At 58.5% G+C, this 121896-nt stretch overlaps 1 protein-coding gene across 2 annotated transcripts; it reads left to right on the top strand.

The window, feature by feature from the left end:
* Positions 1-17702: 17702 nt before the first annotated feature.
* Lrp5 (LDL receptor related protein 5) lies at positions 17703-117339 on the top strand. Of its 2 annotated transcripts, XM_076847707.2 has the most exons (23): positions 17703-17882; positions 49189-49585; positions 55240-55437; positions 56708-56904; positions 58015-58146; positions 71654-72050; positions 73357-73528; positions 79673-79889; positions 81748-82037; positions 83561-83787; positions 84576-84760; positions 88617-88940; positions 90821-91020; positions 95150-95364; positions 97032-97222; positions 97947-98156; positions 101377-101502; positions 105202-105438; positions 107119-107229; positions 108598-108834; positions 109826-109965; positions 115010-115107; positions 116965-117339. In XM_076847707.2, exons 1-23 carry the CDS (start codon positions 17804-17806, stop codon positions 117224-117226), a joined length of 4842 nt encoding a protein of 1613 aa, XP_076703822.2. In that variant the 5' UTR covers positions 17703-17803; the 3' UTR covers positions 117227-117339. The 2 variants fall into 2 exon arrangements, with proteins under 2 accessions (XP_076703822.2, XP_076703823.2); XM_076847708.2 differs by lacking the exons at positions 17703-17882; positions 49189-49585; positions 55240-55437; positions 56708-56904; positions 58015-58146 and adding an exon at positions 61462-61606.
* Positions 117340-121896: the final 4557 nt, after the last annotated feature.

Genomic DNA, 121896 nt, shown 5'->3' on the forward strand with positions numbered 1-121896 from the left:
GCGGAAGGTGAAGTCAGACGCAGTCACAGCGAGGCCTGGGCTCATCCTACAGCATCTCTGCAGCTGGAGACACCGTATCAACCCACCACTGCTGAGGGCTGCCCCAGGACAGTCCTGGCCTCCCAAGGTCACCTGCAGGGGAGGAGCCCCGCTGGGTGGCCACCACACTCCAAGCAGAGGGGATGAGGGCTTAAGTGCCCTGGTGGGCGTGCACCTCGGGGCAGCCTGTCAGCGTCCACCAGAGACTCCAGAGCCTGACCTGCCAGGAACGGAGGGATGTGCACGTGTGGTTGGCAGAGAGAAGGAAGGAGGAGCCGGTTGGGGAGGTTCAGCACCGTCCATGAGGGAAAGAGGCCAAGAGAGTGGGAATCCCAAAGCGATGCAGATAGTCCACAGTTTCTGAAGCTAAAAAAGACATGATTCCCAAAATCCAAAATTCAAAAGAAGGAGTGGAAATGGTGACAGTCACCGCTGACGACCTCTGGGAGAGATTGAGACGGACTTGGAGGGCAAAATCCAATCCGAATGGAAATCGAGAAGAGATGTGCAGGTCGCACCCCAGAGAGCCACATGGGGACAGGACAGGGCAGACGCGGAGCAGGGGAGCAGGAGTGACTCAAGAATTGCTAAGCCCAGGCCCGCCCTGGGGACCCTTCCATGTCCCCTGTCACCTGGGCCACGCATGCAGGGCGCCATGCCACCTCGGGAGATGGACAGCTTTTGGCCTCAGATCCCTGCCCTCCCGAGAGCGCAGCCTGGGGGTCTGTTTTTTCTCCTCTGTTTTCGCTCTGCTGGCCCGGAGCCCGGGTGCCGCCTGGCAAGGCCAGCTCTCCACCGGGGAGATCCTCCTTGTTTTTTTGTGCTGAGGATTTAATTCAGGGGCACTTTTCCCTTGAGCCACATCCCAGCCCTTTTATTTTTTATTTAGAGACAGGGTCTCACTGAATTGCTCAGGGCCTCACTAGGTTGCTGAGGCTGGCCTTGAACTTTTGATCCTCCTGCCCCAGCCTCCGGAGTCGCTGGGATTACAGGCACGGGCCACTGCACTGGGCACATTTGGTTTTAATGTCTGGACAGTACAGGGGTTTGTGGTCTGTTCCTGTGGCCTCTTTGGCGATGCGATTCCCTCAGAGGAGAGGCAGGCTTCTGATCCTCTGTCCCTGGTCCCCTGGGTAAGTCACCACACCCAAATGCTTTCCTCAGCGGAACTCTCTGCCCCTCACCACCACTTTCTTCTCCTTTCGCGGGGCCAGCCCCTCCGATCTTGCTGCTGAGCTGAGTTCATGGGCCTTCTCCACTCAACCCATTTCTAGGGCTATTTCCTCCCACGTCGTCTCTACAGCAGCTGGCCTTTCCTGCTGTCCAGGGCACATGCTTTTGACCCTTTCACACTTGCTCCAAAGGGGGCCGTATGGTCCAAGTGGGTCCCTTCTGACGCTTGGCTAAGTTGATGAGGCTGGCATTGAATGGGTGATCCTCCTGCCTTAGCCTCCCAAGTCGCTGAGTTAACAGGTGTGCACCACACCCAGCCCCGAACACTCTCACAGATCCCAAGAGCGCTCTGTTGACCATGTTAGACCTTGAGACAGAATCTCACTAGTTATTTATTCATGTAAAAATGACAACAATAAAACAATTGCATGCTCACAGTACCAGCAATTTAGTGAGGTCCTAAGCAACTTAGCAAGACCCTGTCTCAAAATGAAAAATAGAAAGGGCTGGGATGTGGCTCAGTGGTTAAGAACCCCTGGGTTCAATCCCCGGTACCAAAAAAAGCACTCTACCAACTGAGCTACATCCCCCCAAAAAAGAGTGTAAGGGCCCGGGGACTAATACCTTTAGGGACTGGTGCTTTGTACCTCGGTGTTCCTCAGTTGCTTCTCAACTCTGGGTCAAACTCAGCCCCGAAGCCGCGCAGCACCTGCTCCCTCTCTGTGAGGCGCAGAGTTCCCACTTTGGAAGCCAGAGTCAGCCCTTTTCTTGTTTTCAGCCTCCTGCTGTCTGTTGGGGTTAGTGTGGACACTGTCACAGAGCCACCCGTCCTGGGCCCTGCACGCGGCCCTGCGGGATGTGGAGAGTGTGGGAAGGAGCAAGGTCCTCTGCTGTTGTCTCAGGAGAGAAACGGCCCCAGGTTCCCCTGTTCTTCACAGAGCTCAGAAGACAGTTTTGCAACTTCAAATGACCTGGAAAAACACTTTTCTGCCTAAAACAAACAAGCAAAAAAATGATGGGCTCATTCTCAGTCCAGTCACTTCCCTGTGTATGCCTCCAGAGGTCCTCTTGGCCCCACCTTCCTTCCTTCTGGTTTTGCGGGGGTCTCACACCCCCAAGGACTCTCCTGACCCCAGTCCCCTGTGCTCTGCATTTTCTTTCATTGCCTTTCTTCTCTGAAGCGTGAGCTCCATGAAGGCAGGGGTCTCTTTTGGTATTCAAAGTTCATGGGACAGTGCCTGGCACACAGTAGGTGCTCAATAAATATCTGTGGAATGAAGAAATGAATGATGGCTGCTACAGTCCAGATGTGGTTTGTCCCTGGCAAAAGCCATGTTGGGTCTTGGTCCCCAAAAACCATGCTGAGAGGTGTGAGGTCTTTCAGAGGCCCTCGAAAGAGATTTATGCAGGTCCCAAAGAGTGAATTAGTCATCACAGGAGCGGGTGGCTCTAAAGAAGACTCAGCTTCCTTGGTTTTCTTTTGCACTTTCTTTTACTGTGTGAGTCCTTTTGCCACAATGCCTTCACTTAGGGGCCTGAGCCGTGCTCTTGGATCTCCAGAATGTGAGCTAAACAAACCTCATTTCTTTATAGATTTCCCAACCTCAGGAATTTTGTTATAGTAATAACAGAAAATGGACTAAGGCAATGAATAAATACCCGGTGAATTATAAAGAGGAAACAAGGGGTGCAACTCAGTAGTAGAGCACTTGCCTAGCATGCACCAGGCCCTGGGTGTGCTCTTCAGCACCACAGGAAGGAGCAGGCGGAGGAGGAGGAGGAGGAAGGAAGGAAGTGGAAGGAAGGAGGAGGAAGGCAAGAACACTCATCCCAAATCCCACTCTCCCAGGAGGAGCAGAGTTGGAGGTCGCCCTTGGCCCCGGCTCTCATTTGCGCTCTGACCCTTGATCTTTCTCCTCTCCCAGCTCTGTGCCACAGCTGTGTAATCTGGAGTCTTAGTAAGTCCCAGCCAGGGTTTGGTGAAACAGCTGTACACGGCTATAACCTGAAAGACCCAAACGGAGTAGGTAGCTACTTCACCAGGCCTAACACTGGAAAAGGGCTGAATGCTGCGTGGAACGGTTAAGTAAAGTGCAGTAGTACATTTATAAGAGAAGTCGTTAAGCTCCTGCCTGCCTGTCTGCCTCCCTTCTGCAGTGCTTGGAGTCAAACTCAGGGCTCATGCACGCTAAGGATGTATTCTAACACTGAGCTGTATCTGCAGCCCCCAAATGAGGCTTTTGGAGAACCACTAATCATATGGGGAAATGCTCAAGATATAATGTTAGGTTAAAAAGAGGAAGAAGAAGAGGGGCTGGGGTTGTAGCTCAGCGGCAGAGCATTTGCCTTGTGAGGCACTGGGTTCAATCCTCAGCACCACATAAAAATAAAGAAAGTAAATATATATAAAAGAAGAAAAAGAAAATAAAAACAAGATAAAAAAAATCACATACAGGGCTGTGGATGTAGCCCTGGGTAGAGGGTTTGCCTAGTGTGCAGGAGACGATGGGTTCAATCCCCAGCTCCACAAAACAGACAAGTTAACAAAAATGTGTAACGTCATTTACTCTTCTGTATCTCATGAGCTTTTTTTTTTTTTTTTAATATTGTTTATATTTTAAAAATGTAATACCTTTGTTTTATTTATATATTTTTAGGTGGTGCCCAGGATCAAACCAGGGCCCCAACATGCTGGGCAAGTACTTCACCACCGAGCCACAGCCCCGGCTGTTCTTATGAGTTTTATGTGACTGTGTCGCCTGCTTTGAATTATTAAAATACAGTGAGAGACGTAGCTCAATGGAAGAGCAGTTGCCTAGTGTGCTAGGGGCCCTGGGTTGAATTCCCAGCACTATTTAAAAAATATACGTGTGTGTGTGTGTGTGTGTGTGTGCATGTATGTATATATGTATGCACACACAAACATGAATTTAAAATGCAGTTAGAGGGCTGGGGATGTGGCTCAAGCGGTAGAGCGCTCACCTGGCATGCGTGCAGCCCGGGTTCGATCCTCAGCACCACATACAAACAAAGATGTTATGTCCGCCGAGAACTAAAATAAATAAATATTTAAAAAATTTTAAAAATAAATAAATAAATAAAATAAAATGCAGTTAGAAAAGAAGAATGGATGTGTATAAACATTGAAATAAAGTAGTTAAATTATTCGTCTTTAAAAAAAAAATTAGGCAGACTGACTAAATAGCCAGAAAGCCCAGGATAATCGACTTATAATCAACTTTAAAAAGACACAGTTAGTTGCAAATGGCCTTCTTCAGTAAAAGCAACGAGGACCCCAGGAGAACTGGTGACTCTGGGGCCGGGACAGGGAACATATAAGATAATCTTACAGTACAGAGTGACACCTTGGAGAGGCATAAGAAAGTACTAGGAAGAAAAGGGCCCCCATGGTGGGGGTGTCGGGGCACAGAAGCCCACGGCTGGGGCCTCCGACGACCACAGTTGAAGCAGCAGAGCACAGGGTGGACAGGACTGACCGGTGCTCAAAGCCCACAGTCAACATCTGCAAGTGCAGCCTGAGGTCAGTAAGTGACTGGAGAGTAGCTGAGGGCAGAGAGCAGGCCGCTCTGCCATGGAGAAGACTCTAGATGGCTGGCCGAGGTCCCCCGCCCTCAGGAAGTGGACCCAGCCCACCCACTGCCTTGAGTGTCCTGCTCAGGACCTCCTTCCAAGGAGAGCCCCCGGGGACAGGAAAGTCTCAGGGTCAGCAGCTGCCGTGACAAGTCCTGTGGACAGCACACACCCTGAACCCGAGTCCCCGGAAAGCCACTTTCCTCTGTGGCCTTGTCCCCAAACCCAAGACCAGTCTGATTCCCAGAACAAAATCCTGGGAATGGAGCAGCATCCTCCAAGGTGGCTGACGGGTTGCTATGGTCCGAATTGTCCCCCAAAGGCCCGTGTTCCCCAGTGCAGCAGTATTGGAGAGGTGGCCTTTGGGAGGTGCCCCGCTGGCCTCGGGAGGGCTCCACCCTCACGAGATCACTGCTGTTACCCAAGGGCTGGGCAGTGCCCCGCTCCCGGCACCTTCAGCAGTCCCCCGTCCCCACAGGACGCAGCAGCAAAGCGCCACTGATCACCATGGACTGAACCTGTGGGCACCTTGGCCTGAGGCGTCTCAGGCTCCAGGACTGGGGGGCAAAAGGCTGCACCTGATGACCAACGCGCCTCAGGCGTCCCGTCACAGCCTCGGAAACTGACCCCCAGCTCAAGAAGGAGACAAGTCTGAGGGACCGTCCCCATCGAGAGGGGCCTGGGAAGACAGGACGACGGCAGGTGGCACGGGGTCCCATGTGGCGTCCGGAAACGGGAAAAGGACATCAGGTCAAGACCGAGCAAGTGCCAGTAGGAGCCACGGGCTCCAGTTAATGCTGCCTTCTCCCTCCCTCGGCAGGGCGCGTTGCGGTGAGATGGCAGCAGTGGGGGACCTCTGTGTCCCAGGGGACCGCTCCAGCTACCCGTGCAGCTGTTCTGTAAATCTGAAACTGCTCTGTAATGAAAAGTTTGTTGTTTTTTTTCTAAAACCATGCTGTCTAGATAAAGGATGAAGGCCGTCGGAACACTGGAACGGAAAGAGCAGAATCGTCTCCTGTTTTGCAGCTGATATCACTAAATAGCTAGAAATCCCCGACTGAGAACGAGAAGATGACCTTTCAAACACGCGACAAACCCGGCACACAGAGCTTGTTTTCCAAAATCGTTGTCCCGGCAAAGGAACGGGGGCTCCCCCGAGAACTGACAGATTCCAGGGCAGGGGAATAGGAGATGCTGGGGGCATCTTGCGGTGCCAGAGGGTGCTAAAGAAAAGGGGCGGGGACACATGATAAAAGGCCACCGAAGTCAAACCGAGAGGAGCCTTATGACCAAAGTCGGAACAACCTGAGTAACAATCATGACAGTGTTAGATGAAAGTACACAAAGAATAAAAATCAGTATCCAGGCTGGGGTGTGGCTCAGAGGTAAGCGACCCTGGGTTCCGTCCCCACCACCAAAACCAAAACAAAGACACAGCATTGGCAGATTCTCAAACTATCTCCCCTAAGATAATCAAGTAATTAAAAAGGGGGAAATGGTCACTTTACAGTGGAGACTCCGGGCAGGCAGAGTCTTGGCTTCGAGCCAGAGGACAGCGCCGGGTCATGCCATCCGCACCTCCCGCCCCTGACACAGCGCATTGAACACGCACCTCATGCCCGATGTCCTCATGCCCGATGTCCTCTCAGTGACGCCTAACCTTGATAAAAACGCCCCAGAAAACCCAGAGCGGGGGTATTTCACAGAACAGCTGACCAGTAGTCTTCAAAAGTAGCAAAAAATGAGCCGGGGGCTGGGATTGTGGCTCAGTGGCAGAGTGCTTGCCTCATACATTTGAGGCACTGGGTTCGATCCTCAGCACCACATAAAAATAAACAAAGATATTGTGTCCATGTATAACTAAAATAATAGATATAAAAAAAAATGAGCCCGGCCCAGTGGCCCAGTGGCCCACGCCCGCCCTCCCAGGGGCTGGGGAGGCTGAGGCGGAAGGCTCCCGCGTTCAGAGCCAGCCTCAGCAACTTAGCGAGGCGCTAAGCGGCTCAGTGGGACCCTGTCTCTAAATCAATCACAAAATAGGGCTGTGGTGTGACCCCTGCTCAATCCCCAGTACGAAAGAAAGAAAGAAGGAAGGAAGGAAGGAAGGAAGGAAGGAAGGAAGAAAGAAAGAAAATGGGGGCAGGGGAAGGGCTGACCTTCCTGGATTGTGGAGAAAGGCCGCTCCGGCCCTGGGGCTCAGGAATGGGACGGAGGAAGCTGAGGGTGACTGAGGGTGACAGTTTAACGTCTTGGGTCTGACAGCTGTTCTGTGGTTACCTGAGACGTGAGCAGGGAGGAACCTGGGTTCACAGAGGAGAGAAGGAACTCTCCCGCCTGTTTCTGTAAATCTTCTTCCCATATCAGAATCATCTCAAAATCGAAAAAGCACAGGAGACAATGGCCATTTTCAAAGTGATAAAGAGCCTCAGTAGCTGCGCTGAGGCCCAACAGGACATGGGGCCGAGTCTGCCCAAAGTCTACCAGAAGCCGCAGCCATGAGAAAACACAAGGGTTCTATTGCTGCCGGAGACGCGGGTCCCTGGCAGGCTCTGCGGTGTCCCCCCCCCCCCCATCAGCAGGACCTACGAGCTGTTGAGTCTTGGTCCTTCCTAAGGGAAATTAAAAAATTTGATATTATTCAATCAAAGTCCGGCAGGGCTTCTGGAAGAGTTTAAACAGGAGGCAGGCGACTCTCGGACCGCTGCGTTGGGATGTGTTAAGATATTCAGCCTCGAGATGCAAGCCACGAGGGTGCTGGCCGAGACAGAGGAACAGAGTGGAACCGAGAGGGATCAAAAGTGGCTTTTCAAGTCAGTAGGGAAAAAATAGATCATTTAGTGTAGGGTGAGGATGACTCAATGGCCCAACCGGGGAAAGATACAATTAGATGCCTGATGTACTTCAAAATGTGGCTTGGCCCAAACAAGGTGAGAGTGTCACCAGTGAAAATTCTAGAAGTGAAGCCTGCACGGTTTTCTCAACTTTGAAGGGCAGAAGGCCTTTCTGAGGGCAGAAGGAAACGTGAACTGCAAAGAAGGTAGAAAGCAGAGTCCAGATGAAAGGTATTATAAAGTTAAATGCAGACTATCACGATCCACCATGCTTGGGACCAGGTGTTTTGGGATTTGAACTTTTCTTTGTATTTGGAATATTTGATTATACGTGATGAACTCTGGTGGGGAGGGGACCCAAGTCTGAACACAGATGTTTTTTGTGTTTCATATACACCCCTACACAGGCCGAAGGTCCCTTCACAGTGCACCTGCATCTTGACTGTAACTGTCACGTGAGGCCAGGTGTGGAATGGTCCACCTGTGGCATCTTGCTGGCCCTCCAAAACTTTTAGATTTTGGATTTTTGGATTAAGGATGTTCAACTTGTATATATTGGAAAGGTTTTTTTGTTTTGGCAATATATATGATGAGGGGGGGGGGCTGGGGTTGTGGTTCAGTGGTGAGCGCCTGCCTCGCACCTGTGAGCCATTGTGTTTCATCCTCAGCACCACATTAAATAAATAAATAAACAAAATAAAGATATTGTGTCCATGTATAACACACACACACACACACACACACACACACACACATATATATATATATGATGAATGAGGGCTTTATTTCTTTAACCTCTAAAGAGTTGGCTCAAGGATTGGGGCGGGGGATCAGCGGTAGAGCGCTTGTCTCACATGTGTGGTGCACTGGGTTTGATCCTCAGCACCACATAAGTAAATAAAATAAAGGTATTGTGCCCATCTACAACTGAAAATAAAAAAGTCTTTAACAAAGAGAGTTGGTTGAAATATTTGAGATAAAGAATACCTTAACAGAAAAATTAACAGGGGATATCGTCTTAGTGTCCTAGGTCTGCTGTTAAAAAAAAAAAAAAAGGCTGAGAAGAGGCCATGTGCCATTTGCATGTCCCTGGACTCGCCTGTCATGGGTGGGAGCTGCCTGTTGGGGTGGCAAAGGATAAGGGGGAGCATCCTCCCAGCATTCCGCCTGTTCACCAATAGGCTTGGCTGGGCTGAGGGTTCTGAGCCCTGGGGAGAGACGGGCTCGAATGACAGTAGAGCTGTGCCTAAAGCTTTCCTTCCCCAGGACATGGACAGGGAGGCCAGCCACCAAAGCAGCCACTAATTGGCCCTTGGCAGCCCCTGTGTGGGTGGGGGGGCTCTGGCAGTGAGTTAGTATCCTTGACTGCCCAGGAGACAAACCTCGGCCAAGGGTCTGTGCCCCACGCAGTGGACAGAGTCCAGGTGCAAAAGGCAGGTCCCCAGCTCAGCAGTGGCCCCAGGCCAGGTACTTAGCCTCTCTGAGCACAGAATGAGGTTGTGAGAGGCCTGCTGGGCTGCATGGGTGCTCAGCGCCAGCAGAGAGCTATAGACCGCAGGCTGAGGGCAGGCCGAGGAAGGACAGGCGCTGCCTGTGGATCACAGGGTCCCTGCCTGAGGCGCTCACAGGTTAGTGGGGATCTGGGGTGGCCCGCAGAAGCACCCATGCTGAGACGTGCCACCACCGAGGTGGAAACCCAGGGGAAGGGCCGGGTGGAGACCTCAGCTGGGTGGGGCAGCAGGGCAAAGCCCTGGATGCACAGCACTGCCAAGCAGAGAGGGCCAGGGAGGGGTCAGCAGCCGGAGAGCTAGAGGTGACACTGGGGAGGGGTGGGGTGAGTGGGGGCAGCTGCTGGAGCAAGCTGAGAAGAGGCCACACTGAAGACGACTGAGGAGTTGTCTACAGACGACCTGTCAGAGCCAGGCCCGGAAGCCCCTCCTCCAGGTCCATGCAGAGAAGCTGCAGCCACCCGAGGTCCCCTGCCCCGGGTGGCAGCATTTGCTACCTGTTTTTTTCCTTAATTCCTGTCACAGCCAAGCCTGGTGGCTACTCTTATTCCCAACAGAACAGATTGAAAATCAAGTTCCCCCAAGGTTAGACAACTTGCCCTAGGTCACATGGTGGCAGTAAGGTTCCCAGGGTGTCCCATGACCTGGGAGCCCGGGCCTTTCATCTTTGCGCCTGGGTGTGTGCTCTTGCTGTCTCTGGCCACGCCCCCACCTCCCTGCCCCCGCCCACTCCCTTGCTGACAACTGAGATACTTTTGCTCAACTTCAGGAGGGACCTGCTCCCCAGGGCAGCACAGCTTGATGCTGCCCTCTCGTGGCCACACAGCACACTGCAGGCCCGAGGACCTGGAGGGGACTGTGACACCTCAGGCTTCTCCCAGTAGAATAGCAGGAAGGACTGGTGGGGAGGGGTCTTCCCGTCTACCCCTTGCTCTCTGAGGGCCCTCAGTTTTCCCCTCTGTGAAACGGGCATGGATTAAGACCTTCCTGGAATGGCCATGATGTGAATTCAATAAGCAAGTCCAGGCTCATTCGTCTTCCTAGAGGAGCCACGGGCCTAAGTGGCAAAGCCAGTGGTGCCAAGTCCTGCGACGTCGGCTGACGAGGAGTTGGGCAGCCTAGGGAGCCAGGCAAGTCCTCCTCACTCCTACCAGAGTCTGGGGGCTGCTGCTGCTTCTGAGACCCCAGCAGAGGGGAGGGGCCGTCCTGGAGCCTGCACAGCCAGGGCCCAGCAGAGGTGCCCTCAGCCACCGCCCCCAGATCCTCTCCCTCCTCTGCCACCTCCAGTGAATCTTCTCGTCCCTGTCACCTCTGCTGGCCTCCCTCCCATCACTGCTGCTGGGGATGTCCCACTGGGACGGAGTGTGTCCTGCAGAGAGGTCTGGCAGGTGATGGGGATTGAGGAGAGGATGAGGGAGACGGCCAGGTGTCTGCTTCTTCTTGTTTGTTTAAAGAAGGGAGACAGGACCCGAAGGGAGGGGCTCTCAGGGCTGGGAGTCACGAGTGCTCCAGCCCAGAACTCTGAGGGGCCTGGAAGGTTCCACCTGGACCCACCTCCTGAGCGTGAGGAGGAGGAACCAGGAGGCGGGAGCAATCCCTGGTCCAAGCTCGCAGGCCGATGGGTAGCTACCCTCCCTGCTTAAACAGCGACCCCACCACCTCATACCTACGTTCCAAACTTGTTAAGGTTTTGCCACATTTTCCAGAATGTAAATATTGTAAGTGTGCTGCTCGCAGCCTGATGAAACTCAAGTCTTTTTTTTTTTTTTAAGTGTTTTAGTTGCTGATGGACCTTTTTTGTTTATACTTATTTACATGCGGTGCTGAGAATCGAACCAAACGTTCCACACTGAGCCCCAGACCCGCCCAGAACACGAGTATTCCTTAATATTGTCAGCCGTTTTCTGAGCACGATTCGATTGGTCAGGATATTTTCCTTTCTTTGGTCTGGAAGAATCTCTCCACTCTTTTCTTAACAGCACTGATGTGCGGGAAGCAGGTTGGCGGCTCCTGAGCGGCAGCCTCTGCAGCCAATCTGCTTTACTCTCCCCTGGGGTCCTGCACGTGCTCAGGCCCCAGGGATGCCATCTCACTTCCGTTGAGTGAGACTTTCCCAGTTTTAGCCCTGAATGTCCCATGTCCTGGGAGCCCTTCAGTGCTGAGCACATTGGGGTGGTTGGCGCCCTGATGAGCTCAGCACCCACCTCGAGAGTGTGGAGGAGAAGTGGATGAAGGGGGAGATGGCGTGTGGCTCCAAGCCCGACAGGAGAGCATCAGGGAGCCACGTGGGCACGTGTTCCCTGGAGCCCGGGAAGAGAGGGGGCGATGCGTTAGCTCTGTGCCTGATAACTTCAAGGCCAAGGCTGCGACTGTGGCTGCCTGGCCGGCCATGGAACAGGATGGCCTTGCTGGGGTCAGCTGCACGCCCAGAGGATGGCCGAGGGTGTCCATAGGAATCAGACACTGTGTGACATTGTCCAGAAGATCTCAGGAGAGAAGGAACCAGCAATTGGAAGGAACCCGGATCGCCAGACCTACAGGGTCTGGGCACCAGACCTTGTCCCTTCTCCCCACCCCCCCCATGCCCACTCCTGTCTGAAAGAAACAGAAGCAACTGAGCCGGGGGGCAGGTGCAGAGAGAGAAGAGGCTGAGCTGTCCTCCGGCACCTGGCAACCCCGTGGCAAAGCCCGGTGCCACTAGAGGACGGGAGAACCCGGCTTTGAATAGACTGCAGAGTTGTGGATCATCAGACCTGAACTGGACGTGCAGCTCCCGAACTCAGGCCGTTCTTGGGACCAGGAGGGACCCAAGCGCTTCGCTGCACCCGGGTGAGCACAGACCCACGACAGCTGCCCAGGTTTCATCCAGGTGCTGGGAACAGAGCCTCGGGCCTCGACCCCGAGGGGGCCCCTTGCATCCCGCCAAGCTCCCACCAGGGCGCCCGGCCCTCAGCGCAGCCCGCCACCCGCCACCTGCCACCTGCCACCATGACCAAGGGCCTGTGCAGGGGCCCACGTTAGGCCCAGTCACTCCACCCCAGTGGCCTCCATGCCTGGCGCTACCCCCACTCACTCTCCTGCCTCCTCTGCGCACCTCTGACCCTGAGCCCTGCCCTCTCCCCTCTGAACCTGGAGGCCTTGGCTGCTCCTCCAGGATGCGGCCTTAAATACTCCACATTCCGCACTCCACGTCCTGCCCGCCCCAGCCCTGAGCCCCGGCCCTGCCATGCTGCTGCCCCCTGAAAGGGTCTCCACCCGGGTTCCAGGTGAGACGCCTCGTTCCACCCGCTGAGCCCAGGATCGTTCCCCTGAGCTGTGCCATACCTCAGTGAGCCCTCCAGCTGCTCCAGCCGAAAGCTTAGACCCCGCCCTCCCACCTTCTCTACCCTCTCAGAGACCCAGAGTCCGTGTGCTTCTCCCCATGGCTGTGGCCGCCACCCGGGTCACCACCACCTTGAACTGGGACCAGCATGATGGCTCCTCGGGGGCTTCTCAATTCCCCCCAGCCCCTCTATTCCCACATGGCAGCAGGGAGGATCTCAGACAGATCAAACCACGTGGTTCCTCTGCCCCTGCCTTCCCTGACTCTGCTGCTCTCCGACCTTGACCTTCTCTGCTCCGGGGCTCCAGTGCCTCACTGTGCCTCAGGGCCTTGGAACGGCTGAAAGACTTGGGACTGCTCTTCCTTCAGGCCTGGACAGACAGGCCTTCCTAGTGGGCCTTCTCGACCTTTGACCCTCTCTCACTGCTTTATCCTTTTGTAGAGCAGTACTGCCCTCTGACCCTCTGGACCAGAGGTGGGCAGATGTTTCTATAGATGGCCAGAGAGTAAGTATTTTAAGTTCACAGGCCACAGACTCTGCAGCTACCTCACTGGCCCCCCTAGCATGAAGACAGGTGGCATTGGGCAAGTCCCTACTTCTCTGATCTTGGTTTCCTTCTCTGTGAAATGTGGCCATTTAAACAAATCACCGCTAATCGGGGGGCTTATGACAGCAGGGGTCTCTCTCATGGAGCTGGAGGCCAGAAGTCGGACGGCAGGGCTTTAGCAGGCGGCCGTTTGACTAAAAGACCCACCAGCACAATTTTAAGGGAGGAAAAGTTTATTTGAGGGCTCACGGTTTCAGAGGTCGCAGTCCACAGAAGGCCGGCTCCGTTCTGGGGGCTCGAGGTGAGGCGAGTCATCATGGCGGGAGAGTGGTGGCAGAGGGGAGCAGCTCACAGGACGGTCAGGAAACAGAGAGGGAGACCCCAGTGGGCAGACACAGGTGCACACCCAAGGCGGAGCCCAGCGCCACCTCCCCAGCCCCTCCCCCACTCCAGGCTCCATCACAGCCCACCACTCCTGGGAGCCTCCTTGCACTGTCTCACGGTGAGCTTTGGGGGACACCTCGCATCCTAACCACAACAGCTGCCCTCCTGTGAAGGCTCGGGAGACCCTTCCTGCCCTGCCCGGTTCTGGCGGCCCCAGGTGTCCCTTGGTGTATGGCGCCACCTTTCTGCTCTGCCTCATCCTCGCGTGACCTTACCATTTCCCTACCTCAGAGGTCGAGGCAGAGCCCAGACACCCTCTGATGGGCCGCCTTTCTCCGTTGTTTTCTTCTCTTCTTCCTGTTCTCCTTCTTTATAGGGTCTCACTAGTTTGACAGGCTGGCCTTGAACTTGCAATCCTCCTGCCTCAGCCTCCCAAGTCACTGGGGTTACATGCGTGCGCCTCTAGGCCCTGCTTGCCTTTCTTTTATAAGAACACCTGTCACTGGACTCAGGGCCCAGCTGGATAATTCAGGATGGTCTCTTCATCTCCAGAGACCACCTGCAGAGACCTTTTTCCAAACACGTTAACATTAACGGGTTCCAGGGACTAGGATGTGGGTATCTTTTGGGGGGCCACCACTGAGCCCACTACATGTTTTTGTTGTTTTTTTTTTTTTTTTGTACCGGAGATTGAACTCAGGGACACTCGACCACTGAGCCAGGTCCCCAGCCTCTTTTGTATTTATTTAGACACACAGTCTCACCGAGTTGCTCAGCGTCTTGTTTTTTCTGAAGCTGGCTTTGAACTCGCAATCCTCGTGTCTCAGCCTCCCAAGCCGCTGGGATTACAGGCATGCGCCACTGCACCCAGCTCAGGTGTTTTTATGGGAAAATGAGACCCGCATGTCTCTATCTGCTGAGTGGACCAAACGTTCCAGGACCTGTCCAGGCCTCCCTCCCCGGAGGCAAGCTGACGGCCAGCAGAATGACCAGAAGGGCCGAGCAACCTTCTGCAGAGTCCCTAGGGACAGATGATGACTTCTGGAGGGAGGAGGAGGGGTGGCTGCCAGCAGGTGCCTGGCACAGCCACTCCCAGCCCGTCCTGGGCACGCGCTCACCACAGTTTTCATGGACACAGTGTTTCAACAAGTCTTACTTGAGGCTCGCATCAACACTGGGGACAGACAGGAGTTGAGCACTTTATGAAGAGGCCCAGAGAGGGCAAAGTCCAGCCTCGGCCCTGCAGCTGCCAGCCAAGCCTTCCGGTGCCCTCCCCGCCCCCGCACGGCTGGTGCCTCCTCTTGCCCGTTCCTGGTGCAGGGTTGCTGGGAGGTGGTGCCCACTGTGGGCTCCGAGGGATGGGTGGTCAGTGGGCATCCCGCTGGGGGCCTCCATGGGGCTCCCTGGGGAGGGTGCGGTGGTTCAGAGGGCCCAGGGCACACCTCTGTCCACTCTTGTCAGCCTGCCAGTGGGAAGGGCTCCTGTGCCCGGAATAGCTCTCCCAAGTCAGCACGTTCCAGCTTGGGAGGGAACCCAAAGAGTCGCTGTGCACCAAGTGTCACGGGGCAGAGACAGCCTCCGATGGGCCCCACTTGGACCCTGGTTGAGCCCCCGTCCCCGGAAACGATTAGACGGGACAGGTGCTGGGCCCTCATGACCCCCGGGGCTGGAGCTGGCGTCCAAGGAATGAACGGAGAGTGCTTCCAAGCACCAGGCCGGGAGGAGTGCGGTGGCCTGTGAGCCCAGACGGCAGCTCCTCGGGAAGTGGAAGCTTAGCACGTTCTCTGGTTGCTCGTTACATTGCTGAAGAATCTAAAAATTACTGTCCTTGTAACGTCAGATTCCTACAGGAAGAAGGAGTGAGGCGTTCTGGAGAATTCTTCAGAAAGGACATTTCTGGAAGTTCTACTGGAGCCAGGAAACCTGGGGTCTTGCACTCATGTGCCTGGGGACCTGGGGCCCAGTCCCTTCCCTCCCTGGGGGTCTCTGGTAGCCCCTATATATTTTTAAATTCTTGGTACATTTTCCTTGTGATTCTTGGCACAACTGGCTGTAAGCGCTTCACTTCTCCTCTCCCTTCCTAATTTAGAATCTGGACCTGAACTTTGTACCAGTTGCTGTTCTGAGTGTCCAGCAGAGCCATTATGGCAGGCGGGCCACTTGGGTCCCTCCCCTCCCAACAGCCAGTGATGACCTTAGCAAGTCCCATCAGCTCTTCCTGCAGAAGCCTGACTCCAGCTCCGCCAGATGCTACCTCTCCTGGCTCCTACCATCCTGCCCCCCTGCTGACCTGTCCCCACTCCCCACATCCGCCTGAGCGTCCCATCACCACTCAGCTGCCAGAGCACTACTTTTAGAAATGGAAATTAGATCTTTCACTTTATTTGTTCTTCAACACCTACTATGTGCCAGGCCCTGGTCTAGGCACAGGAAACTCAGGGAACAAAACAACACAGAGCTTATTCTCCTGGAGCGTCCACTCTAGTGGAGGGACGATAGATAGCAGCGTGTCAGATGGTGATTGGTGCAAAACAGAAAAGCAAAGCAGAGAGGCCCAGCAGGCAGTGCTGCAAGGTGGGTGGCTGGTGGAGGGCTGTGCTTTGCAATTTTTTTTTTTTTTTTTTTCCCTAGGGCCCAGGGGATTGAACTCAGGGACACTCAACCGCTGAGCCACATCCCCAGCCCTATTTTGTATCTTATTTAGAGACAGGGTCTCACTGAGTTGCTTAGCACCTTGCTTTTGGTGAGGCTGGCTTTGAACTCTGGATCCTCCTGCCTCAGCCTCCTGAGCTGCTGGGATTTCAGGGGTGCACCACTGCGCCCGGCATGTGGTTTGCAGTTTTCAAAGGGCGGCCTTCAGGGAAGGCCTGGCTGGGGACCTGAAGAGGTCAGGGAGCGAGACAGGTGGATAAGTGGGATAAACGAGTTCCAGCAGGGAGAACAGCAAGGACAATGCCCTGAGGCAGGAGTGTGTCTTGTGTTGAGGACCGGGGAGGCCACTGTGGCCACAGCCGGGTGAAGTGGAGGAGGGAGAAGGGGCAATGGAGTGGAGAGGTGCAGGAATAGGCCTAGCTTTCCACCCAGCCTCCAGCTTCTGCAACCTGGGCCCTTGGTGGATCCCCGACAAACCCAGTGGCTGAGCTCCTGCCCTGGGGCCTTTACCTGGGGTTTTCTCTGTCTGATGCTTCCTCTAAGCACAAGCTCCTGGTCCCCAGGTGTCCTCAGACAGAACACCTTTTCTTTCCATGGCTTTCTTCAGGCTCTTAATGAAGCTGTTGTTTACTTTTTCTGTATTATTTGAATTTATTTATTTTTGTTTCCTCCTAGTGTATAAAGCCCATGAGGGCAAAGACGCTCCCTGCCTCACCAGTGGCTCTGTGACACTGTGGCACTGCAGCCTGGGTACAGGTGTGTTCATGTGAGGCATGTAGCCTTGCTTTTCATCAGTGAGTGAAGAAGGCCGGGAGGTTTCACCTCTGCCTGTCAAAGGCCCCGGGGTTCCAAAAAACGCCAGAGCCAGGCTTTGCACTTGGGCCCACTGGTCCACAGCCCCTCCGGTGCCCCATCTGGCTCTGCCAGGGTGACTCGCCCCTCCTCGCCCCTCTGGCCCTGAGGCTGGGGTGGCTTGCCCCGAGCTCCCTGCCTGCTGACCAGGGGACTCAAGGGCGGATGTGGGGCCCAGGGGCTTCTCCCTTGGCCTGCCCAGCACGTGTTGGCCACCGTGGCTATCACTCAGTCTTTTGATATTGAATAACGACCGTCGAGAGCTTGCGTTCGGTTTAAAAGTCAAACGTGGAGCTCACCCACTCCCAGCCCGACCGCTACGTCCACTTCTGTGCCTGCTCCGTAGCCTTTCTCTGCCGTCCCCAAGTGAGGACAGGTGTGGCGGACCCTCCTCCCTCCCGGGAGCCAGGGGTGACGGTCGCCGGACAGCGCGCAGCCCTGGCGCGGGGCCCGGACTCCCAGCCCCGAGGAGGCTCGCCGGGTGCCCCAGGCGACGCCGCCGGTCCCGTGCCTCAGTTTCCCCACCCGTAAGGGCCGGGTCCCCGCAGCTGGCTCTACAGGTGACACACCTGCTTCCGGGACTGGCCGGGCCTGCGGGCCTGGCGCGCGGAAGCCAGGCGCGGGGCTTGCGGGGCGGAGCGGGGCGGGCGGGCGGCGCCTGGCCGGGGAGGCTCCGGGGGGCGCCCGCGGGAGGGCGCGGCCGGCGCGGGGGGCGCGGGCGGCGGCGGCGGGGGGCGGAGACCGGCGCGGCTTCCGCTCCCGCGCGCCCTGCTCCCTCCTCCCCCGTCGTCCTGGTCCGCGGCGCCCGAGGGGGAGGCGGGAGGCGCCGGGAGCCGCGCGAGGAGCCGCCGCCGCCGCGCCATGGAGCCCGAGTGAGCGCGCGGGCCCGTCCGGCCGGACAACATGGACGCGGCGCCGCCCCGGCCGCCGCCGCCGCCGCTGCTGCTGCTGGCGCTGTGCTGCAGCCTGGCCCCCGCCGCGGGTAGGTGGGCGCGGGCCGCGCGGACAATGGCCCGGCGCCCTGGCGGCCAAGTGCCGGGCGCGCGTCCCCGGGAGCCGACTTCGCAAGTTCGGGGAGTCGGGCGCGCGCCGCGGACCCCTCCGCCCCGGGGCCGCGCGGGCCCTTTGTCTGGACCTCGGGCCCTCCCCGGGGACGCGGCGTCCCGGGCCGGCGGGCAGGGCTCGCGGTGGGCAGCGACCGGCGGGCCACCAGGTGCGGCGCGGGCGGGTCCTCACCTGCCTGCGGGCACGGGGGCGGCCGCGCCGAGCCGGGAGCGGTGGCCCGGGGCGGAGCGGGGCAGGCCTCGCCTGTCGGGAGCGTCCCGGGAACTCGCCGGGAGCTGCCTCCTACGGCCGCGCGGCCTGCGAGCTCCGAGAGCGGATTTAAGTTGCTGCGAGAAAGTTCTGAGCACTGGCGCGGGGCGGCCTGGCCCGTGCTGCTGCCCCTTTGAACTACGTGGCTGTCGGTTTCCAAACCGAATGACACCTGCCAGGTGCCCGCACGACCCGAAGGACCCATCTGGCCACTGGGACCCCAAATGCTGGCGCCCGGCCGTCACTGACCAGTGCCCAACCCCAGGGCCGGCTGCGTGGGGTGACGTGGTCCCCGAGTGTGGGGATGTGTGGGCAGCTGTGCTCCTGCCTCAGTTGTCCCCGGGGTGGGGTTGGTGGCAGGCTGGGAACCGTCTCTAACTTTTGGTGTGTCCCTGGGGGTGGAGCTGAGGTCGGGAGGACTTGGGAAACCTAAGCAGTTGGAAAGGCTACACATGTTCTTTTAATTTGGAGATTGCCATGTGGTTTTTGAAGCAAGCCTCTTGCTACCTAAATGGTTCTAATTCGTGTGCGTGTTTTGTTTTTCCGGAGTGTGGTTGTCCAAGTGAACACTGCCCGCAAGTGCCTGTGCACACCTGGTGTTCTGTTGGTGGCAGTTTAGTGTTGGGGGAGCCTCAGGTCTCTTTGTCTGGGCTTCACATCGAGGCCAACAGCTGTCTCTGAATATTTCCAGTGTGGCCACTGCAGGGGCTGGCCCTGAATCTGTGCTCACATTCCCCGTGCCGGGGCCTCTGGATGGAGGTTTGGGGGGTGGCCAGGAGTAGGGAGAGTGGGGCACTTGTTTGCTCCAGCCGGCCTGGTGCCCAGTGGAAGCCTGGAGTTCCGTGGGAGTCGCACCCCAAGTTTCTCCCTCCCGGGAATGGTGTTTACATTTTTGGGCCTCCTCTGGTGCTAGCAAAACAAGGTGAAGCCAAAACAATGCCGGTCTGGATCGTTCAGGCCAGCGCTGCTCCTTCTCTTTCCGGAAATGCCTGGGTCACCGCGGCAGAAGGGGTTCTTTGGGAAGCTGTTTGTTTTAAAGGTGGGGTTTCTAAGCCGGCTGCATCGCTTTCCACCTCATTGCAGTTTTGGATTTCCTGTGAGTTTTGGGGTGACGTTGCTGGGATTGAATGCGTGAGGGGCGTGGGATTCAACACCCTAAGGAGAAAGAGTTCCATCTGTGGAGTTCAGTTGTGTATGAGGCAAAAAAAAAAAAAAAAAAAAAAGAGTTGATTGTTTTAACATTAGGAAGGCAGGCCTGGGGACGCCAGCTAAGTGGTAATCAGTCCTAAAATGGAAGGGGACCAGGACTCTTGTATGGCACCATCTTGACGGTTCTCCCAGGTTGTGCCTGATTTTCTGACAGATGGGTACTTCTTGAGGCCTGGAACGAAGGCAGCAAGTCGACACCTAATTATTTTTCCCGATTGCTTCCTGTTGCAATTTAAAGCTGTGAGCCCACGGAAATGCCTTTGTTCTAGTGGGCCCTGTGCGGTGCCGGGACCGGCATTCCCCTCCGCAGCCCCAGGCCTCCCTTCCCTGGGAGCTCGGCACTTGTTCAGGTTTCTGCAGAGGCACCCTGTCCCCCGCCCCCCCCCTCCCCAGGGCGGGACAGGCAGGTGTTGGGCTAAGTAAATGCTGTGTGGAGCCCCTCTGAAGCAGGGGTCCACGCCTTGCACCCTCTGGTCCAAGAAATTACCTGGTCAAGCTGAAGGATGCAGCATTGGTTTCTGGCCTCTGGGGAGATCACCTCTTGGTTCCCAACATACTTGGAACCAGTTTAATTTTGGCCACCGTGTGTCACCACCCAGGCATTCAGCGGATTCATTCATGGGTGGGGGTGTGCGCAGTCAGGTGAGGACTGGCCATCTCTTTCTGCTTGTGGAGGGGCTGCCAGGCCTGGGGGCAGGGCAGGGTTCTGGGTGCTCACTTGCTGTTTGACTTGGGTGGCTGACTTCACCTCTCTGTGTCTAGTATCTTTATCTGGCAGCCTCCTCCTCTCCCAGGTGGCGGGAGGTGTCAGTGCTGTGCGGGGCTCTGGGCGCCATCCCTGGCCCAGGTGAAGGATGGTGGTGGTGGAACGGCAGTAACTGCAGTTGTGGGATGGGGTCTGTGGTCTTTCAGGCCTGGAAGGTCCGGAGGCTGTTAGGACAGTCTGGATTTGTCTTCTGTGTGCGACCTTGGATGTCCAGTCCACTGACGGACTGGTTGCTGCAGCACCTAGTGGGTGCGGGGTAGGTAGCATGGACAGTCCTGGTGCCCAGCACCTCGTCCCGGCCTTGCCTGTGCCCTGGAGGGAGCTTGGGCAGCTGTCCACTCTGCACGCCTTGGTGTTCTTTCTGTAACCTGTGAGCTTGGTGGAGACAGGAGCTGACCTGCAGGGGGCCCACCACACAGGGCCTGGGGGTGTCTGCTGGAAGAGCTCAGCTTGGGCACTGGGTGTGACGCAGAGACTTCAGGCAGGGGTGACGGAGATGCAGCTGGGGCTGGGGCTGCTCTAGGTGAGGAGTGGAATGGATGGCTTTAAAGTTGAGATGAAACTTACATAATAAAAAATTAACCATTTAAATGTGTACAGTTCACAGTTATTTGGCAAATCCAGTGTTTATAATCATCACTCTTATCAGGTTATAAAACATTTCCATCACCCCAAAGAAAACCCCATGCCCATTACACCATGATTTACTATACCCCTACTGCCGTCCACCAGCGTTCTGTCTCTGTGCCTCTGTCTGGTCTGGGTAGTGTGTGTGTGTGTGTAGGTTTTTTTTTTTTTTGAGATGGGGTCCCAGGCTGGTCTTGAACTCCTGGTCTTGTTTGGGGGGGTCTGTGTTGGGTCAGGGTTGGTCCCCAAGGGTGTCTGGACCTTCAGTGATCCTACTGCCTCAGCCTCCCAAAGTAACTGGGACTACAGGTGCGCACCACGGAGCCCAGCTGCATTTTCTATAAATGGATCCTGCCTCACATGGTTTTGTGTCTGATTCTTTAGTTAGCATGGTGTTCTGGGACCTGTGTCGGTATTTCATTCCTTTTGATGGCTGAAGACTATTCCACTGTATGGACAGACTACATTTTGTTTATTCCTTCACCTTGGTTGAATTGATCTTGGTATTTCTTGCAGCAGCATGAGCTGGGGGCCAGGGTGCCCTAGTGGAGTAGGACAGTGGCAGGATTTAATCTTAGATCCTCCTGCTGAGGTTCAGAAATGTTATGGCCCCTGTGGACAAGCTGGAGAGCCAGTGCTGGCCCCTGGGGAGGAGGACCTGGGCCCCAAGGGCTGCTGGTAGAGTGGAGTGAGTGTTCAGTGGGGACATTGGTAAAGGAGGCCCCAGGGCGGCCACTTAACACACACTCAGAACTGGGACTTTGGCAGGGCGGCCTGGGGGCTGGTGGTGTCTGGCTCCCTTCGCACATTTGCTCAGTGGCCTGTGGGCTCCGAGCCAGCCGCCCTGCAGGGCCATCCTGGGGGCAGCACAAGTGATGGGTAGAGGCAGCTGTGGGACTGCAGGGAGGCTGGGCCTGGCTGGCGGTCTGCTCTCTGCCTCCTCTTCAGCCCTGGAAAGCCATCTCCTGGCTCTTGGCCTTGGTCCCCACCTCCGCGGAGTTGGGGTTCAGAGAGTGGGTGCTGGGGAACAATGCTGAGAGCGCCTGTTCTGTGCTGGGTTTCCTTTGAGAGGGCCCCTGGGAGCACAATGGAGAGCTGGAGTCCCTGGGGACCGGGAGGTGGGTAAAGATGTTTGGGGGTCTGTGCTGGGTCAGGGTTGGTCCCCAAGGGTGGCTGGCCCTGCACGCCAGGAGCAGAGCTGGCTGTCCTCTGGGTGAGGGGGGTCTGCTCTCTGGGGAGCAGCAGGAGGTCCTGTGCCCTTCCCTGGGTGGGGAAGGCCACCCTGGCGTACATGGCCAGTCCACAGTGGTTCCTGCCCATTCCTGAGCCCCGTGTACTTGTCCTGTGGCTCCAGGTCCAGCCTTTGGTGTCCAGCTTGTCCTAGGTGGGGGTGGCAGCAGGCCCTGGTGTGAGCCCTGTGATGGAGCCTGAGTGCCCCCAGATCCCACCACGTGTTCCCTGTCCCCTGCTCCTTGTGCCTGGGGTCTCTCTGCCACCAGCCCCCATGAAGGTTGTGGGGAAGTTGCCTCTGAGCCCATTTTGGGGGGTTGGGGGGCTGTACTTCCTGGGTGTTTTCTTATTGGCTTTGTTCGGTGGTATTTAATTTAATATGCACTTTGTTGAGCGATCGCTACCAGCCTGCCAGGGTGCAGGGGTTTGTGGTTAAACTTAAGCCAGGGTTCACCAGGGAGGAGAGAGGTTTTAGCTTTTGGGTGTCCCAGGTGTCCCCTGAAGAACAGGGTGGCTCCTCTCCCACGCAGGTGCCCAGCAAGGCCGTGGCACACACAGCTGTGCCCATCACCACAGGAACCCGGCCGTCACGGACCCCATGGGGCCTGGTGCTCCCCCCCTGTCTTCTGGGGACCACGGGCCCTCTCTGTGCCTCAGGCTCCTTATTTGTAAAACAAAGACAGTTGTCCCCAGTCTGTGAGGCCATCTCAGGCCTGAGGCTTTGTGGTTCTCTTCCCTCAGGAGGGACCTCGAGGGACAGGGTGCCCGCGGGAGGAGTCTCTTCCGCTGCTCCCTCCGCCCGCTGCTCCCCGCTCTGTTCCTAGGGTTCCCCACGGGGCTGCCTGGCTCCCCCGGTCTCAGGTCCCCGTCTCAGATCCTCCTGTCTCAGGTCTGGCCTGTGGCCTCCCAGTCTTGTGGCCTTGTCTCTGCAGTTCCAGCACCTGGGCCGCCCCACAGAACTTGTCTTCTTCCTGGGTCTGGGGGCATCAAGATGGGCAGCCTCAGGGTGCTGTCCGGGTGAGGGGTGGCCTGCACAGCTGGCCTGGGCCTGAGCTCTGTGCCCTCCCTGGGACCCCCCCTGCCCCAGCTTGTGCCTGAGCCTGGACTCCACTCTGAGTCCCTCCACTGTGAGTCCTGCGTGGCCACACTGTGCCCTGCTGCGGGAGGCCCGCCCAGCTGACGTCCCACCCCAGGCCCCTGCTGATCGTCAGCAACTGTCTTCTCAGAGGCGTCCAGTGGGGGACCAAGGCTGGGCAGCCCGCCCCGGTGTGGTCCTGCCACCAGCTGCTCGTGTGACTGAAGCATGTCACACCGGCTCCTGTGAAGCATGACATCCCCGTCACTCGTGGCTGTGTGAGCACTGAGGGCCCATCCAGCCTGGGCGCATGTGGCCGTCCTTCTTGACCGCTGCTCCCGCAGTTGCACAGGGGGACATGCCAATGGGGGCTGCTCTGGGCCGTAGCAGCCTGGCTGCCCGCAGCCCGACTGATACTTGGTTTCTGGGTATCTGGCCACGTGGGCTCCACCTAGTGCCGCCACGTTGGGAATTGTCCCCAGTGCCGAGGCCTGGAACTGTACCTGTGACCCTCTCATGCCTGACCTGGCACAGCCCTGCCTGCACTGTGCCCCGCAAGGAGCAGGTCCCAGCCCCTGCATTTCCCATGGAGCCAGGCAGCTGGAATTCTAGGGGGCACTGCCAGGTGGTTTTCGGGCTTCCAGGGGAGTGGGCTGCGAGCACTGCTCTCCTGGAGCCTGCCCTCCCTCGTGTGAGAGCCCCGTCTGCGGGTTGGGTGGTGGGGTCAGGCCCTCATCTGCTGCTGAGCTGATTTATTTTTAATTCACAACTACTTTTTAAGTCTCAGGAATGTAAGTCAGAGTTGGCCTTTTGGGCCATTTTTAGGTGTACGGTTCAGTGGGGCACATGCATTCTGAAGTCCTGTGGTCGCCACTGCTTCCAGATTTTTCCATCACCCCAATCAGAAGCCTGGTGCCCACAGGGCAGTTGCTCTCCGTGCCCCCCCACCCCCCCGCCAGTCCTGGCCACTCTGTTCTGCTCTCTGTCCCCGGGATTTGCTCTTCTAGGTCCCTCGCTCTGGGGGATCTGCTTGGCTTCTTTGCTAGTGTTCAGCACCGACATTCGGTGCAGTGTCTGCCAGGCTCGATTGAGTGGCCGCGGGTGTCAGGGTTTCCTTCTTTAAGGCTGAATGATGCTCTGTTGTGGGGCACATCTCTGTCGCTTCTGCCCCCGGCCGCCCCGAGTGCTGATGTAGTGGCTGCTTCCTCCTCTGGTGCGCCCAGAGGGGGGCTGCTGGACCCCACAGGACTTCTGCCTTGTTCGGGAGCTGCTGGACACCATAACCCGCGGGGTGGGAGCTGCGCTTTCTGCAGTTCAGGCCGTGCTGGCTAGTTGCCTTTTTTTGGTGACATCCTGGCCACTCTAGTAAGCGTGTGGTGCATCGTACTGTGGTTGGGTTTGCGCTTCCCTGGTAATGCTCACCGGCTTGGCTTGTGCTTTTTGGCCACTTCGTTTCACAGATATATATATTTTTTCCCTTTTGTTATGAGGAATTGAACCCAGGAGCACTTAACCCCGCCTCCCCAGACCTTTTTACTTTTTATTTTTGCTTGGAGCCTCATGAAGTCACTGAGGCTGGCTTCAGACCTGAGATCCTCCTGCCTCATATATTTTGTGAAATTTTTTTTAGTTGTTGAGGGACCTTTATTTAATTTATTTATCCATCCGCAGTGCTGAGAATCCAACCCAGTGCCTTACCCATGCCTGGCAAGCGCGCTACCACTGAGCCACAACCCCAGCCCCTACCTCGTATTTTCTAAATGCAAGAAACACGTGAAAACATGTATATGTTAACATATTTACGTATTGCCCATAGAGAAGCCGTGTGTAAATATCTGTCTGCATGTTTAAGCAACGCAGTGCTGGCCCTGGTGCCTCTTTCTGTGAAGACAGGTGTCTGTTACTTATTGCCGATTTTATTTCTCCCCTTAAGGATGGCCAGACCTTTAACATGTATCTTAGCATGCTACACTTTTTCAAACATGCACTTTTAAAACATATCAAAAAGATTGTGCACCATGATCAGGTAGGATTCATCCCTGGGATGCAAGGCTGGTTCAATATACGGAAATCAATAAACGTTATTCACCACATCAATAGACTTAAAGATAAGAACCATATGATCATCTCGGTGGACGCAGAAAAAGCATTCGACAAAGTACAGCATCACTTTATGTTCAAAACATTAGAAAAACTAGGGATAACAGGAACTTACCTCAAAATTATAAAAGCTATATATGCTAAGCCTCAGGCTAGCATCATTCTAAATGGAAAAAAACTGAAGGCATTCCCTCTAAAATCTGGAACAAGACAGGGATGCCCTCTCTCACCACTTCTATTCAATATATTTCTCGAAACACTGGCCAGAGCAATTAGACAGACGAAAGAAATCAAAGGCATAAAAATAGGAAAAGAAGAACTTAAATTATCACTATTTGCGGATGATATGATCCTATACCTAGAAGACACAAAAGGGTCTACAAAGAAACTACTAGAGCTAATAAATGAATTCAGCAAAGTGGCTGGATATAAAATCAACACGCATAAATCAAAGGCATTCCTGTATATCAGCGACAAATCTTCTGAACTGGAAATGAGGACATCTACCCCATTCACAATATCCTCAAAAAAATAAAATACTACTCAAACATGCACTTTTACAGAGATTAATGATTATGAACATTTTCTGTGTCTTTGCTTTTGTGTCTCTGTTCTTTTTAAGAAGCCAAGTGGTCTTTCCTGGTGCAGGTGCCTGTCCCTGCGTTGCCCCCGGAGGGTGATGGGTGTCTTCAGGCTCTGTTGCTGTGACGGGCAAGGCAGCAAGTGCCCCTGCTGTCTCTCTGGGCACTTGTGTGCAGACGTTTTGGTAGGATATATTCTTTGTCAAAGTATGTCCATTTGGCTTTTATTTATACCATAAGAAACTACGCAAACACTGGCCTCCCTGTGTCCTCGCCAATGCTGCCATTCAACAGATTTTTTTTTAAAATTGGCATCAGTTTGGTTTAGAATTACAACATGTTTTGATTTGCACTTCCCTCCTTACCAAGGCCATTTGTTTTATTTTTCTGCGAATTGCCTACTCTCCTCCTCGGCCTATTTTTCTGATGTTTATCTTTTTCTTATTGATTTGTAAGAACTTTTTACTAAACGAGGTCATTAATTCTTTGCTGATTTTGTTCCAGGTTTTCCTTCTGGTCTCTAGCTGGTCCTTAATGTTTTTTTTTGTTTTTTTTTTTTCCTGGCAATATATTATTATAAATACATTAAAAAGTTTCATGTAATCAAAACTCTCTTTCCCCTTACGACTGGGTTACAGGTATTATTACTCTATCCCCAGATTTTCAATATTTTTCTCTTTATCTTCCAGGAGGATGATGACGACAACTACTATTACTTTGTGTTTTACGTTCCCATGTTCATTCTAGCTGATTTTTGTATGTGGTATGAGGTAGGGATCTAGCCATTGCATAAGGAGTGCCCAACACCTTGAGGAAGTGGCCCCACCTGTCCCCATTTATTTAAAATGCCATCTTTTGGGGCTGGGGTTGTGGCTTAGTGGTAGAGTGTGCGTCTTGCATGTGTGAGGCACTGGGTTCGATCCTTAGCACCACATGAAAAATAAATAAAGGTATTGTGTCCATCGACAACTAAAAAAAAAAAAAAATATTAAAAAAAAGGTAAAGTGCCATCGTTTGTGTGTGGTGCTCCGGGTGCCTGGCTCCAGGTCCTGGACCCTCCCGTCCCGTTGCCCGTTTCTCTCTGGTCTAGTGTGCTGCGGTTTTTGCTCTCTGTACCACTAGAATATATTTTGAGCTCAGTTGTGCAAAATTCTTCCTCATTTTTCTTTTCAAAAACTGTGTTGATTCTTTTTGCACATTTTCTCTTTGGTGATAAACTTCGGAGCCACCTATTGTCACCTTTGATCTTTAGTTTGGGGGTGGCCAGTGGTGACCTCGGCTAGGTGTTAGAGGACTGGATTTCCAGTGGTTTCCGCCCATCAGCCAGTTCCTGGCTGCGGGCATCAGCTCTTCTGCCGCCTGCAGACAAGCTGGTTTTGATGCTGGCGGTTTCTGTTGGGTGCGCGCTTTCTAGCTGCTGAGATGTCCTGCCACAGCCCTCCCTGGGCTGCTGGGGAACTGGCCCCAGTGCTAATTCCTTCGTTAGCCCGAAGGCAGGTGTAATTACTGAGTAAATGGTTGCGCTCCTCCCCAGCTCCTCCCCAGCTCGTGAGCTCCTTTAATTCCTTCCCTGGGCTGCACCCCAGTCAGCCCAGATGGGGAGGCGGTACATGCCTGGCAGCACTCTCAGGAAATGGCTCCATGGGCATTAATAGCTACTTGTGGCCCTGGCCAGGACGCACCGGCCTGGATGCCCTCCAGTCCTCGTCCACTCTCCGGGCAGCTGCCACCTTGCTCCACCGGGAAGGGCAGGCGGTCTCTGTGATGGGGCTGAGGGTTGATGAGCTCACTATGGCCAGGTGGTTTTAGAGCAGGATGGTTTGGAGCTTGCTTCTGTGGGCGAAGCCATCCCCCCACTTTCCCCAGCCCAACTTGGTTTCTGAAGGGAGCCTGGGTGGGGAGGGAGAGGGGAGGGCTGTACTGCCTGCTGCTCAGGTGGGAGCTTCAGAACCTGCTCCTGCCCCTTCCCCACGCCTGGACCCCCTGGGCTCCGAGCTTCACCATAGGCCCCACATTTCTCGTTTGGTGAAAGACGAGATCTGGAGTGGAGGACATCAGGTTTAGGGGGCCTCTTGGCTTTCCAGAACCTTTTCCTGGTCTGTCTTATGCGCTGGCCAAAATAGTTTTTCTAGAACTAGTTTTCCCAGCCTTCTTCCCTTGTGCAGTAAACGGTGCCAGTTCGCTGACATCCAGAGCTGGGGCTTTGGCCAGGCAGGCCTTGCCCCTCCTCCAGCCAGGTCCGCTGCGGAATCCAGCACCCTCTGTGGTTCTCCGCCCTGGGAGGGCCTAGAGAACAGCTGCTGCCTCCAGGGCGGCTTTCTGCCACTGCACAGCGCCTGGTGGGTGCTCCATCAAGGTCTCAGGGCCGCCTGAGGCCGCGTCTGTCTGGGAGCAGATCTGACCAACCTTGCTGCCCTGGCCCCAGGGTGGGCTGCCTCATGAGCTCCTCCGCCCTCCCCAAGTCCCGCTGGGCTGTGTTCCCCAAACTGGGAGACCCCTGTCCTGCTCCCCGACAGAGACTCCAGGGCCAGCGTGGGGACCCCCTCCCAGTGGTAAGAGTCGTGCGTCAGCGGGATGGACTCGCAGGGCCCGCAGCGGCCAGCTGTCTCAGTGTGAGGAGCCCGGCACACTCCCTGTGGACTTGGCCCTGAAGCCGTGTGTTTGGCCGTGTGATGGGCGTCATGCAGCACAGACCCCGAGATGTCATGGTGGGGTGCAGCACCTGTGTCCTTCACTCAGCACTTTGATCATTAAAAAAGTGAAACTTTTATGTATTTTTGATAAATTTTTTTATTCATCTTTTTTTATTCTTTTAAGCTATACGTGACAGTAGAGTACATTTTGACATATTATACATACATGGAGTGTAACTTCCCATTCTTGTGATTGTACATGATTATGTAGTGTTTTTAATTGTGGGAAAATGAAATAATAAAACGATGAATTTTTAATCTGAAAAAAAAATTGTGCTTTTGTTTTTTTATATATATTTTTATTTATTCTAATTAGTTGTACATGACATTAGAATGCATTTTGACACATCCTACATAAATGAAGTATAACTTCTCATTTGCCTGGTGGTACATGATGTGGAGTTACGCAGGTCATATAATCATATATGCACCTAGGGTAATAAGGTCCAATTCATTCTGTTATCATTCCTACCCCCAGGCCCCTCCCCTCCCTTTACTCCCCTCTGTCTAGTCCAAATTACCTCTGTTCTTCCCTCCCCGTTCGTTATTGTGAATTAGCATCTGTGTATCTGAGAACATTTGGCCTTTGATTCTTTGGGATTGGCTTATTTCACTTAGCATAATATTCTGGGTTCATCCATTTACTGGCAAATGTCATAATTTCATTTATCTTTAGGGCTGAGTAATATTCCATTTTGTGTATGTACCACAGTTTCCTTATCCGTTGATCTGTTGAACACCACCTAGGTTGGTTCCACAGTTTGGCTATTGTGAATTGAGCTGCTATAAACATTGATGTGGCTGTATCCCTGTAGTATGCTGATTTTAAGTCCTCTGGGTATAAACTGAGGAGTGGGATAACTGGGTCAGTTGGTGGTTCCATTCCAAGTTTCTCCACACTGCTTTCTGTAGTGGTTCACCAATTTGCAGTCCCACCAGCAGTGTATGAGCGTGCCTTTTCCCCCACATCCTCTCCAACATTTATTGTTGCTCGTGTTCTTGATAATTGCCACTCTGACTGGAGTTAGAAGGCATCTTGGTGTAGTTTTGATTTGCATTTCTCTGATTGCTAGAGATGCTAAACTTCATATATATATTTGTAGATAGATTATATCTCCTCTTCTGTGAAGTGTCTGTCCAGTTCCTTTGCCCTATCATTGATTGGGTTGTTTGGTTTTTTTGGTGTTAAGTTTTTTGAGTTCCTTATATATCCTGGAGATTAGTGCTCTATCTGAGGTTCATGTGATTTAGAGATTTTTTTCCAATTCTGTAGTTTCTCTCTTCACATTATTGATTGTTTTCTTTCTAGTTTGATTCCATTCCATTTGTTTATTCTTTTTTTAATTTTTTTTTTTTTTTAGTTGTAGATGGACCCAATACCTTTATTTTATTTATTTATTTTTATGTGTTCCTGAGATTGAACATAGGGCCTCACACATGCCAGGCAAGTGCTCTACCAGAGCCACAACCTCAGGCCCCATTTATTAATTCTTGATTTTACTTCTTGCGCTTTAGGAGTCTTGTTAAGGAAGTCAGTTCCTAAGTCAACATGGTGGAGAGTTGGGTCTACTTTATCCTCTGTTAGGCAGGGTCTCTGGTCTAATTCCTAGGTCCCTGATCCACTTTGAGTGAGTTTTGTGCATGGTAAGACATAGGGGTCTAATTTCATTTTGCTACAAATAGATTTCCAGTTTTCTCAGCACCATTTGTCGAAAAGGCTGTTTTTTTCTCCAATATATGTCTTTGATGCCTTTGTCTAGTATTTATATAGAACCGTATTTATGTGGGTATTTTTGTCTTCTATTCTGCACCATTGGTCTATTGCCGCAGCCCAGCTGGCTGGACAACCTAACCGGGGTGTGACAAGAAACTTGTGTAGATCGATACAGCAGGAGTGGGAGCCGTTTATTGTAGGACAGGAGGGGTATATATACATTACACACAGCTTATCTTAGTTAACATAAACTAGATACAGCAGTCAACCAATAAGGAATCTCCACACTTAATGGCTCGCTGGCGTTACTTCAGAAACCACTCCCTCTGGCAAAATGCCAGGCGCCATCTTGACTTATTTACACACCCTAACAGTCTATGTATCTGTTTTGGTGCCACTACCAGGCTGTTTTTGATACTGTGGCTTTGTCGTAAAGTTTAAGGTCTGGTATTGTGATGCCTCCTGCTTCACTCTTCTTGCTAAGGACTGCTTTGGCTATTCTGGGTCTCTTATTTTTCCACATTTCTGGATTGCCTTTTCTCTTTCTATGAAGAATGTCATTGGGGTTTTAATAGGAATGGCATGGAATCTGTAGAGCACTTTGGCAGTGTGGCCATTTTGACAGCGTTAATTCTGTCTGTGCAAGAGCGTGGGGGATCTTTCCATCTTCTAAGTGGTCTTAAAAAATTGGTGCTTTTGAGTTAAAACTACGGATAGGTGCCTGATTGGGGGACATTTTTAATACAGTTACAGTTTTTTAGATACAAAGAGCATCACTCCATCTGGTTTGTGCCCCTGGAGGCCGTGTGCCTGTTCTGGGGGCCTTTGCTGTCCCTGGGAGGTAGCCCTGCCCAGACGTTCCTTCAGGACACCTGTGTTGTGTGGCTATTGCAGTCCTGGGCCTCACCTGCTGAGGAAGCAGAGCTGGGCCTGCTGACGGCCAGGTATGCCACCGTGGGGTGTGCGCTGACTTTGGCATTACCTGTGTCTGCTGCCCCACTGTTGAGTTGCTGCATCCATCCCTAGTCCTATGGAGCGGCCCTGGGCGTGCAGGGCACCCAGTGTGCAGCATCGTGTCTTCTTGTAGACGGGTGACCGCATGGCTGGGGCTGGAACCTCGGGCAATGGTCTGAACATCACGTGGGCTTATGCCAGGGCCCCCGGGGACCCAATGGGCAGGGACGTGGAGAGCCAGGCCCTGGGAGGCTCTGGGGGCATGAGCAGGGTTCAGTGGGCTCCTGTCACTGCCTCGCGGGGCAGTTTCCCTTTGCCTTTTACAGTGTTGGGATTTCCTCTGCTGCTGGAGTACCTCTGTGGCCCTGGGCTGGGAGTGACTGACCTGGAGGGCCAGGTGGATCTGCTGCGGTGCAGGCAGGGTTGGCTGCCAGGGCGGGCACAGGCTCTGGGCGACGTCCTTCTTCTGCTCTTCTCTGAGGAGCCCTGGGCGGGGTTCCTGGGTGGACAGGCTCCTGCACCCCGTGATCCCGTTCTAGATCTGCCGACCACCTGGAGCTTCCTGTGCACTTGAAGAGGCTTCCACCAGGAAGAGACGTGACCCAGGTGGGACCCACCATGCCCACTGTCCCAATCCTGGGCCATCAGTGTACCTAAGGGATCTTGTTAGAGAACCACCTACCTGCCAAAGATCCCTGGCCTTTGAGCAGTGACCTGATCCTACCGCGAAGAGGCCCCGCAGTCTCCTGGCGGGGGATCTTGGGCGTGGTGTTGCAGATGGGGAGAGCGTCCAGGGTGTTCCAGGTCTTTCTAGCTTGGACAGCAGGAGTGGACGGGAAGGTCAGTTAGCAAGGTCAGTGAGGAGACAGTTGCCTTGTGGGTTCCCTGAGGTCCCGTGGGGAGAGAGAGCCTGTGCAGTTAGGCATAAAGAGGACAGGTGGGCCGAGTTTCTCTCTTGCCTGCTCATAGTACGTACAGCAAGTTTGGTCACCAGTGGACATTCCACAGGATCACCCCACCATGGCAGAGGTGGCTGGGTGTGTGCGTCTGTCCCACGGCCTGGCCCATGCTGGCCTCTGAGCAGAGGCTGCTATTTTGGGCACCCCTGGGCCCAGGATGCGTTGAACCCCTACATTTGCTGTGAACAGCTGAGAGGGCAGCAGCAAGCCCTGGTCCTGGGCTGCCCAGCCTCTAGCCTGGGACTGGGGGGCACATGCTGCCTCCCCCACCCGATCTGCTGACCCACATTCCTGCTGCATGCTCAGCGTCCTGGTCCTGGACAAGCCCACCACCCTGGGCCTCAGTTTCCTCTCCTGTAATGGTAGATCATCCTCACACCCTGCCCCCGGTGCGTCAGGAGGATGCGGAGGACAGTGGAACAGCGCCAGCCCAGGCCTGATGATGTTTAGCGATCAGGGTTAGTGTTGCGTCCATATTGTTACTGGAGCTGGTGGGTCCTCGGGGTTCTAGGCTCAGGTGCACCTGGAGTGAAAGGTAGCTCCCTGGAAACCATGTCTGCTCTGCTCCGCGGCCTCTGTGCATTGGTTTCGAAGGTAGAAGGATGGGTGTGGGCTCCAGCTGATCTGTCCGGTACTGATCTTGGGGGGACCCCTGGTGGGTGGGAACCCTGCTGGGTGGGCTGGGGATCTGGGTTCTCGCTCTCCTGGAGCCTCTGCTTTGCCAGGGTGTGCGGGGCTTTGGGAGACTGGCCGTCCTCCAGCAGATGCTGCATCCCCTCCCAGCTCTCTCTCCTGGGGGGACACTGCCAAGGAGATCCTGAGTCCTCTCTGCTGCTTTTCTCCTGCCCCGGAGCTGCGTGGAACCAGCAGGTGGAGTCCCAGAGCCGGCACTAGGTGGGCGGGCTGGCTCCTCTCTGGTGGGCTTCCTGTAGCCGACAGCCCTTTCTAGTTTCTCCAGGGTCTTCTCCAAGACCCCTGCTTGACCTGGCTTCCCCTGCCCTGGGATGCAGACCGTCAGGGCCTTTCCCCTGGGAGATGCTCTGCGGTTAGCAAGGGAAGCGACTCCACTCCTGTGCCAGGCTGAGTCTCTACAGTGGGGGTGGAGCTCACCATCCTTTCTCCTGCAGCCTGCTCTGGCTCCCCATTGCCTGCAGCAGGATGAGAGCAGATCCCTGCTGAAGCCCTAGCTCCTGGCCCTCCCTGGCCCTCTAGCTGCAAGCCCAGATGGGACTGGCCAGCCTCCTCCTTGGCCCGTCTCAACTTGCTGCTAGCCTGGGGGAGATACAGTCCCTCGCTGATGCATGCCCAGCATGGAAGCAGAGTGAGCGCACACAGGCAGGGGCTCCATCCTCGTGGCTGGCCCCAGGTCAGTGGTGATCCCAGGGAAGCTGAGGGCTGAGTGGCACCTCCTCTCCCCTGCTGCAGGCCCTGGCTCCTGTGCAATCTGGACCCCAGCTTTCTCTACATCGGGGTCCCCTCCTCTTGAGGAAGTGTGCACCCGCTGTCCCTGTCATTTGCCCTCTGCTGTCTGACTGGTTATTTTTGCCTCAGGGAGGCTGGCCTCGTCTCTGAGGTCACTGTGAGGCTCGGAGCAGGAACATGGTTTGCGAAGGGTCCCTCCATCCATTGCTGCACCTGGGCTCAGTGTGCTGCAGGAGCATCATGTGCGGTCAGGAGGTGTGGGGCTCCACACCAGAGCCCCGGAGGCACCAAGAAGCCCTGCAGTCACCCTGAGCAGGGGGTGCCCCGGGGAGTGTGAACTTGTGCTAGGCTTGACCCTGGCCCATCCTGCAGATGTGAACACCGACATCTAGCAGAACACGGAGTTTGGCCAACGTTGTGCAGGGTGGTGGGGCCCTTGGGTCCCCTTATCCTCTCTGACTGGCCAAGTCCTGCTGTTCATCGCTGCCCCCCACCACAGGTAGGGTTTGGAGCAGGCGCCTCACACATGGGCAGGAGAGTCTTGTCTGCTGACCCCCTAGGAGGCGCTAAACTGTCCTGGCCAGGAAGATGAGGGTCACCTTGGCATCTCTCGAGACACATCGCCCCATTGTCTGGATGCTGCTCGGTGTCAGACCCTTTGCCTTCTTTGTCCCACGGGGCAGTATTGTGGAGAGACCCGCGGGTCGGAGCCCTCCGATTAGCCTGGTGGCTTTGCAGGGGTACTTGGCCCTCGGGAGCCTCAGTCTCCTCACCTGTGACACCGGTGATAGTTGTCCTACCTCCTGTGAGGACTGAGTGAGGTCGGATGCTGCTGGCATGTGACAGGGCTCAGGAAGGACGGGCAGGTGTGGGATGCAGGGGCCCCTCAAGGCAGCCCGGGCACCGGGAGGGAGCTTCTCTCTGGTTTCCTCTGTCGGTCGTCCGTGTTCCTGTCTGCAGAGCCTGCAGCCGATGCCCGGGGAGAGGCCCACGCGGGGCCTGGGAACCGTCACCCTGGACTCTGGTGTCCCTTTAACCACACTTACGGCTCCTCTGGATTCTGAGATCTTCGGGCTGGTGCCCTGCGTGGATCCTCGTAGGCAGCTTCTGATACTTAGAATTAAAAGTTCCTCAAAGAACATTGGTGCCCTGAGGAGCTTCTGCTGAGACCAGGAGGCCAGGGCTAGAGACAGGCCGTGCCCTCTGTTGAGCTGTTAACTGGTTTCATCTGTCCAGTTGTCTGTGCACAGGACGTGGGTGTCACTGAAGCCCGAGGCGGCGTGGCCCTGGGCCTTGGCCTGCGCACTGCCACTATCTTCTAGGCACAGAAGATTGTTTGAAGGCAGAGCCTCTGATTTTGCTCACAGACAGATTTTGGGGAGGGATGATTCGTTGTTATCTTTTCAGCAGTTCTTTCTTTTTAACTTTTTCCAACAGTTCAGGGAAACAAGAGCCTGGACCAAGGTGTTTCTCCCTGGACGTGCCCCCCTCCCCAGGGCCGCCTTTCTACCAGTTCCAGGCGGGCTCTGAGCTCACTCCAGCTTCCTCTCCGGCAGAACAATGGGACTTTTGTGGCCACACGGGATCCGCTTCCCTCTCCAGTGGCCGTGGGGGAGGGCTGGGGCCATCCCACCTTCTCCCACCTCTGATAACAAGCTGGAGCCACTCTGGCCACCGGGCCTGGTGACTGCTGGGCTCTGGCTGCCTCCTTTCCCGAGGTGGTAGTTCTCGGTCATGGCTTAGGGCCACCAAGGTCGGCACCTCTGTTCCGGTCTCTGAGTTTGCCTAGTGGCCTTGGCACCAGATGATGATAATAGTCCTAATAATGACTCTGCTGCTGCTTCTTCCTCCTGCCCCTCGTGCCCCTCCTCCTTTGTCCTCTACCCTCACCTTGAGGAACCCAGGGCCTCCTGCCTGAGCTCTGCTCCTAGGCCCAGCCCAGCCCCTGTACTGAATTCTTCTGCATGTGACAGGACTCGGGAAGGATGGGCAGGTGGGGGATGCAGACGTGAATTGCATTGTTCCCGTGGACCCTGAGACCGGGTGCCATCTTCGTTAGCTGCAGTGGCTCTGACCCTTTCGCTTGGCTTTCTGTGTCTACTGCTGGTCCTTGCCCATGGGGGTTGGGGGGGACAAAGCCAAGATGCTAGAGGACAGAGCAGATGCAGAGTTGGTGGGGGGCCAGGAAGAACCTGGTGTGTGTCACCAGAGACCAGCAGGCCAGGCAGCATCCTGGCTGCTCAGCCTGTCCCTTGTTTACTTGAGAAAGCAGGGGTGGGGCAGCAGGGCGGGGCAGCAGGGGTGGGAAGCTAGCCGCACAGGTGTGGGCGCACAGCTTAGAAGTTCCTCCTTGGTTGATTTCAAAGGACAGCTAGAAAGTCCTGTGTAGAGCACATACCTGGGTGGTTCTGACGCTGGTCTGAATTAAGGGCAGGCCCTGGGGAGGGGGGCGTTGCTTTTTTAGGGTGTGTGTTTAATTGAAATCCTTGTGTTTAAATAAATGCCTCCTGGTTAGGATACCCAAGATGCAATAGATAGAGCTGAGGTTTGTGGTGCACTTCTGGTGTCCCCGGAGGTTCTAAGAGGTGTCTGTGGATTCCTTTAATGCCTCCGCTGCCCCCATGTTACGGATGAGGAAACTGAGGCCTGGGGAGTGGAGATACTTGCAGGGTTCATGTAGGGACAAGGGGTTGGCAGATGGTGGCTCCAAACCCACCTCTTAAGGGGCGTTTGATGATAGTGTTTGCTTCGAAGTCACCCTGGTGCTAAGCTGTCCTTGCTGGCCGGACCTGGCCCTCTTGTTTAACAACTGGGGAGACCGAGGCCACTGGTGCCTGTGCAGACGGGGTCTCATGACCATGGGTGAAAACGGCCACCGTCCATGGAGAGAGCAGAAATTACTTCCCTGCCACTGGAGGGGTCCAGAAGGAAGCCCCCCAGAGGTCCCCAAGTACATCTCCATCCCAGCATGGCTTCTCTTGCTCTTCCCGTGGTCTCTGGCCACTTCCGGGAGCCTGGCAGGCCAGAACGGAGATGATATGTAATCAGAATGCTATATTTTGTTGAAAATAAGAATGTTAGTAATGGGCTGGTTTCTGGCAAGTCAAACTGGGACTCTGAAATACATATTTTTCTCTGCTCTGCCCTAAACCTTCTAATTAGGGAAAGCTCACATTTGCAGAGGTGAATCGAATGTCGTGGCCCCCCGCCCCCGGCCCGGGCATTGCTGCACTGATGCCATTCCACAGAGGGTCACTAGATCAGGGCTCAGAGTGCTCAGGGTGCTGTGCGCTTGGCCAGCAGGCGTGTGGGCCACCAAGCCCTGACTGGCATGGGCCTGGTCAGCGTGAACCTGGTCATGGTGCTGAGGCAGAGACGCTGGCCCAGGTGGACCCCAGCTGTGGGGAGATGGCTCAGTGCAGCACTTTCTCAGGAGTGTCCACTACGCAGTGTCCCATGGCTCCACCCCAAGGCCACCAGCTCAGGGCTCTGTGAGGGGCTGGATTTGGAAGAGGCAGTTGGTCCTGGTAACAGTGCTGGTGCTTGGCTGTTTGCTCTGCCCGCTGGAGTTTTGCTGGACGTGGCCGGTGTTCAGGAGCCAGCTCTGCAGCCTGGCAGGCAGCTGCGAGGAGCATGGTGCAGAGCCCTGGGCCTGGGTGTTCAGATGGAGAGCGTCCCTGGCCAGGGTCAGAAGGCGGCTCCTCATAGTGACCCATGAGGTGGGGCAGAGTTCCCTGATGTGTCCAGGCAAGCCCTCCACCCCAGGCCACATCAGTGTGAAAGGGCTGGGGGCGGGGAGTGGCAGAGCGCGCACCTGCTCTGGGTCCACCCACCGCTGCCCATCTCACCTTTGTCCATTCAGGTTCACATCGTTTTGTGTTTTGCTCCTGACTCTGGGACAGTGTTTTTCAAAATATGCTCCTGGGGTTAAAATTAAAAATACTCTTCCGTGGTCAGGAACATTTAGGAAATCCTGGGGCCGGGGAGTGGGGGGAAGACATGAACTGGGCTTCCTCACCGCAGGACTTCTCAGAGCCTCTAAGATGGTTGATCACTTCCAGGCTGTGTCCCTCTGCCCAGGCATCCTCCACGGGCTGGGGAGAGAGGGCAGGCGCCTAGGCTGACCGGATCTGGCCACCGCTGTTCCTTACTGCCACCTAGCTTTGGCATGGCTTCTCAGAGCTGTCACGCTGGGCGGTGTGCAGTGACCCAGTGTCGTTTAGCTCCGGTTAAGAGGTCTAGCTCTGCATTCTTGGGGGGTGCTCTGTGGTTGCTCCAAGGGTTGTCCCTCCTAGTGGAGTCTGCGAGTCCACAGCCTCTGGAGCAGTGGCCTGGTGTCCGTCCCATCCCTCCCCACTCCCCTCCTGGAACTGGACTGGAGCCGGCCTTCTCGGTGGTGCTTGGCACGGCCATGTTCAGCTGGGGCCGTGGAATCTGGATCCTTACCTGCTAAAAGGAGTGGAGGAGCCAGGCTTCCTGACGGCCTGTGAGGCCAGGCTGGCTCAGGTGGTGGTGAGCACCCGGCCTGTTCCACTGGGTCGACTGTCCTTGTGGGCTTTGGGCCAAGGGGCAGGTGCTGGGGAACTGACTTCTGGGACTTCAAAGGCTGGGCCTCCGTGACAATCTGATGGTCACCCCTGGAAGTGTGCTGGGGCTGGAGTCATCCTCTGGGTCAGAATTAGGGTCCTACAGTAACTCCTGGCAGGGCCCAGGTCCCCTGTGGTGCCGGGCAGCCCTGGTGGGCAGACCGTGGGCCTGTTTCTGGGCCGGGGCCTTTGCTGTCTCCCAGGACTTCCCAGCGTGGCTGAGCAGAGCCCCAGGCCACTTCTTTTGTGGACTGAATCTAAGCTCTGCCCAGAGCCCGGGACTGAGGAGAGCTGCCCCCTGTTCTGAGCATAGGGCTGGCCTGTCCTCCCGCCACCCTGCCTTGGCCCTGCTGGGTGGTGGGGCACCCTGGGCCCTCCCGCCCGTATCCCTGCTTCCTCTAGACCCGAGCCCTGAGCTGTCTCCTGTGCGGGAGGTGTCTGGAGCAGCAGGGTCCTTCTCTTTTCATCTTGTGCAAGTGATTTCTTACTTCCTGCTCCACCCCGGCCTGCCCCCTGCGCGTTTCCTGTCCCCCTGCTTCCCTGACCTTTCAAATGTGGTGCCTGCTCGGGAAACTTGCTGGGCCTCAGAGTTAATTGTGGCCTTCCTCTGGGGCTGTGTGCGTGCCCTTTGGGCGTGTGAGTTTGAGTGTGAATGTGAGCAGTGCGCAGAGGCGTGGGAGTGTTGGGACTGGAGACAGGGGACAGGGCACTGGGGGCAGCAGGAATGGGGGTGCTGAGGGGGCGCTGGTAGAGGCAGGGAAGTGTGTGTATGGGGAGCGGGGTGTTCCCGCGTGGCTGGGCTGGAGAGGGCGGGTAGGAACCAAGACTGAGGAGGTGGCTTGGTTCTGCAGCCAGGGACCTGCGCAGCAGTCCTTGAGAATGCAGCTCCGTGGATGTGCCCGGCTCACTGTGTTAGCTGGGTCAAGGATAGAGCTCGCAGTGTTCTGGAAGGTTCCTCCCGCCACCTCCCTGGCCCCACTTTTCTGACTTCTGCAGCCAGACTCTTGAGCCGTAGGAAAAGGTGTCCGTCATCCCAGCAGCCTCAGTAGGAGAGGAGGCAGGCCGACCTCTGGAATAGGTGGCAGTCACACGCCAGCCCTGGGGCCACCTCTGTCCTAGACTCGCAGCGATGACCTTGTTATTCATTTGTGTTCCAATGTCAGCAGCTCACGCGATCCTTGGATGGATCGATGGCTCTTGATCATGACAGACCTGGACAGGAAGGGCAGGTTGGGGCCAGTGTTGGAAGCACTCGTCCCTCCTGGCAGCTGGCCGTGGGCCCACCCTGCTGGCTGTACGTGGTCAAAGTGCAGATGGCCATGCGGGGGGGCGGGGCAGGGTGAGCCTTGCAGGCCCTCAGAGGACAGAGGCTCCCAGGGCCCTGGAGGCCAGGCAGAGTTTAGCCAGGCCTCCGTCAGCCCCGTGTGCAGACCAGGGAGTGTTTCTAGAAGGGGCAGGGCCTGAGGGCACTGACATGGCCAGACAGGGTCTGTTGAAGACATGGGGTCCTCGGGTGGGGCAGGGGCTGAGGCCAAGCTGGGGGCCTGGAAAGAATTTGGGGTGTGCTGGGCTTAGAGAGGCAGATGGAGTGATGGATGGAGAGGTGGGGTAGGCTGGAGACCTGGCCAGGTGCAGGTGGGCGGGAGAGCCATTCCAGGGCCTTGGGAGATGTTATCAAGGGTCCCACCACTTGAGCTTGCTGACTCTCCATAAAAGGCCGGTGTCTGCTTAGCTAAAGGAAACCCAAGATTTTATTATTGTAAGTGTCGAGTCCCTCGTTTATAAGATTTAGACAACTGCAGAATCATGTCACAGCTGAGTGTCTCTTGTTTAGGTAAGAGCCCAGGGGAAAGCGTGAAGCCATCCCTGTGTCTGGGGCTGTGGTCTTGGGGGTCACAACAGGGCTTGAGGGAGAGGGGCCCAGACACTGAGCACCTCCTGTGAGCCGGATGCAGAAATTCGGGTGGGGAAGGCCCCCTGCTTCATAGGACAGTGTGACGACCGTGAGCCTGGGTGTTTTATCTTTCATCCACCTTAATCAGGTTAGTTCTGTGGGAAGCTGGGGTCTGATTTTGCTGGGAAGGTTGCTAGTTGCACAACAGGGAATACTTTCAGCCCCTTCAAGAAGCCCCAACTTTATTCTTGGCAGACCATTTACACCTGGATTTGGAGAGACCACACATCGTGTCACTTGTGCCTTTGAGGACTGCACAGATACCTCTTTAGTCTCCATTGTTTCAAATATTCCTGCTTCGAGGGGAATGGAACTTTCTGGCTTGGAGATGGAACATTGTCCCCGCTGCATCTAGGTGACTTTGAATTTTCATGTTTCATTCTGAAATTCATGGGGATTGTAAGATTTCCTGTCCTAGCCATGCTATTTCATTTTTTTTAAACACTTTGTATTTAAAATATTATGTAATCAAGGACACAGAACTGTGTCCGAGAACTAATACGTAAGAACTGTATGCAAACAAATACCGAAACTCCACAGCAGGGGAGCAAGGAGGGCTGGGATCCAAGTTCTGGATGGGAAGGTGACACCTGGGAGATGTCAGCGTCCCCAGCTCCATCTGCAGATCCTGGGCAGTGCTCCCCCCTTCCCTCCTAGGGCACACGTGTTGGTGTCTGGCTTTTGAAACGGGGGGGGGTAGGAAGGAAGAGGTGCCGCGTGAGTGGAGGCCGGAGTTGGGATTGTGCTTGGGAAGCGAGGTGGGGCGGGGCTGCAGGGGGGGCCGGTTATGTGTGCACATAAGTAAATGACCCAGCCAGAAGGTAACCTGTTGATAGTAACAGGCCAGGCCTGGCAGTCTAAAGATGGCACAAACATAGAAATATAGAAAGGGAAAGTCGGGAAAGATCCCGGGCCGTGTTTGAAATGGGAGATGCTGCCATGAACGTGTGGGTTTACCACATGCGCGTGCACAGCCATGGAGAAGTGGCTGCAGGTGAGCGCGCACGTGCATGCCCAGGTTTGATGCACACGTGTGCCCAGAGCCTGCCACGGCCGGCCCTGCACTCCCGGGCCAGCTCCGCTGGGTCCCCACAAGCCTCCGGTCATGTTTTTACCCAGCACTTCCCGCACTTACCCGCCAATTGCAACCTCCGTCTGGCGCTCAGGGGCCCTGAGGGCGCTTCAGCACTGGCTCAGGGGACATTCTAAACAGCGAGGTGGCTAGCAAAGCTCAAAGGTGTGAGAAATGTGGCAACAGGACCCCCCCCGCCACGACGGTGTGGGAGCTGCCACTGGAGGCTGAGGGTACCTGCGCCTCCGGCCTCCTTGGGCCCGTGCAGCGGCCACTCCGCGCTTGGCTGTGTCCCTGAAGGTGAATGTGGGGCAGATGTCCAACTCTCCAGCCAGTAACTTGGGTCAGGAAGCTGATCTGTGTCCCTGCCACCTGGGTCTGCCAGGAGGCTAAGGAGCAGTGACCCATGTGGCCATGAGCACCTCTGCTGGACCCCACCACGAGGGACCAGCGATCTGAGGGCAGGGCTGGGGCTGGGACGGGTACAAGACGAACCTGCAAAATTTTTCTGTGCCAGAAAGTGAGGCTGTCCTTGAGGAATTGTAGGGACTGCCACCAGAATGCAGGGGCCACTCACAGGGACTCTTGCCATTCCACTCTTGGAAGGTCTGGACCAAAATAGATGACACTTTGGCTTCTGACCAGTTTAACAAAAGAGGAGTAGATGAGCACACGGCGTATGTGAAGGAGTAAAGGGTGGCCGTTGGAGCCTTAATGGCCAGGCGCTTAACAGAGTCCCATGCGAGGCTATAACCGCGGTGTGACTTGTCCTTTCAGTAGCTCATGACATTCCATAATAATGTGACCCGGGGCCCCAGGCATGCTAAGCAGGGGCTCCCCACCGAGCTGCACCCCTAAGTGAAGGGTTCCACGCCGCTGGGCAGCCACACCACCACCTCACCCGCCGTTTTGTAAACCGTGAAAACCAGGCCTCTGCGGCCGCCAGCGAGAGCAGTGAGTGGCCCTGCAGCCTCTGCCCTCCTGGCTGAGACATTTTTTTTTCATATGATAAAGCCTTGATCTGAAATTCCATAAAATGTTCCAACGTTGATTTTTGTGGACCTTGGGAACTTCTGAACTTGGAGGGGTGCTGGGCCGGGCGAGCAGGAGGACTGGCCCTCCCAGGGGGGCCTGGGGGAGCCTCACTTTCCTCCTGGGCTGCTGGTGCCTGACACAGACCAAGGAACGCAGCTGGAGTCCAGAGTGTACCCAGGTGGACCCAGCAGCCTGGCGCTGGTGGAGTTGTGGCCCCAGGACATGGGCACAGGGAGGTGTGCTGAGGGTGCTGCCAGGGCCCAGAGCAAGAGTCCCAAGCTGGAGGGAGGCAGAGGAGGAGGGCGTCGGGAGGCTGGGCGTGCTGTGGTAGGGAGCTCATTAACTGGCTCGAGCAGTTACGTCTGGGTGTCGCCCGGGCATGCTCGTCATTCACCAGGTCACGGTCCTGCTCCGGGGCTGCAGCCTCCCCTCTTCCAGGAAGCCTGCCTGGTCCACCCACAGCCAGCTCTTCTTCCTCGGAGCCCTAGGCACCTCCTGTCCCTGTCACTCCCCTCACCTTTGCTCCTTGCTGAGTGTGGGTCCCGCTCGACCACCCGTGCACCTCTGATTTCTTTATTTCATGGTCTCTCCCCATAGGGTTGGCACCATATAAAAGATCATTCCTGACAGATGCGTAGCTCCTTCCAGTGGTCCACCGGGGCCCGATGTGACGCTTGGTGGATATAAAGAAGGCCTGCGCTGAGAGTACTGCTGATTTTGGCCTGTATCAGAGCACGGATTACCTGGAATGGGCCCTTGTTTGGAGTGTCCGTGTAAACAGTGTGAAATGGGCGATCGGCTGGAAGCCCCACGTCTGCCTCGGATTCTATATATAAATATTGGATACGCTTATAGCGGTTCAGATGGGATTGCTGGACTTGAGTTTTCAGACTCCAGTGCTGCTGGGCAGGGCCTGTAAACTGACCTCGCCCCCCCCCCCCCGCAGTGGGCGGGGCCAGGCGCGGCCTTCCTGGGACTCTGCTCTGTGGGGGGCGGCAGGTGCGTGTGCATCCAGGGGGAGGCTGGCTGTTGCTCCCCTGGTTGGAGGGTGCTGAGAACACCCAGGGAAGTGTGGGGTGTCCCAGGTGCCCACCGAGGGGGACCGCACAGGTTAAACTGCGGGGACATGTGCTGGACGTAGCCCATCTCCAGGGGAGCTGGTCTGCTCACAGTGCAGAGGCGCCTTTCTGAAGCCCTGTGTGCATCAGGAAGAACTCGCGTCACGTGTCGCTGACCATTTTAGTGCACAAATCAGTAGCATTTAGGACTTGAGCAATATCGTCACCACGCCTCTGTCTAGTTCTAGAACATTTCCACTGTCCCCCCAGGCAGGCCCCATACCCATGAGGTGGTTCTTCCTCCCCCCGCCCCACCCCGGCCCCCTTAATTTACTTTCCGCGTCGTGGTCTCTCTGTTCTGGACATCCCCGTGAGGGACTCGTCCAGCGAGGTCTGTGTCCTGGCTTCTGTCCGCGAGCATCCTCAGGGGATATCCACGCTGCCGCGCAGGTCAGAGCTCCTCATGGCTGGGAGGCATCCCACTGTGTGGCGAGGCCATGCCTGTCTGCTCGTTCCTAGGGGGGACACTGGGCTGCTTCAACCTCCTGGGCGCCGTGAGCGCCCCTGCGAGCTCTGCCCCCGTGCCCTGGCTGGGGAGGCCGCTTGCAGTTCTTGGTGTCCCCCTGCACGGCCGGGTCATACAGTCGGTGTTGGTGGTGCTTTTTCAGGGGTGCCTTTTGGTAATAGCCATCATTTTCTGTTTTATAAATGACTAAACCGAGGCTCTGAAGGGAGGAGGAAGTCTTGCCCCAGAGCTCACAGCTGAGCCCAGGGCTGGCTTCGAACCCAGGTCCCAGAGTGTGGGCGGCAGGTTAGTCAGTGGTCCTGGGCTGGGGGAGTTTGGTTAATGGAGACCGTTACTAAACCGCCTGGCAGCGACTTATCCTTCAGTGTGTCGCTGCCCGGCCGAGCCTTTGTCTTGAGTCCTCTCGGTGAGGCCGGTGAGGCCCGCTGCCTCCAATGTGGGCGGCGCCAATTAACCCGGTTTCACAGCGAAGCTGTCGAGGTGGGGGGGCCAGCTCTGCCGGGCTGCTGACCCTGGCCTCTGCTTGGCATGGTCACCCTGACCTGGTTCAGGGCTCCCACTCCAAAGGGCTGACCTGTCCTCTGCCCTTGTGGTAGAGGGTCCTACCAATAACTCCATTCAGTGTGAACGGAGCTGGAGTTGAAACGTCAAAACAGTGTGACTCACGGGAACTCCAGGGGCTTCCTGATAGGTCACTTTGTCAGCCCTGTCCCCAGCCGGCTCTCTCTCATGACCGCAGTCCTGGCACTTGGCCCTGGTTCCTGGGTGTGTGGGGTTGACACGTCTGACTGTCCCTAGCCTCGGGTGTCAGCTAGGCGCAGCGCGTCCTCGGGGCCGCCCCCTGGGGCTGGAGACCGGTGCTGGTCTCCTTGCTGTTGTGGACAGGCCCTCGGTGAGTGCTGCAGCTAGGACCTTCCTGCTCTCCACAGGAAAACGCCACGGGAGAGACTTGAGGTGCCTCCCGGGAGGGCCTTGGGCATTTTGTGGTCCTTAACCTAAGGTCCCCGCAGCCTTGCACAGAAGTGTTCGGCTCCAGGGCAGCCACAGCCGGACCGCCTGGTTTTCCTGGTGGTCTCATGCGGGTCCAGGGGCGTGGTGCTGGCCGACCCCGGGGGTCCAGCTCCCAGCCTGGCGCCCTTCCCAGGCGCGAGGCTCCGAGGTGCAGCCTCAGGTGTCTGCTGCGGTCCTGAGAGTCATGTGCACCTCTCCTGGCCCTGCTGCCTCCCTCCTCTTCCTTCTGGAATTTTCCTGGATTCCTTCCTGTCACTGCCCTGAACTCGCACCAGAGGCCAGATGGTGGTGTGGCCTGGGGCAGGTGTCTTTCTGGAGGCTGCAGTCTGGTTGCTCGGGGGATTTGAACCTGTGACCCCGACTCATGGCAGGCTGTGAAGTCTTGGGTACGTGGACAAGTCTGCTGGCAGGGAAGGAGCCTGAAGAGCCAGTGTCCACCGTGACCCCCACCCCCATTTGCTCTGCCCCAGGACCTTGGCACTGGTTCCTGTGTGGGACGCAGCTCTGCCCCCTTCCTTTTCACCCAGCTGTTGGCCTCCTGCGCAGAGCTCACGATCCAAGGTCACTAAGATGTTTCTGGTGTGTGGTCTGCTTCCAGCCCTGAATACAGGACCACAGAGGTGGGCTCTTGCTACAGGTCCTGTGCTCAGTGGCAGGGACCCCTGTCTCAGCCCGGTGCTGCCTTTCCTGGGTAGTCTCTGCTTCTCCTGGGCCTTCTGTCTGTCTCTGCTGCTTCCGTCGACTACTCCACCTCAGCAGTGCCAGGGCACCAGGCCCCTGGGTGGCAGCATGCCCATAGCAGCCGGGGCTCCCCAGACCGGTGGAGGGTGGAGGAGGGGCAGGCCGGGCGCTGGGTGCGGACAGGGAGCCACCCACACAGAGGCCCTGGTTTGCTGTGAGCCCTGGGGCCTCCGCCAGGTCCCCCGAGCAAAGCCACTTCCCCAGGTGACAGGAGCGTGTTGTGGGTTCCTCTTAAAACGGAGGGATCCCGTGGGTGGGGTTTCTCCTGGGGAGAGCCTACCCCTGGCCAGGCCCCGGCCTCTGCCCCGCCCTCCCTGGGGCCTGCTCCTGGCAGCCTCCCTGTGGCAGCTGAGGGTGGAAGAGGCGCAGGAGGGCAGCACCACCCACCCCACCTTGGAAGACGCCTGCTGCCCAGACCCGGCACGGGCGGTCTTTCCAGTTTGGGGAGGGAGAACAGGGCAGAGCTGGGGTTTCTAGGGCCTCCCTCCCCAGGGTGGCCTGGTCCCCAGGTCTCCGCTGGGACCACTGGCTTTGGGGAGGAGTTTCCTGGGTTCCTGACCGGCTGTCCACCGGGTCTTGGGGTGTTGGCCCTCCCCCTCCTGCCTGGTCCAGAGCCCACGGGGAGCCCCTTGAGCATAGCGTCCTCCGTCCTCGGAGATGGACACACCCTGTGACGCTCATTCCCGAGGAGCCCATCCCTTGCTTGGTGTCCCCCACCCACCAGGGACAGTCCCGTCCCTTGTTGCCAGGGCAGCCAAGTTAGAGCAGACACTCCGTGTCCTGTCCTTCTCCCCACTGGGGGCTGGGGCCGGCCTGGCAGGGGGACTTCACGGGGGCCTGGCTGCCCTGTATATGTCTGTCTGTCTGTCTGTCTGTCAGGGAGAGGACCTGCTGCTCGGGAGGCTTTGTGACTCCCAGAAGGTGAACCACAGCTTGGAATTCCCGCATGCCCAGGCAGATCGCAGACCTGTGGGACAAGTCGGCCTCCTCCAGGACCGGCATTGTGACATTGTCGGGGATGGCGGCTCTGGGTGGCTGGAGGGTGAATGGGAACTGCTCTGGGCCTGCTGGTGCCTGGGTGTGCCTTGGGAGTCTTGGGGTGGGTGTCCCCCGCACCCCTCTGCCACACGGCCCTGCCCTCCCTGATCCTGGGCGTGATTCCATCTCCACGGTGTGTCCCCCAGTCTCCTAGTGTGCTCAGGGCTTGGGGACAGGGACCGGGACCCTTCTGGACGGCCCACCACCCTTTCCTTGTCATCATCTTGAAGTTGGGGTGCCTCCAGGCTGGGGGCAGGTGCTATAGACGCCCCAGCCAGCGGGCAGCCCAGGACAGGGGTGCCATCTGCCCTACTCACCCTGGAGGCTTGCTCCCTGGGCCCCTGGGCACACTGGGTTTTCTGTGAGCAGCTGGTTTGGGGACAGGGCTCAGCAGGGAACAGGGAAAGCTCTTATTGTGGGGTACACACACAGAAAAGGGGCGGCACTGTATGAGTGCCATGCTGGGGAGGGCTGGTGGGGTCTCCTGAGCCCCAGACCCTCGCTGCCCCAGGCCCTCGCTGCCCCAGGGCTTTGGCCTGGCCTGGCTGGTTCCTCTCTCCCTGTGCCCTGTCCAGGGGGAGGGGCCACTCCCCAGCAGGTGGTCCCTGCGGGGGTGGGGGTGGGGGTCAGGGTGGACTGAAGCTGCCCGCCTTGGATCAGTTTTCTTACTGTCTGCTGGGCGGGGGGCCACGTTCTCTGCCTGGCCATCTCTGTGAGGTCGGAATGCAGGTGACAGGGTCCCGTCTCACTGTTGGATTTCCTGTCTGTCTTCTCTGTGGAAGATGTGCAAACCTTTACCGTGGTTAAGGGCACAGGGCCGAGGCTGTCACTGCCACCTGCCCCCAGAACTCCGTTTCGTCTTCCCCAAGGGAAACTCTGTCCCTGCTAAGCGTCGACTGCCTAGCCTCCTGTCCCCACTGCTGGTACCTCCCGTCCTACTTTGAGTCTGACGGCTCCAGGGACTTCCCTATAAGTGGAGCCACACAGGATTGTCCTGTGTGACTGGCTTGTTTCGCTTACTATAATGTCCTCTGGGCTCATCTGTACAGCAGCACGTTTCGGGACTTCCTCCCTTTTTGTGGTTGAGTAATATTCCACTGGGTGGACAGAGGCATTTTATTGGTCTGTCCAGCCATCAGTGGATGCTTGGCTTGCTTCCACCTGCCTGAACACAGGTGTGAAAACATCTCTTTGAGACCCTGCTTCCAACACTTACGGACATTGATTCCCACAGTGGAATTGCTGGGTCGATGGTGATTCTGTTTTTAATGTTGAGGAACCACATATTCTTCCCACAGTGACCGGGCCAGTGCACGTTTCTCACTTCTCCAGGTCAGTGCCCATGCTGGTAATTTTGAGTTTTTATTAATTTTTTTCATAGCAGGCATCCCGGGGTTGTGAGGTGGCATCTCCTTGTAGTTTGGTTCACATTCCTCTGATGATCAGAGACCTGGGACATCTTTTCATGTGCTCATCAGCCACTTTATACTTACTCAGGGGTGTGTCTGCTCAAGTCCGTCGCCCATTTCCGGATTGAGTATTTTGTCTGTTTTTTTGTTGTTGATTTTTAGAAGTTCTTTGTATATTCCAGATAGTAAGCCCTTGTCAGAGGTTGACCAGTTTGCAGAGTTTTCTGATGTTCTGTGGCGGTGTCTGTTAGTGAGCTTTGTGTCGCCGTGACCACAGTAACCGACAAGAACAGTGTAGAGCAGGAAGCATCTATTTTGGCTCCCGTGTCAGGGTTCAGCCTGTGGTGGGCCAACTCCATGGCTCTGGGCCCAGGGTGAGGCAGAACGGCATGGCGGAAGGTGTGGTGGAGGGAGGGGGAAGGGGCCAGGGACTAGAGTAGCGTCCCCTCGCCACACCCTACCTGCCGACACTTACCACCTAGTCCTTTCAGATTATCCACCCGATAAATGGGTTAACCCATCTTGCGGCTGTGGCTCGTCACCCGGCTCGTCATCACCCAGTCATCTCACCTCTGAACATCCCTCATTATCTAACCCAGGAGCTTTTCGGGGGACACCTCATACCCAAACCATAACAATGTCTTTTGACCCCCCAAATTCTGAATTTTCGTTACTCCGACTCTTCGGCTTGGTTGGCTGTTTCTCCTGCTGTTGGATTTTCACCCTGTTGCCTCCTGCCACCGGGAACTGTAGCCCTGGTACCTGAGGATGGTGGGGGCTGGGGGGCCCTTGCTGGAGGGTGCTCCCGGCCTCAGAGGGGTTATCTGGGAGCAGGAGGGCCTGGATCTGAGCTGGTGCCCGGGAGCCGAGTGCTGACCGCTGCTCCCCGGGCTCATCTCCTGGGCCCTGACCTGGGAAGCCTCCCTGATGGCCCAGGTGTTCCCAGGGCTGGAGTGCAGTCTGTCGTGAGCTCCTTTTCAAAGGGCCCTCCTGGAGCGAGAGCGGAAGGGGGCCGGCCGGGTCCCCATCTGTCCATCACGAGGAGAGGGAGCGTTTTCTGCGGGGGCCTAGGATGGCTTTTTAGGGGGCGAGGAACAGGCCGAGGTCGTGGGTCCAGGCGGGTGGTGCCAGGATTGGGCAGTGCAGTCCCCCATCCTGGGGCCGTGCACCGAGCAGGTGGGCAGCGGCCCTCACCCTCTGCTTCTGTCCCACAGCCTCGCCGCTCCTGCTCTTTGCCAACCGCCGGGACGTGCGGCTGGTGGATGCCGGCGGAGTCAAGCTGGAGTCCACCATCGTGGTCAGCGGCCTGGAGGACGCAGCCGCCGTGGACTTCCAGTTCTCCAAGGGGGCTGTGTACTGGACTGACGTGAGCGAGGAGGCCATCAAGCAGACGTACCTCAACCACACAGGCACAGCCACGCAGAACGTGGTCATCTCCGGCCTGGTCTCGCCCGATGGCCTGGCCTGCGACTGGGTCGGTAAGAAGCTGTACTGGACGGACTCGGAGACCAACCGCATCGAGGTGGCCAACCTCAACGGGACGTCCCGGAAGGTGCTCTTCTGGCAGGACCTTGACCAGCCTCGGGCCATCGCCCTGGACCCTGCTCACGGGTAAACCTGCTGCTGCCCTCCAGGTTCTGGGGAGGGGCTGGTCTCCCGCTGGGATTGGCTCCTGTGTGAGCCATGAGCTCAGCTTTCAGAATTCACAGCGGCGGGGGTGGGGTGGTGGGGGGGGTGGGGGGGTGGGGGGGTGGGGGGTGGGTGTGTGTCCCACTCCAGGGCCCACATTTGTGCGGCAACCTGTGCTGTCGCTGTGGGTTTGGATGCTGAGTAGCCCCGTGGCTGGGCCGGGCTGGGCGGCCGGGGACGCTGGGACCCTTGTGCTGTCTCATGGCCCCCTGGGCAGAAACCAGTGGAAGGTTCTAGTCACACCAGGAAGCAGAGCCTGCGGGCTCCGTGCGGCGTGCTGGTCTGTGTGAGCTCCCCTTGGCCCTGGAAGGTTGGGCAGCTGTGGTCCAGGCGGTGGCCAGGCTAAGACCTCCGCAGGGCTGTAGGCCTGGGTGGCGGGTAGCTCTTTGGGAACAGTTTCCTCCGTCCCCGCAGCCTTCCCTCGCCTCTCCTCCCTGGGAAGTGGCACTGGGGTGTGCGTGGCCCGGGCAGTGTTGGTTCAGCCACAGGACGGCCAGATGTCCCGAGCAGAGGCTGAGCTTTCCCGCCTGTGTCTTTCGCCTCTGGCTGTGGAGTTGGCGGTCACCAGACCTGTGAGAGGCTCAGCCTGGGTCCTACCAGCTCAGGTGGCTGCTTGGAGCTCCCGTGGGGCTCCCTGTGAGACCTCCCAGAGGTGGCTGTGATCTGTCCAGGCACAGGCGCCGTTGGGGGCTGTCCCCAGCTCAGGGGTGCTGTCTGAGCTCTGCAGACCCCTGGCTTCAGTCCTGGCGCCTTAGCTTGCTATGACCGCCCTGCCCCGGGGTGACTCTAGTGTGCTGTCCGCACCTGCGCAGAAGCCGGGCAGCGGGAGACTGGTCTGGACGAGCATGCCGCTGCCCCTACCAGGGGCCTTTGGGCGGAGGGCTGGGAGGTGCGGAGGTCCCTGCCCGGCTCTGCCTGGGGGTTGAGGAGCAGCCGGAGCGGGGTGTGGGCAGCCGGTGACCTGCTGGTGCTGCTGGGAGGTGCCCTGGTCTGGCGTCTGAGTGACTCTGACATTGACAGGTGTGTGAGGAGCTGGTGGCGGGTGGGAGGGCGGGAGCCCCTGAGCATGAGTGTGCATGAGTGTGGGTGGGCACCTGTGTGCATGAGAACACGCGTGTGAGCGAACGTGAGCGAGTGGCTGTGGGAGCGGGTTGCAGGTGAGCATGTGAGGGTGTGTCCAAGTGTGACGTGAGTGCCGTGGTGTGGGTGTGTGCGGGTGTGTGTTCACACTCCAGGGCTGGGGGTTTTCAGAGCAGCCTGGAGCCCTGCACCTGGGGCTCCCCAAGGCAGCTGGCCACCCCCTGCCAGGGGTCTCTGTGCTGCTCGGGGAAGGGTCCTGCAGTGGGGCCCAGGACTCTTGGTGCTCGACCACCTTCCCGAGGTGCGGCTGATGTGGTGGCCTCCTGGTGAGAGGCTGAGGGTGGCAGCCAACTGGAGGGCCCCAGCCCAGGGTGGCGCAGGGTCTGCTCAGCCTGGACTGCATCTGTCTCTGGCCCTCCCGTGCTGGGTGCTCAGCTCTGTCCCCTGCTGGGGCCCAGCTCTGGGAGCACTTAGGCACAGGTGCCATGGTGCAGCTGACTTTGCTCTCGCGGCCCTCGGGGGAAGATGGTAACGGGTGGCATGTCTGAGGGACACGTGTCACCAGGAGAGCAGAGAGGGCTCGAGGACGGGGCTGTGGTGGGGGTGAAGCCTGGAGCTGGGAAGGCCTCTGGCCGTCTGCGAGCCAGGCTCTGCAGCAGCGGAGCTGGGAACCAGGTGACCGTCCGAGGAGGAGCACTGGGCAGAGGGAGATGGGCCTGTAGAGGGGCCCAGCCCGAGCAGGGGCTCCCCCGGCTGGCTGAGCAGGCTCAGGCGCTGGGGGGCGTGGGGCAAGGAGCCGGCAGGGGTCATGGGGATGTCCAGAAGCTGGGTCTGCTGGCACCTCCTGCGGGAGGCGAGGTTGATGTGATTCTGCTCCATGCCTTGGTGTCTCCAGCTGTACAGAGGGTGACCATGTCATGTGTCACGTGGAAAATGCAGAGGACGGACGCGAAACTCAGAAGGTTTTGCTGCTATTACAATAAACGTAGCTCGTGGCCTCTGCGTCTGTGCAGCTTTCTCTTCGTGCTTCTCTGTGGCTCTTGGCCATGGGGGTTGGGAGATGTGTGCTACTGCATCGGGAGGCGCTTGGTGGGAAGGATCTTGGTACTAGGTTAAAGGTGCTTTGACGCAGTCCGGCTGCAGCAAAATAGCCGGGGGGTGACGAGCAACTTGTGTAGATTGATACAGCAGGAGTGGGAGCCGTTTATTGTAGGACAGGAGGGGTATATATATATTCCACACAGCTTATCTTAATTAACATAAACTAGATACAGCAGTCAACCAATCAGGAATCTCCACACTTAATGCTCACTGGCGTTACTTCACAAACCACTCCCTCTGGCAAAATGCCAGGCGCCATCCTGACTTGTTTACAGACCCTAACAGTGCTTGGTGCTAGGTGCTCAGATGGGAGTGCTGGGTGCTTGGTTGGGAGTTCACGTCTCACATCTGGGCTGGCTTTGCCTGAGCCATCTCTGAGGTCCAGACGGTCCCTGTGACTGACTTTCCTTTTTAAAGTTTTGAATGGTCCATTTGTGTCCTGGCCTTTGAGTTTGAAGCCCTCCCCAGGATCCTCCCTGCAGCTGTCCCGTTCCGTCCCTGCCCCAGGCAAGGTTGACCTGGGTCCTGTCACACGTCTGGGCAACCAGAGTGGCAGCCAGGGGCAGGGGCGCTGTCTCCTAGTCATCAGAGGGAGGGGCGGACGTGGGACTGTGGCCCCCAATTCATGTGGGAACCTGATGGAGTTTTCAGGAGCCGCCTCTGTACCCTTAGTCACCAGGACAGAGGACTCCAGCCAGCCCACAGAAGCCTGGGGAGTCCAGCAGTGGGCAGGACCCTGCCCCGAGGTGGGGTTGGTGCAGGGGTTGTCCTCTCTCGGTGCCCCATGCACAGGGAGCAGCATGGCTTCCTTCCAGTGCTGTCAGAGCTCCTGCTGTCCCCTCATGCCCTCCTGTGGGTCCTTCCTCAGGTGAGGGGACTCCTGCCCTAGAATCGACAGGGGAGAAGTGCACCTCGGCACGCACACAGTTGAGGGCCCCCGGCCGGGAGGCCTGAGACGCAGCTCGGGGCATCTGGGCTGCAGCGGCTGCAGGGCGTCCAGCTAATGCCTGGTGAAACCCCCCCTCTTTAAAGCACGGGCCCCGCTGTGGCCTCCTGGGGAGTGGAGTGCCCTCTCTGGGGTCTGGCGGCCTGTGCCAGCATCGGAGACTGCGTGGGCGTGTCGGTGCCAAGCGGGTCTGGTGACCGTCCGGCTCGCAGATTCCCCATTTCAGGAGAGCAGCCCCCTCTGTGGTGAAACCCGGGAAGGAACGTGAGTCCCTCCGCGGAGTCCCTGAGCCTTGGCAGCTTCCGGCTGGTTTGGGTGGCCAGAGGGCCACTTCTGGGGCAACCCGTGTGCCACGCCAGGTGGGGTCTCTCACTGACTTCCCAGTGGCTGGGGGACCCTGGGCTCTTTCCAGACTGCTGGGGGTGGACTCAGGGAAGGGAGGGTGTCTGTCCCCGACCCTCCAGCTGGGCACCAGTACCTTCAGGCCTCAGGCTGCCGGGAAGCGCTCACCCGCACGCTGGCCCCGCTGGGCACGGGGTGAGTCATCCGTGGCCTGGCTCAGGCTGTAGTCAGATGGCCATGCTGTGCTCCTGGAGCTGCCCCTCTGAGCACGCAGGACGGGTGCTGTTGGCCCGCGGAGCTCGGCGTCCTCGTCTGGAGTGGGGTGCCCGTCCGGCCTTCCCTGTGCAGGTCCAGTTCTCAGTAGCTGCATCCGTGGGAGGGCTGCCCCCGCCTCCTGGCCTCTGTGCAAGGAGGGGTGCATTTTCCATGAAGCCCCGACACCCTTGTTCCCACGGATCCTGTCACAGCCCCTCGGGAGGCCTGTGGTCCTGGATCAGAACTGACCGCTGCTGAGAGGCAGGGGGCATTCCGTAGGGGTGGCAGTGGCTTCAGAGATGCACAGTGGCAGTGGGGACAGCTGCTGTGCATCTAACCACCTTCCCTCTCCTGCTGATGGAGATCCCCAAGGAACCTGGCTGAACTGGCTTCCCTGTTGTCCCGGCCACCACGTTGGCCCCTCACAGTTTGCTGAAACTAACAAAGTTTTACTTCTGCAGAGACGAGGCCAAGGTGGGGGACAGCTTGTCAGGGACTGGGCGGGTGGGCGGGAGGAGAAGAGAGGTCATGGGCCCCAGAATGGGGCCGTGGAGCAGTGTCACTGTGCTCTGCTTGCAGGGACAGGAGAGGGAGGCCGGCTCCTTGAAGGCTGACCTGGGGCTGTGCCCTTCTCTAGCGGCTTGGCCTCAGCTTCTTGGGACAGGAGCCCCGTGTCCTCTGGGCTGGTGCAACTCCCTCTGGGTCCCCTGAGGGGCCACACCTGGCACCTGTGCCCAGCCTGGGCCAGCAGTCTCCGGTGTCAGCAGGGTGGCCCTGTGCTCCCTGGCGCTGGTGTCACTGTGTGTCCCTGGGACGTGTGTTCCTGCCTCTTGCTGGACCTGGAGAAGGTGACCAACAGCGCCCACCCCAGACGCCCAGGCCGCGCTGCCGTCCTGTACGCACACGCGGGCTTTGCTCTTCTTAATAGACTATTTTCAGAGCAGTTTCGGGTGCATAGGAAATTGAGCAGCATGTGGGGTGCTTCGCACGCCCCCCAGCCACCTCCCAGTGGGCTTCCACCCCCAGCCACCTCCCCATCGGCTTCTGCCCCCAGCCACCTCCCCATGGGCTCGCCGCAGAGCAGCATGTTACCACCTGTGAACCCAAGTGGTCTCCATCCTCGCCTGAGGTCCGAGGCTGACTTTGGGGGTGAGATCCATGGTGCTGGTCTGTGGGTTTGGACAGTGTGTAGTGTCCTGCCTGCAGGAGAGCGTCACTGCCCCAAATCACTGGCTGGCCACCTATCTGTCCCCCCCCCCCCGTCACCCCCATGGTGTGATCCAGGTGTATCTCGCCTTTCCCAGGGTCACGCAGGTGTGACCCTGTGCCGTGAGGCCTTCTCCGCTCGGCTCTTTCGCTTACGGGCATCTCGGCTCCCGGGGCCTCCTCCTGTGTGAGCGCTGACCGGTTCCACCCTGCGCGCTCTGACCCACCTCTCAGAGGTGTATTCTCGGAGCTTCAGGAGCAGGAACCCCGGGTTTGCCCTGACACAGAACACGGAGCTCTCTAAGTAGCTCAGGACCTGCACGCTGAGCAGGTTGGAGATGCACGGTCAGGGCTGCACGGAGGGTCGCGGGGTGATGTCATCGTCTTGGTCTGTGTGGGTCCCCGGGCCTCTGGGACGGGGTGAGTCGGCCTGAGTCACGACACGCTTCTCACTGTTCTTGGGGACCATTTTAAGCTCTTAAGCCGTTGTGTCTTAAGCAGCATGTGGCTGACAGAATCCCCGGCTGAGCGCTGCCCTCTGAACCCTGTCCTTGGTCACCCCGATGGGAGAGCTGTCCGGGTGCTTGTCAGAGGTAAGACCCGTACACGGCTCTGTGAGCTCTCCTCTCGTCCCCCTCCCCAATAGGTACATGTACTGGACAGACTGGGGGGAGACACCCCGGATCGAGCGCGCGGGAATGGACGGCAGCACCCGGAAGATCATTGTGGATTCAGATATTTACTGGCCCAACGGGCTGACCATCGACCTGGAGGAGCAGAAGCTGTACTGGGCTGATGCCAAGCTCAGCTTCATCCACCGCGCCAACCTGGACGGTTCCTTCCGGTGAGTGACCGCCAGCCAGGGGCCCTCCCCACCCCACGCAGCACCCTGCTGCCCCCAGGGTGTTCAAAGGTGAGCCTTCTTAGCTCAGGGCCTGAGGAATTCAGAACATGTTTTGTTGCCAGATGAGTGACAGAAGCTTTCAATTTTCAGAATGTTTTGAATTTCAGAATTGCAGTAAGGACTTGTGGCCTGACAGGGCTGGGAAGGGCTCCCCTGACCACGGGCATACCACCCCGCCCTGCCATAGGCATCCTGAGGGCAGCAGCAGGCCTGTCTGAGTATCACTGTAAACCCCAGTCTTGCCAGAGGGCTTTGCACATAGTAGATGCTCAGTAAAATGGGTCAGTTACCCAAATGCATTGGGTAATTGCTTTTAGGGCTTTCTGGGTTACTCAGCTTTAGCAGCCCGCCTCTTCATTACTCTTTAGATAGTGTCCTCATGTGCAGGCGAAGGCAGTTTACTCTCGGCCAGACACCGCCTGCCTACTCTGCGCCAGGTCTGGGGGATCCTCCTGTGTGCACTGGCCTGGCAGGAGTGGATCCAAGGTCGGAGGTGACCCTTCCTGGGAGGTCTCCAGCTGGATCTCTGCACACCCAGGCGGGTGCCCACTTGCACAGACTTGTGGACATCCCTCCACGCCGGCCTCCCGCGCTAAGTGTCTGTTGCTGTGTAACCACAGGCCCTGAAGTTCGCAGCCTAAACCAGCACGTGGGTGTCTTTGCAGGGAGGGGTTGGCGGTCAGGAGCAGCTTCGCCAGGCAGTTCTGGCTCAGGTCAGAGGTCAGCCAGGGCTTCTGTCATCTAAAGGCGTGACTGACCTGCAAGGCCCCATTTCAGGCTCACTTTGGGGACCGGAGGCCTCCGTGCCTCCTGAGTCTCCTGCAGCCTGCGTCTTGGCTGTTTTGACACATTGTCCCCTCACCCCGAGAGCACAGGTCAGCTACGCAGGGGGACCATGGTTCTTGGGAGCCAGAGGTCCTGCACTTAGAACCGCTGCCGGCTGGGGGTGCCCGGGTCAAGGGTCATTACCTGTGGCCTCTTTGCTGGGCCTTCTAAGCACGTGGAGAAGGAGACCTTCTTCTCGTGCTGAGGCCAAGTTCAGTTTCCCCTGGGACCGTCGGCCGCGGGCTCTCGGGGATGAGCCGGTGGTGCCTCTGCTGCCTCTGCACTGGGCTGCCAGGCCTCGTCGGCCTCCCCTGGCCTCGCTTGCCTCGCCTCTCGGCGGGGCTTCTCCTGGCTGCTGCCTTCACCCTCTGCCTCCCCTCTGCAGGCAGAAGGTGGTGGAGGGCAGCCTGACGCACCCCTTTGCCCTGACGCTCTCTGGGGACACTCTGTACTGGACGGACTGGCAGACCCGCTCCATCCACGCCTGTAACAAGAGGACCGGGGAGAAGAGGAAGGAGATCCTCAGCGCCCTCTACTCCCCCATGGACATCCAGGTGCTCAGCCAGGAGCGGCAGCCTTCCTGTGAGTGCCTGGGGGGCCCGGGTGGGGTGGCCAGGTGGAGTCCGTCAGAGCCTCTTCCCCTGCAGAAGCCACGCTGGGGGCGGGGGCAGCGTCTCCCAAGGGCAGTTGCTGGGCTGGAGGGGGTGTGCGTGGAGCTGGGCAATCTGGGCCGGTGGACAGGGGCCCTCTGGGGAGCTCACGTGGGGCTACTTCCAGGCTCCGAGGTGGCAGTGGGATTTCCAGAGGCCCAAAGTGGGATTTGTGTGAAGAGTCTGCTCCAAGTTGGTGCTCAGCCTGATGCTGAGACGGGGGTGACCTGTGGGGCCAGCAGGGACCCAGAATGGGGATTTCTAGCCAAGCCATCCTAGAAGTCTTGAACTTGGAACTCCAGAGCAGGGGTGCAGAGGGAGCAACCGTCCTCCGTATGGGCTCGGGGGAGGGCGGGGCTCCCTGGAGTTGGTTTCCCGGGAGAACAGCGCTCACTCCCCGGCCAGCGTGGGCAGGTGGCGTCCCTGCAGCCAGGCTGTTCCGTTAACTGTGTTTCAGGGCGCGGAGTCCCCTTCCCCTGGGCAGCAGGGCTCCTAGGAGCATTTGTTGAGTTTCATTTGCTCCTGGTTGCAGAAGGGCTTGGGGAGATGCTGAGCTTGGCCCCCCGAGAGGCTCCCACAGGCCTGAGCCCGCAGGGTCCTGGCACGTGAAGGGGACAGAGCTCTCCTCTTGGGGGTCCCCCACTGTTGCCACTCGGGCAGGTCCTGGGCTTCTGCCTTGGGAGAGGAGGACGGCTCTCTTGGGGGCCTGGAGGAGCCCAGGGTGGGGAGAGTGTCCACTCCAGGGGCAGAAGCAGGGCTGGGAAAGTCGTGGCCAGTTTTGGAGAAACCACAGGGCAGTTGATGAGGCTGAAGGCCGACTTGGCGGGGGGTCAGCGGTGAGGTGGGATGGACTGGTCCCCAGGCGAAAGGGTCCTAATGTCACTGGAGGGTGGCACTGGGGCAGAGGGCACACCCTGTCTGGGGGGATGGACGAGGAGGCCGGATACTGTCTTGCTTGGAATCAAAGGGCAGGGCAGGGGTGGGGTCTGGGTGGTCGTGAGGGGCACCGAACCTGTTCCGGAACTTTCTCTGTTTTCCCCAGTCCACACGCAGTGCGAGGAGGACAATGGCGGCTGCTCCCACCTGTGCCTTCTGTCCCCGAGGGAGCCTTTCTACACCTGTGCCTGTCCCACAGGCGTGCAGCTGCAGGAGGACGGCCGGACGTGCAAGGCAGGTGAGGCCGCGCGGCCTGGGCTGGGCTGGGCTGGCCTGGCAGGAGGTGCTGTGGCCAGCCAGGTGTCCCAAAGGAGACACCGGTCAGCGTGGCCTGCTGAGGTAGCAGAGCCTCAGGCGCTGGCGAGTCTGTATCCAGGCGGACGTCCCCGAGCGCTGGGACCTGCCGGCCACCACGGGGCTCCGTCCCTGCTCTCCGTCTCTTGCTCTCTGCTCCTTCACGGGCCTCTGTGGGGACAGGGACACGCGGTTCGTCTTTGCCCCTGCGTCTGATTTCACGGTGTCTCTGCTGCCGCTGTCCGTTGTGGAGATCCAGGCCCAGCGTCCTCCCTAGGGACTGTCCTCTAGCTGCCTGGACACGGGTCCCTCCATCCCGTGTGCACGGGTGACTTTGCTTCAGAGGCCTCGCCGCCCTTGTGCTCGCTGTCCTGGGCCCTGGCTGCTGCGGGGCTCCTGTTGCGATTGTCCTATAGCGAGCCAGTGTCCCCCTCTGTGGCGCCTGCTGAGTTTCCGGGTGTCAGGCTCGGGGTGGGCTTTTGGGGAGTCTTCCCGTCTCAGGGCTTCTTCAGGCTCGGCTCAGCTGGTCTGGCTTGTGGGGGTGAGGCCAGGGCCTGTCCGCCGAGGGGGTCAGTAGCAGAAGTCAGGAAAGTGGCCATCCATAGCATCAGCCCCATTTTGTGGAGGTGACGGTGACAGGGCCCAGCTGGTGGGGGTTGGGGAAGGGACCTGCTTCTGCACCTTGTTCCACTAGAAGGAAGGAAGGCAGGGGCTTCTCACGGAGGCTGGCTCCCAGCAGATGGCCCCAGGCCGGGGGCTCCCTGGGCTGGAGTCTGTGGGGGAGGGCCTGCGCCCCTTGGGCCAGCTGCTGCCCAGGCCCCTGGGGGTCCCTACTTAGGGACTTCCTAGCCCCTCTGCTCTCAAGGGCCGGGGTCTGCCTCTGTGTGCGGTGGTGGGTGGGGGCCATGGTCTGGTGGGGTGGGGTCTCCCCTCTGCCCCTTGCAGGACTTGGCTTCGGGAAGGACTCTCTGGGTCTCGGTGGGCGGCTTCTCTTTCCTAGAAGGGCGCGTCTGAGGTGGAGGAGACTCGGCTGTTCCACCTCAGGGCCGACAGCTGTTCTGGCTGCCCCAGGGCACAGTTGGGCTGTCGTCCCCAGTTAAGGGGGACCTCGCTTTCCTGAGTTGGGGGAAAGAGGGGCACCACCTTGTAAAACTGGGGACATGGGGACCCACCCTCTGGTTCTCTTCCAGTGGGACTCCAGCTGCTCGGAGCTGGGGGCTGCCCGAGAAGCTCCCTGACTGCTGTGTGCATCCATCCACCCGCCTGCCCACCTGCCCACCCACCACCCACCTCCCACCTGCCATCTACCCACCGCCCACCCATCATCCATTCACTTGTTCATCCTTTTGCTCGTTTAGAGCATTTATTGAGCACTTGCTGTGTGCTGCACGATTCTAGGCACTTGATACCCTGGAGAGAGCAGTGCAAACAAAATTTCTGGCCTCTGGTGGACCACGGTGGGAGGTGGGGGGTGATGGGCTTCCTGTGTCAGGGAGTGATTTGGCTTCTTGGGGGAGCATCTGGGAAGACCGGCTCCTTGTCTATCCTGAGGCCCTCTGGGACGGTGAAGCTGAGCGGGTAGCTGGTCCAAGTGAGGAGGCCCCGGCAGGTTGACCCTGAGCGTCTCGGCCCCAGGGGTCTGGACTGAGCAGGTTCAGGGTAGGTTGCAGGTCCTCGAGGTGGCTGCGGGAGCAGCTTGGCTGGTTGGGTTAACCCTCATGTTTTACCAGTCACCACCCTGGGGCCCCACAGTAAGTGGCAGGAAGTTCTAGGAGCCTGGTGTTCCCCAGGGCTTGCCCAGGCCACCTGGCTTACAGAGGCCTGCTGGTCCAGGAGCATAGAGTGGCCGGGGCCTTGCTGTGCCCCCTATCCTCATCAGGGGCCCCACAGAGGACCCAGCTTGTGAGTGATCCGAAGCACTGGGCAGGGTGGCTGGCACAGTCTGTGGCACCGTGTCCACCACCCACAACCCGCATCAAGTTGTCCCCATGACTCAGATCCTGTGGCCGACAGCAGGCCTGCGAGAGCGGGGGTGGGTTTGCTGAGGCCTGGATTTGCCTGCACCGTGCAGGGGTCCTGGGGTGGGATGTCATAGGGGGCCACGGGCAGGTGCTGTTTTTTTCCCAGCCCCACAAGGCAGAGGGTCTGGGCTGTGGTGTTCACGCTCTTCTCTGGCTCCCATTGGTCCCCTAGCTGGAGCCCCTGTGCCCTGGGGACGGGCCACCTGCAGCGGAGGCCTCCGAGGGCATCAAGTTCTTCTGTGGATGTTAACTGCTTTCCATGTCCAGCCCAGGGCAGCCCCTGGGTGACCACGGGAGCCAGGTGAAGAGAGAGGAGGCCCTGGGTCGCAGCTGGGGTGGGAGGGCTTCCTGGAGGAGCCGGCACTGCAGGCTGGCGGGGCCCTGGGCTCAGCGCGGTGCTGACACCGACACCTGTGGGTGCGGCAGTGGGTTAGCAGCAAGCCTTGCTCTTCCTGCTGGCGCTCCTCCAGGCCCGGCGGCCGCGGTGACTTCCCAGCTCCTGGCCTCCTGCAGCAGGGACAGCAGCCTCCAGATCCCCCGGATGCAGCTGTGCAGGGCCCTTCCCTGCTCTCAGGAGAACCGACCCCCCAGCTGGCAGGGCACTTGACAGTCTCCCCTGGAGGCCAGAGTGTGAGGGGGACAGGGTCTGTGTCACCGTGGGAGGCCCTGTGTCAGGCTGGGGCGTCCTCGTGGGGACTTGGGTTTGCTGAGCTGCAGTCTCCGCTTTGGCTGCAGACCCCTGTCTGGGGCGTCAGGTCGAGCGGAGGGAGGGGCTCCCAGATGCCCACAGGGCCCGCACCAGGCCTCGTTTTGCAGCAGAGTGGACTATAGGGCTCACGGCTTCCTGTCGGTGTCCCCAAGCAGGGCCGCACCACGGGTTTCTCACCTGTTAGCTGGTTGGTGGCTTCTCTCCCTGCCCGGGGCTCACCTGAGGTTTCCCGGGTGGCTGGGGTGGGAAGAGTCAACAGAACTGAGAAGAGCCTAGAATCCAGGGTTGACCACCAGAGGACCTTCTGCCGACTCCTACTGCTCCTGTGTTGTTGCGGCTCCTCAGCTAGAGGGGCGTGGGTCGGGTCAGAATGTGGACCGTGGGCTGTGGCTGCTGGCCATGTAGCCCCGTGACCGTGGAGCCCCTGGAGTCGTAGCTGGTCATACACAGAAGCTGAAGAGGACACTGATGATTCTGTTTTCTGTTGCTGCTGACGGCCTGGCTTTGAGGTCTCCTGGGCAGAGGCCTGTGCGGGGCGCCGGGCCAGCAGGGAAGTCAGGCAGGTCAGAGCTGCCGGAAGGGAGTGGTGCCCGTGACGGGCCGCCAGTGCCCCGGAGCCTTCCGAGGTGTCCGGTTGGAGGATGGAGTTCGGGAGCAGGCAGAGGACGCCAGAGGTCCGTGGGGATCTCTTCTTGGCTGTGGAATCCATGAGGTCCGGGTTCCAGGGTCACGCAGAACCAGGGTCACGAGGCAAGGGCTGGGGGGGGGGGGCGGGCTGGGCTACAGGAAAGGCCTGGGGGGAACGGAATTGAGGAAGGGAGGAAGGGACTGTGCCCGTGGGACTTCCACGTATTCCAGAGGGAGCGCTGGGAATGAGGGACCTGTACCCGGAGGACTGGGGCCAGTGGCATGGCTTGCTCCAGAGCTGGGAGCTGGCCGCAGATGCTGGCGGGGAGAGACTGCGGGTCGGGCAGACCCAGGATAAAGGGCGCCTGATGTTGGGTCGCGAGAAGATGTTCAGTCGTCCTTTTGATACTTAATTCACTTCATGGCTGTGATAGGCCTTGGCCTCTGTGTGCTTCATCTGTAAAAAAGGGCAGCAGCGCTCTATGGAGTGTCTGGAGGGGCCTGGCTGCACAGCAAACACGACCTTCCCTTGGATTTGAACTTGAACCGGGAGCCAGGAAGGCGTCCAATTGATGCCAAGAAATCAATTCTTCCCTGAGTGTTTGGACTTGGATCTGGAGGCCAAGGCTGGGTGGTGCCAAGAGGAGCCGGGTGTGGGTGATGGGGCTGGGGAGTGTTCCCACATGGGCTGGCAGGCAGGCGGGCGGGCAGGCGGGTGACCCAGGAGGGCGAGTTTGTCCCCGGGGCTCTGAGCCCGTGTGGCTCTCTGTCCCATGGACCCTGTTGTCCTGGGCCCAGGGGGAGGCTGGGGTGCAGCAGGTGGGGGCGCTGGGGGCCGTTGGCACAGCCAGACACACTGGGTTTAAAGCGGATTCCCTGCTCGTGGTGTTGGAGAGGAAGGAGGTTTTGTGATGCCCGAACCCTGTTTGTTCCTGATTTTGAGCAAATTGAAGCCAGCTCAGTGCTAGGGGTCCACCGCTTTCCCCAAGGAAGGGACTGAGATGGAGGCCATGCCAGGGCCCCAGTGGGTGGATGATGGGAGCCCCAGGGGTGCACCGGTGTCCCCCAGGGGAGGCGGTGGGTCCTGGTGCCCACATCCCCTGAGCTGTGACGCGGGGTCGGTGATCAGACGAGAAGCTTGTAGAAAGAACTTCCCACAGTGCCCGTGGGCTCAGCGAGCATGGACACTAGACCAGCCCTCCCTGTGTGGACGCCCCCCAGCCCACTCGGGGCTTCTGGGGTCCTGAGGCCCCACGGGGAGCTGTGACCCATGGCCCTGGGGTCTCAGCAGCATTGAGACCGGTCTGTGCCTGGAGGCCTGCTGGGCTGGCCTCCCTCCCGCCCCTCTGTGGCGGCCTCCACGGGCGGCTTTGCTTTTCCCCATGTTTTTCCAATTATGTGGATCAGGCTAAAAACAGCAGTAGCGGGGCCTCACTTGGGAGTGGCCGCTGCCCTCCAAAGCCGGCTGCCCCTTGCCTCCCGCCTCCAGCGCCCCACCCTGTGGCTCTGGCTTTTGTCACCCTTGCCTTCCTTGCTGTTGGGGGCTTTGGGCAGAGGGCTTCGTGACGTGTGTCCTGCTGTTCATGGCCACGATGACCAGGCCAGGTGATTTATGGGGTCCCTGAGCCCCAAGCCATATCCAGAATGTGACCGTGAGGAGCTGGCTGCCAGACCAGGCCCCCTGCACCCTGCTGGCCCTCCCCAGGCCAGGCTATAGGAAACTAAAAGAAGTGTGGCCAGTCACATTCATCTACATGACCACCTCCCCCAAACCAGCAGCGGGAACAGAGGGCTCCACGGTCGGGTGTGATGGGCGGGCCCTTCACGTCTGTCTGTCCGTCCTGGTGGATCAGCTGGGTAGCATGCAGGCCGGCTCGGGGCTGGGATGACGGCCGTGCCTGTTCCCGGAGTCTGGCTGTCACCTCGCTGGCCAGGGAAGTAGGTCAAAGGGAAGGGGAGGGAGGCCCTGGGGTGCGCCGGCCCCGACTGGCAGCGACTGCCAGCAGAAGGCCGCTGCTGTGCTCAGCCACAGACCGTGAACTTTTAATAGCAAGGAGGCGGACGGCGCGGTCCAGGAAACGAGGAGCAGTCTGGGCGCCCCCTCGGTCCCTTGTAACCAAGGTCCAGCTTGCAGACATAAAATGCTCGTGTGTTAAGTGTTCATTTTGCTGAGCGTTGACGGTCACATCCATCTGCATGACCACCTCCCCCAAACCAGACAGAACTTCCATCTCCTGGGAAGTTCCCGGGTGTCACTTGGCGCCCCCCTGCGGGGTGTCACTTGGCGCCTCCCTCCTGGGCAGCCCCGTCCTGACTTCTGTCACGGGGTCAGCGTTGCTTGTGGCGGAAAATCGTGGGAGTGGAACCCCAGGGCACAGGGCTTGCTCTTCTGTCTTGGTGCCAGCCTGGCTCCTGGGCCAGTGGAGGATGGGGAAGACCCATCGGCACCTGGGCACAGGCAGGACGGAGCCTCCGTGGGCCTCAGGCCCTGCAGACGTCACCTTCCTCCGTGCAGACCCTGTGGGGTCTTGTTCCCACCATCTGTCCACTGGGGTTCCAAGCCCAGCTCCAATCTGGCCCCAGGCTTCCCGGGGGCTTGGATGGCTCTAGGGTTGTGGGACAGGTGCTCCTGGGCTGCCCACCAGCTGCCAGCCACTCTTGCCTGGGACACCCTGTCTTGGTTCCACTGACCAGGCCTGTGACTCTGTCCTCCTGTCCAGTTCCGTATGCCCAGGGGGCTCCAGATGTGCTGGGGGACCCTCTGGGCCGGGGCTTGTCTTCTGAGGGGAACTGGAAAGATCCAGCCTCCTATTTGCCCTTTACCTGCTCATGGACACGGTGGTTTGCTCCTGCCAGCCCACCGCCCAGGCTCCCCCAGACCCCAGCCATGCTCCAGGCCTCTTGGCTCCCATGCCCCTCAGGGAGGAGGACTCTGGCTCCCCCATCTTCCTGCTTCCCTCAGGCCCCGGAAAAGGGCCAGGGGCAGTGGACACTTGGTGGTGAGAGCTGGAGTCAGGAGGACCCCTCCCAGGGTCCACCCAGCTGCCCTGGCTCCGGGTGGGTGTTGACCTCCCTACATCTGGTTCTGGCCTCCTCCCTTCCGCAAGGCTGTGAAGTGCAGGTCCTCTGTGGTCCACTCTCCTGTGGCGTCCACCTGTTCCTGCCTGGGTTCCCGCCTCCAAGGGACCCTGTAAACTGTAAAGCTTTGCACCGGACTTAGGTGGTGCCGTCTGAGCAACTGACAGTGACCAGCTGTGACCCATAGAAGTGGCATCTTCACACAGTGCGCCTGACCTGTCCTCCAGATCACTGCCCATCACAGATGCAGGGTGGGGGTGGCAGCCATCAGATCTACTAGGGGCTGCCTTGCTGGGCACAGCCCTGAGCCCTGTCCTCATTCCCACCTTGCAGAAGCTGCATGGGGAACATGGGGGTGGGCGCTGCGTCACCAACCGTGACCTGACACCACAGTGTGAGAGTGCTCACAGCCACAGGCAGGAAATGGGCCTGGGCATCCTGGCCCCGGGGCTGCCCAGCCGAGCCCCACCCACACTGCCTGGGGACTTGCTCTTGCAGATGCCCCAGGCTGTGGTACAGAGCAGCAGGGCCACCTGCCTGGCCAGCCTTCGCCAGCTTCAGGAGCCACAGGACTGCGCTTAAACCAGCAGCAAGATATCGCGGCTGCCTATTGACCCTTCCTGTATATCTGGGCTCGGAAAGGTGCCCCCATGCTGGCTTTTTGAAGAATTGAGCCTGTGCCTGAAGGGGTGGGACACAGCCTTCTCCTCTTGCGTTTAAGTCACCCACTGTTTTATAGTCCCTCACCCCATTCCCTATGCTTCAGACATCCAGGTGGCCCACCTTTAATTTGCCCAACAAAACCTTTTTTTTTTTGGCACTGGGAGTTGAGCCCAAGGGGTGCTTACCACTGAGCTACATCCCCAGACTTTATTTATTTTGAAATAGTATCTCACTAATTTGCTGAGGCTGGCCTCAAACTTACGATCCTCCTGCCTCAGCCTCCTGAGTAGCTGGAATTCCAGGGGGTAGCCAGCACACCTGCCTGACAACACTATTCTTCACTTGTCTTCTCTCTCTGAAGGGGGCCCTGGGGCCTATTTAATACCACAGTGAGGGGGCAAGTGCTGGGATCCAGGTCATGGGCTTTGTCACGGGATCCTCTGGTCCCCTGGAGTTCCAAGGTCCAAATGTCACAGGGAAGCAGGTCAGGCTGTTCCTGGATGCTCAGTGAGCTGGGAGCTGACTGTGTGTCTGTCTATGCAGGAGCTGGGGCAGTGACCCTTGGTGGCACTCTCGTGTGTAAGCAGCTGCTCAGCCTGCGGGTGTGTGGGGCAGGGGCCGGCAGAGGGGACCACATCTGCCGGTGGGTTCTGAGGCTGGCACTGACTCTGCCCCCTCTGGCTGCCCCAGGCCCTCTGCAGAGGAGAGACTCCTTCATTTAGGAGCTGAGGAGACGGAGCCCAGGCTGCAGACAGGGCGTCTCCTGGCCACTCTGGTGGGCTGCAGCCTTCCCGTGCCTGCTTGCTGGGCAGCTGGGGCTGGCCGCATGGTGGACAGCTGCTCGGGCCTCGGGTTGCAGGCAGAGTCAGTGGTGGGCCCAGCCACTTCCTTGTGCCTCGTGACCCTGTGGTCACTTGGCGCGGTTTCCTGGGCCAAGGTGCAGGGCTGCGGTCTCAGTGTTTGTCCAACCACTTACCCCTCGGGGGCAGTGGAGAAACTTCATCAATGACTAAAAAACAAAAATAATGTGGCCAGCTGCCAGAGGGGAAGCCGCACAGCCAGGCTGTTTACAGCCCTAGGAACTGCACAGTAGGCGGTGGCCTGCAGTGTGGCCTGGCTCTGCCCACGCAGCCCCCAGGCCTGGAGGGGGCCCATGTTGCTGTGCGTCCTGTTGTGGCAGCTGAGCGGGCGTCAGGGAGGCCAAGGGGGCCTGCTTGCCTCCTGCCCGGATCTCACTGTAGGCAGCATGACAAGAAGCCAGGGGACCAGAGTGGTCTGGGGTGGTGCCCCCACTGCAGGAGCCCCCTGGTGGGGGGTCCAGGCATTCTTAGGGCAGCCTGTGACCTTGGAGCTGCAGTGGGCTTCCTGTGGGGGTTTACAGTGGCCCCTCTGGCCGCTGGGAGTGCCGGGAGCCTGGCAGCTGCCCCCTCTCCTGTGTGGAAGTCAGGCCAGGCCCCGGGAGGGCTGCCGTCTGGCTGCTGTGCAGGGTGTGGAGGGGATTAACCAGGACGGCCTTACAGCGCCGCACCCTGGCGGCCTGCCCGTGGGTCTGTTCCCGGACTTGGGCAGAGGCCAGGAGGCCTCTGGGCCCAGTTCTGGGGCTGCCGACGGGATGTGCCCCATCCTACCCTCAGACCCTGGAAGCTGAACAAGCCCCGTCCCCGTGCCCCAGGGGCGGGTGGAGCGCAGGAAGCTCCCGGATGCTCCTGAGCAACCCAGGAGGGCCACGCTACCCCATCCCGAGGACTCCTGTGTCCACCACGGAGCCTTGTTGTTTTCCGTTAGAAAGTCAGATTCATGTCACTGTCGAACAGAAAGTGTCATAAGAACAATGAAGAAAACTAAAATGACCATAGTTTGCCCCACCCTCAGCGGGGGTCCCTGGCCCCCTCTTCCTGCTCAGGTCTGCTTTCACAGATCCCTCACGGGCGTGTCCAGCGCTGCGTCTGTCCACGTCCTCTCCGTGCACGGGCACTTGGTGTTGGTGACTCTCCTCGGGGCCCTGTGATCCTGGGTGCCCTGTGCATCTCTCTCTCTCTCTCTCTCTCTCTCTCTCTCTCTCTCTCTCTCTCTCTCGGTGCCTTGGGGGCGTGGAGGCTGATCTTTGCTTGAGGTTCTCGCTGTGGGCGTGGAGGCCTGGTGATGTCCCTGGGCCTGAATCTGTGGCGTGTCCCACCCCTTCCTGATGACCGTGTCCTCAGGAAATGACAGAGGGTCTGCTGTCCGGGAAGCGGAGCTGCACTGACCAGGAACCGAGCCGCCTTTGAGCTGCGGGACCCGGGCCGTCGCTCTGTTTGCAGATCCCTGAGGACTTGCCCGAGTTCCGTGTTTATTGACTGTTTATTCCTCTGTTAGTTTGTTCGTGTGTTTGCCCATTTGTTTCTGGGCGGGGGGGGGGGTGTTTTCTACCAGGCTTGTTATATGCCTTTTAATTTCCTGTTTGATTTTTAGGTTTGTAGGAGAAGCGAGGGGTTGGTGTGGGCAGTTCCCCCGCCACCCTCCCTGCCCGCTTCCCCGGGGTTGGGATGTGCTTTCTGATGGACAAGTCACCTGGGCTTCTTGCCGGGGTCCTGCTTGCATTGGGCTGCTGTATAGCCGGCAGCTCAGCCTGGGGACGTGGGAAGACACCGGTGTCCACGAGTCAGGTTCTGCCAGCACAGCCATGTGCATGTGTCTGCGTGTCGTCCACAGGCAGAGTCGCGATGGTCACGGCCTCTGTGCTGAGAACAGTTTGGCCCTTCACGGAGACACTTGCCAACCCCGCATTCCAGCACCGGAGGGCGGGATGAGCAGCGAGCAGAGAACACTGTGGGCCTCCAGCATCCTCCTGGCCTCGGCCCTCCGTCAGGGTGGCCGGCCACTTCTGTGGTTCAGCCCTACTGGGGACATGGCCTTTGCAGGAGGCTCCCATGAAGCCAGGATGGGCTCAGAGCTGCCCTGGCCTTGGGCACACAGCAGAGTTGTGGCCTGTGGGACAAATCCCAGCTCACAGCAGCCAGTGGCCCCATAGCTCAGCCCCATTCCTGCTGCCCCAGCTACGGAGCGGCTCTGTCGCTGACCGTCTGCTGTCGCCCAGGGGGTTTCCTCCCTGCACCTGCCTTCCCATGCCCTCTGCCACCCGCAGGCTAGAGGGCGAACTCTGCTCCCTGGAGGAGTCTGCATCCCAACTCCAGAGCGCGTGCATGTGACCTAAGTTGGACGGAGGGTCTTTGCAGCTGTAATCAAGGGAAGATGGAGCATGCTGGTACATGGTGGCCCTGAATCACGCCACGGGTGTCCTTGTAAGAGGAGACACAGTGACCCAGGGTGACGGCTGTGGGAAGCCAGAGTCAGAGATCGGAGCCAAGTGGCCAGAAGTCAGGAGAGCCAATGTTGCCACTGGTGCCAGGAGCTGGAAGCGGAAGGAAGGGCCTCCCTGTAGCCTTCCCGGGGAGCGCGTCCCTGCCGCACCGTGGCCTCTGACCTCCTGGCTCCAGAACCGCAAGGGAATGAATTTCTCTTGTCCAAGCCCCTCAGTTTGGGTGACAAGCTATGACAGCCTCCTCAGGGCTCTGCTGAGTCCACATGATTGGGGTTGGGGGCAGCTGACTGGGACAGATGGTGGCAGAGGGAAGACATCAAGCTGGACATGTCCGTGACCTTGGGCCTCCCTCAGAACAGCGCTTGTATGTTGGAGAGAATGTGCCTCCCCGGAGGCTGTGCCCCCCAGCCGTGCTCTCCAGGGGCATGCTGCCCTCTTTTCTGCGAGCCGCGGGGAGAGGCAGGAGCCCTCCCGGGCTGGCCGGGAAGGCTTCACTTTCCCTGTCCGCGCTCGGTGCTGTGGGGCAGGCTGTTTGTTGAAACAACCCCAAAGAAAACCACTTGGCCCAACTGTCGGTTTCCAAGCATTTTATGTCCCTGTTTTAAACAGGCTCCTCTGCGGGCTGTATGGCTGGTCCTAGGACAGCCTCGCCTCGTCATGGCCAGCACTGTTGCCAGTGTCCAGGGATGCTGCCTGGACCTTGCTATAAAAGAACCTTCTAGAAGGCAGGCTGTGGGCACAGCTGGGCAAGTGACTGACGGATCCTAGGCCTGAGGCACACTCTCTGGAGCTGCTGCCACTGGCCTGGGCCTGGACACTGGACCAGGGACGCCTCTACGTCAAGGCAGCCTTTAGACCTTCAGGCGAGCGGGCTGTCCCCTGGCTGTCCCCTGGGTATCTTGGTTCAGGTCTCTGAGCTTTTCTTGGCCAAACTCAAAACCCTCAAAGGCTTGGGCCTGAGATGTCAGAGGACCCTCTGGACCCAGTTAGCACCTGCCCCAGAGGCTGAACGCTCTGTCCGCCTCGAGGTGCCGAGCAGGGGACCTGATGTGGGCTGCGCCAGGGGCTCCGTGTTGACCTGGTTGTGGGGACGCGGCTGCCATGCTCAGCCCTGATGACTCTGGGATGTCCGCGAGGTGACAGAGTCCCTGGAGCCGGGGCAGGCCCCTACCCCATTGTGCACCTGTCCCCCAGCTGTCCCTCAGAGCACCAGCCACAGTTTGTGGCCATGTGTCCTTTGATGGTCTCATTTATGTACAGTCTCTGCCCTGTGACCCTGGGGGTGTCGTGGGGTGGATCCTGGCTCTGGTTTGCCCCTCCTAACCCCTCAAGCTGGTCTGGGGTCTGGCCTGAAGGAGCCACTCACACAGATGCTGGTGGGATGACGGAGCCTCCCGGGCAGCCAGCAAGAAGGGTGCTTCCTGCCTGTGCCTCACTTGGCCCACCCGCCTGCCTCGGTTTCCCCAGCCGGGGCTCAGGAAGCTGCTGCTGTCTCATGGGCGCCCTCTAGTGGAGGGATTGCACTATGACCTCCAGTCGGGAAGCGACACTGGGCGCAGAGCACTCTCTGTTGTTTGAAGGCCACAGCTTGGCCAGGCACCACAGAAGGGGCAGTTGGCCTTGGGGCCAGGGTGGGAGGGAGGCTCTGGTCTTCTCTTACCCCTCAGCTGCTATCTGCAGGAAGGTGGCCCCGGAACACTGGAAATGGCCTCGGTCCCATTCTTGGTTCTCTGGGTCCTTGAGACCAGAAAGGGCAGGAACAAATGAGTGGACACTGGCCCAGTCTGTGGGAGGGGGGGGCCACGTCCTGCCCCAGCAGCTCTGGAGTCCTTGCTGTTAGGGCCAGGGGCGTGTCTGGGGTCCAAGAGGCTCCACGTGCCTACTGTGCTGGAAGCTCTGATCCGTGCCAGCAGGAGGACCCTGGACATGCTCGGAACGGACCAGCCCTGCGTGTGGCCGCGTGAGCTGCATCTTCAGGTGTGGTTGTCGGCTCAGGCCCGGTTGGGAGCCTGCAGTGGGCAGGCTGCGGTTTCAGAAGAGGCTCTTGTAGCCCCGGACCCCCAAACTGAGCTGTGGATCTGAGCCCAAGTGAGTGGGGATGTGGGTCCCAAGGGTGTCCTGAGTTGCTGGGGCCTGAATTTGCCAGTGACTGGGCCAGAGAGACTTGGGACGTCCCTCACGGGGTCTCTCTGCTTGCCTCCCGCTCCCTGTGTGAAGGCCCAGGCCTCTGAGTCCCCCTCTGCTTCCTCCAGCTGACTTGTGTGCTCTCAGCCGCCCTGGGGACTCAGGCTGCCCCAGGTGCCCAGAGCAGAGGTGGCCCTCAGCCAGAGCACAGGGCCGGGTGAACAGGTGGGGAGCATCACTCTGAACCCCAGCCGCCCACACCGTGAAGGGCTTGCCTCAAAGCTGCCTGGCCCCCAGGCTCCGCCCTAGGGTACGGGAGGCCCAGGTGGCTCTGGGGTGGACTTCACAATGTCTTCAGATATATTGGAAGTGTGTGGAGAGAAACCAGGTCCCAGTTCCTGGGGTCGTCACTGTTTTGACAGCCCACGGTGGCCTTGCTGGGTCCCAGGACCCGGAGCCCCCGGTGTAGCCATGGCTCGGGTCAGAATACTCATGACCCCAGAGACGTTTCTCCCCTGCCTCGGTCATCTGGGATGCCCAATGGCAGCTAAGCTAGTGCTTGGCACACCTGAAGGTGCCCCGCGGGTCTCTGGGCCTTGGGTCCCCTGGGTTTGCTGTGCCTCACCACTCGGGAGTGTGTGAGGGTCAGTAGGGAGGTCAGCTCTCACACACTGAAGCCAGATGGCCTGGCTGTGTGGCTTTCACCTGTTATTTAGTGTCTCTGTGCTTCAGTTTTCTCATCTAAAAAATAGGGAAACACATAGTGCCAAACTCCCAGAGCTCTTTGAGGACCTGCTAGTGACCACAGGAAGAGCTTGGTGCTTGCTCGCCAAGGGAAAGTCTGGGGACCTGGCTGAGACCCTTGCCTGCTTGTCCACTCGGTCCCAGCCTCTCACACCTGCTGACCCCACCACCCATGTCTCCACAGGGGCCGAGGAGGTGCTGCTGCTGGCCCGGCGCACGGACCTGCGGAGGATCTCTCTGGACACTCCGGACTTCACGGACATCGTGCTGCAGGTGGACGACATCCGGCACGCCATCGCCATCGACTATGACCCACTAGAGGGCCACGTCTACTGGACAGACGACGAGGTGCGGGCCATCCGCCGGGCCTACCTGGACGGGTCTGGGGCACAGACACTGGTCAGCACCGAGATCAACGACCCCGACGGCATCGCAGTGGACTGGGTGGCCCGCAACCTCTACTGGACAGACACGGGCACCGACCGCATCGAGGTGACCCGCCTCAACGGCACCTCCCGCAAGATCCTGGTGTCTGAGGACCTGGATGAGCCGCGAGCCATTGTGCTGCACCCCGTGATGGGGTAAGGCGGGTGGGGGCTGCACACTTGGGCTCCTAGCCTCCCTGGCATCCCGGCCCTGGAGTGGGGCTGGAGTGGGCAGAGGGCAGTCGCCCAGGGGCTGACGGGGGCCGTATGCCCGGGGACTCGGTTCTCAAACTAGACCCAGACACTGCCGCTACTGCCCGTCCTCAGCCAGACCTTGCGAGCCACCAACACAGGCCCTTGTGGTCCCTGTGGAGGTGCTGGAGGGCCCGCAGGCCTGTGCTCCTGAGTCAGTCCCCTGTAGCGTGGTGTCCCCAGCAGAGTGACTCGAGGGTGACGTAGTGACAGGGATGGCTGCCTCTCCTAATGCTTCTTCTCCGGTAGCTTTCACCCTCCCCCCGTTCAGGGGGAATGGGTGGAGAGTGGGGGGCTCTGGAGCCCACAGAGATCGAGGGACACACCCAAGGTCACACCTCACATAGACTGGCCCGGCCCTCTGGCTCCAGCTGTCCGTTTTAGGGTTCTGTGCGGGTGGAGAGCTGGTCAGCCGTGAGGGCCCCTCAGACTCCAGCGGCCAGAGGGTGGAGGTCCAGGGCGTCCCTGGGGGCTCCCAACCCAGAAGGGGCAGGCTCTGAGGGGGGAGGCACCGTGTGCCCCTAGCGGGGCAGGGGGCTGCTGCCTCTCCTCAGCAGGGGTGTGGGCCATGTCCTCCAGTGCCCTGCAGCAGCAGGAGGCCGGAACAAGTCCGTGGGCCTCAGTGGGCTCCTCTGGAATGGGGTGAGGGTGCCCCACAGCCTGTGCCTTTGAGCAGAGGGTGCCAGGGGACGGTCTAGAAGCCAGGTGTGAGGTGCTGGGCGGGGAGGCGCCACGGCCAATGGCGCAGAGGAGCGGCTGGGGCTGGGGCACTGCTCGGCTGGTTTTCCTTGCACTGAGAGCTGGGCCCCAGCTGCCACGCCAGGCTCCGCGCCCTCCTGGGGCTACAGAGAACAAGCCACCTGTCCTGAACCCTGAGAGGCCCTCCGCTGTTTGCAGAAGGCTCTGCTCTGTCCCTTCCTGTCAGTTCCTCTAGCCCAGGGCTGTCATGATGCTGCCCCTGAACCCGTCAGCTGACCTGGGTGATGGCAGATGAGCCCGCAGCCTGAGTCCCAGGGCCTGTGCCATGAAGCCACCCCGGGGGCACCGTGGTCTGGTGGTGGCCAGGGTCTGCCCGCTGGGCCTATGGCTCACCATGGGCCTGGCTCTCCCCTGGATGGGGTGGGGTGGGGTGGGGGCGATGGTACTTGGAGCTGGGAACAAGGCAGAGCCCAGAGAGACGGTGCCGTCTGAGCACTTGCTTCTCCCCCAGCCTCATGTACTGGACAGACTGGGGGGAGAGCCCCAAAATCGAGTGTGCCCACCTGGATGGGCGGGAGCGGCGTGTCCTGGTGAACACCTCCCTTGGGTGGCCCAACGGCCTGGCCCTGGACCTGCAAGAGGGCAAGCTGTACTGGGGAGATGCCAAGACGGACAAAATCGAGGTGAGTCCTGTTCTCAGGGAGAAGGATGGATGGGGAGGGCATCACGTCTGGAAGCCTGCGGCCAGGTGCTATCTGCCTGTCGCTGGCTGCCCCTGTGGCGGGTCACGTGTCTCTGTCGTGGGCATTGACGGCACCTGTGCTCTGCCACCTGGCTGGAATCCTTGGAAGGATCGTGTCAGAGGATGTTTCCGACACCCGGCGGTCGGGCGCTGTTAATAGCATTGTACGGTGGTGGGGAATGCGGCCTCTCTGCTGCTTTGACCCCTTAACTTTTTCAAAACACAAAGTTATAACCTAAAATGGGTGACAGATCCTCACCTGTCCACTGTGCAGCTTCAGATGTGATTGATGATGTAGTTGAGGCCAGAGGCCATGCTGTCCAGAGTTGGTGATTTACTCCCAAGTGGGGTCTTAAGCTTTTTATTTTTACATACGTTTGTGTGTGTGTGTGTGTGTGTGTGTGGGTGTGGTGTGGTGTGTGTCTGCTGGGCGTGGGACCCAGGGCCCAGCGGGTGCTGGGAAGTGCCCTCCCGATGGCTGCTCCCCTAGCCCCGTCTCGGTTTTCGGGGTGCGTGGTGTCTCCCGGCACCCGTGGTCCTGTTCTGCAAGCTGTGTGTGGTTTGATTTAAGTAGAACCATCTGCTCTTGGGGGCTTGCTTTGTGCCCACCCCAGAGCCTGCACTGGGTGCTTCTGACGCACACGACCTGTCAGTTGTGTGTCCATCACAGGCAAGCACTGACGCTGGTGGCCCCTCGGGGTGCAGCCCTCCCTCTGTGTCCCATTCCTTCTGAAAGGTGCTCGCGTGTTCACACTTGGTTGAGACGGCCGTGGGGTCACCATCCTCCGTCGGGGCCCCTGCAGGAGGGCGGGAGTGTGCCTGGGTCGTGGGTCTTCAGACCTGCTTCTCCCTGGGAAGAGCTCGGGCTGGGACGCCTGGGTGGCCCTTCCCACGAAAACCCAGGGAGCAGCAGCTGGAGATACTTCCTGGTGGCGGTTTGCATCCGTGATCTTTGCTGCTGACAGGAGTTCAAGGACACCCATCCCTTGGGCCTGTGGGCAGAAGGCGAGGCGAGGACCTTCTTCCTGGGACACCTTTGGTCCTGTCCACAGGAGCTGGTTAGGGATGTGACGACCAGAGACGCCCCCGGGACCCATCCCAGGCATCACTGCGTCTGTCCCCACAGCAACATGGCATTTAGTAGTTGTCAGTGTCCTGCACCTGTCCCCACTGTCTCCTTGTGGAACGCTTTCGTCACCCTAACAGGAGGCCCAGCGCCGACTGGCAGGGTCCCTGAGTCTCTCAGCCCCTGGGAGCTGCTACCTTTTTCCTGTCCCTGCGGATTTGCCTTTCTGGACATTCCCCGTGACAGTCCTGCAGTGTGTGGCTTTGACCTGTGGCTTCTTCGGTAGCTGTGCCCCACTGCCACCCTGCCTTCCTGGGGCCCCAGAGAATAAGCCACCGAGCCCTGGGAGCCCCTCCGCCGTCGCAGAGGCCCCACCCTGCTTCTGTCGGGGCTCAGGTCTTCCAGCCCAAGGCTGTTGTGACGCTGCCCTCGGCCCGTCCAGCTGCCCTTGGTGCCTCTGAGGTGGACTGTCCCATTAGGCTCCCAGCTCAGGCACACGGGCTCTTGCTGGGGGTCTTGGCTGCCCCCTGGGGAGCAGCTGAGGTTCGGGGAGCCACGTTGACCTTCCTGGGGGAGCAGAAGTGGGAGAGATGGAGAGGAAAGGTGCCAACTGGGTCAGGAAGGAGCAGGACGTGCTTTGAACCACAGCGACATTCTGGGAGGTGAGGGCAGGAGGTACCAAGCCGGGTGCCCAGACACAGAGCAGGCGCCGGCGGGTCGTGCGGCTCTCCTTTGAGGGGAGGAAGGCCTCCTCCAGCGCGGCTCTGCGGCCTGGCTCAGTGCTGGCCGGAGGGGCTCCGCACACGCTAACGTGTCCCTTTCCCCACACGGGGAGGGCTCTGTGGGCAGCTGTGGCTCGTCCCCTGATGAGCTGGGAGGAGAACGCAGGAGTGGCATGCTCGAGCTGACAGACAGCAGAGTGCTTCTGATGGCCTGAGTGGCACACACCTCCGACTCTGAGCAGAGGGCTCCGGGGCTCAAGAGGCTCCTCCAAGTGGGGTCCCCTGCTGGCCTCCCAGTGACAGCTGTCCTGGACATCAGGCTGCAGACCAGCCCCCAGCAGCCCGATGACATATGGAGCATTGTCTTCCCCGTGACCAGCCAGTTGCCGTCACAGTGACGCTGCAGTTACCCTCATTGCCCCACTGTGGCCGGTGGTCCTGGGCCCCCCCACAGGCTGGGCTGCATCCAGGCCAGTCCTGATACCAGCAGGTTCTGTGTTTGGGGACCTGCCTCACGTGGGCTGGTCTGCCTCCCCTGCCCCTGCCTCCCTGTGCCCCCCGCCCCACCTCCCCTGCCGCCCCCCTCTGCCCCCCCCCCCCGCCCCTGCTCTCAGGTTTTCCAACCTCCTGGTCCTGGAATCCAGCATGACGCTGGTTTGCCCAGGAATCCTTCTCGCCCCTCTGCCCAGGTCCCCTGGGAGTGGATGTTCCTCCCCCGGGCGTGCCCTTGGCTGCACTCAGCCCATGTGGACACCCTCCAGGGTGGACCTCCGACCCTGCAGGCTCCCGCCTGCCCACCCCCGGGGCTTCCTGGCCGGCTGTGCGGCTCCTCTGACCTGGAAGCCTTCCTTCCCGTGCCCAGGCACCTTCTTCTGCAAGCGTGGTGGTTCTGCTGTCTCCCGAGCGTCTCCAGGGGCTGGTGCTTGGGTCCTGCTTTCTTTCCCTCTGGTCGTGCAGACGCCAGCCCTGTGACAGCTGAGCCTGGCCCCCCCAGGCTCTTCCTTTCATCTAGGTCCCTTTTCCAGACTTAGACACCTGGAAACCTGGGTCACCCTAAGCCAGGTGCCGTGGTCTCCCACATGGACCATGCACCCGACCCCCCAGCCACATGGTAGGTTCCTGGCTCCAGGCTATATGTCACCTGTCCACACCTGTCCAGTGCTCATGCCCTCTTGGCCATAGGTCAGCCAGCACCTCACCACCTGTGGGCTGTTTTCCCTTCTGAGGCCTAGCTGGATTGGGGTCTCCATGCCGATCCCAGTCAGACATATAGCGCACTGCTGTGTCAGGATTGACGCTATTCCCACCTATGCCCCCCCTCAGTGACCCCACCTGCCACTCATCAGACCTGTGTCTCCTGCCTGGACCTTTACTAAGCAGGTGGAAGTGACAAGGGACGTGTCCATAATAAACTCACAGGGCGGGTTGACAGTGACTCGAGTCCAGTTGGCTATGTGGTCTAGTCCATGAGCCCTGGGTGAAATTGGAGCACTAGGCACCAGGGATAGAGCTGTGAGCTCAAGGTCCCTGTCCTTGGGTAAAACACAGTCACCGTGGCGGGTGTGACTGGGGTCTGCACCTGGCGGTGGGCTCATGATGGCATCGGAAACAGGACTCTTCTCCCTTCACCTGTGCTGTCGGTGGCTTGGTCCTGGGCACACAGCTGGGCGCACTGCAGGTTGGCAGAAACAGGACTCGTCATCAGGAACTGCATGTCTGGTGGCTTTCTGATGTCCACCGTCTTATGGGCCAGCCTGCAGACAGTGGGGGCTGGGCTCTTGGGAGCCACTCGGCCTCTTCCCACCCTGCACCTGCTGTCCTGCCAGTTCTGAGATGGCCTCACAGGAGGCCTGGGGACGAGAGCAGAAGTAGAGAGCTCCGGGGCAGCCCGGCTGGCCTCTGGCTGGACCCTCTCATTGCCTTCAGAGCCTCTGGGGTCTAATTTCCTTTCCTGAAAAACCAGGCCCCAGAGAGGCCGGGGGTAGAAAGCGTGCCCCACAGACCAGACCCCGTGTGCTGCCCATTTTTAAACCATGCTCGAGCTAAGAGTGGTTTTGACATTTTTTTTTTTTTTTAATAATTGGGGGAAGAATCTCTCATAACCTGTGAAAATTACGTGAAATTCAAATTTCAGTGTCCACAAATCCACTTTGTTTTTGTTTTTTCACGAACTAAGTTTGGTTGGCCCTCAGCCACAGCTGTTCATCTGTGCATTCTCTCTGGTTGCTTTTGGCTCTGGTGACTGTTGTGGCCTCAAAGCTGGAAATATTTTCTGTCTTATACAGAAAAAGTTTGCCAACCTGTTCTAGAAAACCTGGCTCCCGGGTTCTCTCCTGGCATCTGCGTCCACAGGTGTCCAGTCGCAGCTGCTGTTTCTGAGTTCTTCGTGACCCGCCACCTCCCGCAGGCAGTGCGCCGTGTTCTCTGTGTCCTGCTCAGTGAGAGGTTCCGATTCCCAGGAAGGACTGGCCCCAGGGGGAGAGAGGCTGCTGGCTTGGGCACGGGGACCCTGATCGAGGGCTCCCCTCCTCCTGCTGAGGGATCTGGGGAGTCCTGATCCCAGGACTGCTGAAAACTGTCATCCGAAGGCCAGCGGGGCTGGGGGGGAGGGGGGCTGGGCGTGGCCCAGTGGGGCACATGCTTAACAGGAGGCTTGGGTTCCAACCCCAGCACCAGGAAAAAAAAATGCAGGAGGGGTCCTTTCTCTCCCCAGTGTGTTGGAGCGGCCTGTGGGCCTCATGCCAAGGCCTCTGTGTCCTTGTGCAGAGGGTGCGTGGGTGCAGCTTCCCACCAATCACAGGGCGTTTCTCAGGAAGCCCTCCCAGAGCCCCGCCTCCCTGGCTGGGGTGCTGGGGTGTGGCCTGAGCCACCCCAGGAGAGCTCTGCCTCCTGCCACTTTTTGGGCAACTTGAGAGTGGGGAGGAAGGGTGGGGAGTGAGGGAGCAGTGCCAGCCTGGCCGTCACCCTCTTCCTCTGAGGTCCTTTGCGGGTTCCTCAGCTGTGGGTTTTGGCCCCAGCCTCCCAGCTGGTCTCTGCACAAGTGTTGGGGTTGCCTCTGCGATCCTTCCTGTGGGAGCAAAACAGAAGCAAGGACCCAGACTGTAGACCAAGGCCACCCCACCTACCCTTTCCTACTCCCGAGCGGCTGGGAGAGTTCAGGGCAGGGGCTGGTGCAGCCTTAGCTCCGCCCTCTGGGCGAGGCCTACCTGGGCCCCTGGCGGCTGGCCCAGCCCCTGGGGGGTAGATGGCTGCAGGTCTGGGCCGGTCACGCCTCTTTGTTGCCTGGTGATTCAGTTACATGTGGAGAGACCAAGGTCCATGGGGTGCGAGGACTTGCCCAAGGACACTGAGTGCCATGGGCAGGGCTGGAGGGTCACTCATTGGCCCAGCAGTTTTGTCTTTGCTGTCCAGCTGCAGAAAACCCGTCTTTTCTGTGGGTCATTTGCAGTCTGCCTTGTGCTTCTGCCCTGCAAACGTCACCTTAGCTTTGCCACGAGCCGGAGGCGTGACCGTTCCGCAGCCTGCTGAGGCCCTCCTGACACGGGCTCACTCCGCTTCGTCCATCCTGTCCTGGGCACTTGGCTGCTGCCAGCTCCGCAGTGCCCATCCTGCCCACCCGTCTGTTGCTTCAGTCCCTTAAGGTGTCTCGCACTGGCCAGTGGCCCCTGTGGCTTTCATCACAGCTGCTTGTACCAAATGTCAACTCTCTAAGGAAAAGCTTAGTGTCCCCATCTCAGTGCACAGGGAGGAAGCATCCTGGGCCATAGGCCAGACCAAGAACCCAGAGGCCCTTGCTGCTCGTCTGGTCCTGAGCAAGGGGAGGTGGGCTCCCAGTGCAAGGGGACCGGCCCAGGCCTGCAGTCGCCCAGCCTGTCAGAGTTCTGTGTGTTGACGGTGGCCCTGGGGCCCGTTGCACCTGCGGCAGGCGTTGCTAACGGAGCCCAGGGCTCCTTCCTGCAGAGCCCACCTGGTCTGGGTCCACCCCATGCCATCCAGGCAGTCCTGCCTGTTGACAGCAGTGACGGGGACGAGGCCTGGTCTAGTGCATTATCCACCCAAGTCTGGGAGGCTGTGGGGGCCCAGAGCTGGCCCTGTTGTTGCTCCACCTGCTGGGGATGTGGCTTTGGGATGAAAGCGCCATTTGTCCAGCACCCCCTGTGCCGTAGCACCCGGCGTTCTGTGATACCTGGTGAGGGGCAGGGGAGCCGTAGCTTCTGGAGTTGGACCTGCCTCCTTTGGGCTGCTCAGGCCCTGCTCCCCGGGGTGCGGCCTCAGACCCTGACCTCTGGTCCCATAGGTGATCAACGTGGACGGGACCGAGAGGCGGACCCTCCTGGAAGACAAGCTCCCACACATCTTCGGGTTCACGCTGCTGGGGGACTTCATCTACTGGACCGACTGGCAGCGGCGCAGCATTGAGCGGGTGCACAAGGTCAAGGCCAGCCGCGATGTCATCATCGACCAGCTGCCCGACCTGATGGGACTCAAAGCCGTGAACGTGGCCAAGGTCATTGGTGAGTCTGGGAGGCCCCAGCCACTGCTCTGCTGGGCTGGACGGCACGAGCAGGTCCAGATGGGAAGTACCCGGCGGGGACACTCCACTTGGGAGCCGAACTAGCAAGCGTCTGGTTCAGGACAGAGGGCTGGGGAGTGGTGAAGGACCAGGAGTGTTGGCAGCCAGTGGGGCTAACATCATGAAGCACAGCGTGTGCCCCCCGGGCCGAGGTCCTTGGTACCCCCAGTAGCCTGGACGCTTGTCATGGTGACTGGGGAGAGGATGGCAAGGCCATACAGCTATGGTGGCCAAGCCCAGAACTTACCTGGTCTGTTGTGGGGCTGAATGGTGACCATTGTCACTGTGACCACAGACACCTGACTCTACCTGAAAGCCAGAGCCAGCAAAGAGCTCAGTCAGGAGGCCCCTGTTGGGTGATTTATCTCCTTCCAAAAGGATTTCAAGTACAGGTGCGCGAGTCACCTTGGAGAAGAGAGTCCAGGTGGTGGGGGTGGGGGCTGTAGGCTCCTCGGGCAGAGGCTGGGCTCCTGGCTGGTGCCTGTGTTGTGGCTGGGTGTCAGCTGCACTCAGGAAACCTTTATCAGCTGGGCCAGTGAGAGAACAGCGAGAGCCCAGTGCCAGGGTGGAGTCTCCTATAGCCTGGTGCCAGGCGCCCCCGGCCAGCCCTGCTGGCCATTGGGAGGCTGCAGCTGTGGTATGAGGGGTGTCTGGCTTTACAATAGGAAGGGGGCCTTGGGGTGTGGCTCAGTGGCTGAGCACTTGCCCAGCCTGGTTGGGGCCCGGGTTCCACCCCCCCGCACTACCAACAAACAAAAAGCAAACAAGGGAGGTGACTGAGCTTGGGGGGGACAGGAGTCAGGCAGGGATCTGGGCAGAAGGACAGTGGGCAGAGACCTGGTGGGGAGGTACCTGGGGACCTCAGTGGCAGCCTGCTTCCTCTCACTGGGGACCAACCTTTATCACACCTGAGGTCCTGAGGCAAAGGCCTGCAGTGGACAGGTTGAGTTTTATCAGCCACCTTTAGAAATGGCCTTACCCACTGTGGAGGGTGGGGCCTGCCAGCGGGTGACAGTTCAAAAACAAAACCTGGAACCCTGGAGACCAGAAGGCCCCCCGGGCTGCCTGTGTAGCTGGGCCTTGCCCTCCCCTCTCTCTCTCGAATTTTGTACTTCCCCAGAGGCAGATGGGAGAGGTTCTTTCTTTAGCTTCAATACTTAGCACAAAATTAAAACCAACTTTAAGAGCACTTCCGGGGCTGGCTCCTAACTGGCCGGCCCAGAGCACATGAGCGGCCACTGAACGAACGTGTCTGCTTAATGAAGGCGAGGCACCTTGGCTATCCTGGTGAGCCTGAGCTTTGGAGTTCACCGGGGTGTCAGCGAGCCAGGGGCGCTGTCTGGGAGACTCTCCAGGCCTGTCCTGGTAGCCGGCCAGGGGTCAAGACCTGGGGAGGGCAGCTTGGTCCGGCACTGGCTGGTGGAATTAAGTGTCCCCTGCTGGCTGGGCTGAACCGGGGCTCACTGAGCTGCTCCCTGACTTCCTGGCACGCTGCCCTCAAGGCCTCTCTGCCTCAGTCTCCTCCGCTGAGGGACAGGGTGGGAAGGCCTCCTGTTCTGCGGTTGATGGAGTAAGTCAAAGCAGGTGCTGCCCTGGGGGGCAGGGCCCTGTTGTTACTTTTCCCCTCTGTGTGACCATGTGGGAGAGAACTCTGACTGCCACTGTCCAGGGCTTTCCTCCACCCCCTCCCACTGTCCGCACGGGGTGTGTGGTGGGAACCGAGCCTGGCGCAGCCGTGCAGGGAGCGTGTCCCTCTCTGTGCCAGGCCACAGACGTCTAGAACCTGTGCTTCCCTCCAGGAACCAACCCATGTGCTGAGGGCAACGGCGGGTGCAGCCACCTGTGCTTCTTCACACCCCGTGCCACCAAGTGCGGCTGCCCCATCGGCCTGGAGCTCCTGAGTGACATGAGGACCTGCATTGTCCCCGAGGCCTTCCTGGTGTTCACCAGCAGAGCCGCCATCCACAGGATCTCCCTGGAGACCAACAACAACGACGTGGCCATCCCGCTCGCGGGCGTCAAGGAGGCCTCCGCGCTGGACTTCGACGTGTCCAACAACCACATCTACTGGACGGACGTCAGTCTGAAGGTACTGAGTGCCAGACACGCGCCTGCAGCTTGCGGCTGGGCTTTTGCCCACGACCTCCGCCTCCCGCGGGGGTCTATTTTAGAGAGCCATGATGTTCACATTCCACAGGCTAATGAAACGCAGGGCACCTGCTGGAGCCGGCACCAGCGTGTCCCGGAGCCTTGCACGCGGGCTCTGGAGCGCGTTTGTGTGCGAGGGTGTGTACGTCGACCTCAGCCCTGCCTGCTCCTGACCCGACCCCGTCTGCTCGCAGACTCCTCACTCACAGGGCAGGTGTCAGCGTCCTGGGGCACTCGAGGGAAAGGCCTTCTCGATCCCCAGAGCAGGTGTGGCACACTGGCCCCCTCACTCACAGCCGGTGCTGCCTACAGCGGGCTCCTGGCTTTTTTACTTAGCATTATAACAGGTGCTTAATAAAGGATGGGAGCTCTTTAATGTGATTTTTTTTAAGCATTTAAAGTATTTTTCTAGGCAGACACTTAGACATAACAAGGTTTTCTCTCTCATGAAAGTTCCTATTGCCCTTTTTCTCGCTCTAAATGGTCCCACGGTGAGGCCTTTTTTATTTTTAAATTTTTTTTAGAAATTGATGGATCTTTATTTTACTATTTATTTAATGTGGTGCTGAGGATCGAACCCAGGGCCTTGCACATGCTAGGCGAGTGCTCTACCCCTGAGCCACAACCCCAGCCCTGTCTTGTGTTTTAATAGTTCCTTGGAATAACGTTTTAGGAGGAAGATTACTAGGTAAAAGTGTGCAAGTGGTTGTAAGTCTACAGTATACATTTGAGGTGGGCTACTTGAAAAAGACATATACATATATATATGTATATATACATATACATATAAGTTTAATTTTGCTGAATTTCAAAATGTTTAATATTGAAAGTCTAGAATATTGGTATTATGATCTCAGATTTTGGTTCAATATTTATTCCAGGCAGTCAAGTAGCTCCTAGTTAGATGTCTATAAGAGATGCTGGTGGGGCTGGGGATGTGGCTCAAGTGGTAGCGCGCGCGCGCGCGCTTGCCTGGCATGCATGCGGCCCGGGTTCGATCCTCAGCACCACATACAAACAAAGATGTTGTGTGTGCCGAAAACTAAAAAATAAATATTAAAATTCTCTCTCTCTCTTAAAAAAAAAAAGAGATGCTGATCCCAAGTCAGGTACTGTGGCTGAGCTGCTTGGGAGGCTGAGGCAGGAGAATTGCAAGTTTGAGGTCAGTCTTGCAAATTACTGAGTCCCTGTCTCTAAAGGAAAAAGGAAAAGCTGGGTTCCGTGGCACTCACCTTTAATCCCAGCAGCTCGGGAACCTGAGACAGGAGGAATGGGAGTTCAAAGCCAGCCTCAGCAATGGGGAGGCCCTAAGCAACTCAGTGAGACCCCTCCTCTAATAAAAGACAAAATTGGGCTGGGATGTGGCTAGGTGGTTGTGTGTCCCTGGGTTCAATCCCTGGTGCCTGCCCCCCCAAAAACAGACGTGGTTCTTAAATTGCGGCTCTTTTCGTCCCGCCTGCCCAGACCATCAGCCGAGCCTTCATGAATGGCAGCTCCGTGGAGCATGTGATCGAGTTTGGCCTCGACTACCCAGAAGGCATGGCTGTCGACTGGATGGGCAAGAACCTCTATTGGGCTGACACTGGGACCAACCGGATTGAAGTCGCCCGGCTGGACGGGCAGTTCCGGCAGGTCCTCGTGTGGAGGGACTTGGACAACCCTAGGTCTCTGGCCCTGGATCCCACCAAGGGGTAAGGGCTGCTCTCTTCCCTCATGCGCGTCCCGTTCCCTCGTGGCCATGCCGGCGGGGTGACGTTCTGGCTGCCGCCTGGCACTCCGCGACTGGAGTTGCACTGGCCATCTCGAAGGTGCCAGGGCGGGCAGCGCCCTTGGAGGTTGTCTAGTTTATTCCCAGAGGGGAAGCGAGTGGCGGAAGCTGCTGCTTTCACCTGGGTCCTCTCAGAGTGTCCAGGGAGGCAGGGAAGTTCGGGACAAAGAGAAAGAAGTTCAGATTTGGGCCAGCAGGCAGCCGGAACTTCCAAAATTCTGATTGGGGGCATGAGCTTGCTTTTCCCGATGCTCTGGAGAGGAGGGGAGGGCCTGCCACCAGGCCCCTCTGCAGGGGGGGCTGGCACCTCTCCTCCTGTCTGAGGACGGGCTGTCCACCTGCTTCACTACGTTCGTCCTGGCTCACACAATGTCCTGGCCAGCTTAGTATTGGACCCCGCCACTGGACCCCAGCTTGGGGCCTGTTGTATGTTTGCTTTTTCTGCCACCTGTTTCTGTGGCCGTGGACGGGCGTTAGCTGGCTGACGGGTGGGCTGTGTTGGGGACTCGGGGAGGGAGCCCTGTGGAGCCTGTTGGGGGTCAGGGCTACAGCGTGGCCAGGGTCTTGCCCCTTCCTGTGTCCTTCACATTCTTGATGTGGCTTTCTCCCAGGAAGGGGGACCCAGCTGAGGAATGGTGGTGGTAGGGTCCCCTGTCGCCATCTACCATGGGCTGAGTGTGGACTCACTTCCCGCCCGCCACTGCCTTCCAGCTACATCTACTGGACCGAGTGGGGCGGCAAGCCCAGGATTGTGCGGGCCTTCATGGACGGGACCAATGGCATGACGCTGGTGGACAAGGTGGGCCGGGCCAACGACCTCACCATCGACTACGCAGACCAGCGTCTCTACTGGACAGACCTGGACACCAACATGATTGAGTCGTCCAACATGCTGGGTGAGGGCCGGTGGGCCCAGGGGGATCGGGGCAGGGCAGCAGGGCGTAGACCTCCTCTCGGCCCCTCCACAGTGGCCCGAGCAGCCATGAGATCTCAGCTACCTCACCCTCTGCTGGGGGCTGTCCCTGTCCAGCCCCTGCAGCCCTTGCTATGGGTCTGTAGCGATAGGCCCTGGGGACATCTCTTTCCTGTGCATCTGGTGGGTGCCAGGTCCCAGCCATGCCATGTACCAGGACTGTCCACCTCACGACAGAGGTTTTCATTGATGGGGAAACTGAGGCACCGGGAGGGTACAGGACTTGCCAGAGGTCACAGAGCTAGGGAGCCACTTAGACCTCAGGGCCATTGCTCGGACTCAGACCCCAAGACCATACTCGGACTCTGCCCAGCCCTGAGCACCTGCCCCGAGCTGGGAGACGTGCAGGGCCATTCTCAGGCTCCCGGCACTGGGTGGGTGATGGCACCTCCTTTTCACAGATGGTAGAAATGAAGCCTGGGGAAGTTTAAAGGGTGTCCGGTCAGCCAGCTCTAGGGGCAGGATCTGAACCCAGGACAAGGGACTCTGGACTCCACTCATGGCGGGCTGCTGTGCCAGTCACCTTGCATCGCTGTGACCAAGATACCTGACAAGAGCTACTTAAAGGAGGGAAGGGGTATTTTGGCCCCTGGTTTCAGAGGTTCAGTCCCTGACTGGCCGACCCCACTGCCCTGAGCCCAGGGCGGGGCGGAGGGGTGCTGCTCCCTCTTGGCAGCCAGGAAGCCTGGCAGGAAGATGCACCCTTCCAGGGCGTGCCGGTGACTGCCTCCCCCAGCCACACCCCCGCCTCCAGTGACACCCAGCTGGTTCCCCCAGACGGCTCTCACATCCAGTCCCTTCACCCCCGAGCACCCCTGCATTGACACAGGAGTTTCTGGGGGGACACCTTGCCTCCAAACTGTGACAGGTGGTTGTGTGAGCCGCCAGGTGATAAGCCAGGCGAAAAGCAAGGTGAGAGTGAAGGACAGGAGCAGCAGCCTGGAGGGCCACGTCTGGTTCCCAGGTGACCCGCAGCTTTGGGGCAGACAGGAGGAGACGTGGGGTCGAGCTGCAGGGGGCTGACCACCTGGATGGACCTGGCTTTTGAGCACTGGCAGAGGGGCCTTCAGTGGCCCTGACTGGCAGACTGTGAGCTGGGCTTCTGAGTCACCAGTCCCGTGGAACCCTGCAGAGAGGACCAAAGGACGTGGCTTGCTTCCTAACCACGGCCACTGCCATGTGCAGGTGAGGTGGCCGTGCCCGTCTTACAGATGAGGAAGCTGGGGCCCAGGCACGCTGCAGGCGGCTGGAGGCAGACCGTCCTGGTGTCTGCTGGGGCGAGTTGCACACCCTGTGGGTGCTGACTGTCCTGGGGTCTGAGCCTGGGGGTGAGGCTTGACTGTGAGACTGTCACCCCATTCCCAGGAGAATCACACAGCCCTGCGTGTTTGTGTCTTTACCCAAACCTGGAGCCTGATAGTGTCCGATCGCAGTGCGGCACAGTGGCCCAAGGTGCCCGAGAGCGTGACTCGCCTGCCGCGGGGTCTATTTCCGCGGAGGGGCGACCCTGCTGGTCGAGGTGGGCGTGTGCCTGGTGGTCACTGTGCCCACTCTCCACTGAGTGCCCTGGACGCTGGTGGAGCACCTGATTAATAGTGCAGGAGACCTGGGACAGCTGGGAGCAGAGGGAGTGACGAGGCCTGGCCAGTGGTGGCTGAGCGCCTGGCTGCCTGCGCTGTCACCCTGCCTGCTGCGGGGACTTAGCCACGTTTCCTGTAGTGAGACCTTTCTCGCAGAGTCGTGGTGTGAGGGACAAAGGCGCCTCCTGGTTTGACCCCGGCACTCGCCGTGCCCTCCCTGTGCCTGGTGAAGGTGACGGGTCAGGAAGCTGCCCGAGTGCGTGTGGTGGAGGTGGTCGGGTGGCCGCTTAATAACTGTCATTTTCCCAGTGATTAGATAAGCAACTCCCAAATTTCTGGAAAAATTTAAAAAAGGAAAAATATAAAGGAAAGTTATCTGTAATCTCACCTGGGATACCTGATGGTCTCAGTTTGGCAACTCTCTTTCTAGCATCGGATATTTAAAAAATAACTTGAAGATAGATATTATTCTTAAAATCTGAAGATTTGTTTCACTTATTTGCTTTTTAAAAATAATTTGTGAAACTTTCTTCCAAACTATACCATATTCAACTTTCGTTCTGCACTTTACTACTGGACATGACGTGCACGTTCACGCGTGCTCTCGCGTTGTTAGCGTGTTTGTTGGTGCAGTTGCATGTGAAGGGGGGCAGGTGAGAAGTGCTCTCACCGCTCGCGTGCCGCACAGGTGAAGGCTGTGGAGCTGCACCTGGCCCAGCCCGGGGCTCCCTCTGCCTCTCTGGCCCCTCGTGCTGCCCCCTGGGCTCCACCCAGCCCTGCTCTCCAGGTTCCCCAGCCCAGGCCCGTGGCTGGCTTAGGTGGGTGAGTGTCAGCATCCTCAGCCCCTGCTAGTGGGCGATACGGAGAGGCCGGTCAGCCCCATCCTCTCTGTAGCTGCCTGTGGACAGCGGGGCCTGGCTGCATCTGCCCTGCCTAGACTCTGCGGGGACTTGCAGAGCAGACTTCATGCCTCTTCTCTGCTCTTAGACCAAAAGCTAAGTTTTCCTCTATCATAGACACATGCAGCAAAACCTCACCGACTTGGCTCTAAGGGGCATTAAGTGCACGTTCTCATCCACATGAGGCCGCCACCGCGTCCTCCCTCTTAACTTTCATGTCTCCAGGTGGGACTCCGTCCAGCCCCCGGCCACCCCTCGGGCTCCGCAGCTCGGCGGATCTGACCTTCCCTCTAGACGCTGTTGCGTTGACCCAGGGCTTCCCCGGTGCTTCAGGGTCCTCTTCCCATCTCAGCGTTTCTGGTCACGCCGTGAAGTCCCTCTTGCCCTGTAGGCGAGGTCTTCATACGCTCTGGAGAAGAGGGTGTGGACTCCTTGGCAGGGCTGGATGGCGGTTTCCCCGAGTGGTGTCATGGGATGTGTGTCAGAACGGTCATCACGAATCTCGCTGTGTGTCCCAGTGTGTAACATTTGAGTCATGTGGGCACCCATGGGGACACTCCTGTTGGGCGGGGTTGCAGCTCAGTGGCAGAGTGCCTGCGAAGCATGTTCGATCCCCAACACCTTAAAAATACCCATTTTTCAAACAGGGAGGCTGAGGTCAGGGAGTGAATGTGGATTCCCAGGTCCCACGCTGGCCGCAGAGGAGCGGGTGTCCCAGGCTGGGTCACTGCGGGGCTGGTTTTTTTAAAAGGTGGATTTTGAAACTTTTAGTGAAGTGTAACCTATGTGTGGTTAAGCACAGAAACCTGGAGTGGTCAGGGTGAGGAATTTTCAAATACTTACACGTGTGCACAGACGTGATCCGCGTGGCTTCCACCTGGAGCAGGGTGACTGGTCTCCCTTGTGCTCTTCCCAGTCTGTCCTTCCTCAGGGTAACTGCTGCCCTGACTTCTGTGTGTGTGTGTGTGTGTGTTTCTTGTTTGCTGTTCTAGAACTTTCTACAGCTTGTGCTCACTCAGCCCCACAACTGAGATTGTCCTCGTTCTTGCCATCTTGGCGCCCTGTGGTTTGTGGGGTGCAGACACCACGCTGCAGACCATCTCGTGTGTTGGGTGGATGTTGCGTCTGTCTTTCTTGCGTTTTTCCCTTGGGGTGGGATTGCGGGTGGGCGTGCGCTCGGCGAGCTAGGTCTGTCCTTATCCAGAGCCGCTCAGGTTCCAAGGCGCAGAGGTAGTCACCGGGCTGCGGCGTGGGCCCTGCTGGCCCTAGCTTGCTGACCTCGGGCCGTGTCTGCACGCAGGTCAGGACCGCGTGGTGATTGCTGACGACCTCCCGCACCCCTTTGGCCTGACGCAGTACAGCGACTACATCTACTGGACGGACTGGAACCTGCACAGCATCGAGAGGGCCGACAAGACCAGCGGCCGGAACCGCACCCTCATCCAGGGCCACCTGGACTTCGTGATGGACATCCTGGTGTTCCACTCCTCCCGCCAGGATGGCCTCAACGACTGCATGCACAACAACGGCCAGTGTGGACAGCTGTGCCTCGCCATCCCTGGCGGCCACCGCTGTGGCTGTGCCTCACACTACACTCTGGACCCCAGCAGCCGCAACTGCAGCCGTAAGTACCTGTTTCCTGGGCACCTCAGTCCCACACGGAGCTGGCCCTGGGCCTGGGGGAGAGGCGCTTCCCATCGGGGGCTCCCCTGGTGTACGTGGGTGGTTGTGCAGGCCGTGCACTATACGAGCTTCAAGGTGCGTTCTGGCGGTGCAGGTTGGGAGAAGGATCTATTGCTTGAGTGAGGCACGACTGACCGGGCCGCGCCCTCGGCTGGCAGAGTCCTCACAGGGAGCCCTGAGTTTGTACAGGTCTCCGGACAGCGCTCACCTGTGCTGCTCTCAGGGCTTTCTACAGTGCTCATTCCATCCCTGAGCTACAGGGCAGGTAGCGGCCCCTCCCCATTTCTCAGACAAAGAACCTAAAGCACAGAGATGTGTAGGGACCTGCCTAAGGCAGCACAGCTGGGAAAACCGGAGCCAGGCTTGACTGCACACAGGCTGTCTTCCAGTCCCCGGGCCTCACCTAGCCCTGCTGACCTCTGGTGTAGGCAGGCCTTCTTGTTCTCACATGAGTGATGATGGGAAGAGTGAGGTTCGAGAGCCCAGACCTTCCCGCAGCCCCAGGGGTGCAGGCGATCCTGCCGCAGGCCCTTCTGTGGTGCCCGCAGCAGGCGTTGGTAACTTGGCCTCTGCTCAGTGCCTGACCATTCACGAAGCCCCTTCTTGTCCAGCTTGTCCAGACCCCAGGCTGGTATGTGGAGGGCCTGGGGCCAGAGCCGCACTGTCCAGGGCCTTGGTCCTGTAGTTCTCATGCCCTCCTGGCCATGACCTTGAGGGACGGGGGCAGGACAGGACCAGGACGGTGCATTGACTCAGAGTCCCTGCCGACCTGGCTGTGACTTGGATCTCAGGCCACCCAGAGGGGCCCTTGAACGGTGGCTGCAGCTGTGGCCTCTCACAGGTGCTGGTGCCTCTGAACCTCGGCCTGGTCTCTGCCCTCGGGACATTGATTCTCTGCCGTGAAGGAGAGACCATCCTGTTTTCTGGTCCCTCTGAAAGCAGTGTCTGGGGGCCTCGTGCAGTGAACTGAGAGGAGGTTAGGGACATCCGGGTCCTTCCCAGCCCCTGGGAAACTGGGCAGCTGGAGACCGTGCCTCACCAGCCCCAGGAGTGGCCCCGAGCCAGCCTGACTCCTGGCTCCTCATTGTCCAGTTACCTGCTCTCCCTGACTCTCCAGGGAGTGTCCTTCCTGCTGTCTCCGTTTTCTACAGTTTATGGCACGTCACTTGAGCACGTGCAGGCATGGAGGAGACCACGGGGTCATCCCAACATCGCATGCCCCTGTCGGGGAGTCTGATGCTCGCTGAATTACCTTCCTTCTGTTTCCAGATTTTTTTTTTTTGGTACTGAGGATTGAACTCGGGGGCACTTGCCCACTGAGCCACATCCCCAGCCCTATTTTGTACTTTATTTAGAGACAGGGTCTCACTGAGTTGCTTAGGGCCTCACTGTGGCTGAGGCTGGCTTTGAACCTCCTGTCTCAGCCTCCAGGGCTGCTGAGATTACAGATGTGCACCACCATTCCCAGCTTTGTCCTTAGTTTTGATGACATTTGGTCTCCTTTTTTGGCAGTGCTGGGGATCGAGCCCAGGCCCTCGAGCATGCTAAGTAAGCACTCTACCTTTGAGCCCCACCCAGCTTGATGACGTACAATAAGTGTGTACGCCACTAGCGCACACACTTTGGAGTGACAGAGACACGTAACTTGGAGAGTAGAACCCCCATCACGCACCTCGGGGAACAGCCTATGTCTGCTTGGTCTTCTCCACGCCGTCTGCTGGATGCAGAGGCTGGGTGGCTTTGTGATCCTGGGAGCGCTGTGCACCCGCCACCCTCAGCCTGCGGTGCTGACCCCCAGCCCCATCTCTTTCCCCCTCCCAGCGCCTTCCGCCTTCTTGCTGTTCAGCCAGAAATGTGCGATCAGCCGCATGATCCCCGACGACCAGCGCAGCCCGGACCTCATCCTGCCCCTGCACGGTCTGAGGAACGTCAAGGCCATCGACTATGACCCGCTGGACAAGTTCATCTACTGGGTGGACGGGCGCCAGAACATCAAGCGAGCCAAGGACGATGGGACGCAGGCAGGTGCCCCTGGGGCACAGGGCGGGCACTTCCCCAGGAGCCTGTCCTGGCAGCGCCCAGGCTGTGCCCTCTTTCTTGAATGGAGGTGGGTGTGGGAGGAGGCTGCCGAGGTCGATCCGGGGTAGTCAGTGTTTGGGGCTCTGACTGTGGTTGCAGGATGGACCCTGGGTGTGGGGGACCCTGGCATAGCGAGGCGTCCCATTGTTGAGGTGGACTCGTGAGGTCAGGCCCCGGGAGCTCTTCCTCTCCAAGGAGGCCTCGTGCTGTGTGGGCTTGGTGATGGCGACTCTAGCTGTACCTTTGCTTCACAGGAAAGGTGCAGTCGGTTCTGTAATGCTGCCCGCACTCCTGGAAGTCACCACACTGCAGATGGCACAGCAGAAAGGCCAGGCCATGGGCAAAGGGGGCAGGGCAGGACCCTCAGTGACATATACAAAACAGGTCATGCATGTGATTCTACAGCAGCTCCGTTTCTAAGACTCCCGGCCAGCGCAGGAAGGCCCGGGGTTGCTCATAGACAGGAACGTTGTTAGCAGCTGTGGTTTTGCGATGGTGGAGAGAGGCTGGTGCGAGTGGCTGGAGTCCTGACCCAAGTGGGGGTGAGTGGGGGGGTCACTGTCCCAGCGCCGGGTGTGGGTTTCCACACGTACCTTGTGCTTCTCACTAGTGAAACTGGGAAAAAGCCAACGTCCTGTCTCCTGAGGTGTCACTAGTGGCCATGGAACCAGTTTCCATTTTCAAAAGGAGCCTTCCTACAGAACTGTCCAGTGGGGGGCCGGTTCTGGGAACGATGTTCTCACTCTCATGCAGATAACCCGCTCATGTTTCCAAAGACACATTTTATCAAAGCTTTAGAACCACAATCCCTGTCCCATCGAGCTGTCAGTGAGGGGCTAATGACATTGTAAGGAGATCTCCATGGCTTTGTCACAGCGGTGCAGAGGGGTGCCCGGGGAGGTCCAGATGATTCTTGTGTGGTCGATTTTTTTTTGTCCTGCACACTGATTTGGAGGCCACTGCCGTCTGCTCAGGCTGGACATCTCTTTTGACAAACTGCTTCCCTGGCATAGTACCTAGTCAGGGCAGGGGGCCCACATCCTTGGAGATGGTAGAAGTCAGCAGGATGGGTGGCAGCAGAGCGGCTGGGATCAGTGGCTCCGCAGCCTGATGGGACGATTCCTTTCATCTCCCTGGTGCAGGGGGCAGTCAGCATGAGCGCTTTGGGAAGAGGGAAGTGTTGATTGACAAACTGTGGCTTCCCTGCTGAGAAAGCTCCTGGGTGCAAAGTGCCTTTAAGTCCCCCTAAAGACAAGTCTTTCATGGTGTCCAGGGTGACAGGACCAGTGACAGGCCTTGAAGGGGAAGCTGCTGAAGAACAGCTTCTGGGGCTACCTCATTTGCAAATGCTATTCCCTTCCTGTGCCCTTGGCTCGTCCCTCCCTTCCCTCCTGTACCCCTGGCTCTTCCCATTTTTCCTGTGCCCCTGGCTCTTCCCATCCTTCCTTCCTCTACCCCTATTTCTTCCCTTCCTTCCTGTGCTCCTGGCTCTACCCTCCCTTCCTTCCGGTACCCTTGGATCTTCCCTTCCTTCCTGTGCCCCCGATTCTTCCTTCCTGTGCCCCTGGTTCTTCCCTCCCTTCCTGTTCCCTGGTTCTTCCCTCCCTTCCTGTTCCCTGGTTCTTCCCTCCCTTCCTGTGCCCCTGGCTCTTCTCTCCCTTCCTTCCTGTGCCCCTGGCTCTTCCCTCCCTTCCTTCCTGTGCCCCTGGTTTTTCCCTTCCTTCGCCCCTGGTTTTTCCCTTCCTTCCTGTGCCCCTGACTCTTCCCTCCATTTCTCTGGTTCTTCCCTCCTTCCTGTGCCCCTGGCTCTTCCCTCCCTTCCTTCCTGTGCCCCTGACTCTTCCCTCCCTTCCTTCCTGTGCCCCTGGCTCTTCCCTCCCTTCCTTCCTGTGCCCCTGGTTCCTCCCTCCTTTTCTTCCTATGCCCCTGGCTCTGCCCTCCCTTCCTTCCTGTGCTCCTGGATCCTCCCTTCCTTCCTGTGCCCCAGGTTCCTCCCTTCCTGGGCCTCTCTCCAGCTCCCTCCAGCAGGCTCCATCCTCTGGGGGCTCTGGCTTCATTACCTCCCCTCCCACCTTCGCTCAGCTCAGGCGCTTGTGTCTCTCGCTCTCTCTGCTCTTCATCGTGGTTAGTGTGCCTAGCATCAGTTTTGTCATTTTCTCCACCGTCAGGGCCACCTCCTTTGGTGCTAAGCAGGTTACGTTACCGTGAACATTTACCTCCAGCACTTTCTCGTCTGTGCAGACTGACTGTCCCCATTAAACACTGAGTGCCATTCCCTTCCCCAGCCCAGGTTCCCCATACCACTTGCTGTCTGAGGGTCCAAGGCCTCTAGGGACCTCAGGTGAGTGGGGTCACGTTCGTCTTGCTGCCTGGCTTCTCACCCCAGCGCGAGTCCTCAGGCCCCTCCTCCTTTTGTGGGAGGCTGAATGATATTCTGTCCCGTGGCTGGGCCACGTCTGCTCTCCATGGAGGGGCACCCGCGTCTCCTGCCTTGTGGCTCTGTGGATTGGCGCTGCGTGGAGGGTACTTGGCCAAGGTTTTGTAGCAGTGAGGTGAAGAGCTAAGTGCGGTGGACTCGGATGCTGGGGAGACAACGTGTCGTTGTCAGTGAAGCCATCCAGCCGCGGACGCTGCCCCCTGGCTTTGCCTGCCTGGGGGACAGGCGCTGTGCTGCTCCCTGTATGCCTTTTGCATGTGGTTCTGAGTGGGTCTCAAAGTCTAGTTCTGTGCCCTTGATTCTGACCAGGACTAGCTGGAATCTTGCTTCTCTTCTGGTCCCCAGCTGGACAGCTCTGGCTCTGGGGAAGGACTGTGCCCAGCAGAGTAACACTTGGCTCTCCCAGACCCTCAGCTCGGTGGAAATGTGATGTTGCTACCTGTAAAGTTGTACCGTCCTGTGATGAGATCTGGCCAGCAAGACTGGGCCAGAGCTGGAGTGTGTCTGTGTGTGTGTGTGGGCGAGCGCGCTCGCGTGTGTTTGTGTATGGGGGGGGTTGGCTGTCATTTTCAGTGGACTCCTAGAGCCTAGGCCTGGGGAAGGGGCTTCGTTTTAGCTTCAGGCCCCTTTGCTACCTGGAGGCTTCTAGTTTTATTACTTGCTGGAAGCAGTCGATAAAAAACACCTAGAATACCCCAAGCTCAGAGCGCCAGCCTTGGCCTCCCCCTGAGGGGGCAGGAGCGGAGAGGCTGGCCCATCCCCAGCTAGAGGAAGGAGCTTTCTTCCACACCACTGGCTGGTGCTCCAGGCCCACTTTGCTTGTGCCAGGTCACTAAGAGCCCCAAAGCTTTGGAGGTGACCCAAGGACGACCCTCCCTTCCTCCTTGGTTGGTTCAACAAAGCCCCTTTGGAAGGTTTCTCCGTTGGGGGCTCCAGAAGCCAGGGCTTGCCCCTGATGGCACAGGCACAGCAGGTGGCACAGCAGGTGGCGCTCTTGGGGGCTGCTCTGGGTGGAGACACCAGGAGTGTAGAGGCAGGGTGACATCTAGAGCCGCTGGGACACAGGCTGGCCTTGCGCTCTCAGGAGGAGCTGTGGGTCATCCTGCACGGCTGGCGCCTTCCCCTGCTCTGCACCTTGCCCTCCCATCACCCCTCACCTGCCAGCATCTGCCCAGGGAGCGGGGAGAGTGGGCCTCTGGCCTTCACGCCTGCCATCCTGGCACTCTGAATTCAAAGAATAGGATTCGAGGGTCTAAGCCAAAAGCACACACCCTAGGAATGCAAAGAAGAGCTGAGATGCCCTGGAACGCCAGGGTCGGTGCAGCTGGGAGAGGGCCGAGCCACGGGACCACCTAGTGCCGACGGCTGACTGGCTCAGGGGCCTGGAACCCAAGGTCACACCAGGGGCTTCCCCAGGCTGGAGGCTGGTGTCTGGATCTGGTCCAGCTTCCCTTTGTTTTCTTGAGTGAGCACCTGGTGAAGGGCTGATTTGAGAGCAAACATCCCCAGACGGGTGTGGAAAGTTTGACTTTCAGGCTAAGCTCAGGAACGTGGCCTCTGTGCTCCCTCAACACGTCTTTAGCTGGTGGTCATAGGGTCTCTGATGGGTGACTTTTGTTCCTTCTGTCTTATAGCCCTTTGTTTTGACCTCTCCGGGTCAAAGCCAAAACCTGAGCCCAGACAGACAGCCGCACGACCTCAGCATCGACATCTACAGCAGGATGCTCTTCTGGACGTGCGAGGCCACCAACACCATCAACGTCCACCGCCTCGATGGGGACGCCATGGGCGTGGTGCTCCGGGGGGAACGTGACAGGCCAAGGGCCATTGCCGTCAACGCAGAGCGAGGGTAGGAGGCCGACGGGACGGGTGGTGCTGCACCTGGCTCAGGCCTCCTGCAGTGCACTCAGGGCAGCCGCTGGGGCTGCGGGGGGTCTGCCCTCCCAGCTTCCAGTCAGCAACTCCCCAGGCTCCCCAGCTGGAGCGGGCCCAGGCCTCAGGACGACAGAGTCACGCGGAATGGCAGGCAGCAGACCCCAGGGACAGGCTTAGCAGGGGAGGGGAGACGGGAAGTGGGCCCAGGGAGACTTAAAAAGGCAGTGTCGGAAAGACGGGCCTTCCGATCATGGGTCTTGTCGATCCGTCAGACTTCCCTGGGGTCCCGTGGGTTCTACAGGGGCTCCTGCAGCTGCTCCCTTCCCAGAAGGACCTCAGAGTTTGATGGGAGGTACCCAGGACAGGTCGACAGGCCTGGAGCGGAAACCCGGGCAGGAGGGGTCCTAAAGCCCCGCGCCACGAGGCTCAGAAACAACAAAGAGTGTGCAGAGGGCTGTGTCAGGAGCATGGGGCCTTCTTCAAGTCCCTCAGACCTGACGTGCCAGCCAGGAGACTTGTCAAGGGACTGCCTGGTGGGGCCTGTGCCAGTGTTGATTGGAGCAGGCACAGGCCCCAGGCTAGGCACACCCCAGTGTGAACTTGGACCCCTGCACTTCCTGCTCGGGTGACCTTGGGCAGGTGGCTTTAACCCCTCAGCCCCTCAGTTTCCCTGTCTGTCAGAGTGGGCACAGGAGCGCCTGTGGGGACTCTGCCGTACACAGAGGGCTTGGAGCAGAGTGCTGGTATTTGAGGAGTGTCGCAGTCTGGCTGGGCAAAATACCCGGGTGGGGGGGTGACAAGCATCTTGTGAAGGTTGAAACAGCGGGAGCCGCTTTATTACGGCACAGCAGAGGTATATATGCCCAACTAATGACACACAGCTTAACTTAATTAACATCATCTAGATACAGCAGTCAGTCATTAAGGAATCCTCGTCGTCTTAATGACTCGCTGGCATTACGTCACAAACCACTCCTCCTGGCAAAGTGCCAGGCGCCATCTTAACTTGGTTGTGGCCCTCAACAGAGGGGGCTGCCCAGGGACTGAGGGAGCCAGCCTCTGAAGAGGCAAGGGCTCCTGCGCTGTGCAGAGATTACTGTCCTGTGGTTGCCGGACGAAGCCCCAGGGTTTGGAGGTGGTTAGGACGACAGGCAGGCAGACGTTTACCCTCTCATCGTCCCAGAGGTCTGGAACCAAGCTTTTGGCCACATCCCCTCCGCAGCGGGGCAGGGGGTGGGGTGGGGGTCGCCCAGCTTCAGGGTTCTCCTGGCGTCCTGGGACTTGTGGTCGCGTCACCCCAAGCCCTGCTCTCAGGGAACGCTGGCCTCTTCTCTCCGTGGCCTTCTGTCTTCCCACTGGACATACGGTCCACCCTGACCCAGCATAACCTCATCTTGATCCTTAGTTACATTTTAGAAGACCCTGCTTCCAAATAAGCTCATGTTCTGGGGTTCTGGGGTGGACGTGGACTTTGGGGGACACCATTCCTTCTAGCGTAGGGCATAACCTGTCCGGCTCCGGGCCAGCCCCGGGAGGCAGGGCTCTGACTGGGTGCCTGCAGGGTCGGGGAGGCCCGGTCAGCTGCGGAGCTGCAGTGGCCGGGGAAGCTCCCGACCTGTGCTTCCCGCTGCCCCCCCGCAGGTACCTGTACTTCACCAACATGCAGGACCGAGCAGCCAAGATCGAGCGCGCAGCCCTGGACGGCACGGAGCGTGAAGTCCTGTTCACCACGGGCCTGATCCGCCCTGTGGCCCTCGTGGTGGACAACACGCTGGGCAGGCTCTTCTGGGTGGACGCAGACCTGAAGCGCATCGAGAGCTGCGACCTGTCAGGTACGTGCCCGAGGCCTCCCTGGTCGTCGGCACCTTGGCAGTCCACAGGTGTCCCTTCATGAAGCCACGGCATCTTGTTAGCAGCAGCAGTTGCTGCCTGGCACTGTGCTGGGGCCCTTGGCACATCCTGTGTATCCCACCCCCTGAGCTGCAGGGCGGGGTCCCAGAGGAGCGCATCCCTGGAGGGAAGTGAGGGTTGGTGCTTCATGGGGCTGGGTCCTCACAGCTCCTAGAGGGAGGGGCTGGGCCCTCAGAGCTCCCAGAGGGGGGGCTGGGCCCTCAGAGCTCCCAGGGGGGGGGCTGGGCCCTCAGAGCTCCCAGAGGGGGGGCTGGGCCCTCAGAGCTCCCAGAGAGGGGGGCTGGGCCCTCAGAGCTCCCAGAGGGGGGGGCTGGGCCCTCAGAGTCCTAGAGGGAGGGGCTGGACCCTCAGAGCTCCCAGAGGGGGGGGGCTGGGCCCTCAGAGCTCCCAGAGGTGGGGGCTGGGCCCCCCACAGCTCCTAGAGCCGGGGGCTGGGTGTAGGAGGGGAAGTGCCGTGCTTGCACCAGCCAGACTAGGGTCCACAGTTGGGGCCTATGGCCCTGATACGGAGGCCAGCCCTGACTGTAGCACAGGACCCCCGGGCAGAGATCCCGGGCAGCCATCTCTTTGGACCTCATTTCTGAGCTGAGTGTGGCAGGGCTCTTGAGTCTGGCTGTCACTCAGGAGCCCGTGTCCCGCCTACAGGGGCCAACCGCCTGACCCTGGAGGATGCGAACATTGTGCAGCCCGTGGGCCTGGCTGTGCTCGGCAGGCACCTCTACTGGATCGATCGCCAGCAGCAGATGATTGAGCGCGTGGAGAAGACCTCCGGGGACAAGCGCACTCGCGTCCAGGGCCGCGTTGCGCACCTCACGGGCATCCACGCTGTGGAGGAAGTCAGCCTGGAAGAGTTCTGTATGTGGGGCGGGCCGGGGTGCAGCGGGGTCCAGCAGGAAGGGTGGAACCAGGCAGGAGGCCAGCCTTGGGGCCCATGTGACCCCAGCAAGGTAGTGGCCCAGCACCAAAGACCAGCAAGTGTCCAGATGTCCCAAGGCCTCTCTGGGTCTTTTCCATTTGCCACAAAACAATTGGCCACAAACCTAGAGTTTAAAAACAGCACCCAAAGCTGGGTGTGGTGGCGCACACTGGTAATCCCTGGGACTCAGGAGGCTGAGGCAGGAGCTTTGCAAGTTCATGGCCAGTGTCAGTGACTTAGTGACCCTGTCTCAGTATAAAAAGGGCTGGAGATGTAGCTGGCTGGTGGAGCGCACCTGGGTTCACTCCCCAGTTCTGCAAAAGAAAACCTGGCCCACCTCCTGTCTGACTTCTGTGGAGCCGAGGTCTGGGTGTACCACGGCACAGGAGGGCTCGCAAGTGAGAGGCTCTGTAGAAGAATTCATTCCTGCACTCGTCAGAGCGTTGACAGTCATACAACCAGGCCCTATTCCCTCTGGCTATCTACCAGGGTCAGCCACTGCCACCTCCTTGTCCTGTGGCCCCTTGCATTACCACTCAGCCTTCCGGTACTATAACACATACCTGAGATAATCAGCTTAGGAAGAGAAAAGGTTTTCTTAGTTCATGGTCTTAGAGGTGGTTCATGGTCTTAGAGGTGGTTCATGGTCCATGGTCGGTGGGCCCTTTTGGGCCTGTGTTGAGCCAGCATATCCTGGTGGGAGCAGGTGGCATAGAAGAGCTGTTATCTCCTGGTCAGGAATTAAGACAAAGGAAGAGGATGGGGTCGGGTTGGTCCCCTGCTCTGCAAGGGCTCACTCCCAGGGACCTGGAGACTTCCTGGGCACCATCTCTTAAGGTTGCATGGTCTCCCAGTGGTGCTACCCGGAGCCTTCCACAGAAGGCCTTTGGGGGCCACTTAGGCTGACTGCAGCGCCCTTCATGTCAGCAGAGCGCCTCCCCATCAGGCCCTCTCACACCTTGAATCCTGACACCTTCTCCTGCCAGTCAGAAACCCACTCTGGGCCAAAGGGCTCTGTGGTCAGTCTCGATGCACCTGTAGATTAGTCTCCCATCTGATGAACTCCGAGTCAACTGATTAATGACCTCAACCACACCCATTGTGAAACCCTGGGCCTTATAGTTCATCATGTCCACAGGGCCAGGGGGTTGAGGTGGGAAGGTTGGGGGCAATTGAGGGTCCTACCACCACCAGCTCATTGTGTCCAAGGGCTTGGGAGAGAGGGGGCTCCCCGGCTGGACCATTGGCTCCTCCCCACCCCCGACATGGCTGTATGCCTAGGTGTGTGGGGGGTCTGTGCGTGATTGTAGGTCTCTGGTTCCTTGCTTTTCTCTCTCTTTGGTGAGCTGCCAATTAGGTGCTTGGCCGAGCAGAGAGCAGTGGGTGGCTGCTCCTGTCCTGTGGTGCCCCCATCCACACAGCGGCACAGCCCAACGCCAGGGCTGGGGTAGCACCATCCTTTGCACTTTCCTGCTTTCTCTCCTGGTCTCAGTCCTCATGGAGGTGGCAGCTTCTGACTCCCAAATCCAGCAGAAATCTGCTCAGTGCCCTCCCCTGTCCTGGTGTTCTAGCCGTCCTCCCAGCCCCACCGCTTCCTCTCAGTTGTGATGTCCACACATCAGACCAAAAATCTCATCCAACAGGCACCTGCACAGCTGCGCAGCTGATGAGCACAGAGCCCCCACACACCTAGGCACCTGCACAGCTGCGCAGCTGATGAGCACGTGCAGCTGGGGGCGGGGGCGGCCCAGCCACCGGGCTTTCCTGTTGCTGAGCTCTTGTGGGTCGGTCAGTGAATTGTGTGTGAGATAGACCTGGGGTGGCAGTGGCGTGTGGGCTCCTGCTCAGAGCTTGGTGTGAGCTCTGAGGCAGTGACTTTGTCACCTCCGTGCTGACTGTGGGCAGCTGGTGTTCCGTCCTTGTGTGTTCTCAAGTGAAGTCCCTGCGTAAATCAAGGCGTCCCGTGAGTGTGGGTTAGGACGTCTCCGTCCTCCAGCCTCGGACTCCATCCAGGTCAGACCACTGTGTGTCCTGGGCCTTCAGGATGGGAGATGGCAGATGGGGAAGGCTGAGCCCACAGCTGAACTCTGAGTCAGGCCCAGACACACAGCCATGCCCATTCACATGTGTCCCCTGTGGCTGCCTGTGCACTGTGGCTGTCAGGATCGAGTGTTGTGAAGGACACACTGGCCTGGGAAGCGGACGTTATTTGCTGTGTAACGCTTTACAGAAAAAGTTTGCAGACTTCTGCTGTAAACCATGACTCTCTTCATTTTTAAGAACACCTGATCCCTGAGATGGAAGAGAAACACCACGTTCCTGTCCTCTGGGGCTGGGGGAGGGGGGCGTTCCCTTCCTTTTTCTCACTGGAGGTGGCCAGCCCAGCCTCCTGGCTGCCTCGTTACCCTGTTGTTAGGCATCCTGTTCATGGAAGAGAGGACTGAGCTTCCCGGAGTCCTGGTGCCTTTGCCATTTTACTGGGTCAGCGCCCCCTTGGCTGCTGTAACAAATGACCATGAACCAAGCAACTTAAATTGTTCTCCAAGAATGAGAGGCCAGAAATCCAAGATCAAAGTGTTGGCAGGGGCACACTCCCTCGGAGGCTGTAGCAGAGGGTCTGTCCCTCGCCTCTTGCAGTAATGGTGGTAGAGGTACCGTGGTTTGTGGCTGCATCACTGCAGCCTCTACCTCTGACTCCACATGGCCATCTCTTGTGTGTCAATGACCTCACCTCTTATAAGGATGCTCGTCATTGGATTTAGGACCCACCCAGGTAGTCCAGGATGACCTCATCTTGGGATTGCTCACCTCTGCTACATCTGCAAAGACCCCCTTTCCAACTTACGTTACAGCCATAGATTCCGGGGGTCAGGCGTGACGTAGCTTTTGGGGGCACACCCACTGTAACAGCGAAGACAGGCAGCGAAGGGTGGTGGCTGTGGGTGCGGTGGGGGCTGGGATGCCCATCAGTCCTGTGCTGCTCTTCAGGCTCCATGTTTATGTCAATTTCCACATCAGTAGAAGGAAACTCGGGGCTGCTGGGGAGTGAGTGGAAGGGTACCCTGGGTGGGCCCGTCCCTCAGGCCCCCTCCTCTCTGCTGTGTCCTGAGGTGAGAGGAAGAGCCCGACCCCAGCACCCCATCTTGTTTGTCCCTGCAGCGTCTCACCCCTGTGCCCGAGACAACGGCGGCTGCTCCCACATCTGCATCGCCAAGGGTGACGGGACCCCGCGGTGCTCCTGCCCCGTCCACCTCGTGCTCCTACAGAACCTGCTGACCTGTGGCGGTAGGTGTGACCTCGGCGCGCTCTGTTGGAACTTGGGACAGGGCTCTGAATCTTTACTGCCAGATCACAGGCCTGCGTTCTTGTAAACCGCAGTGGCTCCCATTCTGTAAAGTAGAGCTCCTCTTCACTTATGCCCCTCTTCCTAACGCTGCGCGTTCTCTGCTGTGAGTTTCCCCGAGCACTGCTTTTCCTGTGTCGGCAGATTTTGATAGGTTGTGTTTTCATTTTTCATCAGGTAATTCAGGTATTCTGAAATTTCTCCTGAGACAGTTTCTTCATCCTATGTGTTATTAAATCTCCAGAGTTGAGACCTTCCAGCCGTCTCTCTGTTACTGATTTCGGTTAACTCCACTGCGGTCTGAGAGCTCTGTGTGATTTCTGTTCTTCCAGGTTTATCCAGGTGGCTTTGTGGCTCAGCATGTGGTTTATCGTAGTGAATGTTCCATATGCTCTTGAGAAAAAGGTGGATTCTGCTGTGGGTGGGTGGAAAGTTCCAGAACATCAGTTGGATCTGTTGACAGTGCCGATGAGGCCTCTGCCCCTTCCTTTCTGCCTGCTCAAGCTGTCAGCTACTGCAGGGGTGTTGGGCTCCAGCTCTGATGGGGATCTCTCCATTTCTTCTTGTCGTTCTGTCTTTGTCCCTCCTGCTATCCTCTGTACTCTTGCTCCCCTGGGGCCCCGTGGTGGTGATGGTGGTGGGGGCTGTAGAATTAGACCTGTGTTCAAATCCTGCCTCTGCAGATTGCCTGCTGGGTGCCCCCAGGCTGGTCACTTGCCTTCTCTGAACTCTACTTCCTCCTCTGTGAAACTGAGGCCACTCATTTGGCAGATTGTCATAGGCTTTAAATAACAGAGCACTTTCCATGGTCCCTGGCACATGGCACAGGGAATGCCAGGTGCTGTGTTGTGGGGTGACTGCAGTCATAAAAGTGACAGTTTTCATTGTCAGCATGATGAGCCCTGTTCCCAGGGCTTCCTCTCCAGCTGCCCCTGGTGTCCCCACCCCACCCCCCACCCCCCGAGGCCTTGGATTGTGCCGTTTCTGTTCTGCGTCAACCCCCCTGGCTCCGCAGCCGCCGGCTCAGTCCACAGACACCACTCTTCTCCTCTTGCTGTGCGGGCCCACACCTTGGCCTGGGAGCGTCCTCCTGCTTCACCTCGCACCTCAGAGTCCCAAGGCCATGGCCAGGAGCAGGGGGGATGCTGGCTGCTCACCTCCCAAGAAGCCAGGCAGCTTTTCTTCCAGCTCCGGCCTGGGGCTCACGTGGATTTGTAGCCTGCAGGGGTCACTCTGTGCAGCTCCCACTGGTGCCCAAGCTGCCCAGGGAGCAGGGGTGTGGAGGCTCCCATGGACCAGCTCTGGGCCCCTGTGGAGATGGGGCGCTGCCCCTGGCCCACTGTTCAGGACTCAAGGCCCACTTAGAGCTGAAGGATGTCCCCGTGGGATGGGGCACGGCCCTGGGCCCATCACCTGGTCAGAGCCGAGGGTTGGTGCTCACTCTACAGAAGCCTCTCAGCCTTCCGTGGCCATGTCACAGGATAGGGCTCCCAGGGCTCTCAGTGTGGACCTTGTGACGTGGCCTCCGGCACTTCGGTGTCCCAGCAGTGTCACCACTGCCTGTCTGCCCGCTCGGTCAGTCCTGTGGCACCTGGGGCATCCCACAGCTGCTTTGTTTGAGAGATGAGGAGGCGGAGGCCTCTGTGTCCTCAGGTCTCTCGGCTGCCCAGGGAAGCTGGGATGGCCTTGGCCCGCCTGGACCCTGCCCGTTCTGCCCTCACCCTCCGGCCATGGCTGCCTGGACTGTTGGCCGTGGAGGCTGGGCCTCTTCTTCCCCAGGGCCAGTTGAAACCACCCTGGTGGGCAGGCTTTGTGGTAGCTCAGCCTGCAGACACCCGACCTGGGCTACTTTCAGACACCATGGGTGCCGGGCTCCTGCACCCCGGCGTGTCCTTCCTTGGCCCAGCCGAGTGGCGAGAGTGGGCTTCTCGGTTCCCGAGGGCTGGGGTCTTGGCTGGAATCTGAGCCTCCCTGTCACACCCCTGGGCTCCGGGGTTTGGTGTGCAAAGCCTGCAGGCGTTCTGGGGCTTGAAGACAGGTGCCTTTCCTGGGTTGGATTTCAGGCGTGTTGGGGCGTCCTCGCACCCCACCACCAGGCCAGCCCCTTAGTTCTCTGCCATTTTCTGCATAAAAGAGAGGAGTTCTAGAAAATGGGTGTCCCTAAAGCTGCGGTGCTCCCTGGCCTCCTGTGAGGTGGCTGCCTCATCTGCACGGGCTCATCACAGAGCCATTGACTGGGCTCTGCTATGCACCTGACCTTGGGATGGGGCGCTGCCCTTGGCCCACCGCCCTGGACTCAAGGCCCACTCAGAGCCAAGGGATGTGCCCGTGGGATGGGGCACTGCCCTGGGCTTGACATGAGCTGGAGATCTTGTTTTAAATTAAGATGTTTAAACTGGATAGCACCGTGATGCCCAGGAGAGACAGGAGGTGGTGATACAGGGCCCGGAGCAGCTCGGGTAGAGCGCTCGCTTGGTGTGCGCGGGCTGGGTTCTCTCGCCAGCATGCAGGAAGAATCCAGAGCAAGACAGACACAGATGTCATTGCTTACAGATGCCAAGGGGTGCAGGCATGCCTGGGGCCTTGCCACCCTGGAGATCCGTGGGCATGGGCAGCAGGGGCAGGACCATGGGCATGTGATACCCTAGTGGCTTCCCCTGGGGAGTCTCGTGGGTGAGTTTGCATGGGTGGGTACAAGCACCGGGTTGTCAGGCCGTGACTGGCATCTGAACCGTCCATGTGGGGTGGGAGGTCAGTAGGGCCAGCCAAGTGGCTGCATATTGCTGTCCCAGAGGGAGTTGGCCACCAGGGAGCTGTCAGTGGCATCTGGCTCTCCCTGCTGAGGGATAGGGAGGAAGAGGAGGAGGCAGAGCTGGAAGTCTGGTCAGGGGGACTGAACCCTGCTTCTAGTGGGAAGTCCAACTGCTTTTAAACGTGGACACAGGCTGCATAGAATGGCAAGTGTCTGCCCTGGTGAACCCTGAGGGCGGGAAGGGCTTCCACGGTCACCAGTGGGAGGTAGTCCTTGGCCTCCCAGCCCACCTCCCTCCCGTGGCCCTCTCCTGGGGAGTCCCCGCTGTGCTCTGTGAGCATCCTGGGCCCTCTGCCTTAGCCCATATGTAGCTAGATGCCTGGGGCGTAGTGATCGGGTCCTCTGTCAGCCCCCACCGTGCTGTGGATGTGCTGGCCCTGAAGAGTCCTCCACATGCTTCTCTGGTGTAGGTGCCCTCCACCCACTTTGCCCCCTGTCTGCTGATGGACACTCAGGTGCTACCAAGCTGATGTGCACTCCAGTGAAGGCCCTCAGGGGCCCTGTGGGGAGACCACTGAGGATGGGGGATGGCCCGGCCCAGCAGACAGGGTTGCCTTCCTGCTTGTTTTGGGGGGGAAGCAGGGGCTGGTGGCTGCGGGGCTTGGTGGCTGCTTGGGTCATGGTCCTTCCCCCTCCACAGTGAAGGGATGGCTCTGGCAGCACTGTGTCCTCCCTAGCCTTTGGTCTGGGCTGGGGCAGCAGGCAGGAGACGCTGACTGGAGGGCATGGGGCACCCCCCAGGACCTTGGGGACACGGCTGACGCCGACCTGAGCTGTCTCCTGGTCTCCCGGGCGGACCCTGTGTGATGGTCGTCCCTTCTCCCCCCAGAGCCTCCCACCTGCTCCCCCGACCAGTTTGCGTGTGCCACTGGGGAGATCGACTGCATCCCCGGGGCCTGGCGCTGTGACGGCTTCCCCGAGTGTGACGACCAGAGTGACGAGCTGGGCTGCCCGGTGTGCTCTGCTGCCCAGTTCCCCTGCGCACGGGGCCAGTGTGTGGACCTGCGTCTGCGGTGTGACGGCGAGGCTGACTGCCAGGACCGCTCCGACGAGGCCCACTGTGACGGTGAGGCCCACCGCCCAGCCCTCTTCGACGTGGCCGGGGCTCTGCCTGGCCTCCCCTGAATGACACTCTGTCAGGCCTTTCCCTGGAGGGAAGCCGCAGGGCTTGGGAGGGATGAGTCAGTTTCAGGGCCGATGTGGGAAACGCTACGGCGGGACCCCATCCTGTCCCACCGAGCAGTTGACTTGAAGGCAGACTAGGACTCCGACTCGACTTCCTGCATTTGGTCAAGAGTTTTGCAGAAACCCAGTGTGAACCTCGCAGCTGGCTGGAGTCGTCCCTGCCTCACGACCCGGGATGCCCTACCCTGAGAGGCAGGGCTGTGCTTCTCCGAGCAGTGCAAGGGATCACACTCAATCACCACCATAGAGTCTAGCACCAGAGAGGTGCTGAGGCCTCCGGGGCCCACTCTGACCATCAGGACCTTCCTTTCCTTTAGATCTCAATGGTGAAACAGACCTCTTCTCTACCTGCTCTGAGTTTCCCTCTGATGAGACTCTTGCTTGTTTGGTGGCCTGGCATACCTGTCCAGCCTTGGTCCCAGGGCTGCCATGGGCTGTTGATATGGTCTTTTGATGCTCCCTCACTCCCACAGACCACTGGGTCCTGTTCTTAACAACTCACACACTGGCCTTGATCTCCACCCTCATGCGGGATGAGCAGGTGTTTTGTAGAAGACGAGGTTCCAAACCAATCTCCACAGATGTTTCTGAAAAGCCACAACCAATTCATTGCAGCTCATTGATCCTTGAGAGTTGGGTGGCAGCTGTAGATTGGGGTGAGCACCCTGGGCAAATTCAGCTGCAAGCCCAGTGTCTCTGGCACCAGCCCTGCCCACAGGTCTGTGTCTGTGTTGGCGGCTCTTGCGCTGAAACGGAGAGCCAGGATTTGGTGATGGAGCCTGTGGTGCCTGGCATGAGTTTCACCATCATCCACCACAGAAGCCGCGGGCCAGCCCTGCTGCCCCCCTGGCCTGGCAGTAGTGTGGCTGAGACTTCAGAGGCTGCAGAAGCCCTGCTGAGGAAGCCCCCGCCCCCTGCCTCCTCCTGCAGGCCCTGGCTCTGCGGCTTCCCAGGCTTCCTCCCTGCCCAGTTACCAGCATGCCATCCGTCCAGGGGCAGCACAGGGCTCCCTCGCCTTTGGTTCTCAGGGTGCGGGGCTGGTGGGGAGCTCAGGAGGTTTGCTGGAGTAGTCGGAGCCCAGAAACTGCCTTCCTTAGGGTGCCATGGACCCTCCAGGTCAGCATTTGGGGAAGGTGAAGGGCTGTGGCCTGAGTCTCCGGAGTGCTGGTCGGGGAGGGCAGCCGTGGGGCTGCTCTGCCTTCCTGGAGTGCTGCCCAGTGCTGCGGGCACCCTGACCCCCTCACCTCTGGGGGCGAGGCTCCTCCTGGTGTCCCTCTGGCTGCCACCTCCCAGGGGACCGTGGGCAGGGCTGGTGGTCCTTACTCTGTGCAGGCCTGACCCACGTAGATGCGGGCAGATGCCTCCTGTGGGTGGAGGGTATATTGGGGCCCTTTCCTCCCGTCTCCCCATTGGCGTCACACAGGCCTGGGCAGGTCTGGTGCTGGAGAGGGTTCTGTTGGAGGGCTCCGTGCCTGGAACCCAGGCTGCTGTGTGTGGCCTGGGCAGAGGACCGGGCTCTGGTTCCCTCCTGCCTCTCTGAGCACAAGGACCCTCTTTGCAGCCATTTGCCTGCCCAACCAGTTCCGGTGTGCCAGCGGCCAGTGTGTCCTCATCAAGCAGCAGTGTGACTCCTTCCCCGACTGCATGGACGGCTCCGATGAGCTCATGTGCGGTGAGCTGGCTCCTGCCAGTGGGCAGGGGGGCTGTGCCTTCAGGGCGCACTCAGGATGTGGCAGGGCCCAAGGTACCTGGGAGGCTGGGTGTGCTTGGCCCTGTGGGGACACAGAGCTGCCTGTGGTGGGGACTGAGTTCTAGCAGGGGCAGAGGCACGGAGGTAGGGCCCACCACAGTGTGTGGTGGGGGACCACTGTACCGAAGGCTCAGCCCCATCATGCTCCCGCCGTGGCGAACTCGCTGGGCAGCGTCTCTCCTGCTGCAGGATCGCCTGAGGCTGCCAGGCTCCATGTGCTGTGTGCCCATGCGCACACATCACGTGCCCACATGCATGTCACGCGTGCCCCTCCAGTGACCTGGCTTGTGTAGTCAGGGAGGCGGACTAGAGTGTGGGTGGCCAGCACAGTCAGGGGAGGCTTCCCAGAGGCAGTGGCTCTCAAATGGCTGCCTAATTCAGACGGGAAGGAGCTGACATTCCAGACAGGAAGTGGGATGTGTCACATGACCACTCCTCTGCAGCAGAGCTGGGCTGAGAGCTAAGGGCGAGGGGTGCAGGAGGGTTCCCCAAGGACTCGCTGAGCTCTCTGGCGCCTTCATGCCAACTCCCTTCAGGCATCTCGGACAACATCTTTTTTTTTTTTTTTTTTTAAGTCGTGGATAGATACGACACCTTTATTTATTTATTTTTATGTGGTGCTGAGGGTGGAACCCAGGGCCTCACACATGCTAGGCCAGTGCTGTGCCACTGAGCCACAGCCCAGCTCTTGAACATCATCTTGAGAGAGTGGCCTGGGCCGGTGGTGGAGTTGGGGGCTGTCCCCTCCCTCTGCCGGGCAGGTGTCTGGTCTGGGGAGCCTGTGCCTGGGCCTCCAGCACACTGTGGGCCCTTGTGTTGAGAGTGACACCCATGGGAAGTCCTGGCCTCCGGGACTTTGGGTTGCTCTCCTGCAGCTGACTGCCTGGGGACCTCCGGGTTAGCCTGCGGGAAGGCGTACGTGCTCTTGCCAGCTGAGTCTGGGGGCTGGACTTGCCATCCATGTTCCCTGCCACAGCCGCAGGGGCCGCCCCTCATAGCCAGCTCTGGAGGCCTCCAGGCCAGTCTGTCCCATGTGACACATGGGCACCCAGGAGCACTCACTTCCAGCTGCCACCAAGGCCCCTGGGCAAAGGCGTGTCAGTAGTTAAGGGGCTGGGGGAGGGCAGGGTCACCAGGCGGGCCAAGGGCCTGTGGGCAGGGGTCCTGGGTAAGAATGATCCAGCCTCACTTCTCCCATCCGTCTGTGGGTCCTGCAGCCTGGGCATCCTGCAGGAGGGCCATCTCTTTGGGATTCATGTTGACCATATTTTTCTGTCTGTCCTCTGGCAGAAATCACCAAGCCACCCTCAGATGACACCCCAGCCCACAGCAGCGCCATCGGGCCTGTCATCGGCATCATCCTGTCCCTCTTCGTCATGGGCGGGGTCTATTTTGTTTGCCAGCGCGTGGTGTGCCAGCGCTATGCAGGGGCCAGTGGGCCCTTTCCGCATGAGTATGTCAGCGGGACCCCCCACGTGCCTCTCAATTTCATAGCTCCTGGTGGCTCGCAGCATGGTCCCTTCACGGGTAAGGAACCAAGGCAGGCAAGGGCCCCTGCAGAGGAGGGTGTGCTGTCTGGGCTGCTCACGGGGGGTGGACGAGGCCGCAGCTCCTGCAGCGTCTCCTGGGCATGCCAGGCTGCCTCGCCGGTGCTTGGGCTGGCACCTCTTGGCACAGAGCCCGTGCGGCTGCAGCCTGTCCTTTGGCCTTGGTTGTGTTGGGGGGCTCCTTGGGCTTCACCTGTAGCATTACTGTGGGATGTTTCCCGAGTTGTCCCTGAGCCCTTACATCCCCTAGAAATGGACATGGCGGCAGCAGGGCTCTCTAGAGCCTGGGGATTCTCTCCTCCAAGTGGCTCTGTTCTGGGCATAGATCGGATGGTGGCCGAGCAGTTGTGATGGGCACCTCCTGGTCATCAGGAAAACAGAGTGTGTGCTGTAGATGCCCAGGGGCCACATTGCTGGGCTAAAGCCGGCTGGTTCCCGTCATATTGGGGGGTTGTGTGTCCCAGAACGTGGGGTCAGTCAGTGCAGTGCACTTTGGGGTACCCAAGAGGGCTAACCTGTAGCTCCAGGACCACCGTAGGGTTGCTCAGGGCCTACCCAGCCTGGGGTCCCTCTCTCTTGTCCTGTTCCACCCCCAAGCCAACTTCACTGGGACGCTGATGTCCTGGTGCAGGTGTGCCTGATTCTTCCTGGGGGTGAGGTGGCTGGGGCTTCTTGAGCACTCCTGGAGGCTGAGGTGGGGGAAGCCCTGCTTCTTCAGCAATCCGCAGAGAGGCCTGTTGTCTGTGCCTGGAGTGCTGTATGCTCAGCCCCGGGTGGGGGGGGGGGTTCCCTTCTGCAGGCCCCTCCCCATTCACAGAGGAGGTTTGGACAGCGAGTGCTGCTGGGAGCCCGAGAAGTTTGTGTGCCAGGACTTCCCGCGTGAATCTGAGTCTCCTAGTAGCAGGCAGGGCCTGTGTCTGGGGTGTGCCCGGCCAGCGCCCCACCCTGCCCCTCTTGTCCCCTGCCCATAGGCATCTCGTGCAGCAAGTCCATGATGAGCTCTGTGAGCCTGATGGGGGGCCGGAGCGGCCCTCCCCTCTATGACCGGAACCATGTCACTGGCGCCTCGTCCAGCAGCTCGTCCAGCACGAAGGCCACTCTGTACCCACCGGTGAGAGGGCAGGCGGGGCCAAGGAGGGTGGTGGGCAGCTGGCCAGCTGGGGCCTCCACCTTCAGCGCTGGCCCAGGCTTGCTGGGACCTGGGGGACTCCAGAGCTGTGACTGTTCATGTCTTAGACAGCCGAGGGCGTGGTTTCCCCCTGCTACCCCTTTTGGGTTTTTCTTGAATAACATTGTTTTCTGTTTGGAGAAGGGAAGTCCTTGTTCTTTGTGGATAGACTGGAAACTGCGTGGAACTACAGAGCCAAGTCCCGGCCCTACTCCCACCTTCTGGGGTACTCACATCCTTTTGGGGTCCTGGTGTCCTTGTGGTGGTCTTGCTCTGATGAACTGTGCCTTCTGTGCTGCCCTGCTGTGCCTCTCTGCAGCAGGTCCTCCAGACCTGCGTCTGCAAGGACACCTTAGATTCACACCCTGCACCTTGCTGGGGTGTTTCCTGAAGGACAGACAAATGTATGGGGTGATTTTTGTGGCTACCGTATTCCCTGGAGCTTTTGGCAGTCCCAGCAGGTTGAGGGGCCAGCCCCAGCCAGTGGCAGCCTCCAGGGAATGACTGTGAAGAGTGAAGCACTAGCTGGGCATGTGGCCACACCTGTCACCCCAGCGGCTTGGGAGGCTGAGGAAGAAGGATCACAAATTCAAAGCCAGCCTCAGGAACTTAGTGAGGCTCTAAGCAACTTAGTAAGACCTTGTCTTAAAATAAAAAGGGCTGGGGATGTGGCTTAGTGGTTGAGAACCCCTGGGTTCAATCCTCAGTACAGGAAAAAAAAAAAAAAAAAAACGTGAAGGGCTAACTCTGCTGCTTTCTGTGAGGGACCCTCTGTGGGGCTCACTGCGGGAGGCCTGCTCCTGAGAGCACAGCCTGGTGCCCAGGTGAGCTTGCTACATGGGTGTGAATCTGTGCACAGTCAGCCCCAACCTATGTGTGGGCTGCATCCCAAGGTCCCCTGGCCCATACCTGGGACCACGGAGAGTGCCATTCCCATGTGCACTCCGTTGCTTCTGTACACGTGAGTCTCGGACAGAGGTGAAATTTCATTTACTTATTTTTTGGCATGGGGGATTGAACTCAGGGTCACTCTACCACTGAGATGTGTCCCCAGCCCTTTTTATTTTGAGACAGGGTTTCACTAAAGTGCCCAGGCTGGCCTTGAATTTGTGATCCTTTTGCCTCAGCCTCCAGAATAACTGGGATTACAGGCGTAATTATACATTAGACACAGTAAGAGATTAACAGTAGCAAATAATAAACCGCAACAATTACATCAGCAGACTGTAATAAGCTGTGTGAATGTGGCCTCTCCTTTGAGAATCAAGAAAAATATTAATGTTTCCATTGACCGACCGAGGGCTTCTGAAACCACAGGAGGCAGATCCATAGTAGGGGTCGGGCCTCCTGGCACACCAGGGCTCTGGCTTTGCGTGCCCTTGCAGGCTCTTGATTCCTCCCAAAGCCAGCTCTTCTGCAGCTGTGCTCTTTTCTAAGGTAAGGACAGTCCCATCTGGGTCCCCCCAGTGAGCCCTACTTTGCCAGGACTGGCACCCCCTGCTTCTGGTGTCCCTGGCTTCTGGGTGTCTCTCCCACTGGATGTTGTCCAGTTCTTATCAACGGTGATAAGAGTGACAGGCCTTGGGAGGAGAGGGCGGAGGAGGGTGGTGTATCGGGGCGGGAACCATCTTCTGAAGCTCCGGGGCCTGGCTATCTTTAGGGACAAGGGAAGGCCAAGAGCAGCCCGGAGTTTAGAGCAGCCCATTCCTCTTGCGCTCTTGTTGCTGCCACCTCTCAGGGACCCAGGTAACCATCTAAAGGCTCCAGGATTCTGCCTGAGGCCAGGCCAACTGGCGGAAGCAGCTCCCTTACCCCACATGCATCATGGTGCTTGGGAGGCTGCAGTTGCCGTTCATGGGCTCTGCGGGGTAGCACAGGGCCCCGAGCAGCTGGCTATTTCACAGCTACACGCAGTCGTCGCTGTGGTTGAGTTTAGAACATTTTCATCACCCCCAAAGAAACTGTGTGGAGCCAACTATTTTCAAATTAACAGCTTATTTTGCATCAGTAATCGTGTGTCCATGGTACACAATTCAACAGGTACAGAAAGCTGGGTGTGATGGCGCAGGCCTATAATCCCAGTGGCTCAGGAGGCTGAGGCAGGAGGATCTATGAGTTCAAAGCCAGACTCAGCAACTTAGTGAGGTCCTTAGCAACCCAGTGAGACCTTGTCTCTAAATAAAATACAAAATAGGGCCAGGATTATGGCTCAGTGGTGAAGTGCGCCTGAGTTCAGTCCCCTGTACCAAAAAAAAAGAGTGTCAAACACAGGGCTGCCCCAAGCCAGGCATGGCCCCTGGAGGCACATCCTTCGGTGGGTCCTTTTGGTGTCCTCTTGAGGTAATCTGTATATAGGCAAAGCACAGACTTTATTTTCCCTGCAAAGTGGGTGGGTTGTTGTTTTTTTTTTTTTAACTTTTTATTTTGTGATCCTTGAAGATTTATGTGCAGTTGCAGGAAGTAATTCAGAGAGCCGCCTACCCTCTGCCCAGCTTCCCCAGCAGTGATGTCTTGTGTAACTACAGGATAGTGTCCTAAACAGGACCCGAACACCATCCTCTGATCTTACTTGGCTTTCACCAGTGTTCCATATGCACTTTGGAAAACCCAACAGGTTGTGCTCTGAGCCCGCCTGTTGCTACCAGCAGTGTCCACTGAGCTTCTTGGAGGCCCAGCCGTGGTGTGCCCCGTACGTGGCTCCATGCTATCCCCTTAACCCCCGGAATGCTGTTGGAATCCTCATGTGAGGAGGCTGAGGAGCTCAGTGACTCTAGCCTGGTGGGCCCTTGGCAGGGGGAATCTGCCAGCCTGCCTGATTCCCTGTCACCCCCGAAGCTGCTGCGTCACAGGCAGGGCTGTCTTGTTCTCTGGGCCCCAATCCTGACAGGTGGCAAGCCCCTCCCATAGAGACCAATTGAACATTCTTGCCAAGCAGCCTCCATGGGACAGTCCCTCTTCCTGCCAGCAGAGGGCCACACCAGCCAGATTGGCCTTTGCAAACTCACCGTCCTGCAGTCTGTTGTAGGGTACAGTGGTGTCTTGTTGAAATCTTGTATTTCTTTTCTTTTTTTTTTTTTTTTTTTGGGGGGGGCGGGGGGTCCAAACTTGTAAATTTTGTGTTTATTATTAACAAAGTTATGATGTCCCTTTGCACATTCTGCTTTAATCACACCCTGGGGATGGGCTGTCTGTGGAACTCCACGCAGTCCTGCTGGTTGTGGCAGCAATAAGGACATGATTAAAGAGTGTCCGCAGGGCTGGGGTCGTGGCTTAGGGCAGAGCACTTGCCTTGCACATGTGAGGCCCTGGGCGCGATCTTCAGCAGCACATAAAAATGAATAAACAAAATAAAAATGTTGTGTCCGTGTGTGGAACTAAAAATGTCTGCAGAAGACAAGAGCCTGGGGCTGGGAGGGGAAGGAAACAGGTTCGGGCTCCCTTAGTGCAGGGAAGTCTTGAATTTCTTTCCTCAGAAATGACTTCCAACATCTTTTGTGTTTTAAGAAGCTGTAGTTTTTTTATTTTTTTTATTTATTTTTTATTTTTTAGTTATCGGACACAACATCTTTGTTTTTTTTTTTTTGTATGTGGTGCTGAGGATCGAACCCGGGCCGCATGCATGCCAGGCAAGCGCACTACCGCTTGAGCCACATCCCCAGCATATGAAGCTGTAGTTTTATTCCCTCGGCAGAGTCTGTTCATGTCTTGATAATGGGCCGTGGGTGTCCGTAGGTGTAGGTTGGAGAGGTCTCCAGAGGCCCAGGGCTCTCCCCTGCTCTCTGCCTTCCTGTCCTCCTGATGTGGTCTTCCGTCCTTCCGGCGCACTGGCCGGGCCCAGGGAGGCGGGTCCTGTGTTCTTCCTTTGCTGCTGGCGTCAGGTGGACTGTGGTGTCGGGGTCTAACCAGGAGACAGAAGCCACGTGATAACTTGAGGAGAGAGTGCTGTGTGCGGCCTTGTGAGTGGGGATGGACACAGGGAACAGGCAGGTGGGAGTCCCACAGATGGGCTGGGGGTCCCCTGGGAAGAGCCTGTCGGAAGGGCCTCCTCAGCGCTGGAAAGCCCTGTCAACAACTCCTCGCCTAGACCTGGTTCCTGGTCCCTGGGGCAAGTAGCACTTGAACCCAGCCCAGGAGGACGTTGGGTAGAAACTCGGTGTGCCTGGGAGGCAGTTGTGCCTGGAAACGGACCCTCGGGCCTGGAGCCTGGACAGCTGCGGAGGTCCTTCCTGCTGCTCCCCTCCTGGCTACTGCAGTGAAGTCCCCACCTGACCCCATCCCCCAGTGTCCTGCCCGCCCCACTTAGGGCGATTTCCAGGGAATCCCCAGGCCGGCTGTTTGGGCTGAAGAAGACCCACCCTAGATAGGGAGCAGGCCTGTGCCACTTCTGAAGGGCAGAGGAAGGGCCTGGGTGCTTCCTGCCACCACTGGAACAGCCTGTGAAGCAGGTCTTGGCCCCTTTTGGAGATGGGGAACTGAGGTAGAGAGGCGTGGCCCCGGCCAGGTGGCATCTGAGGCTGGGAAGTGGTGACGGGATTCTGGCGTTGTCTGATATGGAGGGCATTGCTCTTCATGCAGCTCTGGAGCTGGGTGGGCGGATGTGCTGGCAGAGACATCTGCTGCTATCGGGGTCAGGGCCAAAGAGCGCCCAGCTTGGGAACTGGGGTCCTCCTTCAAGTCTCGTGTGTGTGTGTGTGTTCGCAGCTGAGTGTCTGGGTCTGGGCCCGGGCCCGGGCGGCTGGTGGTCAGCAGGGCTAGCGGGAACGGGGAGGGTCCCGGGCCGGAGACACACCTGCTCTCCATGCCTCAACTGCCACGACCTCAGGGCAGTGGCTGCGGTCTCCCCTCTGCTTTTTAAGTCTCCCCAGCTCTGACCAGAGCCCGAGAGAACAGGGGATCCCAGGAAACACAGGGCCCAGGACAGAGCCCTTCGCCATGAAGCAAGGACCCACTCTGGCAAGGCCAGGGGTAACCTATTGGTTCTCCTCAGATCCTGAACCCGCCTCCGTCGCCTGCCACGGACCCCTCGCTGTGCCACATGGACATGTTCTACTCCTCAAACATTCCGGCCACTGCCAGGCCATACAGGTGGGCGTCCTCTGCCAGCCCCGTCTCATAGCAAGAGTCACAGTGGGCCCAGCCCAGCTGCCCTGGCTCTCCTGGCTACCCCAGGCTGCCTCCCAACATGAATCCAGCGGGGCCTGCCTGCTAAGTCCAGAAACCAGTGGCCCTGGACGGGTTCCGAGCACTCCAGGGGGAACTCAGTAAGCCAGGACAGGGTCCAGGAGTGGTGGGCTTGAGGGTGCCACCAGGGGTGTTCCACCCCACCTGCTGTCACTGCAGGGTGGCTAATGCACAGGGGGCCAGGATTTGGGTTCTGGGGTCTGACTGAACCTGGTTATGGGACCCTGACCATGATGCCACCTCCTGGGTCTCCATCCTTTGAAGGACAAATACATGTGTGCAAGCAGGTAGCGTGTCCCTGGCAGGGGCCTGTAGCATGGACCTCTGTTAGAACCACCCTTGCTCCTTATGCCTGTCCACCTGGGACAGGATCAGGTGGACCCTGACCCCCAAGCTGCCTACTGAAGGTTGTAGGCCACCCCTCTGGGTGCAGAGGGGCCACTGAGAGTGGCAAGAGGATGTGGGTCTCAGCTGCTGTCTGCAGAGTCCAGTCAGAGCCTGTGTAGAAAGGGGTAAGCCCTGACCTTTAACCCTGTGGTTACGGCCAATAGGGCCCATCCTCCTGGACACCCGGCTTCACCCCCAGAGGAGCCACCTTTTAGGGCAGGTGGGATGGGCCCAGGCCAGCGTAGAGACCAGGGCTCTGGCACACCTCTGGCCATGTGTCCTCCATGTCCTGGTCCTGGAACAGCAGGGCCTTCTGAGGTTCCACTGCCTGCCATCTAGTGGCCATTTCTGGGAACTCAGGGACTGGAAAGGCTTCCTGGCAGGGCTAGGAGGCCCCAGAACCGCAGCCTTGGCAAAGGCCCCCTTCCACTTCTGCCTGCTCTCTACTGGGTCATCTCTGTCCTCAAGAACCTGCAGCGCCCCCTGGTGCTGAGCATCCAGCCTCCACTGCTGGCCTCGGACTGTCACCGTCACAGCAGCCCCTTTTACTATGTCCAGAGAAGTCTTACCACACCAGACAAGCCAGTCCCCTAGTCTCCTGTCCCACCCTGTGCCTTTGCTCTGGACCTCACCTCTAAGACATTTGCCACTGTCTGACTTGGCAGCATTTGGGTCCTGTGAGGTGTGTGGTCCTGCTGCCCTGGTTCTGTGATCCAGCCACTGGGAGCCTCAACTGGACTGGGCTCTCAAACAGCCATGACCCTGCCCTGCACTCAGGCCAGGTGGCCTGATGCAGGGTTCCTAGGCCTCGGTTGGATGCAGGTAGCCTCTAGAAGGCCAGGGGACATCTCCAGGGTTGGACTGCTTTAACCCAAGATGCACCATTCCAGGCCACTGGTCTTTACCAGTGACCACAGTGAGGTCATGGCCAGCAGTGGTGAAGTGCTTGTGCTTGTTGGGCACTGCTTCTAGCATTTTCCATGCAATCTCACTTAATCCTCACAGCTGCTTAAGAAATAGGGCTGTTTCTTTCTCTCTCTCTCTCTCTCTCTCACACACACACACACACACACACTCTGTTTATCAGTGAGATACTGAAGAGAGGTTGAGTTCCCGCCCAAGCTCAGCCTGGCGGGCTCTGCGGCCTGGGCCTGCCTGCCTTCCCTGTCAAGGCAGCCCCGCCTGGGCCTGGTTCCTGGTTCCTTCCCTGGGCTGGACTTGCAGCACTGTGGGTAGGTTGGAGAGGGTGGGAGACGTGCCCAGGCCACACAGCTGGGCTGGGTCCTGAGTCAGGCCTGCCTCTTCCAACACTTGCGAACAGATAAGCAATGCCAGGGCCCTGTGCACGAGCCTCCTCCTCTCTGTCTGCTTTAGGCCCTACATCATTCGAGGCATGGCGCCCCCAGCGACACCCTGCAGCACGGACGTGTGTGACAGTGACTACAGCACCAGCCGCTGGAAGGCCAGCAAGTACTACCTGGATTTGAACTCAGACTCAGACCCCTACCCGCCCCCACCCACACCCCATAGCCAGTACCTGTCAGCGGAGGACAGCTGCCCGCCCTCGCCCGTCACCGAGCGGAGTTACTGCCACCTCTTCCCTCCCCCTCCGTCCCCCTGCACGGACTCATCCTGACCTCGGCTGGGCCCACCCCAGCCTCTCTGTGCCCCTGTAAATATTTTTAAATATGAACAAAGAAAAAATATATTTTATGATTTAAAAAAATAAATATAATTGGGATTTTAAAACATGAGAAATGTGAACAGTGATGGGGTGGGCAGGGCTGGGGAAACTTTGTACAGTGGAGAAAATATTTATAAACTTAACTTTTTTTTAATGTAACTGCCATTCTTTTGTGCCCTGTGTGTTTTGAGTTGTGTCTCCCCGGAGCAAACCCTGACCTGTGGACGGCCGTTGTGCTTACCTCCTGTGTGGGTGTCCCACTGTCAGGTCCCCAAGGGAAGCTCGGAGGCCTCAGTCAAAGACTGGAGGCGCCTGGCCACAGGCGGAGCTGGCTCCGTGGACCCGTCTGTGGTCCGGAAGCCTGATCTGCTCTGCTTTTGCTGTCCTCGGTTTTCTTTCCTGCGGTGCTGGGGATGGAACCCAGGACTCCACACGCGCTAGCCTAGTGCTCTGAGCTACATACCTTGCCATTTTTATTGAGACAGGGTTTTACTGGGTTGCCCAGGCTGGCCTTGAACTCCTCTTGCCTCAGCCCCTGAGTAACTTGATTATCGGTGTATGCCACTGTGCCAGGGCTATATTTCCATTTTGCACAGGGACTTTGGGCTGTATCCTGCCCATGCTGGCTACCCTCTGACTTCTTGTGAGCTAGCCCAGGGCTGCTCACTGTGATGGGGTGCCCCCACTGACCCCTCCCCCTGTGGATCCTACTAGACGGGAACTTCCAGCTTTACCCTGTATGAGGTGGGAGCCCCTGTCCCCAGAGGCAGTCAGCAAAGAAAGGTCTGTGTGTGCCCATCTGGCTGGTGCTAGAGGAAACGGGGTGAGGTTCAGTCCCTGCCCCTGGGAAGTCCCCAGTCTATAGAGGGAGGTGAGGAGGCTGTTCCGGTGCTCAAGGGCCAGCAGGAACAACCTACTCTGCAGATGAGGGAGGGAGTGACCCCAACCAGAACACCCAGGAGGTCAGGAAAGGACCATACTTAGTGCTGGGTACAGCTCCACTGAAAAGCCCAGTCACCAGGATCTGGGAGAGGGGCCCAGTGAGTCCCCTAGTTCTCCAACAGGACCCTGAACTTGAACTCTCAACCTATGCCCAGGGGAGGGGGCTCGATGTGCAGATGAAGGCGACATGCCAAGTGAGGGGAGGTGTGAGCAGGACCAGCTGCAGCTTGGCCTCCATGATGAGGACTCCGAGGCACACTGCGGGTGTGGGGTGGCTGCCCCTCCAGAGGAGAGGCTGGGCAACAGCAGAGCAAGGAGCCTGCCAGCTCCTGGCTTCCTGGGACAGACCTTTGGTGAGTTGTTCCCCCGCCCCCAATTACCAGGAGTCCCCTGAGGTGATGGTTATTGTGCAGTAATAGGCAGGGTGACCTGATGGTGCAGCCTCTGAGTCAGAGCTGGGCCTGGAGGGTGGGGACCCACACCCAAGGTCCCTTTGCAGATAGGAGAGATTGGATCTGCCTGGGGGCCTGCTGTACCTCTGCCTGGCTTCCTCCTCTAGGAGGGGTTGGGTGAGACAGCCTGAGCCTCCCTCCCCAGTTGAGGCTGGTTGCAGCTCCTTGGTAAAGCCAGGCTGTGACCTGTTAAAACTCAGGTGATGGACTGGCAGAGCCAAAGGGGTACCAGAGTTCCTAGGTCTAAGTCCAGTCTCCTGCCACCTGCCAGTGGCCTGCAGGACTCAGGCCCCTAGACATCAGGACTGCCGGTCTTCTAGGCTGGGCCAGTGCCCTGAGGTGCTCTTCGAGGCCTAAACTCCAACCTGAACAGCCCAGCAGAGGTGTCTGCTGACTCAGCAGCAGGGGACTGCTTCATGGGGTCTCCCAGAAGCACTCTGGGTTGTTCTGCCAGCCAGCTAGGCTGAAAGCCTGCCAGGGAGGAGCAGCCCGAGCTGCCGACTCCTGGCCACCTGCATGGGCTGAAGGTTGAGTCACGCTGCAGCCCTCTCTGCCCTCTCCTGGCACTGGGTTGTTACCCAGTACCCCCAACAGACCCGCTGCATGGCTAGGGGTGCCTTCTGTGGCCCAAGGCTGTCCATTCCTTTCCTACCGGGGTAGTCAGCTGGGGGAGGGAAGGAACTGTCCGCTCACCGCCTGCCATGTCAATCTGTCGGCCTTCGGCAGGCACTTCCTGCAGGCAGAGTCCTGCACCTGAGCTCTGACCTGCTGGGAGGCCTAGATTAGCAGGTGAGGTCCCTCCTTGACAGCCCTCAGCCCCAGTGACAGGGCAGTCTGCAAAGCTGTCAGGACAGCACAGAGAAAGACACCCTGGAGCCCCGGGGACGTGGTGTTCAGAGGATGGCCGACAGGGCTTCCTGAGAGGTGTCTTAAATGAGGGGTGAAGTTAACCAGGCTTATTTACCTTCAAGGCAGCTAGCGAGCTAGATGGTGTCCCCTATTCATAGTTGAGGGAACACAGGCTTGGGAAGCAAAGCGAGGATTATTCTCATTCATTCTCTGAATTGTTCCTTTATCCAGTAAACATTACTAACTGCTACTCAATGTGGCCATCTGGCCTTCTCCCTCCCTCCCTCCACTCACCCCTGCAGTGACAGCCACCGCTCCCCAAGTTCCCATCACCCCTCCCTGGCCCTGTGGGATCTCCCTTGTGCCATCAGCTCCTTTCCAGTCAACCTGTCAGAGTGGACCATCTGCTCAGCTCAGCCCCCTCTAGCCCTCTCCCCAGGAGAGGAGGGGGCTCCCTGCCGGCCCTGCTTCTACCCCTGGGCCACAAGGAGGCAGGGGATAGAATCCTCATGGCCAGGGCTTAGGCACTTCAACGGCCAAGCAGGTCACCTGTCTGGGAGTCGGGCTTGGGTACCACTCAGGCTCCTCCTCAGGGACACTCGGTTGGCTCTTCTCAGCCTTGGACTGAACCACACCTCAGAGACCCACCCTGAAGCCCCCTGCGGGCTCCTCTCTGGTGCTCTCCCAAGTCCCAAGCCTCTGCCTCTCCACCCAATGTCCTCTTCTCTTTCTTCCTGCAGAAGCATGCTGCTGGCAGCCAGGAAGACACCCAGAATTCCCCTTGCTCCCAACACTGGGCTCTCAGCGATCCTTTCTGGGGAGGAAGGTGCCTCCCCCTAGCCCAGGATGAACTTGTTACACTGACAAAAAACAAAGAGAAACAAAGGGCTTCAATTCCCATGCCAAAGTGGGTCCACCCCTCGCAGGCTTGGCTCCCCTCCAGCCTCAGCAGCCCTTGACCTAATCCAGCACCAGCTGGACGGTAGCTCCTGGACACTGCCCAAGCCCTTCCGGAGCATGTCCTCTGCTAGGAGGCCCCACTCCAGCTGGGGGATCTGTGCCAGTCCAGGGGCGACTGTGCCCTGGCAACAGAACAAAAGGGAAGACAAGGTAATGTCTTTTTCTTCAAATCAAACTTCCTCAATTTAAAGTCTATTCAGAGCTCATCTTTCCTGAGTGTATGTCTGAGTTAAAATGTCCTTTTATGAAATCATGGGATTTTTTGGTTTGTTTTAAAATTATTACTTGGTAGGGGCTGGGGCGGTACTTCTGTGGTAGAGCGCTTGCCTAGCGTGTGTGAGGCACTGGATTCAATCCTCAGCACCACATAAAAATAAATAAATAATAAATGACAGAATACCACCATTTAAGAAAATTATTACTTGATAGAATTAAAATAGGGCACTTCTGTGTCCCTCCACAGAGTTTTAGAGGTAGTTTCATCTACTGGGTACAAGGGTATCATACTCTTCTCTCTACTTCTGAGTATGTTTGAAAATATCAAAAACGTGTACTTTTTAAAAAGTCTGGATGGACCGAAAAGTTGAACATTAAAAATTAAGCTAAAAAAGGATCGGGAGGGAAAGGGAGAGGGTGGTGACCCACAACTTTTAGGGTGTAGAGGTTGATCTGTGTGAATGCAAAGCATTTCCTTGCTCCAGGCCTGTCTGTGGCTCCCCATTAGCCACAGGAGAAGGCTGACATCAGATACTCCCCCAGGAAGCCCTCCCTGACTGCAGTCCTTCCAGCTAGGTTAGGAATGCTCCATAATTGGTGAGTACGGGGTCACTTACCATGAGTGAGGTGTGTCATCTCATTTAATTACAGGGCACACATCTTTGTGACCCAGCTGAGTCTGGAATGGAGGAGCTTGAAGCAGACACTGGCAGATCCTCTGCTGATGGAATGAGTGAAATGGACGCAGGAGTCCCTCAATGGACAGCACAGATAGCAGATTCCAGCCCAGCTGCCCCTCCTACCCTGGGGCCAGCCATCCTCTTAGGGACCAACCGTGGCCCAGGGCTCCCTGCAGCCTGTCTCAACTCTTTTGTGTCTGTGCGGTGTTGGGGTTCAAACCTAGGGCCTCGTGCATGCTAGGAAAACACTACCACTGAACTACACCCTCAACCTTGTCTGATGTTTTAATTTTTTGGTACTGTGGATTGAATCCAGGGCACTTAACCATTGAGTTACATCCCCAACCTTTATAATATTTGAGACAAGGTCTCCCTAACTTGTTTAAGGCTTTACTAAGTTGCTGAGGCTGGCTTTGGAAAAACTTGGGATCCTCCTCAGCCTCCTGAGTCACTGGGATCACAGGTGATACCTGCTATTCTTGCTTGACTCTATCCTTTCTAAAGTATAGGCAGAACTTCTTCT

Source organism: Callospermophilus lateralis, chromosome 2, assembly GCF_048772815.1.
Source record: "Callospermophilus lateralis isolate mCalLat2 chromosome 2, mCalLat2.hap1, whole genome shotgun sequence".
NCBI classification, from domain to species: domain Eukaryota; kingdom Metazoa; phylum Chordata; class Mammalia; order Rodentia; family Sciuridae; genus Callospermophilus; species Callospermophilus lateralis.

Coding starts and splice junctions, on each gene's coding strand:
- Lrp5 (XM_076847707.2), top strand. CDS start 17,804: ATGGACGCGGCGCCGCCCCGGCCGCCGCCGCCGCCGCTGCTGCTGCTG. Junction 107,230..108,597: donor CTCCGATGAGCTCATGTGCG/GTGAGCTGGCTC, acceptor GTCCTCTGGCAG/AAATCACCAAGCCACCCTCA. Junction 108,835..109,825: donor GCAGCATGGTCCCTTCACGG/GTAAGGAACCAA, acceptor CCCTGCCCATAG/GCATCTCGTGCAGCAAGTCC.